General features: G+C 49.9%; 7 protein-coding genes across 10 annotated transcripts in view; 6 read left to right on the forward strand and 1 right to left on the reverse strand.

Moving 5' to 3' along the window:
• TACC1 (transforming acidic coiled-coil containing protein 1) overlaps positions 1-3606 on the forward strand; it is a 26518-nt gene extending 22912 nt beyond the window's left edge. For both annotated transcript variants that reach the window (XM_036396585.2, XM_036396586.2), the window contains 5 exons: positions 431-474; positions 576-736; positions 948-1054; positions 1654-1774; positions 3079-3606. In XM_036396585.2, the coding sequence (XP_036252478.1) occupies positions 431-474; positions 576-736; positions 948-1054; positions 1654-1774; positions 3079-3147 (502 nt within the window). In that variant the 3' untranslated portion in view covers positions 3148-3606. The remainder of the gene's footprint in view (positions 1-430; positions 475-575; positions 737-947; positions 1055-1653; positions 1775-3078) is intronic.
• Positions 3607-12284: 8678 nt separating this feature from the next.
• PLEKHA2 (pleckstrin homology domain containing A2) lies at positions 12285-26463 on the forward strand. The gene is made up of 12 exons (XM_036396822.2): positions 12285-12410; positions 15147-15310; positions 16296-16352; positions 17683-17731; positions 17850-17947; positions 20202-20348; positions 22354-22488; positions 22592-22660; positions 22780-22850; positions 23229-23292; positions 23719-23796; positions 23895-26463. The coding sequence occupies exons 2-12, from the start codon at positions 15170-15172 to the stop codon at positions 24234-24236; spliced, it is 1251 nt and encodes a 416-aa protein (XP_036252715.1). The 5' UTR covers positions 12285-12410; positions 15147-15169; the 3' UTR covers positions 24237-26463.
• A 769-nt stretch (positions 26464-27232) lies between these two features.
• Positions 27233-28410, reverse strand: TM2D2 (TM2 domain containing 2). The gene is made up of 4 exons (XM_036396823.2): positions 28186-28410; positions 28025-28112; positions 27837-27952; positions 27233-27723 (listed from the first exon to the last, which is right to left on the reverse strand). The coding sequence occupies exons 1-4, from the start codon at positions 28371-28373 to the stop codon at positions 27510-27512; spliced, it is 606 nt and encodes a 201-aa protein (XP_036252716.1). The 5' UTR covers positions 28374-28410; the 3' UTR covers positions 27233-27509.
• A 1404-nt stretch (positions 28411-29814) lies between these two features.
• On the forward strand, positions 29815-57995 carry ADAM9 (ADAM metallopeptidase domain 9). The gene is made up of 22 exons (XM_036396557.2): positions 29815-29968; positions 37763-37860; positions 38383-38447; positions 39502-39580; positions 40947-41023; positions 41727-41916; positions 42691-42756; positions 43182-43253; positions 44178-44347; positions 45905-45986; positions 46835-46968; positions 47177-47348; positions 47457-47549; positions 48720-48915; positions 50090-50195; positions 50693-50882; positions 51506-51586; positions 52031-52136; positions 53122-53260; positions 53794-53896; positions 54504-54631; positions 55964-57995. Exons 1-22 carry the CDS (start codon positions 29863-29865, stop codon positions 56076-56078), a joined length of 2568 nt encoding a protein of 855 aa, XP_036252450.1. The 5' UTR covers positions 29815-29862; the 3' UTR covers positions 56079-57995.
• A 620-nt stretch (positions 57996-58615) lies between these two features.
• LOC118695130 (disintegrin and metalloproteinase domain-containing protein 32-like) lies at positions 58616-68683 on the forward strand. The gene is made up of 16 exons (XM_036396538.1): positions 58616-58686; positions 58818-58896; positions 59052-59128; positions 59244-59436; positions 59636-59701; positions 59967-60038; positions 60588-60610; positions 61139-61220; positions 61381-61517; positions 62133-62319; positions 63267-63356; positions 64700-64898; positions 66031-66139; positions 67387-67570; positions 67895-68173; positions 68609-68683. The coding sequence occupies exons 1-16, from the start codon at positions 58616-58618 to the stop codon at positions 68681-68683; spliced, it is 1923 nt and encodes a 640-aa protein (XP_036252431.1).
• A 17-nt stretch (positions 68684-68700) lies between these two features.
• On the forward strand, positions 68701-80151 carry LOC118695150 (indoleamine 2,3-dioxygenase 2-like). Of its 3 annotated transcripts, none has more exons than XM_036396558.2 (10): positions 68701-68762; positions 71821-71912; positions 72943-73062; positions 73239-73357; positions 73949-73963; positions 74677-74776; positions 74960-75077; positions 75157-75208; positions 77380-77528; positions 79610-80151. In XM_036396558.2, exons 1-10 carry the CDS (start codon positions 68735-68737, stop codon positions 79975-79977), a joined length of 1161 nt encoding a protein of 386 aa, XP_036252451.1. In that variant the 5' UTR covers positions 68701-68734; the 3' UTR covers positions 79978-80151. The 3 variants fall into 3 exon arrangements, with proteins under 3 accessions (XP_036252451.1, XP_036252453.1, XP_036252452.1); XM_036396560.2 differs by lacking the exon at positions 68701-68762 and adding an exon at positions 69652-70996 and having other exon boundaries at positions 71817-71912; XM_036396559.2 differs by lacking the exon at positions 68701-68762 and having other exon boundaries at positions 71816-71912; positions 72929-73062.
• A 20484-nt stretch (positions 80152-100635) lies between these two features.
• Positions 100636-102310, forward strand: TCIM (transcriptional and immune response regulator). Its single transcript, XM_036396562.1, has one exon. It carries the CDS (start codon positions 100649-100651, stop codon positions 100967-100969), a length of 321 nt encoding a protein of 106 aa, XP_036252455.1. The 5' UTR covers positions 100636-100648; the 3' UTR covers positions 100970-102310.
• The last annotated feature ends 36822 nt before the right edge of the window (positions 102311-139132 follow it).

Genomic DNA, 139132 nt, shown 5'->3' on the forward strand with positions numbered 1-139132 from the left:
ATAATATAATATAATATAATATAATATAATATAATATAATATAATATAATATAGTATAATAGCCTTCTGAGAACATGGAGTCAGATTCTCAATTCCTCCTTCATCGTGGGGACCTCACAAACTCAACATCAGTGTTCTCTTAGTGCTGGTGCTGTGTCCTGCTCGTTCCTTTGCTGCAATAAAATAGAAATAAATAGAAATAAAATTGAAATAAAATCCCATGGGCTGTGCCAGCCCCAGTGGCAGAGGAGGGCTTTGGTCTGAAGCAGCACTGATGGGTGGTGCAGCCCCAACATCTGGGCCCTGTAACTGTGGTCCTGTGGGGTGCAGTGGTGCCAGGGCCAGCAGGGCCTCCATGGGGCAGGAGCTGGAGGTGCATGTCCCCACAGTCAGTGGCCTCTCACCTGTTTGTTTTTTCTCTTCCTTCTAGGAAAATCGTGGCTGAGTATGAGAAGACCATTGCCCAGATGATAGGTAAGGTGCTGTCAGCTGGCCAGGTGTGCAGGGCAGGGAGCTGGCTGCCACAGCTGTCCCCACCCAGTCACTGTGTCCCTGTTGTTTGTTCTCCATGCCAGAGGATGAGCAGAGGACAAACATGACATCTCAGAAGAACCTGCAGCAGCTCACAATGGAAAAGGACCAGGCTCTGGCAGACCTGAACTCAGTGGAGAGGTCCCTGTCGGATCTGTTCAGGAGATATGAAAACCTGAAGGGCGTCCTGGAAGGATTTAAGAAGGTCCTTACCTTGGTTTGCCCTTTCTCCCTGCAGCTCTGGTCCCTGGCCCCAGGATTCCTGGGCAGTCACACTCCATATTTCTATGCTGCTGAATGTAAAGCAGAAATTGGGTTTGTTAAAAACCTTTTTTCTTACATTCAGAACAATAACTATCATCCTGTCAGAGCAATGTCTTTGTGCCCATTGCAGATGGATTTACTTACTTTTCCAGAATGAAGAAGCTCTGAAGAAATGTGCTCAAGATTATCTGACCCGTGTCAAGCAGGAAGAGCAGCGGTATCAGGCCCTGAAGGTCCACGCAGAAGAAAAATTAGACAAGTAAGGTCATGCATGAGATTGCTGGGTGCTTCCAGACCTTGTAGGGAAGCAGCTTCATTTGCTCTCCAGAGGCTGGAAGGCAGGAGCTGAATGATGTGAAAAGCTGCATTTTACAACCTCAGGCTCAAGTGTCTCTAAGCAAGGCAGAGCAAATCCCTGAATGCACTCTCTGATCTCTGCTTATTTATTTTTTAATGGAGAACCTGAGGTGCACAGTCTATTTATGGCCACTTAACCAAGTTCCCATCTGTCCTTGTGCTCGTGTTTGTGGTACAGCAGGAGCTCAGCAGCACGTGTAACCCTGAGTGGGGTGGGTGGTGAGGGGGTTTAGCTTGGCCCTGAAGGAGCAGAGCTTCACACTTTATTTTATGGTGGTAACGTGCGTGCAGATGGGAACACCAGCCCACATCTTGCCACCCTTCTAGAATTCCAGGACTGACCAACAGTGCTGGGAGGGGCCAGGAAAGGGAAGGGACAGGTGACTGACACACCTGGGAGGGAGTTATCAGGAGAGGGAGCCGACTTTCTGAGGTAAACCCTGGCGTCACAAGGCAGCAGTGGTGCCCCCTGAGCGGCCCCTGGCCCCCTGTGTCCCCCAGAGCCAACGAGGAGATCGCCCAGGTGCGCACCAAGGCCAAGGCGGAGAGCGCGGCGCTGCACGCGGGGCTGCGCAAGGAGCAGATGAAGGTGGAGTCCCTGGAGAGAACCCTGCAGCAGAAGGTAACACACACCTGCCCCTGCCTCTCTGCAGCCCTGCCAGCAGCTCCTGCTGCTGCCCTGAGCATCCTCTTGATGCCAGAGGCGTCCTCCAGATCTTTGGTCCAGAAGGTGTTTGGTTTTTGGGATTTTTTTTGTTGGTTTTTTTTTGTGTTCTGGCATCCAGATTTTTGGGATTTTTGTTTGTTTTTCTGTGGTTTGGCATCCAGGTTTTTGGTCCAGAAGGTGTTTGGTTTTTGGGATTTTTTTTGTTGGTTTTTTTTTGTGTTCTGGCATCCAGATTTTTGGGATTTTTGTTTGTTTTTCTGTGGTTTGGCATCCAGGTTTTTGGTCCAGAAGGTGTTTGGTTTTTGGGATTTTTTTTGTTGGTTTTTTTTTGTGTTCTGGCATCTAGATTTTTGGGATTTTTGTTTGTTTTTCTGTGGTTTGGCATCCAGGTTTTTGGTCCAGAAGGTGTTTGGTTTTTGGGATTTTTTTTGTTGGTTTTTTTTTGTGTTCTGGCATCCAGATTTTTGGGATTTTTGTTTTTCTGTGGTTTGGCATCCAGGTTTTTGGTCCAGAAGGTGTTTGGTTTTTGGGATTTTTTTGGGGGTTTTTTCGTGTTCTGACATCTAGATTTTTGGGATTTTTGTTTGTTTTTCTGTGGTTTGGCATCCAGGTTTTTGGTCCAGAAGGTGTTTGGTTTTTGGGATTTTTTTTTGTTGGTTTTTTTTTTTTTTTTGTGTTCTGGCATCCAGATTTTTGGGATTTTTGTTTGTTTTTCTGTGGTTTGGCATCCAGGTTTTTGGTCCAGAAGGTGTTTGGTTTTTGGGATATTTTTGGGGGGGGGGTTTGTGTTTTGTGGGGTTGGTTTGGATTTTTTTGGGGCAGAATGGGCATTGCTGGCTTATGTGGGCCTGTTTGCTGGCTTGCTGCAGATCTCTGCAGGTCTGACTGGGATGAGGAGTTCCTGTTCTGCCCTGAGCATCCTGTTGATGCCAGAGGTGGATTTTTGGTCCAGAAGGTGTTTTGTGGGTTTGGTTTTTGGGATATTTTTGTGGGTTTTTTGTGTTTTGTGGGGTTGGTTTGGATTTTTGGGGGCAGAATGGGCATTGCTGGCTTATGTGGGCCTGTTTGCAGAGGTGTGGGCTGGGGCTGGCTTGCTGCAGATCTGGAATGAGGAAGGGTGAGCACAGGGCTCTGCACAATGCCTGGATGCACAGAGGAGCTGTTTCAGGGTCACATATAGGACCTGGCTGCCCTTTCCCACACGTGCTTGATGCCAGATGGGCCCTGCTGTTGGTCCCCAAGATGTGCTTTTCTTCCAGAACCAGGAGATTGAGGAGCTGACCAAGATCTGCGACGAGCTGATAGCGAAACTGGGAAAGTCAGACTGAGCTCAGCACCCCCTGCTCGCCCAGCACTCTGCACTTGGCTGCTTCTCTCGTGACCTTGAGCACCTTGCCTTAGCCCTGGGTTCCCTGCAGGAAAGCTCTCGTGTCCAGCTGCCCCTTGGCTGCCAGACCTGTGGCTCCTGAGCAGGGCTGCTCCCCTCACTGTCCCTGTCTGCTTCCCACAGCTCCAGGCTGGGATCCCTGCAGTCAGCCTGGGCATCATCCTGGGCTCAGCCTGGGCATCATCCTGGGCTCAGCCTGGGCTCAGCTTGGGCATCATCCTGGGCTCAGCCTGGGCATCATCCTGGGCTCAGCCTGTGCTCAGCTTGGGAATCATCCTGGGCTCAGCCTGGGCATCATCCTGGGCTCAGCCTGTGCTCAGCTTGGGAATCATCCTGGGCTCAGCCTGGGCATCATCCTGGGCTCATCCTGGGCATCATCCTGGGCTCAGCCTGGGCTCAGCCTGGGAATCCTGGGAATCATCCTGGGCTCAGCTTGGGAATCATCCTGGGCTCAGCCTGGGAATCATCCTGGGCTCAGCCTGCGCTCAGCCTGGGAATCCTGGGAATCATCCTGGGCTCAGCTTGGGAATCATCCTGGGCTCAGCTTGGGAATCATCCTGGGCTCATCCTGGGCATCATCCTGGGCTCATCCTGGGCATCATCCTGAGCTCAGCCTGAGCTCAGCCTGGGAATCATCCTGGGCATCATCCTGTGCTCAGCCTGGGAATTCTGTGTGCTCCTCCCAGGGTGTGCTGCCCTGTCCCTCTGCACCTCTCAGGTGGGAGGTGACGCCCTGGGCTCTGTCCCCCTTGGTTGGGCTGGGTCTAGCTGTGTCCCCACTGCACTCTCTTGTCACTGATTGTCCTCACGGGCTCAGCAGAACAGGTCCAGCCACTGGTGGGTCCTGCCCTGGGACGTGGGGGTGGCAGGGGGGACCTGCTGGCTCCTGCCCTGGGTTTGGCTGGTCTCTGGTTTGTGGGTGAAGCACAGCACAGCCTCTCCCTGTCCCTGGCTGTGCCAGCCTCAGAGGAAGGGAGCTGACATCTCTGCATTCGTGCACTTTATGAGCATTTATGGGCACTTGGGCTCTCTGCTCACACTCCTTCCAGTCAGGCACAACTCGTTCCCCCCAGAGCAGCCACACAACCTGCAGCACCTTCAGCCCTCTCCAGGGAGAGTGCAGGGCAGGGCAGGCAGGAGGTTTCTGCACCAAGAGGTGTTTGAGAAGCAGGGGTTGGTTCTGGAGAGCTGGGACTGCCTGTCCATCCTCCCTCCCTGTGCCCTGGCCCCTGCAGGGCCCTGTCTGTGACTCCCTGGGCCATGCTGAGACCAGGGCTCCCCTTCAGAGGCTGCAGGAGGAAGGAACTGAATCCTGATGTGCCTCGTGGGTGCTGCAGTAGCTGCAGTGGTGGAGGATTCTCTGCCTTGAATGGATAGGTGTGAAATAAGGGAAATATTTGCAGTTAGGACTGTTTCCTGCCCAGCCTGTTGAACACTTTCACAAACCTTTTTGCTGCTACCTTTTTGTAACAGAATTGAGCTCTTTTCCTTCTATTTTCTAATTCCCCATGTCGAGCATGCAGAGCAAACACCTGTTTAAGCCAGAGCCATACACTTGATTATATTTTATTAGTTATATAATATATAGAGAGTTTATTCTACACTTTAGCAAAGGTGTCAGCAGCCTGCCCCAGCACACAGCTCCCCAGTTCTCCACGTTCCTCCTTGTTCTCCATGCCCCCAGTTCTCCCAGTGACAGACTGGTCACAGAAGCCAGTGGCTGACACCACTCAAAGCAGTGCACCCGTTGCTTGTGCTGGATATTCACCCTTTGCACAGTTGAAAGAAAAGAAAAACCCTTTTTTCCCCCTTTCTTTTTAACCCCCTTGACCTCCCCACATGTCCCTTCCTGGGCTGGTGATAAAGCTTCAGTCCTATGATCCACAAGGACTATTTCTGTTCCCCTTTGGGAGTCTGTGCAGGTAAAGCAAACCCCTGAGACGCTGAGATTTCTGGGGCAGATGGCTTTTTTCTCTTGAGGAAGCAGAGTGCAGCATTGCATCACCCCTCAGAGCTGCTGACAGGCTGCTCCAGGGCTGCTGTCTGCTTTGGGGCCCTGGGGCACTGCCCTGCCTGCCCCCAGCAGCACCCACAGTGTGGTGTGAGGCTGCTGCAGGACCGTGGCAGCCCCCAGCCCTCTGCTTTGCTCAGGGCTGTGATCCTCATGTGCTGTCCTGGCCCAAGGTGAGGTCAGTCTCTGCTTGGGGCGTGTTTCTGACCCTTGGAGCTGATGGATCATTGCAGAAATTCAGATTTCACCGCTTCCCCAGAGCCCTGAGCTGCACACAGCAGTCACTGTGGGCTGTCTGCAAAGCAGGGCTGCACTGTGGTGCCCCACAGGACACAGCCCTCCATCCCTCCTGTCCCCAGTGCCACCCAGTCCTGCTGTGCCACCTCCCCTCACCCGTCCTGTGCACCCCAGCCTGGGCAAAGAAGATTCCTAAGGAATGATTTATTAACTATAATATGGTTATAGCTCCAGATATGGATATAAATACATGCATAATGGCTGCGGTGATGTAAAACAGAAGGTGTTTGCCAGCAGGCAGGGCGGCTGCACCTCCAGGTGGTGGGGTGGTGTCAGGGAATGGCACAGGGAATGGCACAGGGAATGGCACAGGGAGTGGCAGGTCCCTGTGTGTGCTGTCACAGCTGGGTGTGTGTTTGTCCTCTGTTCCTTGCAGTAGGCTTTAAATGCCCTTGTGGCAGCAGCAGGCCCTGCCCCTGCTGCTGTGTTGCTGTTTGCAGTGTGTGTTTGCCAGCAGATCTGTCTGTAACCAAGTGCCAACCAGTGACCCCCAACTACTGATCCCCTCCCCTGTCCCTCCAGTGTGGCCTCCCCCAGGCAGGAACTTCCTCTGCATTGGCTCCCACCCCTCTGCTTCCAGCCATGTGTGTAACTGCCATTGCCATTGGTTTTATATGTATGATAATTTCCCTTTTATATGTCAGGTAAATATTTGTAAGAGTTATACTCACACAAATGAGATTATTATAATGATTACTAATATATTTTTTTCCATGTTTCATTGCCTGAGTAAAAACTGTGTTTATCACTCTTGAAAGCTTTCTTGGTGTTTGTGAGGTTGGTGAAGAGTTTTGGGAGGAGTTGGTTTGGTTTTACTTTCCAGGATGGGCTGCATTCTGCCTTGTCTTTATTAATGTGGTTTATATGGTTATTATTTGGTTTCAAATAAGCACAGTTATCATCTGTTCCTGCAATCTGCATTTCTGAGCTCTGAGATTCAGACCTGGGATGACTTTTCTGGCCCCGTGGCTCCCAGCACACTGTGATGGTCCTAAGCATGGGCTGTTTTCTGACTTGTCTTTATTAATGTGGTTTAATGTGGTTTCAAATAAGCACAGTTATCATCTGTTCCTGCAATCTGCGTTTCTGAGCTCTGAGATTCAGACCTGGGATGACTTTTCTGGCCCCGTGGCTCCCAGCACACTGTGTTGGTCCTAAGCCATGGCAGTGAGCTCAGGCAGCAGGAAAAGCTGAGGCAGCAGCAGGATGCCAGGCAGGAGAATCCTTGTCCTAATCCCTGCACTGACCCTGACAACCCTTCTGTGCCCTTGGCTAAATCCTGCTGGAGCCCGGGGGGGTGCAGGAATGGTTCCACTGGGCTCCCAGGGGTTTTCTGCTGTTCTCTTGCACTTCTCCTTTGGTGGGTTGGAAAACCTGGAGGGGTTTTCTCCAACTTGTGACAAGAAAGGGGCTGTTCTCTGATGGAGCAGCTGGGCCTGATCAAGACCTTTGAAAGCCTTGATCAGGTCAAGAAGGTTTCCAGAGCAGGATATGGAGCAGAGCCCAGCCCATCCACAGCACCAGAGTGGTGCCATCACCCAGCACCACTAAAAATCCTTGTCCTAATCCCTGCACTGACCCTGACAACCCTCTGTGCCCTTGGCTAAATCCTGCTGGAGCCTGGGGGGGTGCAGGAATGGTTCCACTGGGCTCCCAGGGGTTTTCTGCTGTTCTCTTGCACTTCTCCTTTGGTGGGTTGGAAAATCTGGAGGGGTTTTCCCCAACTTGCTGCTATTCATGACAAGAAAGGGGCTGTTCTCTGATGGAGCAGCTGGGCCTGATCGAGACCTTTGAAAGCCACCACGAGGTTCTGTGTCCAGAGAAGGTTTCCAGGGCAGGATATGGAGCACCCACAGCACCAGTGTGGTGCCACCACCCAGCCCATGTCCTTGGGGAGCTGTGTCCTGTCCCCCCAGCTAAGATGGCATTAGCCCAGCCCCTGATGCACTCACCCAAGCAGATTAGCTGTAAGACCTTAAGACAAAACAGCAGCTCCACAGCCCACCCTGCACACTGCTGAGGATGCCTGCCATGAAGACCCTGCTGGCCCTGGCCCTGGTCACGTCCCTGGCTGGAGGAAGTAAGTGTCCCTTGGCTCTGGGCAGCACAAGGTGGGGTAAATCCCTGTAGCTGCTGCCCTGTCCCTGTGCCCTGCCCCGCGCTGCTCCCATTTTCCTGCAGGAAAATGATGTTCTGGGGGGTAGGGAGGGTGGCTTTCTCCTCTGAGTGGCACCAAGAGAAGCCCCCTGTGCCACTGGCACAGAGCCTGGGCATGCTGTGCCCAGCAGGGACCACAGAGCCTCTGATGGGGGCTCCTGAGCCAAAACCCTGCAGCTTCTCTTGTTTAAAGCTGTGTTTGCCTGCTAAAATTTGGTTCCTCCAAGGCATAATCACAAAAAAAGATGTGGTAAAAGGGGGGTGGCTGCATTGCTCAGAGCAATGCCATGGAATTGGGGCAGCTCTGGAGTGTTTCAGGGTCTTTGGACCAAGGCAAGATGAACATTGTTGTGTTGTGAGGTCCCCAGGATGAGGTGAGAGATGAGAATTTAACTCCATGTTCTCAGAGGGCTGATATTATATTATATTATATTATATTATATTATATTATATTATATTATATTATATTATATTATATTATATTATATTATATTATATTATATTATATTATATTATATTATATTATATTATATTATATTATATTAGTTACATTACATTATATTACATTATATCTCATCATATCTCATCATATGCCATTATATGAATATCATATTATATTATTATTATATTATAGTATATTCATATCATATGCATATCATATTATAATGTTACATTACATTATAGAAATTATATACTAAAACTATACTAAAGAAAGAGAGGAGACATCAGCAGGCTAGAAAAGAATGAATAATAAAAACCTGTGACTGACCAGAGAGTCTGACACAGCTGGACTGGGATTGGTCATTAAATTAAAACAATTCACATGGAACCAGTCAAAGATGCACCTGTTGGGGAGCAACCTCCAAACCACATTCCAAACAATCAGATAATTATTGTTTACATTCTCAGGAGAAAAATCCTGGGCAAAGAAGATTTTTTATCAAAAAATATCATAGCGACAGAACACGACTGTACTTATAGCTCAGGGCAGATGAGAGGCAGTGAGGAACAGCGAAGGTGACACAAACACAGCCCAGCAGCAGAGGCTGGGTCGTTGTGGGTTAATGGAAGGTGTTTACTGGCCCCTGACCCCATGAAATCCCAATTTTGGCCCCACCATTCCCGGGTTTTCTCCCTGGGATGGAGGTGGAAGCTCCGGCCCCGCTGCCACGAGAGGGCTCTGCTCTGTCAGCAAGGGCCGAGCTCCAGCCTCAGCCCCAGCGCTGCCTCATCCAGCCCCGTCAAAATCAAAATTCCCTCATTTCAGGCAGGAGCAGCATCTTCAGGTCCGGGTTTTTCTGGGGTGTGTGTATGATTTGAGGGGTCACAGGGCTGGCTGCTATCTAACCTGCCTGTGGGCTCCTTAAAGGACAATCTGGAGATGGTTTGTCCCTCCTGCATCTGCCTGTCACCCTCCTTGTCCCCAGGCTGAATTTCCTGATTTCAGGGAGCTGCTCCCACAGGTTGGATGGATTCTCCCTTCTTCCCCCCCCCCAAAAAAAAAAAACTTATTAAAATGAAATCTGGCACAAGAAGACAAAGATCTAGGATGGTTTTTAAATGTTATGTCTACCTATTTTTGCGGTGAAAGGAATTCCAGGACTCGCAGGGAGTCTTTGCAGGGCAAGGACTTGGCAGAGCTCACCTGCCAGGTTCAGCTCTCATCGTTTTGAGTCACACTTGGAAGAGTTTTGCATTAATTTTGTGGACGGATTTTTAAAATTAATTATTATAATAATAATTATAAATGAATAAATTTTAAATTAAAATTTGTGCATAGGTGCCCCATCCTGCATCCTGCTATGGTATGGTAGCTCCTGCTCGTGGCTTGGCTCTGTCTGGTGCCAACCCTCACCTGTGACCCCCCCAGTCCCTGGGCTGTGTGTGATTGTCGGGGGCACTGGGGGCTCTGGGATGGTGCATTGCTCTCACCCTCACTCCTCCTCCTCATCTTCACCCAGGCAAAGCTCTGAAATGCCACAAATGCGTGGCGTCCAACGAGAACGACTGCAACCAGCAGGGATCCCACAGCTGCCCCCAGTACGCCGACGCCTGCTCCACCATCACTGCACCCAGTGAGCGCCTGGGCTGGGGGGCCTGGGGGGAAAGGGGGGAAAGGGGGGAGCACCAGAGGGTCTCAGAGGGGACCAGAGGGTCTTGGAGGGGGGCAGAGGATCTTGGAGAGGGCCAGAGGGTCTGGAAGGGGACCAGAGCATCTTGAAGGGGGCCAGAAGGTCTTGGAGGGGACCAGAGGGTCTTGGAGGGAACAAGAGGATCTTGAAGGGGGCCAGAGGGTCTTGAGGAGGGCCAGAGGGTCTTGAAGGGGACCAGAGGGTCTTGGAGGGAACAAGAGGGTCTTGGACGGGCCCAGAGGGTCTTGGAGGGGTCCAGAGGGTCTTGGACGGGCCCAGAAGGTCTTGGAGGGGACCAGAGGGTCTTGGAGGGAACAAGAGGGTCTTGAAGGGGATCAGAGGATCTTGAAGGGGGCCAGAGCATCTTGAAGGGGGCCAGAAGGTCTTGGAGGGAACAAGAGGATCTTGGAGAGGGCCAGAGGGTCTTGGAAGGAACAAGAGGATCTTGGAGAGGGCCAGAGGGTCTTGAAGGAGACCAGAGGGTCTTGAAGGGGGCCAGAAGGTCTTGGAGGGAACAAGAGGATCTTGGAGAGGGCCAGAAGGTCTTGGAGGGAACAAGAGGGTCTTGGAGAGGATCAGAGGGGCTGAGAACCAGAGGGTGAGGAGAAGCAGGGGGACATGAGGCGGAGCAGGAGGTGGCTTCTGCTTGTGGGGAGGAGGGAGATGCGTTAATTCCGTGCTGCACTGAGGGGTCCCTTCTCCTGTGCCGCTCTAAGCCGGGTTCCCGGCAGCGCCTGACCCTCTGTCCCCGCGCCTTTCCTTGCAGACAGCATCATTAAATCCTGCTCCTACAAGTCCTTCTGTGACCAGGCTCGGCGCGGCGGCTCCGGCGGGGCCACCGTGCGCTGCTGCTTCAGCGACGACTGCAACGGGCCGGCGGCTCGGGGCTCCCGGAACGGCGGGGGAACCGCCCTGCCTCCCCCCGGCGGGCTCCTGGCCACGGCCCTGGCCGGGACGATGCTGCTGGGCTGGCTCTGAGCTCCCGCTGCTCCTGCTCTAGCCTAGGGACGGGCGGGATGCTCCAAGGGAGGGTCCCAGCGCCGCCGGTCCAATAAACGCTGTGAGAGAGAGAGAGAGAACCGCGTCCGCAGCCTCTCCTTGCCAGGGAAAGCAAAACCGCGAGAGAAAGCACGGAATGGAGCTGGTTCGGTGTGTGAGGGTGTTCACAGGGGTTTTCAGATGAGGGAAGGGATGAGGATCTGACTCCATGTTTCAGAAGGCTGATTTATTATTTTATGATATATATTACATTAAAACTATACTAAAAGAATAGAAGAAAGGATTTCATCAGAAGGCTGGCTAAGAATAGAAAAAGAAAAAATGATAACAAAGGCTTGTGGCTCAGACAGAAAGTCTGAGGCAGTTGGGCTGTGATTGGCCATTAATTAGAAACATCCACATGAGAGCAATCCCAGATGCACCTGTTGCATTCCACAGCAGCAGATAACCATTGGTTACATTTTGCTCCTGAGGCCTCTCAGCTTCTCGGGGGAATAAATCCTAAGGAAAGGATTTTTCAGAAAATATCACGGCTCCACTGCACGGGGCTCTGGCTGCTGGTGGAATCTCCAAAGATCCCGTGGCAGAGACGTTCCCTGCCCCGGGCTTCCCTCATCTGCCGATGGGGTATCTCAGTGAGCGCCAGGGGCTTGCACCCCCACACACGTTACAGCACAAAAACGCATTGGAGAGTCTGGGAGAGCGGCCAGGCTCTCGGAACGAAGGGAGAGCAGCGCTGTGAGTCGCTGCCGTGTGACCGTGCCCGGAACGCAGCGCTGCCCTGTGGGCTCCGGCACAGGGGCTGCGAGAGGAGCCTCGCTGCGAAAACCCTGAAACAGTTTCGTGTTTGCAAAGGGAGGGAAGGGGAGAGAGGGAGGGCTCGGGGCCTCCAGGATGCCGGGAGAAGGCAGCAGTGGGACTGGCGTGGCACGGACAGGGGCTGCGCGTGTCCGTGAGCGAGATCCCCGCGCTGCCTTGGTTTTGCTGTAAATCTTCTGCTGCACCAAGATCGCGCCGGGAGAAAGTGCATCGGGGCCAGATGGAGTTTCGGAGAGAAAGTGGGGCTTCCCCGGGGGCAGCGGGTGTTTCCTGCTCCCAAATCCACCCGGCAGCAGCTTCCCCAAGAGATGCTCTTGCAGGAATCGCCAAGGGGGCGGCTCATCTCTGTCAGTGCCGGCCTCGAGCACCGCCCGAGTTGTTTTGTGCCGGGTCTGGGGGGATTCACCGGGAATGGGGTGAATTCCCCGCCCGGGGGATGCAGAGGACCCGCAACAGGCGGGCACCGGGAGGGCACCGCGCTGCCCCCAGCCCTCCCACCGGCGGAGCCCCCGGAGCCGCGGGAGGGAGGCGGACAGACGGCGATGGGACGGACAGACGGACACCGACCCCCCCCGCCCCGCGGAGCCGCCCCGCGCCCCGCACTCACATCCGGGGCCGGGTTTGCTAATGACAGACGTAATTAACCCGGAAAGAAGCGACGGCGGAGCCAGGGGCACACCCCCTCCGCCTCCCGGCCGTCCGTCCGTCTGTCCGTCCGTCCTCCTGTCCTCCTCGCAGCGCCCGCCGCCCCCCGCCCGCCCGGGGCGCGCAGCCCAGGGACGCCGCGGGGTAAGTGACACCCGGGGGGACACGCGTGGCCACCGAGCCGCCTCCAGAGACCCCACGGGCCGGGCTGGGAGCCCTCAATGTCCCCTCCCCTCCCTCTCCCTGCCCCCGAGCCCCCCGGGCTGCAGGGTCCGCGCCCCGCGGCTCCGGACAGCGCTGGTCCCCCTGTCCCTGGCGGAGGCTCCGGTTCCTGCAGCTGCACCATCCGTGCCGGGGCTGGAGCGGAGCCCTCCCGGTGCCAGCGGCTCGATGGGGGCAGCGAGGGCGGCTCTGCCCCGTGGGAGCTCCGGGAATGCTGCGGGCACCGAATCCTCGCCCGAAGCCCGTGGGGTTGGAGGCAGGCTGGTGGCGGGGATTTGCAGCTACTCTGTGTGTGTTCTCCGAATCTTTGCGGCAGATGAAGAGCTGTATGCAGCCTTCCTCCCGGCAGGCTGATAGTTTCATGAAGGCAAAGATCTGCCATTAGTAGGAGCGAGTTGCTGGGCGTCTGTCTCGTGGGTCGGGACAGACGCGGCCGCGTGGGAGCTCCTCTGCAAGCGCAGGTGAGAGGAAGCGCTGCTGCAGCCGCTGCGGGGCACCGGGCACGTCCCAGTCCTCCTGGAACGGAGGGAGGCTCATCCAGGTGTGAGAGAGGACGAGAAGGACGCTGTGGCTGCCCACAGGTGCGCCGGCTGCTGTGGAGGGAGGTGCCGAGGCGATGCTTCCCGGCAGCGCGGCTGCGATGCTCCAAATGCCGGCTCCCCCATGGCACCGGGGTTTTTCTGCTGCTGTGCCGGGACAGAGCAGGGCACGGGCAGCCGTGACCGTGCAGGGCATCCTGAGGTGCTTCCCGGAAAGTCTGGCTGGGTGGCTGCACACGAGGCCTCTGAGCCACCCTTGGGTGCTGCACGGACAGTGCCCTGCACCTCCTGCCTCTCCCTGGGGAGCACTTCCCTTTGGCCCAGGCAGGCAAGGGGGTGGTGTTGCTGTAAATCTTCTTCTGCAGCCCAATTGCTTGCCTTGTTATTCACAGAGTCAGGAAAGGGATGCTTTTTGTGGTGGGATATTGTGATTTAAAAAGCTGGCAAGTCAGTTGCTTCAGAGGTAGGGAAGAGTCCTGGAAGTCTCTGATAGGCTTCACTAGGAAACTGAGCATTTTCTGACTCTCCTGGATTTCCTTAGCACGGCTGGAGATGCTACTTTTATCATTTTCTTATGGAAAAGTGCAGTTCTTTGGTGGCTCCCAAGAGAGACCATTTGTGTTCTGTGGTCGGTGGGATGCAAGGGGACAGGAACTTGGCTGACTTGGTGCAGAGTGTGGGGCAATCCCAATCTCCTCTGCTCACAGCTTTGGGCATCTCCAAGTGCAGCCTGAAGGTCAGTGTGCACAGGAGGGATGAGTTTGTAATGCAGGATGGTGGTGGGAGGACATGGAGACCCCCAAGAGGTGTCCCATGGGGCTGGGGGCTCATCTCTGTGCTGCCTGTGGCACATTCTGCTCCTTCCTCATCCACCTCCTAAGCAGAAATCCCTAGACCTTTGCTGTCAGCAGAAGGAAGGGTTTATGAGGTTTGCTCTGAACGTGTTGGTATGGTTGAAGGTACCTAGGGATTGGTTTTCCATGTGCTTCCCCACCACAAAAATAACCCCACAAAAGAGCAGTGAGCCTTGAAGTGCCCACAGAAACCCTTGTGCCAGGGCACTGTCGTTGGTCTAAAACAATCTCTCCCCCTGCAGCAGCATGGTCCCCGTGAGCCAAGATACCCATCTCTGAAATGTTGGTGGTAGACTGAGATCCTCACAGCAGGTTGACTCCTTTTCTGTCTCCTCTACCTTCGCAGCTGCACCCCAGCTCTTGCACAACCCTCACCTCCCCGGGCCCCACTCCACTGCAGCTCAAAAATAGTATTTCCTCCTTTTGCTGCATGAGTTCTTTTATTTGTGTAGCTCTGCTTCTGGCACCTGCGTGATCACCACTCACTCTCCTGCCAGACAAACCACACTGGGTTCACTCACATCCTTTGGGTAACGGCTGCTCTCATCCCTGCCCTCCACCCTGTGCCCTGGGCAGGGGGACCCATCCTGCCTCCCCTGGCCCCTTGGTGCTGGTTCTGCTCCCCACACAGGGCTGGGAGTGATGATGGTGCTCCTACAGCAGCCCAGGGGCCTTGAAGGATCCCTCCAGGGTGAGGGGCAGTGCTGGGCAGGGTCCATGCCCCTGGCAGAGCCGGGGACACAGCGTGGCCCTGCTGGGATGGGTCATTGTTTTCCCTGCTGACTCGACATCCTGGCTGCAGGGATTTTCTGCTGGAGTTGCAGATTGTTCCCCGTTTCCTGGGAGTGTGCTCAGGCTCTCTCCAGCACTCTGCTTTGGGATCATTGCTCACCACAGCTCTCAGGGATCTGGTGTCTCGTGGCAGATCCTTTGTGGCTGCTCTGGCCTCGCTCATGGGGTTTGGTGGCTCTGGGGGCTGGCAGTGGTGGGTTGGACGTTGTCCCTCCCATCTCCCTCCAGAGAGCTCAGCTGTGGCTGAGTGGCTGTGCTGGCATCCGGGAACACCTGGGACACGTTGGGTGCTGTGGATGTGGGGGCAGAGCACCCACCTGCCCCTGCCTGCCCTCATCCATCACAAGAGCTGTGGCTGAGTGGCTGTGCTGGCATCCTGGAACACCTGGGACAGGTTGGGTGCCACGGATGAGGGGGCAGCTCCCTGGGGAGCAGGGCACCCACCTGCCCCTGCCTGCCCCCATCCATCACAGGGTGATGCCAGAAGGAGCCCGGCATGCCGTACCTGGACCGACAGAACCGGATCTGTGGCTTCCTGGACATTGAGGAAAATGAGACCTGTGGCAAGTTTCTGCGGAGGTATTTCATCCTGGACACCCAGGCCAACCACCTCTTGTGGTACATGGACAATCCTCAGGTGGGCATGTCCCTAAAGCTGGCAGTGGGTCTGTGGGCACATCCCTGTTGGGGAAGATGAAACAGGAAAGCCTTATAAATGTGATTGTCTGGCAAATGATTTTGAGGATATAGAAACTATAAGCGAGATTGAAATTAAAGCAAGATTTGAGATCTTTTAGTTACTGAACAACTGGAAAACAATGGTGTGGCTGGCTGAAGGTAATCCCCTTTTGATGGAACAAGACTCTTTACTTGCAGACAAGTCCAAAAGTCAGAGCAGACCCTGCCAGCTTAGCACAAAGGGTCTAAAGAGGAGTTTTTAAGGTTTAAAATGTAACACAGTATGGTAATGTAATGATTCTTATAGGCTGTATGGAAATGCTATAGGATTTGTATCTTGTAGTAGATTGGTTAGTGAGAATCAGAATATTCAACACAGAAGAAGATTTATGGTATTGGAACGGGAACCTCACTCTCATCCCCTTTTACTCTCTTATGCTTTTGCTCTCTTGCCTCTCTTACTCTCTCACCCTCTCATCCTCTCTCCCCCTCTCTTCTCTCAGGCCTGCTCTGAGCTGTGCCTGGCAGCTCCCAGCAGGGCCCTGCCCTTGGCCCTTTGCAATAAACCCCAAATTCCCCACCTGGCTGCAGAGATCTCTCATCTCCGTCCATCCCCACCGTCCTGCCCCCCAATGCTCCTACACATCCCACCCCCCTGGAGCAGGCATCACCCCAGGTCTCCCCAGGCCCCCGCCTGCTGTGTCAGTGTCTCTCATGACCAGGCTCCAGCTCTTCTGTGCCCTCTGTGGTTTCCAGAACTGTCCCAAGGAGCACAGCAGGGCTGCTCCCACTGCGGAGGGGTCTGGGCTGAAGCAGGTGCAGGACAGGGAAGTGGCTGAGGGAGGCAGCTGCTGCCTGAGCCCAAGGGCACAAACGACAGGCTGGATTGCCCCTGCCACCTTCTCCCTGTCATTTACCTCCCACTGCTCCCCTGTGCGTTGCAGAACCTGGCCATCGGAGCGGGTGCTGTCGGATCTCTGCAGCTGACCTACATCTCCAAGGTAATGTTGGGGTGGGGCACAGGGAAGGTGAGTGCTCCCTGATTTCCCCTTATCCCTGTGCCATTCCCAGGAGAGGCAATGGGAAGCACCCAAGGCCAGCTGCTGGTCCTGCCTGGGCTCCATCTCCCTGGGATGAAGCTGAGCAGGGCTGTGGGGAGCAGGGAGGGACCCCCCAGCACAAAGATCCTGGAGTGGCACGGGACAGGGTGCAAGGCTGGGCTGCAGGAGGAAGAGGAACTGCTCTGCTGTGAGGAAGGCCAGGGGGTGGCCAGGGCTGAGTGGGGACAGCAGCGTGGTGTTGGTGTGAGCAGGGCAATCAGCTGAGCAGTGCTCCAGGAGCTCTCCCCTTGCTCAGAGGGCAGTGCCCTGAAGGATCAGACCTTCTGGAAAGTCACCTGTGTGTCTCAAGGGGGTTACCCAGTCTCCTTGGGAAGGCAGGAGCAGTGCAATGAGGCAGAGCTGTGGCTGTGTGTGGAGAGTGGAGCTGCCACCATCCTCCTCCTCCTCCTCCTGCAAGTGGCCCCTCAGCTGCTGGTGGGGGAGTGTGGGGCTGGTGGCTGCTTTATCCTGGAGCTGGATATAGCCTTGGACAGATCTTCCTGTTCCTGCTGAATCATGATTTATAAATTAAGCGCAGATGAAGCAATGCTGGGAGGCTGAGCCTTCCCCATTTTGGAAAGAGCCTCACAAATTACATAGGTTTTAGTTTAAATGAAAATTGCTGCAGGACAGCATTTGGTCACAAACTGCGGGGTTGGGTTCTGTCAGTGGCTGGAACTACCAACAGTAAATACACCAGAAAAAGGGAGGTTTGCTTGAGAAAACATATTTAAAGCATTATGGACTGGCTTTGAAGGAGGAGGACTGTCAGAATAAATACTCCATGAATGTTGTTTGTGGAGCCTCAAGGAATATTATTCTTATATAAACGATTCCTACTCTTCAGGGAAAAACCCCCACTATTATCCCTCAATTCTCTTAATTGCTGATGAGAGTGACTGTGTTAATCCAGGAGAATGGATGTTTTCAGGTCCTTTGAAAGCTTTCTGTCCTCTGCTGTGCAGCTCAGCCAGTGCCTGAGGGGATGCAGGGGATGGAAGTCCTGGCTCAGTGCTGACCTTCCCCTGGGAGCCAGCACCCTGTGCTGCATGTGCTCTGACACGGGCCAGTTCCCTTCAGCTGGCACAGCTGTGCTGCAGCTCCAGCTGCCCTCGTGTGTCTGGGGTCCTGCTCAGGAGCAGGGTGGGTGGGTGGACACTCCCAGCTTTTCTGCCCGCCACTAGCACGTGCTGTTATCTCTAATTTTTCTCCCTGATTTGCTCCGTCACAGGTTAGCATTGCCACCCCAAAACAGAAGCCTAAAACTCCGTTCTGCTTTGGTGAGTGAGTGGGGTTTGGTGGGCTCAGTGGGGGGACAGCCTCCCACGGGAAGCTGCAGTGTGGGTGCCCCATGAACCCTTCTGAATCCTTCTCTCCTTGCCCTTCCTCCTCTGGCAGTTATCAACGCTCTCTCCCAGCGCTATTTCTTGCAAGCCAGTGACCAAAAGGACCTGCAGGACTGGGTGGAGGCACTGAACAGGGCCAGTAAGATCACGGTAGGTTACTTCATGCTCCTCTCAGTTGTTCCCTCCACCATCCCCAGGGATCCTTATGGCTGAGGTTTGCTTGTGCCTCTTCCTTCACCCTCCCAGCCCAGCTGTGGGGGACAGCAGCTGTGCCCCAGGAAGGTCCTGTGGGAGCCATCCAGGCCCTCCTCCTCCTCCTCCTCCTCCTCCTCCCGTTGCTCCTGCTGGCTGGGATCTGGCCTCACTGTGCCCGTCAAAGGCTGGCTTTATTGTGCTTCAGTAACTTATTTATTCCGTTTTTATTCTCCCTGGAATGCTGGCTCTTGTGATGAGGCAGCGAATCACTGTGGGGCACGGCGAGGCAGGCTGTGCCTGCATCCAGAGGGCTTCATCTGCCATCTCCTGTGCTGTGCTGCTGTGCTCACAGGGCCGTGAGCTGATGGGCACTGACCCGGTGCCTGCTGCTCCTGGCAGCGTGGGATGTGCCCTGCTCCCTCCTGGGCACAGCCAGGGCATGGGCTGGGAGCTCCAGGATGGATTCTGCCTGGACAGGGGTCTCTGGGAAAGGGCTGGGGGCTTCTGCTGAAGGGGCTTCTTCTGGGGCTCACCTGCAGTGAGCAGCAGGGTATTGTAAATCAAAGGTGACTCCAACGAAGGGGAGAGAAGGCTCATTAATGACTTTATTATACTATACTAAGTACTGAATCTGCCCTGCACTCACTCTTGCTCACAACTGCTCACACTGCTCACACTCTCATTCTCTCGTGGCTGTCCTGTGACAGTCCCCCACACACACACACACACCTGGCCCTGACAGGCCAAGGGAACAGAACATCCTCGCTTTGGGCAAACAATCTCCACATTGCATTCTACTTTGGCACAGCAAGCAAGATCAGAATTGTGTTTTCCTTCTTCTCTGCTTGTCTCACAGCTTCTCTCTGTTCAGAGGGCCTGTGAATACAACAGTAGGGCCAATGCATAACATGAGCAGAGTTTTATTAGGTCATGCACTGATGCGTGTTGTTTAGGGTGTGTAAACTAAATGTAAGGAAAAGTCATGTAAACAGTTTGATTGGGGCCTATCCATGGGTTTTTTCTTTAAAATCCCTGGAGTGCCATGGTGTAGTCTCTGGGAAACTCATCTGCAAGATCAGGCCCGGCTTGTATTTTCTTTCTTTGTCTGCAAATACATTAAGTGTGACAACCTTTGCACCTGCAGCTGCCACACAGCTCTGGCTCGTGCCTTCTCTTTCTTGGCCACAGACTCCATCTCCAGAGCTGTAGCCAGAGCCTGCCTGGGCTCTGTGTCTGGCTGTACTGTCAGCAGTGTCCTCCAGGGTCGCTGCCTCTGGGCCAGGGGGATTCTGCCAGGCTGGCAGAGCTGGGCTGACAGCACGATAATGAGATGCACCTTCTGCTTCTGCAAGAAGCCGTGGTGCTTTCCATGGCCTGATTTCGGCCAGCCCTTCCCCACTCTGGCTGTGTCCCAGCTGGCCAACCGGCTCGTCCAGCCCTTCAGGGAGGAGCTGGCCCTGGCTGGCTGGGAAAGCCAGGGATGTGGTGCTGCTGTCACTCTGCCCTGCTCTGGGGGAAGGCAGTGAGGGGTGGCATTAGGGCAGCTGAAGTGCAGGGATGGGAAGGGGGAAGCTGGTTTTCATTGCTTTTTACTAAACTGCCTTTGCTTTCTTTGCTTTTTACTAACTAAACTTATTGGAAACTGCCCTTTCTGTCCAAGGGAAGGAGCAGGGAAGGGAGAGGGGAGGATGGCAGTGCTGGGAGCTGCGTTGCTGCAGCCCAGCCTCTGCCCAGGGGTGTGGGGCCACGCAGGGGGGGCACAGCCAGCTCTGGGGTCACAGCAGTGCCTGGCTCAGCCTCGTTAGCCTGCCCCAGCTCCTCATTAAGCCTGGCTGTAAATGGAGCGGGGACAATTAAAGGAGCAAGTGTCCCACAAACTCACTGAGCTGCAGAGGCGAATCACAGGCGCCTGTGAAGGGATGCTTTAATCACTGAGCTCCTCTCATCTCTCCTCTGGGTGTCTCCTGCTGCCCAGGGGGTTCCACACCCTCCCTAACTGGGGTGCTGGGCCAGGAGTTGTTTTCTGAAGGGATGTGGCTGCATTAGGCAGAGATGGGGTGCCCAGCATGGTCACCCTGTGCCCAGGGGGTTCCACACCCTGGGATGCTTGGCCAGGAGTTGTTTTCTGAAGGGATGTGGCTGCACTGGGCAGAGATGGGGTGCCCAGCATGGTCACCCTGTGCCCCTCATCCCTTCCTTTCTCCCACAGGTGCCAAAGGGTGGCAGTGTCCCACCGGCCACAGAAATCACAAAGCCTCCAGTGGTGCCCCAGGCCCAGGAGAGGAAGACCCAGGTGGCCTACAAAACTGAGATTGTTGGGGGGGTGGTGGTCCACACGCCCATCTCCATCAACCAGGTGAGCTGGTTTGCAGTTTCATTCCTGGAAACAGCGTGCCTGCAAGCCCTTTCCTCTGCAGGTATGAATGGCTGCTCTCAGCACCCTGAACACCTCTGCTTTTTCTCACTCTGAAGTCTGATGAGATGAGGGGGTGTGAGGAGGAGAAGGTCATGAATCTGCTCGGCTTCCTGGCCATCACCATCCACCCACCCACGTGTCTTGGGTGCAAATCCTGTTTAGGTACCCAGGGCAGAGGAGCCCTGTGTCTGGTGTCCCACCACAGCAGCCACAGGGACTGTCCCAGGGCTGGTGGCACCTCTTGCTGTGGCTCTGCATCCCTTCCCTGGCACGCAGCTGGGCGTGCACGTGGCCATCAGTATCTCCCATGTTCGGGCACTTGTCCAGCTCTGGGTCTCACTTCAACTCTTATCAGTGGCAGCACTAAAAATAGAGTGGAGACTTAGGTCATTGCAGCAGTTTCTGCTGGCGGATGCTCTTAACTTCCCTGGCCACAGGGTTAGGCAGGGTGCAGCGGTGTAGGGAGGGCTGTGGGGTGCAGAGGGGTTTTTTGGAGGTGGTGCATCAGCTGCCAGAATATTTCCGTGCTCTTGCTGCTTCCCCCCCCCCCCCCCCCCGTGTGAAATGGCCATTCCCCTGCTGCAGCTTCCTGGGTGTGTCTGTGGTTTCCTGGCTGTGCTGCTGCAGGACTGCAGAGGGGAGTCCCACGCTCAGGAGCATCACCCCAGCCTTGGGGCGTGTGACACTCCTGGCTGCAGGAGTGTCCCCACCTCTGCTCTGGAAACCCCCTGTGCAATGCCCAACAGAACTGGCACTGGCTCGGGGTGGGGTGGCATCCCCATCGTGGTGCTGCAGCTGTGCTGCACTGCTCTCTGCAGGGCTGGGCAGCACTTTGAGGCAGACAAAAAGCTGCTGGTGTGTCCCGGGGACACGTAAGCAGCTGTGGAAGGTGCTGGGCAGGCAGGTTCACCCAAACCGCAGTCCCTGCTGTGGGGCCATATAAGGCTGGCAGCGGCTGCCATGGCAATGCTCAAACCTCAGCCCAGGGAGGAAGGGCTCTGAGGGATGGGGAAGAAGCTGAGTGCAGAAGATGTTTCATCTCAGCCATCCTCTGTGCTGCTGGGGGGAAGGGAGGGCGCTGCTGGGGTGGGTCTGGCCTTTGGGGTGCGCTGGGATCCCAGTGCCCCAGTGCTCCTGGGGTGGGTCTGGCCTTTGGGGTGCGCTGGGATCCCAGTGCCCCAGTGCTCCTGGGGTGGGTCTGGCCTTTGGGGTGCGCTGGGATCCCAGTGCTCCTGGGGTGGGTCTGGCCTTTGGGGTGCACTGGGATCCCAGTGCTCCTGGGGTGGGTCTGGCCTTTGGGGTGCACTGGGATGTGCTCAGGGGAGCCAGGGCTGGGTGCTGGGCACGTGGTCGTGACCACAGCCCCTTTGTGCTCACAGCACTGAGCACTGCACTTGGGAGGGACAGCCTGGGGCCAGAGGAGGCACAGCTTCCCTTCCTGAGCTCCTAACACCCAAGTATCTGTGGGAGAACTTGGCTCTGAAAATAAGAATCAGAGACTTGATGGCTTTTCTGAGCAATTTATTCCTGTGGTATATTGCCTTCTCTAAAGCATTCCTTTCCAACTTGTGTTTGTCTGGTGGTTCTTGTTCTCCTCATACCTTCAGTGATGCTGTTGAGTCACCTCTTTGTGCAGGATGAGCCAGGCAGGTGGGCTCTGTAAACTCCCCTGCTGCAGGGGATTACCTTCAGCCCTCAAATTGCGTCTCTGCAGCCCTTCTGATTCCTGGTTTTTAACACATGGTTGCAAGAGGGGGAATAGCACCAGGGAGCTGCACACAATGAGAGAACATCAGCTCTGGGCTCATTCCCTGCCCATGTTCAGCGCTTCCACGAGCCCTTGGCTCGCACTCTTCACTCGGGGCTTGTGTCAGGTGGCTTTTCCCTGCAGCTGGCTGTCCTGGGCTGCCTCCCTGCTGACAGGGGCTGTGTTCTCCCTCTGCAGGACGGGGAGGGCAGCGAGGTGGGCACACACCCTCTGCTGAGGCGCTCGCAGAGCTACATCCCCCCCTCGGCCACCAAGCCCCCTGCCGGGCCAGCCCCGCTCAAGAGCGGCTTCTGTGTCAAGCAGGGCAACGTGGTGAGTGCCAGGCATGGGCTGGGGCTGCTCTGGGGGTGCTCTGCCTGCAGGACCTCCACAGAGAGCGGCAGGAATGAGCACCCAATCTCCTGCTCTTTTCCAGAGGAAGAGCTGGAAGCGGCGGTACTTTGTTCTGGATGAGTTTTCCATCAGTTACTACAAGTGTGAGCAGGTGAGCAGCTCTCCCAGGACCCCAGCAGGGCTCTGGCACCTCCTCCTCCTCCTCTTGGGGGGGCACATGCCCACCCTGGGGCCAGCCAAGCCCAGCACTGTCTCCTCTCACCTCTGCAGGACAAGGAGCCTTTGCGTTCGATTCTCTTGAAAGATGTTTGCAAGACCCACGAGTGCCTGGTCAAGTCTGGGTAATGCTCCCACCCCTGTTTCCCTGCCCTGGCCCCAGGCTGGCTCAGGCCAGAGCAGCCAGAGGGAGCTTGGGCTGCTCCAGCTGCTCATGTGGGGTGTTTTCAGGGTCCCCTGTCTGAGAAGGAAGGAAATGAATCTGATTCCATGTTCTTAGAAGGCTAATTTATTAATCTATTCTATTTTATTCCATTCCATTCTATTCTGCTATACTAAAACTAAACTAAAGAATAGAGAAGGCTAAAAAGATCCCAATGAGATCCAAGGTTTGCCTTCAATATGTTCCTCCCTGGCACACTCCAGATTTGAAGATAAATACAGGTGTTTTTCTGTCCACGATGGCTGCTGGGGTGTGACTGTCTCTTTCTCACTGTTTCTAGTGACCTCCTTATGCGAGACAACCTTTTTGAAATCATAACGAGCTCCAGGACCTTTTACATCCAGGTGAGCAGCTGAGGCCAGGATAATTTTTGGGGCAGAAAGTTCAGCTCTCAAGAAATGAGTGAACACCAGTGAACACGAGCAGATGGGGCTGTAACACATGAGTGTGAGGGAGAACTGTGGGGGATTCCCTTCTCCCTTGGGATTATTTATAATAGAGGCTTTTTGTGGGAAATCATAACGAGCTCCAGGACCTTTTACATCCAGGTGAGCAGCTGAGGCCAGGATAATTTTTGGGGCAGAAAGTTCAGCTCTCAAGAAATGAGTGAACATGAGCAGATGGGGCTGTAACACATGAGTCTGAGGGAGAACTGTGGGATATGCCCTTCTCCCTTGGGATTATTTATAATAGGGGCTGTTTGTGGGAGCAGAGCTGAACTTTGGCAGTGCCAGGACAGCTGAACCTCACTGGGGCTGCTGTGTTTGCAGGCAGACAGCCCTGAGGAGATGCACAGCTGGATCCGGGCAATCACAGCCGCCGTGCAGGCCCTGAAAACCCGCCCCAGGGTAGGTGACAGACTTTCAATTTCCCCTTTACTGTCAAATGGAGATTTTACCAACGTGCAAGATATTTACTCAGCGGATTATCTGCCCTGTCCCTGCAGGAGATGTCCTTTATGAGATCCACCTCCGTGGCCAGGCCCGGCGGCTCCGCGGGCCCCTCACAGCTGCGGCCGTCGGCGGAGGAGCGGCGATCCTCGTGCAGGGCGCCCTCCACGAGCTCCTGGCAGCCCTGGACGCCGGTGCCGCGGGCCGAGGGGCAGCAGCCGGGGCTGGGGGCGCTGCCAGCCCCGCTCAGGGACTCCTCGGTGTTGGTGCCAGCGCTGACGGAGCGCCAGGCCGGGCCCGGCACGCGCCTGCGGCACCGCTCCGAGCCGCAGCCCCTCAAGGAGAAGCCGTTCGCCTTCGACCTGGATGATGAAAGCATCCGGACCTCTGATGTCTGAGCAGGGACCAAGCCTCCCCAGGGTCTGTTTGGGACGCACAAAGTGCCCCCTTTCCTCCAGCACAGCCTTCCCTGTGATGCAGGATCTGTCTGCACCCACGTCCTGGTGCTCTGCGGGGCGTGGGCTCCCTGGCTGCTCCTGCCCAAGCCTGGCCCCCGGTGGTTCCATGTCTTGGAAGGTGCTTCTGGCGCTCGCTGTGCAGGGCAGGAGGTGCTGGGGGCCTGTACAAGGGGACATCTTCAGCAATTGCATTGTTTCCCCCACAAACCAGGTCTGGAGGAAGTGGCAGGAGGTTTTGAAGGCATGACGGGGAGTGTGGCCTTTCTTGTGTTTGTCAAATGTTTCTCTCCCCTTTTCTGCTGCTCGGATTCCCCAGGGCAGAGCTGGGAGCCACCAGCTTGCAGCTGCCCACACAGGGGACTCACTGCAGCTTCCCCTTACAGTGACTTAATCCCCTCAGAGACCGGATCTTCCCACTGCCCACACAAGGGTTTATCAGCAATCTGTCGGCTTTTAATTATGTCTTTTTATACCTGTGGCTTCTGCTGAACCCCAGCCTGGGCAGGTGCTCAACCCCTCCAAAGGCTTTTGGTACTTCCTGAGCATGAGCCAGAGCAACAGTGGCTCCCAGGTGGGAGCATCCTCAGGTGTGATGTTGGTTTTGCACTACACACACCTGGGCAGGCACAGGTAGCTGTGCCAGATGGTGAAGGGCTTTTAGTAAAAAGCAAAGAAAACCAGCCCTGATGGAGCTGGGCAGACTTGTCCAGCCAAGTCCCCCACTGCCTGCCCGAGATGGAAAGCAGCAGGAGTTTCTAGAGCAATGTGAATCGTCATTTCCATAACCAGATGAGCTCCTGTAGGTGTGATAAATAGTGTGTAGAAAATCCAGGTGTTCCCTTGGCAGAGATCTGATTCCTTCACCCCACGAGTGTGTGCAATCCCCGCGTGCCGAGCGAGAACTCAGCTCCCCTTTCACTTCCCTGGCTGTGGCACGTCCTCTGCTCTGCAAGCTCAGCCCAGTGTGTTCCCCAGGAGCAGAACATCTGGTTTGTCCCAGCCCTTTTGGGGCCTTCAGCTGTTTGACAGCTGTGCCTGAGCCTTGATTAGCCTGACTGACCTCAATGTGATGCCAGTTGTACCTTCCTGCCTCGGTCCCCGTGGGGCTGCTGTGGGATGGGCACAGCACAGGTACCTCCCTGCTGCTGGGGGAGGCAGGAATGGGGTCCCCCAAGTTGAGGGGGAAGAGAGTCTCAAAGGGGATTGTGTGCTGAAGAACACAGACACCATGAAAATGAGTGGGAATCGATGCGAACGGTACAGGGGCGAGTGTTAATGTTATTTATTTGTAGCTACCTAGATCCTGCTGTTCCTTTTTCTGCTCCTTTTTGCTTTATTTGCACTAGAGTTTGAAACTTTCATTTTTTTAGGCTGACTTGCTGTTTGGCTCCTAACACTGTTTCAGGAATGTTTTAGTAGTTTGGCAAGCCCATCCATCAGAGAGTTGCAGCGTTCTGATCTCAGTTTTGGAGAGCAGGGAATGCAGAGGGACGATGGTTCTTTTGTGCAAGGCCTTGGAACCACAGACTCCTGAGTATTCCTGGTGCTTGATAATTGCACAGTTTCCTCAGGCCTGGGAAGGTAAAGCAGAGGCTTGTTGCACAATTCAGGTAATTATCCAGGAGCAGAAACTACCAGCAATATTGCAACATTCCTCTTGCTGGTTCCCACCCTCCTGCATCCCCAGGACAGCAGAGAAGCTGAAGGTGAGGTTCTAACAAGTGTGGAGCTCAGCTGGGCTCCAGGGCTGTCCAGAGCACAGATGCTGTTGGGAGGGAGGGATTTCCCTCCTGTTCCAGAGGGCTGGGTGGGTGCAGCCAGAGCTCGATGGAGCTTTGTGGTTATTTTAAAGCAAACTGGTTTCCCCTCAGCTCTGTGTTTGCTCCTGGCATCCCCCCAGGGCTGCTCCCTCCTATGCTGTGGGGCTTTGCTGGGTGTGGTGCAGATTTGGGGTGCCTTGTGGGGGGCAGAGCGGTGGGAGAGAAGGGTTTGCTATTCCCACGTGGTTCCAGATGTTTCTGGAAGTGCTGGCTGGGGATTCCAAGTGCTCTTAGGGCTGGGGCAGTGCTTGTGACTCCCGGGGTGGGGGCTCCCTGCTTCCCACCCCTCGCCTGTACATGCTGCAATGCCCTTTCTCCCCTGTTTTTAAATAAAGAAGGAAATCCCAGTTATGTCCATGTGCACTGTGTGTTTTGGGTAATGCTGTCCCCACCAGGGTGGGGGGACAGGGCAGCAGCTGGGGAGAGCCCAGGAGCACTGCTGGCTGCTCCCCATGCTCACAAGTGCATGGTGAGGGCAGGGACATCACAATTCCTTCTGGACCAAGGTCCCAAATGTTCCTCGGGGAGGAGGGAAGCTGCTGGACCAAGGTCCTGCTGTGAGCTGGCAGTGGGGAGCTGGAGGCATTGGAGCTGTTAATGATAGCGGGCCTTTGCACATGGGATTGTTTTTTGTTTTTCTTTCTGGGTCACTGCAGAACTTTTTCCCCCTCCATGGACTTTCCAGCCCTGTTGTTCTGCTGAGGAATAGCATTTTCAGGACAAAGCTTCCCCCTGCCCCCGCCCCAGCTGAAGCTGCCAAACTGGGAGCATGTGTTTGCTGTTTTATCTCAAATATGACTGGACATTTGCATACACAGATTTTGTGTCTGGCTCTGGCTGGGACTTGTTGCAGCTTCCTTTTCCCATTTTATTCAGCTTGGTAAGTTTTTAACCTGCAGCTGGTGGGGCTTCCTCTTTCGGGTGTGAGTTTCTTGCACCCTTTGTGTGCTGCAGGTGCCCTGTGCTGGGGCTGGAGCACCCAAAGGGTGCCTGGCACCCACACAGGAGCTGCCCCATGGCACCTCTGGCCCTTTCCCAGCTCCCAGTTGTCAGATGGCCCATGACCCCATGGCCTTCATCTCTGTGTGGCTGTGATCTACTAATCCCCAAAGTAGGTGCAGTCAGCTTCTTCCAGATTTTATTGTTTGTTTGACCCCCTGTGTTTGCAAGCTCTGATTTCTGAAGCTGTCACTATTTGCAGTGGGAAGCCAGATTATCTTAAACAAGCAAAATATATCCTGAACAACTTTGTGTCCAAGGTTGGTACAGAGTCATTATCAAGAGTAACTGTGCACCCTGAGTTACAGTCCTGTAAGTCCAGTTTGTGCCAGGCTGGTGCTGGGAGCGAGCAGAGGCGCCCAGGGGCTGCAGCTGGGGCCAGCCCTGCCCCTCCTCAGTACACCGTGCACCAGTTGCTGCCATCACTGGGCATCAGCCCCCCGGTGATGAGCAGAATCAGATCCACAAACCACCAGATGCCCAGGCCCCCCAGGGTCAGCAGCTTCCCCACGGCGGTGCCGGTGTGGCCCAGGCAGAACCGATCCACTCCGAAGCAGCCCAGGAAGAAGGAGTAGAGCAGAGTGGTGATGAAGTAGTGGCCGGTGTACCTGCGGGAGAAGATGCGGCGGGGTCAGCGAGTGTCAGCGCTCCCCGCCGGACCAGCCGTGCTCCCGGGGGGGCTCGGTCCGGTGGCTGCGGGAGGGGACAGGGACTCTCCTACTTGACGCAGGGCCGGCTGCCCCGCAGGAAGCTCCGCGGCTCGGCGCACTCGATGCCGTCCAGCGCCCGGCACTGCACTCGCGTGTGATCCACCTCGCCGTGGGCCTGGCCGCCGAACTGCGGCGGGGGCAGCGCTCAGCGCTCACCGGGGCCCGGGGGGCACCGGGGCCGCCCCCGCCCCGCCCTCACCTTCACGCAGCCGTGGCCCAGCTCCTGCTGTGCCGTGGCGTTCCCGCCGTGGTCCACCGGCTCCTCGCACTCCACGAACTCATCGGGGCTGCGGGGAAGGAGAGGCTGGTGAGGGAGCCCGGGAGGCCGCGCTCCCGCTCCCGCCCCGGCCCGGTGCTCACAGGTAGGTGCAGAGGACGAGCGGCGCCCGCGGATCGCTGTAAGCCCAGGCGGCGGCGGGCGGCCCCGGCGGCATCTCCCGGGGCTCGGTGTCGTTGCCCGGGAGGCCGCGGCCGTGCAGCAGCAGCAGGTTCCCGAGCAGGAGCGCGGCCTGCCCGCACAGCAGCGCGTACCCCACGGGCGGCGCCATGGCGGCACCGCCGCCCCGCTCGGCCTCGGGCCGCACCGCCCGCAGCCAGTGGGCGCCGCCGGTCCGCTCCCGCAGCCAATGGGCGCCCGCCGGTCCGCTCCCGCAGCCAATGGGCGCCCGCCGCCCCGCTCCCGCAGCCAATGGGCACCCGCCGCCCCGCTCACGCAGCCAATGGGCGCCCGCCGCTCGCAGCTGGTCCGAGAGAAGCGGAAAAAGCTGCGGAAGCGGCAGCGAAGGGCGTGGCGGAGGGAGTGCGCGCCGGACGAGGAGCTGATTGGCTGCCGAGGGGCCTGGCGGCCAATGGGCGAAGGCGAGGGGCGGGGCGCTGGTGTCGCCGCGCGCGGCGCTCGGGACCGAATCCCGGGGTGGAACCGGCTCAAACTTAGCCCGACCGGGGCCTAACTGGCTCAAACGGGGCCCGGCCGGGGCGAAACCGGCTCAAACTGGGCCCAGCCGGGACTCGGGGACCCCGGGACCCCTCCCTCGGTGGGCGCCCGCCGCGCTCACCCGAAGAGCGGACACCCTTCGCACCGGAGAAGGGCTCTCAGGGGTCTGCGTTGCCGGTAACGGGCAGCGCGGCGGCTCAGCGACTCATTCCGTCCGAGCTGGCCGTTGTGCTGCGCGGCTTTCCCCAGTGCCAGCCCGCCCTGTGAGAACGGGAGGCAGCCTAGGACAGGGTGTATTTGTGCTCTTTCCCCCAGTAAATTGACTCCGCTTTGCCATTACTTGCTCCTAATATGATGGGTTTGTCAGGTGTTTGTTCCTGATTTTTCTGGAGGATGATGCAGAGCTCTGAAGTTGCCCTGGCAGGTTGTCCACGGTTGACTGGTGGAACAGGGCAGTATGCTTGGTGCTTGTAGAGGAGGGCAAAGCCTGGGATGCCTTCTCATTCTGGGGAATTTCTCGTGCTCACCTGTACCTGTGGTATTGCCCAGCCAGGTGCTGACACGGTGTGTTCTCATGTGCTTCCAACACATTATGAAAAGGTTCTTTCCCTAGAGGGCTGATGGGGCACTGAACAGGCTCCCGAGGGAAGGGCCCCAGCCCCGAGGCTGCCAGAGCTCTAGGAGGGTTTGGACAACGTTTCCAAGGATGAACAGGGTGGGGTTGTTGGGGTATCTGTGCAGGGCCGGGAGTCGGAATTGATGATCCTTTCCAGCTCAGGATATTCCACGGTCCGTGCTCAGTCCCGGGGCCGTACCCGGGCGGTGCCGATGCCCAGCTCCGTGCTGGGCCATGCCCGGGCGGTGCCGATGCCCAGGTCCGTGCTCAGTCCCGGGGCCGTGCCCGGGCGGTGCCGATGCCCGGGTCCGTGCTGGGTTCCGGGGCGGTGCCGGGCCGTGCCGAGCCGTGGGGCGGGCGGTCGGCCGGGCCCGGGGCGGTCGGTCGGGCACACGGCTCCGCCCCGGGGCGGTGCAGCGCAGGCCCCGGCCCGGCTCCATAAGGCCGCGGGGCCGCCGGCCGGACCCAGCGCCCCACGGGAGGGGCGATGTGGCCAGGGGGTGCCATGGCCCGGGCCTGGAGCTGCCTCTGTCGCCTCCTCATCTTCCTCATCTTCCTCCTGCCGCCGCCGGCCGCGCCCGGGCAGCCCGCGGGTGAGTGCGCGGGGCCGGGCCGGGCCTGCCGCCCGCAGCCCGCTCGGCCCCCATTCCCTTTCCCGGACAGCCCCATTCCCCTTTCCCCGTCCCCTCCGGAGGGTCGGGCACCCCCTTGTCACCCTTCCCCTACCCTCGAAGGGGTCCGGTGGGGCAGAGCCAGCCCCCCACAGCCTGGCCAGAGCGGGGGTGCTGCCCGCTGGCCCCGTGTGCCCCGCGGCGGCTCCCGGGGGTGGCCGGTGCCACCCGCAGCAGGCGGGTCTGTGGATGCCAGCACCACCTGTGCCCTGCCCAGCCTCGCCAGTGCTCAGGGATGCTGCGGAGGGCACGGCGGGACCGCGGGGCTCCGGTGTCGGGCCCATGGAGCTCCGGGCTGATCCCGAACAGTGGGGCTCTGGTGTTGGGCCCACGGAGCTCCAGACAGGGAGCTGATCCCGGGATAACGAAGCTGTGGTGCCGGGCCCACGGAGCTCCACGTGGGGAGCTGATCCCGGTGGTGGCCTCGGGTCCCAGCACACCTGCCCGAGCTCACAGGTGTCCCGCGGCTCTTTGCTCCTCCATGCTCCCAGGGGCTCTGCCCGGCTCTTGCACCCCAGCAAAGCCCCGAGATGTGGGGCTGCCCGGTCAGTGCAGGTGGCCTTGGCCATCCAGGAGCTCAGGTATGGGGCAAAGCTGCCCAGGCTGCTGTCCCCAGGGAGGGAGGGAGGGCAGGACTCAGTGCCATCGTTCTGTGTGGCTCTAAAGGACTTGGCCCCGAGCTGTCCTTAGGGATTGTTTATGAATTGAATTGGTTCTGTTTATGGGCTCTTATGGTGCTGCTTCCAGGCTGTACATACATGACAGGCAGAAATGTCTCCTCTGTCGTTGTTTCCCCTTCCTGAAGGGACTCGTGCACTATGTATAACTTTTGTGTTTGTCATTAATGCATGTTTTTATAGTCAGGTCTTCCCAACTGAGGAATATACAACTTGGTACTGATGCTTTGTGCTGAGGACAGTGCTTATGTGGTGTGTGCCTCTCCCTGACGGATTCTGTGCTGGAATCTCTTCCTCTCGCTTGCTGAGTTGTTGCTGGAGGGTGTGTGAGCTGTGTGAGGTGAAAGTCGGCTTTGAGAGCTGGTGCAGCACATTGGGAGCTGCCTGACTGGAGGCCCAGGAGTGATGTCTGGAATTATGCATCTCTGAGGTGCTTGTGCTTCCAGTGGGTGCTTGGTATTTTAGGAATAAGATTTTTGCTCCTGCCTGTAAGAAATAAAGACTGCCATTTCTGATGGTGGATGGTGGTGTTCCTCTTTGCCTTTGGAACTCTTTGTCCCAGCTATTAATGCCAAACCTTCCATGAAATATAATAAACCTCCCTTGCCTGAGTGTGAGCATGAAGGAGAGGGTAGAAACCTCCAGCTCTTGGGTTATAATGTAAGTGCTTTTGACACACATAGGGATGTAAGGCAGGAGTGGAGTGTTACCAGAGACTATTATCTGAAAATTCCTGAATGACCATAATCACATAGTGGTGTGTAGCCTTAAGGGATTTGTGTGTATGGCTTTTCCTCTCCTGTTGGTGTCCATAGAAGCCTTCAAGATTTGATTATATGGATTAAAAAAAAATTCACAGGCAGAGGCTGCTTTGTGCTACTCCATCTCTTTCATGATACTTGGTGTCATACACACACCAGGATGTTCCAGCCAGGCTTGACCACAATTCCTGAAGTGTCTAAATGCTTGGGTTTAAATTTCTGGGGAGATAGGGTGTTTGGTTAAGATAATTCTTTTGTTCAGATCGCAGAAAACACAGCACTGCCTCACCCATATTGCAACAAATCTGGGACAATCATTCAGCAAAGAGTGGGTTTGTGGTTATTTCCTCCATGTGAAAAGGAAAGAGAGGAAAGACATTTCAGTGTAGCTAACGTTGCCTCTTGTAATGCCTTGCTTTTGGAAAAAAGAAATTAGGATCGTGGCTTTAGAGTTTCTGCATGATCATTATTATTTCACAAGCTAAATATATTAAAAAAGGTAAGAATGTGCATTTCACAGTTCCCTTTGGTGGCCAGATGTAAAGCCAGTGGTGTCTCCAAAGAGAAGCTTCCCACGGAGGCAGCTGAGCAAGCAGAGCTGGTAAGATGGGGAGGAAGTGAGTGGGCCCAGTGTGCTCAGCCCATGCATGGGCACCCTGTCGTGGGTGGAAGGGAGTGACTCAGGGCCAGTGACCCCCAGGAAGGTTCATTTTGCTGCAGATAGCTGAGCTTTACCCTGCTTCTCCTTTGAGAAGGCTCCGAGGTGCAGAGGATGTTGTGACAGTACCGGTGGACACGTGTGACAGTCCTTTTTGTAGAACAAGGGGAGCTGTTGTCTTGCAGACAAGTTAGGCTTTAGGAAGGGCAGAAGGAATGGGGAGAGTCTAGACAGGAAACACTTACAGCATAGGTCTGGATTTCAGCAAGGGGTGTAAGAGTTTTCTAGGAAATATTTCTGTGGAAGAGCTCCGTAACCTGATCAACATCCAACATCCCCAGTGAAATACCAGAGGAAACTTAATGAGCTGCTCTGGCCAGGTTTAATGTTATCCAAATATTCCAGGTGAGCAATACATCCAGAGGAATTTGCTGCTCGTGCCATGATAATTGGTCATCTCTTCCTGCACCAGCACAGCAGGAGAACCCAGCAGGTCTAAAGAGTGAGAGCAGGGGAGGGAGGGGTGGAAAGAAAAGTCCCAAGGAGTGGTGCCTGTGGAGGAACAGCTGGCCAGATGTTCCCAGGTGTTTTGAAGATGAAGCACCACTGAGGCACTCTTTGGTGTTTGAGGTTTGGGAGGAGCTGGAATTGCTGGCTCGACAGAAAACATTCCTACATTTAGAAGAAGACTTGTTATCTTTGTGTTTTTTATAAACCTCTAAACATTTTTAAGTGGACTTGGATAATATTTGCATAGTGAAAGTGAAGGAGGTTTTTGCTTGCAGTAGTCCAAAAAGTAAATCCTACTTCAGCTGTGACCTTAGTGCAAAAGCCAAGTGCACCAAAAAAAAAGCTTTTCCTGGTGTGTCATTGCCTGGAGAAATCCTCCAGCAGTGGTTCTGTTGTTTTGAAGGACATATGTAAGTAAGCCAGGTCATGGAAGTTTCTCCTCAGACACTGCTTGGCAAACTCCTGTACGATTCTGAAAATAGGATCTGGAGAGTGCAGATTGAGCTGGCAGCTGGTACCCCCCAGTCAGATGGGATTCAGGCTCCATAAGGACTGGGATAGCAGTCCCAGTGATCTGAGCATGAGAGAAGTGTCTGTCAGAGATAAGTGGCTTTGAAAGGATGGTGCAAAGTGTTCTGCTGAGGTGGAAACAATTTCTGTACCAGAGGGTGAAAAATGGGGAGCAGGAGCATGGGTTAAATGACAAGTGAATCAGGTGTGTGCCCTCTGTTTTGAGGGTGAGTTTAACCTGTGGAGATCCATAAACACACACAGCATGTGTGCCTTGGTATGTGTGAGGCCTCACTGGGCTGCTGTGTCCTGTTGTGGGGTTTTTGGGGTAGTGGAGCCAGAGCAGCCTGATATGGACAGGCAGAGGTGTAAGGAAATACTGAATGCTGATGCTCCTTAGTTGCAGGAAGGGAGATACAAATATTACAGCAGGAAATCTAAAGATGTGGAGCTGGAGGGAGGGGGGTGAATGGCTGCCCTGCTCTGGGCTCAGAGTGCAGCTTGAAGCACAAGGAGCTGATGGCTGGGTCAGGAATGCTCCATGTGGAGCTGTCCTGGCTGTGTAATGCCTTTGGCACTTCTGGTGAGCAATCCCCTGCCAAAGTGTGGAAGCTGACCTCAGCTATTAATTGTAATCAATTGATGATAACCACAGTTAACATAATGAGTTTTGGTGTTAGCAGCTGTCCTGCTCACATGCTGCTGAGTTGTTTTTATAAAATTAGCTTGTTTTGTGGTGTAACATGCCACAGTATGAAGTTTCCTCTTTTTAATTTTTTTTTTCTTCCGTTGAAGAGTGTATCTTTGACCTTCCTTGGGAAGGAGTCACAGCTCAGGAAGGATGGTGATTGAGGGGAAGGGTGAGTGAGTAAGTGGATGTAGCTGTGTGCTCTGATTCTGTCACTGAGCCAATGGGCACACCAAGGTCTAGCAAGACAGGGGCTGCAGTCTGACCTTTGCTGAATGCAGATCTTACCTGTCAGGCACCTCCAGAACACCTGAACACCCCCAGAGGTTCCCTCAGTGTCTGGAGAATCATTATGGCTGTGATGTGTTCTGGTGCTTTTCAAGCTCCTGCATGCCTGTGGAGCATGCATGGAATTCCTCTGGTGGATTTGGGGTGGGGAGGGGAAGATGAATCACATCTTCCTAGTTGTCTCCAGTGCTTGGTAATTAATGGTAGCCTTTAATGAGATCAGATGAGATAACTACGGTCATGGATGCAGTTGTGTTCTTCTGATCAGAAAGAAAATCTCAGAAGGAAATGGGTCATCAGCATGTCCTGTCCTCAGCAGTGATGTGGTGCAGCTCCAGCAGCTGCCAGAAAGCACCTGACTATTACAAGTCCTGTAACTTGCTGAAAAATTGATCCCAAACTCAACCTGGCCTTTGTAGGAGGAAATTGTGGCAGCAGGCTTGGCTTTCTGCTTGGCTGCACTTGTCCCTTGGGTGGGGTTTTTGTTGAACTGCTCTGTGCCCTCTCTGATGGGCTCTGTGCCCTCTCTAAGGGTTGCTGGGGATGTGTGAGATGCTGCCCAGGGCACTTGGCATGGAAACAGCTGCTTTGGGAAGTGAGGGGCAGTGCCAGGGACATACCTGCTGGAGACTGCCACCCCCACCACCTCCCAAACCGGGGTGGTGAAGGATGGGAAGGAGGGCACAAAGTGGGGAGAGAACTGTCAGAGCACTCAGAGACTCAAAAATTGGCCTCTTTCAGTGCTGTTGCTCTAAGAGGATCCTCTTGGAGTTGTGCTCTTCCCAGAAACCCCTCCCAGTTGTGCTTCATGTGATGATTCACTGACTTGTTTTCTGCCTCCAAGCAGCTCTTGGGCAAAGGTGTCAGTCCCAGGCACTGCCAAGGCTGGCTGTGCCCTGCTCTGTGTGTCACCTGCTGTGTGTAACATGCCACAGTATGAAGTTTCCTCTTTTTAATTTTTTAGCCTGCAGAGCCTGGCCTGAGTGTTCCACCCCTCTGCTGAGGGTGGGAAGGGCACTGGGGATGGGACAAGGGCAGAGCAGGAGCCCAGGGCTGGCTGGAGCGTGTGCTGGGAAATGACAAATGGACAGAAGTGATTGCTGCAGTGTGTGCTTTTGGTGGTTCATTCCAGGGAAGGAAGCAGCCCTTCCCTCCCTTGTTTTCTGGCCAGGGAGGTACTGACACTGTGTTCTGTAGCCAGTGAATGTCAGGGGCTGTTTTCAGGAATTTTATCTCTGCTTTTTTAATAGTCGACAAATACTTTTGTAGTATTGTATGTCTACTTTAATACTTTTAATGTAGTATTAGTTTAATACTTTTTAATACTTTTAATGTCTACTTTTTAATACTTTTAATGTCTACTTTTTAATACTTTTAATGTCTACTTTTTTTTTTTGTTGTTGTATTGTACTATGTCTACTCTAATAGCAAATAAATACCTTTTTGTCTACAAACACCACAGTAATGAAAGTTGTGCTGCAGTGTGTGCCCTGTGTGAGTTCCTGAGAGCAGTGGGGCTGTGCCTGTGCTCTGGTGACAGAAATTCTGTGTGGCAGAGCAGGAGAGGGCATCTGAGGCCTCCTGCCATGGCCACGTGTGCTGGGACAGGAGGGAAGCTGGCAGTGAGCTGATGGCTCGTTCTTCAGGGATAGTGGTGGGAAGTGTGGGAATCCATAAAATCAGAAAGGTTTGGGAAAGTTGCAAAAGGCCTCAGAGACAGCAGAACTGTGATTGGAGCTGAGCAGTAGCCATGAGATTGGGCAGCAGAAAAATTATGTAAAATGTAGAAAAGCAAGGACAAATAGAACAATGGTCTGTGTAATAATGCTTGTCTAGAATAACTCCCTAAACTACAGAAAAGTTTATCTAGAGAGATATTAAGAAGTTCTAAGCTTAATAATGGAGCTCTGAGCATTGTGTTTGAAGGCTCACAAGCAGGGATTGTATTTGAAATAAGCAGGCATTGTTTAACCACAGGTACCTGTGCTTACAGTGGTTGGATAGAACTACTGTCAATGTGCTTTTGCTTTGTGGGATTGGTCAAAACACTTATAAAGTGAGTTGTAACATTGAGTTCTTGGTCTGCTGCCTGGGATGTGAGCTGGTGGCATCTTCCCATTGTCATAACCATGGAATGAGACTGATGCTGGAAAATCAAACAGCTCAAGGCACGTTCCCAGCAGTCCTGTCCCGTTTGTGATTTGTGCACAGCCCCTGGCTGGCGATAGGAGGAGTGTGCAAGGGACTTGCTTTTTTCTTTTTGAGTGCTCCCCAAGGGGAGGATGATGATGTGTGTCAGCTTGCCAGGGAGGGGAAGGCATCTCCTGAAAGCCACTGCAGCCTGGTCCTTTTTGGGGAACCCGTAGCATTTCAAGCCTGCCCATTTTCCAAAGCATGGAGCAGGCCTCTCATGGAGCTTTGGGCTCACAGTGCTGTCCTGCAACTTAGAGAAGCCAGAGGCCATTTGGACACGGAGTGTGAGGTTTGGAGTGCTCAGAGGGGCTGGTTTTAACTGGATGCAGCATCTCAGTCCCACTTGAGAGATTTTGGAGGGTCTTGGACACCAAACACTTGCTCACCCAGACATGGTGATGATTTCTGGAGACAGACAGTGAGGATAACTGTTCCCTTCCCCCTGCCTTTGTTGGGAAGCTCAGACTCCTCTTGATGAGCTCATTCATTCCCTTGCCATGAGCCAGGAAAGCTATTTCTCTGGAATATTAAACTATTATTATTATTATTATTATTATTATTATTATTATTATTATTATTATTATTATTATTATTACTATTATTATTTTTAAACTATTATTATTTTTAAACTATTATTATTTTTAACTATTATTATTTTTAAACTATTAATATTAAAACTATTTCTCTGGATGCTGCCTGATCTGCCTTGGCCAACCTCCTGATTCCTGGGTGAGTGGCTGTGAGCCAGGCACCAGGAAGATGCCACCACTGATGGGAAAAGTAATTTGCATGCACAATTTATTGTTGTTTACATAGTTAATATAAAACAGCTTGCAAAAACTGATAAAGGGAGCTTGGACTGTGGACTTGTTTGGTGCAGGGGATCTGTCTGATAATATATAAAGGGATCTGTGACAGCTTCTTTGTTGCAGGGATTTGTCTCACCTCAGTTGTTTTGATGAGGCCCTTGGGAGCTCTCTAAAAGCATAATAAATAGTAGCACCAGCCTTGGGGCAGGAGTTTGGCTGTGCAGGGCCAGGCTGTGAGGCTCAGCTGTGCCATGGGCAGGGCAGGAGCTGCTGGGGCTGCTTGAGAGAGGCTGCACGGGGTGGTTCTGCAGCTTTGCAGCACAGAGCACTTGGTTTGACACTGGGCATCCCTTGCTGTGCTGATTCTGCTGGTGAAGAGTGGTGGTGCTGGTAAGCCAGTATTTGGAATGTCAAGATTTCAACTCAAAACTTTCAGGAAGAATTGGTGTCTCCTCTGCTGTTTGTGTGTTGTTTTTCTCTGGCCCCTTGCAAGGCGATCCAAGTGTGCCTTGCCCTGTGCTCTTCTGTGTGTGGACTTCTCCTCAGGTAGTGTTTTCTTCCTTGTGCTTCATCCTCTTGGTTGCTTTGTTTCTTTAGCCAATGTTTCTGTTCTGCTCTCCAGGTTTCCAGGAGATTTCCCTGCTCACTTCCTACGAAGTTGTAACTCCACAGAGATTGGGGAGAGAAAGGCGAGAGGCTTCCAACAGCTCCTCCGTACAGGTACTGGGCAGTCTGAGACAAATCTTCACTTTAGTGTCCATTTCCAAATAAAGTCCACCCAAAACTGACCTGAAATGCCTGTGGGATGCTGCTGGATGCACCTGGCAGCAGGGAAATGTCTGTCCTTGCAGAGAGCATCACCTCTGGCACTGCTGGGACAGGAGTACCTCCCTCCTCCAGAGGTCACAAGTTGCTGCAGTGGATTTTTGGTCTGGGTGTAAAACTTGCATCATGTTCAGTAAAAAAACTGTGTTGTCCTTTTCTGGTTCTGTCTTGGAACTTTTCTGTGGAAGTTTTAGAAGGACAGAATAAGAAAACCACATTTCTATTTTGAAACCGTTTCCATTTCTATTTTGAAACCATTTCCTTCATGGGATTTTTTCCCCAGTCACACAGGAAGAGATGCTAAGTTCTCAAGGCAGGGACAATTATAAAATAAATTTCAGGCTCCTCCTTTGTTGTTGGTTTGAAAGACTCTTTTATTCACTAACATGAATAAAATGCACCTTTCTTTATATTCAGAACAAGGTGTCATATGCTGTTGAGATTGAGGGAAAAGAATACACCATTCATCTAGAAAAGAACAAGTAAGTGATGAACTTCTTTCAATTATTCAATTACCCAAACTGTTGTGTCCAGATGAGAAGCTGGCAGGTAGCACAGGGGTTTTGAATCCTGGGCTTCTGTGTGGGAAGTGCAGGTACATCCCAGCTCTGCACAGTGGGAAAAGATTGAGTCCTAGTGGTCCTGGCCATCAGCCAGAGATGGTTTTTGATTCCTGCAGCCCTGGGGAACCCCCTTCAGAGCAGGAAGCTGCAGATTACTCTGAGGAGACCCAGGGAATCTACAACTCTTTCCATTCACAGCTAAAAATAAACAAGCTGAACTGGATTTCAAGTAAATATTTTCACTTTTGTCTGGATCTTGTTTATTGTTTTAGTTTTGTGGGTTTTCCTGTCTCAGTAGCACAAGGACAGTAATAAATGAGGAAACTGACTCTCTCCAAGGTCTGAATGCTGACACCTCACAGCTGATACAGACTCTGTCTGTCTGTCTGTCTGTCTGGGGTTTAAGGGCCACCTGCAGCACCAGCACATGGTCATTTACCAGGCCACTGCTGCCCTTGTGATAGAAACACAACTGTGCAAACCCTTGGGGAGCTCCAGCTGCCACTTGCCAAGGCCCTGACCCTCAGAAATGTGGGAATTCAGCTGCACCACATCAATGGAATTACCAGGATGGTGCAGCAGTCTTGGTCGTGGGAGACTTTCCAATGCACTTCCTCCTCAGACTGGGGAGGAAAAGGCATATGCAGCAGACTGAGGGCTAGATTTTTTTTTTTCTGCTTGGAAACAGGGTTTTAGCACAGTTTAATGGGTTTTGCTGCTTGTTCTCCTCTCTGAGGTGAGGTGGTTTGTTTGATTTCATTAGCAGTTCTGCCATTCTGTTCTCTTGAATTTTGCTGTGAAAATATACTGTTTCTTTGTTAATTTTTGAGGATTTTCCTTTTTAATGTTTCCTTATTTAATTTCAATTTACATATTTCTCACACTTTTGATTAGGGCCATCTTACTGCTCTGTTCCAATGTCACAGCCATTCCATGAAATTCCTCTTGTATTCCTTGTCCCCTGTCATTGCAGAGAACTGCTGCCCAAAGATTTCACAGTTTATACCTATGACAAGGAGGGAAAGTTGCAATTGGAATATCCAGATGTCCAGGTAGGACTTCCTTCTATTCATACCCTCACTGAGGGTGACTGGAACAGAGCTTTTGTGGGATGAGGGAGCTGGGATTACAAAAGGATAGTTGTATTTTCTGCTGGGCCCCCTTCAGTACCCACTGCCCTCTTCCTGGAGAGAGTCCTTCATTTTAGATGAGGCTCTAACCTGTGAAAAACCTGTATTTTCTGCTGTGGAGGTGGTTGCTGTCTCATTAGAAGCTGCTCCTCTCTACAAGGCAGTGCAGCTCTCAGCTGTTGGTGTCTCATTATTGGGGTGCTGCTGTCCTTGTCCCACAGCCCAGTGCAGGGCTGGTGGCTCTGGGGGCTGAAAAGGCAACTTTGCTCTTTTTTGTTGCACACAATGAGCTTCCAGATGTGCCCTAAGGCACAGTGAGCTGTGGGTCACTGGCCCATCCATTCAGCAGGGATGGATTTTAGGAACTAAAAACTCTGTGAGTCTTGACAGGTGGGAGCTGCTGGAGGGGATGCACCAAATCTGAAGGACCTTTGGGAGGGATGGGATCTGTGCAGTGTTGGAGTCACTCCACAAAAAGCTTTGCAGCCCTCATTCTGTACAAGCAGGCCTGATGTGTTGCCTTTGGAAATGTAGAATTGAAAGCAGGTTGTGTGATACAAAATGCAAGAGAGCTTTCCTAATGGTTTCACTCTTAGGGATCAGTGTGGTTCCTTTGAAAGGGAAGTATTAGTCATCCATGATTCATAGGATCTTGTTCTTGAAAATAGAGCACCTGAGTCAAAGGACTGTTTGCTTCCTAGTTAAAAAGGATTGCTGAGAGGAAAAATGCTTTTTCAGCATTAGGTCACAGAAGTCACACTGGCCCTGAACAATTAGCACAAACCCTCTGTGCTTTCTGCATTCCTTGCTGAGCAACAGGAGACAGAACCTGTATTGTAGCCCCCTCTATCAATGTCTAAAGATGCCCTTGCCAGAGGAAACGGGGTGTATTTCCCTATGCTCCCCCTTGTCTGCTTTCCAGAGTTTGTATGCCCACGTGTCAGGGCTGCACTGTGCAGCACAGTTCAGCTGGGGGGCACAGCAGGTCCCTCCTCCTGCTACAGAGAGGTGACAGACAAGCCAGAACTTTCTGCCAGAAGACTGAAGGGTAATTTGGCCCAAATCAGGAGGGAGGGGCTGGCCTCAAAATATTTGAGGCAGGGTGGAGGACAGAACAGGAGAGGGATAGCCTAGGTCAAATCAAGAAATCCAGATGTGGTAAATTGAACTTCATACATGCTGTGTTCTTGAGTTGTGATCACTGCTGGTCAGTGGCAGCTCAGAGGTTGCCCTGGCTGTGCAGGGATGCCTGAAACCCCTGATAATGCAGCCTTGTTTTCCTGCCCAGGATCACTGCCACTATCAGGGCTTCGTGGAGGGGACCCTGGATTCCCTGGTGGCTGTCAGCACTTGCTCAGGGCTCAGGTAGCACAACTCCTCCTTTGTGTCCCTGCTCTCACATTGGGGCTGCTGAAGCCAAAACCCACTTCTGCTGCTTTGTCTGTCACTGGCTGCACTGAGCTGCCTTGGTGCTGGTGTCCTTTTATTCAAGGAGTTCACAGATATTTGAAGTACCATCAAATAAGTTATTAATGCAGATTGTTACCAGAATGCATTAAGTTGGTTTTGATGTGTATTTGCAAAATAACTTAAAAAATAAGTTATTTTTTAACTTACACAGATAGTCATGACAACTGTACCTATTGCAGAAGTGGAATGTTAAACACTAGTCTCCAAATTTCACAAAATTGGTCCTAAACCTTATGCACATCAAGTTTGATGGAATTGTTTTCTACTTTGGGCTAATTGCCATTTATTGTGTGCCATTGATTTTTTGCAGGGCCATGTCAGGCACCAGAGTGGCAATAGTGTATTTGAACTAAAAGACCTGTGATGTAATTCCTAGAGCATTGCAGAGCCTTACACAGGTATTTAATGTCCTGCCTTTGTAAGGCCCAGCTCAGTGAAAGGCCTTTGGAAATGTAGAATTGTGAAGTGAGGTGAAGTGTGCTGGTTCACAAGAACTGAGGTATAGGCAGGCTTTGGTTATCCAGTAAAATAAAATGATGGGTTACTGTCTTCTCTTCTGTGCTCAGTGCCAGATTTCTTACACACTGCCTTATTTTAGGGGTTTGGTGACAATAGGGAATGTCACCTATGGGATTGAGCCCATGGATCCCTCCTCTGGCTCTAAACACATTTTATATCGACTGGATAATGTGAAGAAAGAGCCCACAGGGTGTGGAGTAACCACTGCAGGCCAGGAAGGGGAACATGCAGAGGGAGAGCTCCATCCCAGTATGACCCAGCTGCTGCGGGTAAGTCCTCCCCAGTCCCACACAAGGGGTTTTGTGAGTTCATGTAAGAGTGTGGAAGCAGCTTATCAGATTTCCTGGGACTTAGTGCATACCTAAAGGTTTATGATTTGGGGGGTTTGCTCTACAGGACAACTCAGTTTCTTCCCCAAAGCAGCCACAGTCTCCTCCTGCTTCTGCACATGGCAGTGAGGGTGGGGCAGCTGATTAGAATATTCCCAGAATCTTTTTGGGGGACTTCTAAGGGCAGGAGCATGACCCTCATCGTGGAGAGGCTTGTTAACAAAGTGCTGCATCAGGAGCCAGGAGAATATTGTCATGTTTATTCCATCCTCCTCACCATCATCACCCTCCCAGTAGCAGTTTGCTGTGAAGTCCCCCTTGTCCTTCAAGGACTGTCTGTACAGGAACAAGATTGAAATGAAAGCAGGAGAATGAAGAAATGTTGTGTTTCACATCAAAGTCATTGGTATTTGCTGGTAGAATCTTTCTGCCCCTTTATCTCAGTGTGTGGTGACTTTTCAAAGCAAGCTGTGCAGAGGTGCCTTGCTTTTGAGACAAGGGGAGTCGTTGTGCAGCTGAGTTTTAGTGTGAAACACAGAGACTCTCATTGCATTGGATTACACTGCTTGAGTTTGGCACTGTGTGCTTTGGGTGTGTCTCAAACCACTGGTGGTATCAAGGGAAATAGGACAGTGTCATGAGGGTTTTTTTGTTTACACTTGAACTAATAAATCTGAAGTTGTCTAAAACAGTTTTGTTTTTTTTTTTCCCCAGAGAAAGAGGGCGGTCCTGCACCAGACAAGATATGTGGAGCTGTTCATAGTTGTGGATAAAGAAAAGGTGGGAGTTCTGTCTGTTTTTTCTTTTTCCCTCTCTTCAGGAGTGGGCCTGGAAAGCCCTCAGATTTCATTACTCCCAATTGGATTGTTGAAAAACACTTGACAATTTACCCAAGTTGTACAAATATGCTACCCTGGAAAGGGCTAAATGTGTGCAATGCAATCCTCCTCAGAAAAGAAGTCAGCCATCAGACAGGGAGAGGTTCTGTTAGCAAGGAATCTCCTGATGTAAGGAAAGCACGTGGTAAAAGCTGCCTTTGCTGTTGTCTTTGGAATACTGAGCTGCTGAGCAGTACCAGTGAAGATGTTGCTGAATTGGTTTGCATTTTCTTGGAGATTTGGAGCCAGGCACAAATGTTCTGTTCCTTTTTCTAACTGTTGTCTCTGTCTCTTCTCTTCACGAAGCTAAGTTTCTTTGTCTTGCAGTTTGAAGATTTTGGGAAGAGTGAAACAGAAGTAAGAGAACACATGGTGCAGCTGGCCAACTTCCTTGACAGTGTGAGTAGGAGGGATGCTCTGCCTTTTGGAAATGTCCACCTTGGGGTCTGTTCTGGTACCACTTTGGGGAATGCGTCCCCATGAAAGCTTTTCCATCTCTACATTCATCTGCACTTACCCACCTTGAGAATTAGTTTAGGAAACTCTTCCAAGCTGTGCTACATCCAGCAAGTGACAGGGACAGATTGTTGCAATTACTGCAATTCTTATGTCTGTGTAAAGGCATGTTTGGAACTCTGCTATTTCACGTGATATTGGTCAGAATTGAGACTTCTTTTTATTTCTGGTTGGTGTTGTCTTACAATGGAGCCAGTGTGGCATTTAAGCATTGATCCTGTAGCTAATGAAGGTCTGAATCACAGGGAAAATGCATTCTGGTGGTTCCAGTTGTGTACTAGCTGTGAAAAAAACCCTCAATCCCACACAGAAAAGATGGGTGCTTGCAATAAGATCTATAACAGCAGTGTCACTGTCATGTTTTCTGAAAAATCCCTTCGCCCGGGATTTTCTCCTGGGAAGCCTCAGAGAAAAAGGAAAACAATAATTATCTCATTTGCTTCTCCTGTGTTTTGCTGTTTTGGAATGTGTTTGGAGATTGTTTATCCAACAGGTGATTGTTTCATTGGTTTCATGTGAATTGTTTTAATGGCCAGTCCTGGTCAAGCTTTGTTGAGGCTCTGGAAAGAGTCAGGAGTTTTCATTATTATCTTTTTAACCTTCTGTCTGTATCCTTTCTGTATTCTTTAGTTTAGTATAGCATTCTTTAATATAATATAGCATCATAAAATAATAAATTAGCCTTCTGAGAACATGGAATCAGATTCACCATTCCTCCTGCCACAAGACACCCCACAAATACAAGACACCGGACACTTGTTTTTGTCTGTAGCTATTAACAAATATTTCTCCTGTTTTTCTCCCCAGATGTACGTTATGCTCAACATCCGCATCGTGCTGGTTGGGCTGGAGATCTGGAAGCACGAGAACATCATCAGCACTGATGGGGGGGCTGGGGATGTGCTGGCAAATTTTGTGCAGTGGCGAGAGAAGAACCTCGTTCTGCGGCGGAGGCACGACAGCGCCCAGTTTGTCCTGTGAGTGCAGCTCCTTCCCTCTGCTCCCAGTGAGAGGAGCGGGGGATTTGTGTTTCCAAACAAGCTGTGGGTCTGCTGGGAGATAAAAGCAGCACTGGGAGATGAAAGAAACAATGGGAAGGGTTCCACGGATTGATGAATGGAAAAAGAGATTTGCTTTTACAAATAAACTTTAGGGTTGATGATCAATGAAATTAGACATTGAAAGATGAAAGAAACAATGGGGAAGAAAAAGCCCTAAATTCAGTAAGAATTAAAAATTAAAAGGGAGGGTTATACATTAGAGGGGAATCTTTAGGATCAGGTGTTCCAGGAATTGTACAAGTACAATTTCTCAAGTACCTCAGAAAAGGGGAAAAACCCCTAAATTCAGTAAGAATTAAACATTAAAAGCAAGGGTTATACATTAGAGGGGGATCTTCGGTATCAGGTGTTCCAGGAAGTCTGAACCTCTCAAGTACCTCAGAAGTGGGGGAAAAACCCTTAAATTCAGTAAGAATTAAAAATTAAAAGAGAGGGTTATACATTAGAGGGAAATCCTTGGGATTGGGTATTCTGGGAAGTCTGAACTTCTCAAGTACCTCAGCCAATGGGGAAAGAGAGAAGGGAAATGTGGCTGGAAATTGGGATAAAAAGGGAGGCTGCGTCCTCCAAAAATTGCTCTCTTCAGAGACCCCAGGGGGATGCCCCATGGCCTCTCCCTTGATTGGAATAAAGTCAAAGGACTCCTCTGTCTCCTTTTTGGACATAAACCTCTGGTGTTTGTAGATTAATTTTCCTAACACCAGGAAGTTCCTTCTGTCCCTGCCTGCTCAGCCCAGCTGTGGAGCAGGCACAGGGCCTGCAGTGCCTCCATGGCTTTCAGCAGCCTAAGTCGGGAAATGCCTGGCCATGATCACTGGACCTTAGAAGCCCCTCTTTGCCCTCAGACCCTTGTTATCTCTCTGTAAGCCTATAGGACCCTCACCACTGGATAGTTTCCAAAACTCCTGTACCCTATAAAAAACCCCACTTTTGCCCAGTTTGGCAGAAGAGCTGTCTCTGAGAACCTTTGCAGAAGATACCAATAAAGGCATCTCTGTGGAACCTCATACAGCCTCCCCCTCTCTCTCCCTGCCACTTAGCAAGCTAAAGAGCTGAAATCACTAATGAGCTGATAATCACTAAGAGCTGAACTGCTTGCTAAGTCTGCCTGAGGGGCCTGGACAGGTCGGGCTTAATTGGACTTCTCTGTCTTGGGCACCCACGGCAGAGAGACCCCAAAACACCAGAGCTGCCTCACAGCTGTAGTGCCTGTGCTCCTTACATGCACAGGGATGATGTGGAAGAGGCTGAATTTCTCTTGGTTTAAATTCACAGAGGAAAGGAATCTTGAGCAGCCAGCAAAAGCTTTAGTGGTGCCATTTGTGCTTGCAGTGAGTAGCAGTGCTCCTGTGTTAGCCTAGGGAAGCTGGAGCAGCAGGATTTGTGCCCCACAGGCAGGAGTGGTGTGCTGCTATGGACTCTGGGTGTCTGTACAGACAGATGACGGCCTCTCCTTTCTCTTCATGACTGCAGGAAGAAGGGTTTTGGTGGCACAGCTGGAATGGCCTATGTGGGAACAGTGTGCTCCAAGAGCCATGCAGGAGGCATCAACGTGGTGAGATTTCTTCAGTGATCTCTGAACGTGATTGAGGTCAGAGTTTGCACTCTGAAAATCTTCCTGGAAGCACAGTGTATTTCATAACAAAGCTGAAGTGGCTTAGTGGGGCTCTTAGGTTGTCCCAAACAATTTCTGACACTTTCAGGGTATCTGGATCACAACTTCTCTATAATCTTCTGCTCAGCTTCTCCTCTGCTCAGTGTGCAGTACTCATACAAGAGGATTTCTTTGTGTTGTTTTAAGCATCTCTGCCTCAGAAGTTTGTGGGAGCTATGGGTGTTCTCAAATCTGTCCTGTGCTGTCTGACCTGCAGTTGTGACCTCCCTGAGCAGTGCTGGTTCACTCCATGTTTTATATGAAACTGCAGAGCCTTAATGAGCCAAGCTGCTGGTGTCAGATAACTCACAATCCCAGAAATCTGCTTCTTTGGACCAGTGACAGAAGTGCTGGAATTTGCACATTTCAGGAGAATTGGGCTGGTGTGGAGAGTTCTAGTTTTTGTGTTAGTGTTGCAGCTGCTCTGGAAAGTGGAGGTTGTTGGGTAGTGTCCCAGAGAGGTTTCTCTGAGGGCTCTTACTGCTAAGCAAATTCCATGTACTTGGTTGGAAATCCAGCACTGTTGCTCTGAGAATCCTGATAATGTAGAGCCAGAATGGCAAAAGGGTCTCCTTGGCACAGAAGCAAACATTGACTTAGTCAGGATAAGCTCTGTGCTGACTGCCTTCTGTGTCACTCCTGTGCAGTTTGGAAGGATCAGTATCCAGATGTTTGCCTCCATTATGGCTCACTTTGACTTAGTCAGGATAAGCTCTGTGCTGACAGCCTTCTGTGTCACTCCTGTGCAGTTTGGAAGGATCAGTATCCAGATGTTTGCCTCCATCATGGCTCACGAGCTTGGCCACAACCTGGGGATGAACCACGATGATGAACGAGTCTGTCACTGTGGGGCAAGCAGCTGCATCATGAGCTCTGGAGCATCGTAAGTAGCTGACCAAGGGAAGGCAAACAAAGCTCAAAATGCCCTATCCACGTGCTTTGTTTTTATGGATTACTTTCAGCTTCAAATTTCCCTTGCAAAGAGTCCTGCTGTGCTTGTAATGAGGGATGTAAATGTCCCCCTTGTTCTGCAAACACAGGGGGCGCTGGCTTGGCTCGGTGTAAAGCTCAGCTCGTTTTGTCCATTGCAGGGGATCGAGGAACTTCAGCAGCTGCAGTGCAGAAGACTTTGAGAAGCTGACACTCAACAAAGGTGGGAGCTGCCTGCTCAATGTCCCAAAGCCTGATGAGACCTACAGTGTCCCTTACTGCGGGAACAAGCTGGTGGATGCTGGGGAGGAGTGTGACTGTGGCTCTCCTAAGGTTTGTAGCTGTGTATGTAACTTATCCCAGTCTTGTGCCCCTGCTCAGAGGGGACTGCTTGTGACAGAGGAGGAGATTTTGTGACATTCACAGCCCTTGTGTCCTCAGGAATGTGAGAGTGATCCGTGCTGCGAGCCAGGAACTTGCAGGCTCCGATCTGGTGCTGAATGTGCTTATGGGGACTGCTGCAAAAACTGCCAGGTAGGAGACTGTGCTGGTGGGAGGAGGTTGAGAAAAGGAGAGCATTGGCTTTGTCAGTGCATCTGTGAGAGGGACTTGTCCTGTGTTATGGATGGATAATGAGATGATTGGCTCTCACAATTAAATGGTAACTATTGTGTGAATATCAAGAAAAGCTTTAGAGATGTACAGTTATGTTGTTGTGGTTTAGATGTCCTCTGTTCTCCCCATAGTTCCCTTTCCCCCCTGTATTGTTGCCATCAGACAGCCTGGGCTGTCCAGGACAGGTACAAAGTGTGGGATTTTCGGGGTTCCCCAGACAGAGGGGGGAATGAGAATCTGACTCCATGTTCCCAGAAGGCTGATTTATTATTTTATGATCTATATTATATTAAAGAATGCTGTACTAAACTATACTAAAGAATAGAGAAAGGATACAGGCAGAAGGGTAAAAGATAATAATGAAAAACTCCTGACTCTCTCCAGAGCCCTGACACAGCTGATGGTGATTGGTCATTAAGTTAAAACAATTCACAGAAACCAATGAAACAATCACCTGTGGGTAAACAATGTCCAAACCACATTCCAAAGCAGCAAAACACAGGAGAAGCAAATCAGATCATTATTGTTTTCATTTTTCTCTGAGGCTTCTCAGCTTCCCAGGAGAGAAATCCTGGCAAAGGGATTTTTCCAGAAAATGTGATGGTGACAAAAAGAAGGCTGCACATGTGTCCCTTACCTGGGGCAGCTGGGAATGGAAAAGCTTGGGGGTGCTCAGGGGGTGCAGCATGGCAACACCTGAGCTCCAATCCAGTTCCAAAGCAGTTTCCAGTGATAAATGGCAGAGAAGAGCTGAGTGACAGACTTTGGGAAGGGCCAGGGCTGCTGATGCAACCCCAGGGGTATAAAAGACTGAGCATCCATCTTGAAGTCATGGTGTGCACAAGGGGCATTTCCCAGCACTGCAACTTTTTCCTTATGTAGCCCTTTGTTGTATTTTTGTTAAGGTTTAATAAACCTTTTTAAACTTTCAAAGTGAGCAGTTGTTTCTCACACCTGCCCCACGAGGACACACAGATCAGAATTCAGATCAGTCCCTGCTTTGGGGCGTGTTGTGGCTCAGGTGCAGCACCGCTCTCTGCTCTGAGATTCCTCTTTCCTAACACAATTTTCCCTCCCCTCTCTGCTCAGCTCCTCCCTGGAGGCACAGAGTGTCGTGCCAGCACCAACGAGTGTGACCTCCCTGAGTACTGCAATGGCACCTCCCAGTTCTGCCAGCCAGATTTCACCGTGCAGAATGGGCACCCCTGCCACAACCAGGAGGCTTACTGCTACAACGGCGTGTGCCAGTACTACGATGCTCAGTGCCAGGACATCTTTGGCTCCAGTAAGGAAAAGGGCACAGGGTTACAGTCTAAGAGATGTAACTAAAGAATACATGAAATATTGGTCTCCTCCAGCCAGGTCTCACAAGCTCTTGGAGGTCTGTTTCACACCCAAGATAGCTCAGCTACCTCAGAAGGCATAAAATCAGCAGGATGGCTTCTGTGGTAGTGTTGGAAACAAAAAGGTTTTATTAAACGGCAAAATGACAAAACTCTTTACAGAGAAAATTCTCAGTGCCAGGACATCTTTGGCTCCAGTAAGGAAGGGCACAGGGTTACAGTCTAAGAGATGTAACTAAAGAATACATGAAATATTGGTCTCCTCCAGCCAGGTCTCACAAGCTCTTGGAGGTTTATTTCACACCCAAGATAGCTCAGCTACCTCAGAAGGTATAGAATCAGCAGGATGGCTTCTGTGGTAGTGTTGGAAACAAAAAGGTTTTAATAAAAGGCAAAATCACAAAACTCTTTACAGAGAAAAACTGAGCCAGGTGCAAGAGGCCCTCTTGCCCCTGGTAAAACACCTCACAAAAGCAATTAGTTTCTTTGTTCTCTTCTTTTTCTGGTAAATTGCCCAAGCAAAACTTTTTGGCTCTTATCCAATTAGCTATCCTTAAGTTTGAAGTGAAGTCCCCTAAGTCTTATGAGATGCCTTTTCACCTCATTGAAGAGAAAAACTCTAGGCTTATTTCCCTTTTGTCAGTCCATCAACAGGTGGCACATTCCTATAAATACACTAAGTTTATTTAAAATATATTTATTTCCTTGTCACTAACAGAGACCAGCTGGCTTTGGCAGAATATTTGGAGCAGTGGTAGTAATGGTTTAGCATCATGGTCATGCATTCTTCCTGTGTTACATTTAGTTTTGTGCTGGGGATCCAAGTCATAATTTTGTTGCACTTATTTTCTGGTACAGTGGGGTTTCTGCTCTATAGGTCTGTAAAGAAATATCAAAAAATATCAGGTTAAGTAACTGTTTTCCTCAGTTTTTAAACTTGCAACCTTGTAATTCTGACACTGTAACTTCTTTAGTGTTTTGCCCAAGTTCCTAAGCTCGCTGCTGCAAATCCTTGGTGTAGCAGGGTAGTTGCTCTGGGTACAGGAGATCCTGTGGGTGATGTTTCTGTGCCTGGTAACGTGGCTCCTCTCTCTGGGGCTGGGCTGTTGTTTGCAGAAGCCAAAGCAGCCCCCAACATTTGCTTTGCTGAAGTGAATTCCAAGGGGGACAGATTTGGCAACTGTGGTTTCCATGGCCATGACTACAAGAAATGTTCCAGCTGGTGAGTTGAGCCCAGTGCATTGGGAAGTGCTGAAATGCATGTTTGGGAATCTGTATTTGGGTGCTGTGGTGTCAGTTTGGGGTTGAGCCCAGTGCATTGGGAAGTGCTGAAATGCATGTTTGGGAATCTGTATTTGGGTGCTGTGGTGTCAGTTTGGGATGTTACAGGGGAGGGATGCAGGGCTGTGCTGAGGAGAGGGTGTTCCACATCTCCTGTCAAGGATTGTGCTTTCCCTGAGTGATCACATATGGGAAGATGAGAAGCAAATCATCATGTTTTCCTTAATGTAGAGATTCCAACAGCTTACAGAAAGAAGGGATAAACTACTCTTGCAGCACTGGAATGAAGCCCAGTTCAGTTTTATTTGTCAAGTTGCCTCAATTTTGTTTTCAAGTAGTATCTTCCAGTAGAAAGGAAAGATTGCATCAAGCACATGGCAGTCTCGTTCTCAGAATAAATTCAAGTGTCACTACAGTGTTCCTGTGTTGCTGTTGTAGGAATGCCATGTGTGGGAAGCTGCAGTGTGAAAATGTGAAAGCCATGCCTGTGTTTGGAATCAAGCCTGCTATTATCCAAACTCCTATCAGAGGCACCCATCAGACGTGCTGGGGAGTGGATTTCCAGCTGGGCTCTGATGTCCCAGACCCAGGAATGGTGAATGAAGGCACCAAGTGTGGTAATGGAAAGGTAATAACAATTTTTTAAATGATACCCTAATGTAATAATTTGGGGTATTCATGGGAATAAAATTTTCAGCTGCACTGTTTCATGAATAGTTATGGCCATTATTTTTGGATGCCTGTAGTTAATGTGAAATGAAATGAGTCCACTGATTGCCCCCACTGCCCAGTACTGCACTGCATGTGCACCAGACGTTTAATGAGCCTTTCATTTGTAGGTGAAGCGAAAGAAATTGAGTTCATTGAGAGCCAGGAACTTTGCTCTGTCAATGAGCAGGAAGAGGCAGGCCCACACAAATGCCTCGAAGACAACTTTCAATTAAAATCCAACTAAACTAAAGAGTGCAGAAGCTTAGCCCTAGCAGAGGAATGTGCATTCCACTTGTCCTTACTGGGCACAATTTAATTGCTGTTCCTTTACATTCAGACTGGAGACAAAAGGCTCCAGTGCCAGCTCAGCCCCATGCTAAGAGGCCTTTTGTGGAGCAGAGTTTCTGCAGAGTTTGGAATTATCAGTGAGAGTGTGTGAGGCTTTGTGGCAGCAAGCACGGCCCAGGAGCAGGGATCTGGGCAGGCAAAGGGGCACTGAAATGCCATCATCCCTCATCTGTGTGCATTTCTGTTCCCCAGATCTGCAGGCACTTCCAGTGTGTGAGTGCCTCTGTCCTGAACTACGACTGTGATGTGGAGAAGCAGTGCCACGGGCATGGGGTAAGCAGGGAAGAGAGGTGATTAGTAACTTTATTTTTCTGTTTTGTCGAACTGTAAAACTCTCTATAAAATGCCTCTAGGCAAGAGAACCTGTAGCAGTGTCAAAAAAATCTTTGACACAGCTCTCTGCCAGGCAAGAATTCCCAGTTCCAGTATTGCTAATGAAATTTGACTCTGCATCTCACAAAGAAAAAAACAAACAAGTAAAAGCCATGGTGTGTAAGCTGTTGGGATAGCTAATCCTTGGAAGCTCTTCCTGAGCAGTGCTGTGTGTGCTCAGTCATGTGAAATCTTGGGATGCCTGGCCAAGGACTGTGGAGTAACTGGGTAAAAGTCTCCAGGCTGAGCAGCACGAAGGACAGAACAGGTCGTGGCTGCTGCAAGCAGATTGAAATGCACAGAAATGGAGCTTACTGAGTAGAGTATTTGTGTTTTGGCATACAGGTGTGCAACAACAACAGGAACTGCCACTGTGAAGCAGGCTGGGCTCCCCCTTTCTGTGACTCCAAAGGCTACGGGGGCAGCGTGGACAGTGGCCCTCCATACAATGGCAAGTGGCTGTGAGGGCTGGGCTAGGCTGGGGCTGGGTGCTCCAGGGCAGCCCCACGTGTTGGTGAACTCTGGTGCATGGCTCTGCATGCACCAGGCAAATCTGGGTTTCACTGGCCAAGAATTCTGCCAGAGGTTTTGTGCTCAAGGCATTGCACTTCTGTCCCGGGGTGCTGGGCTAGGGATCTGTAAGGATCCGGTTTAGTTCAGGGGATTTCTGCCACCTCAGAACAAAGATCCTCTTGGATTTCTCTGTATCCAGGCTTGGAAGGGAAGCTCCAGTGAAGGGAAGCATGATTTCTGCACAAGAGAAATCAAACTGACAGAGCTGGGAAGCTTGCTTTGCTCACTGAGGGTTTGAAGGTGAAATAGGAAGCCAGAGCCAAGCTCTAATCTGGAGAAAACTTGCTGTGTCCATGTGGAGTATATAAAGATGGGGTTGGTGTAACTTCTGTGGGCTCCAAGAATGGTCTTGAAGACTGTTTTTCAGAAGCTGGTGTGGGTTTGGGAAGGCTAGGGACTCTGATGCAATAGCAGGCTGGAGAAGCACACTGGAGCTCAGGCAGATCCCTCAAATCATCAGCCAGAAAAAGGGAAAGGCTGTTTTACTACAGCCTGCAGGGGAGAAATTGCTGCATGTAAAAATGTCAAAATGAAGAGCCCAAGTTCTTTGTCTACAGCAAACAGTGGCTGGAGAAGAGGTAGATTTAACATCAGACCAAAAGGCAGAAGCTCTGTTTTCCTCTCTCATAAAATCTTTAGTAATGAAACATTACAGTCATGAAAAATGAGGATTATCTCCTAATTTAATGTGCTACTGCAGCCCAGGGTGTCAGCTCTAAAAGATAAAGAATCTATTTGGGCATCTGTCTTCTTGGATTCTTGGGGGTTTTGTCTGTGAAAAATGGGAAGCAGTTACAGAACCATTCCTACCTCATATTCTCTGCTGTAAGGTTTATTTCTTCCCCGTGGTTTTGTGCCCTCAGACAAGGACACCTCTCTGCGCAATGGGCTCCTGGTGTTCTTCTTCCTGGTGCTCCCCCTGCTCGTGGCTGCTGCCCTGGCCTTTGCCAAGAGGGACAGGCTGAAGAGGAGCTGCAGGAGGCTGATGTCTCGCTGCCACTCGTGAGTGCCTCCTCCTTTCTGCCTTCTCCTCCGCCCTGGAACAGGGCAAAATCCGTGGATGGTTGTTTACACCAGTCATACCAAAGTGTGGAGGCATATCCCAGTCCCAGGATGTCAGGGGAAGGCCCCTGCATCCAGTGGCACTTGCAGGTTGCCTCTGGCAATGACAGAAAGGATAAATCCATCCCAAATCAAGAGAGCAGGAGTTTTCTCTTTACTGTTAACGTTTGTTGTTGTACATTGGTGATAGGGGTTTATGTTTTTGGGTCCCATCTTTTTATAGAGGGGCAAAGGGAAGCTGCCAGAGTTGAACAGAAAAAGGGTTGGTTTTGTTTATTAGATTTGTAAATATTGTTATTTACAAATAATATTGTAAATATTAACATTGTAATATTAAATATTATCTTTCTCACGCTTGATACGTGCTAAGATAGTACAAATCCAGCTCAGGTTCACAGTGCCTGGGTTCCCAGCGTGCACAGTGATTGTGTCTGAGTTATGTGCTCACACAGCCCATATCCATTGGATTTCAGGTCACTTCAGTCAGCTCCTCCTCGGCCAGACACTGAGCCCAGGGACTACCAGCAGAGAGGCTTCTCCCGTGGCATGCCTTACCCTCCAAGAGCTGTGCCCATGGTAGGAATCTGCTACCTTCCCTTACTCTATTTGTTACTCTCAAGTAAAGAGATGAAGGCAGTTGCTCTAACTTTGGCCCTAATAAAAGCTTTAAACTTACTTCTTCACTTCTGAAAATTATGTTTCTCCTTGATAAAAAGCAGAGAGAATATTTGTTTTGTGGGGGGATCCTCAGTTTCCCAGTTTAGGTGTTGTCCCAGGCTGTGCTTGGTTTACCTGCTTTGCTGCTCCCTTTTCCTCATGACAGATGCCCAGCCCTCTGTCCTTGTCAGAGCAGTTGTCCTCTGAAAGCCACAGGCAGCCCGAGCACACTCCCAGAACAAACCAAGTGCTCTTGTGTTCAGCCTTTCTGCCTTTTTCAAAATCCAGCCGTTTCCACAGTGCTGTTGCTTCTTCCTACTGAGTTTCTCAGAGGAAAGAGCACCTCTGAACATTGCCAGGCTGTTTTGCAGCCTTCTTGACCATCACTTATTTAGCGACACAAATATTTCGATTCCCTGGCGTAAATATTTCGATTCCCTGATGTAAGTATTTCGATTCCCTGACACAAAATGTTTCGATTCCCTACGTGCAATTGGTGACCATTCTCTTTGTGTTTTCTTTGTAGGATATGCATCCCAACACCTTTCCTGTGCCAGCTTACCCAGTTAACCAGCACCCTCAGCAGGCTTTCCACCAGCCCTACTACTCCCCACCGCAGTACCCGGTGCAGCAGCCACCGAGGGTGCCCAGCAGGTCAGTGCAGTTACTGCAATGCCCCCTGGCAGGGGCACTGATGGCATTTCTCATCCTGGCTGTCACTCCTGGAGTGTTCCATCGTGTGTTGTTTGTGATTTGGGCTGATTTTTCACTGGGGGAAGTTTCTCCTTCACTTCACCCTGGAAGGCAGCGCGTTCATCGTGCGCCGTCACGGCTGTGTGGTGATGGACGAGGCTCAGAGCGCTGCTGTGCAGGCAGATTAGCCCAGCAGGTGGATGAAAGGCCTGTTAAAATAGTCAGTTTAAAAGCAAATTACTCACAAATCTGTCATTGTGCTGATTTGTGAATGCTATGGCCAAGTGCCAAACCATTTCTCTTAACTTTGAGCAGGAAGTTTTCCTGTGTTTTTCATCTTAGTTTTGAGTTGTGCTTGTGAGATGCAGTGCTGTGCTGTGCCACACACAGACCCAGCAAGTGCCAGTGGCTGAGTGGGAGCATCCTAATGTAGCTCATTTTGGTAGGGCTCTTGGGCTGGGGGATCTTCAGAAAATTCTAGAGAAAAGGTGAGTGTGGTGGCCACATTTCTCTTCGCAGAGAAAAGCAAGGCACAATTCTTCCCAAGAATATTCCTGGGTTTCACATTCTTTGGACCTCAGAGAAAGGAAAAACAATTCTTACTGTTTTTCTACCACAAAAGTAGAATGCAATATGGAGATTGTTTACCCAGAGTGATGGTGTTTTGTTTCCTTGGCCTGTCAGGGCCAAGTGTGTAACCCCACATTTCTCTTCACAGGGAAAAGCAAGGCACAATTCTTCCCAAGAATATTCTTATCTCATTTGCTGTGCCTGTGGTTGTGCAAAAGTAGAATGCAATATGGAAATTGTTTACCCAAAATGATGGTGTTTTGTTTTCTTGGCCTGTCAGGACCAGGTGTGTGTGTCAGGACAGTCATGAGATTCTGTACAGTGTGAGCAGAGTTGAGTGCTTGGCAGATTCAGTTTAGATGTAATGTAATATGGTATAGAATAATATATGGTATAGAATAATATATGGTATAGAATAATATATGGTATAGAATAATATATGGTATAGAATAATATATACTATACAACATAGAATAATATAGTATAATAAGGTAATTAATTAGCCTTCTGATTAGATGGAGTCAGATACATCATTCTCTCCCCTCATTGGGGGTTCCCTGCGGATACTAAAGGTGAGTTTTACCAGATGGGGGTTCCCAGAGGATTTCAGGCCATTGAAGGCACAGTCTGAGCCTGGCATGTTTGGAATGGATCTCGGTGTCTGAGCGGGCAGGGTGGGGTGTGAGGCTGTGGCACTGACTGCTCCTCCTGTGTCCCCTGCAGGCCTCCACCCCCGCAGCAGAAGGTTGTACCTCAGGGAGCGCCTCCAGCACAGCAGAAATGTTTACCTCAGGGACAGTACTTCCCCTCCCGACCGGCACCCCTGCCTCCCAAGTAGCTTCCTGAGCTGTTGGCTGCGACAGCTGAAATTGCAGTTCCCCTTCTGGCATCCCGTGGCAGTGCAGTGCCGGCAGCCTCCCTCTGCAGCCTGGGACAGGGCAAACGAGAGATCCCAAGCAGGAATGTAGAACTTTACACTCAATAAATACCTCGACCAAAGCTCCAGGGACTGAAACACCCAGCCCGTCCCTCGCTCTGTCCAAGCTTTGCCGCTGCAGCCAGGCTGGCAGCAGGAGTGCAGCAGCCTGCAGGGAAATAGTCCTGAGATCCAGCACGTGGCTTTGGGTTTCCCCATTTCTGCCATGAGCCCTGGTAAGGAAATTGTCTGATTTGTTGTTGTCTCTCTGACTGTGCAGTGAGGAATTGGAGTAACCCGTTTGCAAAGCAAGGAGATCTGTCAGTTAATTTACAGTTACTCTGCATGGACTGGGAAGGGTTTCCCATGTACATCTTAATGGCATTGAATGAGGTCTCAGAGGACTTTTTCAGGAAGAGAGATCTATTTTAAACATGTTTATGCATGTATATATGTTTATAGATGCATAATAATGCACTTAAATTCTTAACTCCATGCTGACTGACACTAAGCTGTGCTGTAGGAGCACTGAGTTTAATGCTTTTTAATTAGAGAGTGGCTAAACGAGACTCCTGTACTAATTCCCACTAATACAAGGATGGGCAGTGAAGATAAAGGTACGAGAAGACACGGCCATATTCTGGTTTTAAAAAATGGGCTGCTGCTAGGTTTTAATTGAGGTCTAAAGACAGCAGCAGTCCCTGCAGAACACTGGGAAGTGGGAAGTGTCTCTGCCTGGACCACCAGAGCTTCTCTGAGGACTTTAAATGGGAACCTGGTGGCTCATGCACCCTGAATTTAACAGCCAAGCCCTTGCAGTGTCAGTCAGGGCTGCTGTGTGTCAGACTGGGCTGCCCTCTGCTCCTGCACCATGGGCTGGACTGGATTTTGGAACTCCTCCTGAGCAGAGGTGCTCAGCATCCACTCTGCTAGGAGAGGGAGCTGGAGATCCTGATCCTGTGGTGCCATGGGTAGAAGCTGGATGTCGTGGTCACAAATAGAAATCTATTGCACAAGTTGCTAAAAGTGAGGTTCTATTGCACAAACTTGCTAAAAGTGAGATAAGTGCTAAAGAGCCTGCTGGGCTGTTTTGCTCTGTGCTTGCCACAAGCACAGCTCAATCTGTAAAATCCCCCTAATATTGCCAAAAAATAATCTTTTTCTCTGTATATACATACATAAATATATATATAGTGTGTGCAGTAATAAAATACTTGAACTCCTGTGGTTTCCCATAAACTTAGATTAAGATTTATAACACCATTAAAAATCTGTAAAATGTCTCCTAGAATTTCACCAACTGTACTGGTGGGGGTCTCCTTTTTGTTCCAAGATAATCAATTACTTCCTAATTGTGTTGCTGTGACCCGCTCTGCCTGAGTGGGCAGTCTGTCTGTCTGTCTGTCTGTCTGTCACAGTGAGCTCTGCAGCTGGATGCAGCCCATCTCCAGCCCTGGTCAGAGGGTGGGGAAAGAGGAGGGGATCCAGGGAATGAAGTCATCCAGAGAGATGTTCTTAACTGTGCGTGTGAACTAAACTATGCTGAACATGGTGCCTTCATAGACAAAGAGTTTTTGTACTCCCGGCGTGCCCGTTGGAATAGCAGGGATGTGTGGTGTGAGGAGCCGTGCCATGGACAGGAAATGGCTCCAGTTTTTGGTGGTGGATGCTGAAGATGACTACTGACTTTCTTTTGTAAAGTGTAGGGATACCTGTCCCGGGCAGGTCGGCAGCTGTGTCCCCCTCTGCAGCAGCCCCGCGCTGCTCCCTGGCCCAAGGGCTGCTCCCAACCCCTTTGTACAGCCCCAACGAGCAATAAAGATGCCAGTTTTGTACAAATCTCTGCCTCAGCCTCTGCTTTAAGGGGTGGGGAGGCTGTTACTGGTGGGGCTGTTACCTGTGGGCAGTTACTGGTGGGCTGTGGGGCCGTTACTGCGGGGCAGTTACCGGCTGGCCATGGGGCCACTTTGTGCAATGCCACCAGTGCTGCTCCTGCTGCTCCTGGAGCTGCTGCACGAGGCTGGGCAGGGCCCCCCAGAGCCCCCAGCCCGCCAGGAGTGGGCTCAGCCATGGGGGTCTCTGTCCCCTGTGGGTGGGCAGGTCTGGTCCCAGATCACAATCCCGCAGCAGCTGGGGGCCAGCACAAAAGGAGAGGAGGGGCTGAAGCAGGCACGGTGCTGGGGGGCTCTGGGGAGCCTGGGGGAAGGAGGGTTCAGCTAAAGAGGAGGGCAGGGGCAGTGCAGATGTGGTGGCAGCTGTAACAGAGGCTGAGGGAAGGAGGGTTCAGCTGAACAAAAGGGCTGGGGGAGTACAGATGTGGTGGCAGCTGTAACAATGGCACTGCCAGCACCACGATGGCTGCAGCCACGCTGTGCTCCCCCTTTGCTGTTCACAGCAGGCCTTGGATTGTGCTATTCCCAACTCCCTGTTCCCATTTCTCCCCTTCTCTGCTTTTCTGTATGCACAAGGAGGCAGTGTCCTACACCCTGAGGATCGAGGGGAAGCCTTACACCATCCACCTGCAGCAGCAGTGAGTTGGCCCTGCCACTGCCCTGGCTGCCAGTGCCTGCCCTGCTCCCTGGTGGCTGCAAGAAGCTTGAGAAGCTCTGGGTGATGATGGATGCTGCTGTAAGTACCTCACTTTGTGCCTCTCTCTTGCAGTGCCTTTTTATCTGATGATTTCCAGACTTATGTGGCCAGCGAGCAGGGATCTTTGCACTCTGATTCTGCCCACGCTGAGGTAACCTGGCCTTGCTTTGGGCTGTGTTTGTCCATGTTGGGCTATGCTTGGGGTTTGTTTGTCTCTGCCCAGGGCAGCTGCTCCAGCTGGGGTGGTGGGTAAGGGGATGGCTTGCCCAGCCATGGAAGGGCTCCCTGTCCTCTGTCATGTCACAGGGAGGCTGCCACTACTGGGGCTACATCGATGGCTTCCCCAGCTCAGCAGTGACCCTCAACACCTGCTCAGGGCTCAGGTAAAGCACCCCCATCCCTGTGCTGCCCTCCCTGGCAGCCTGGCCTGCAGAACACACAGCTGGCGCAGCTGTGCCAGTGCCCAGGGGCAAGTGGGCAGTGCTGGTGCCCTGGCAGGGGTTTGCTGCAGTTTGAGAACGTGAGCTACGGGATCCAGCCCCTGGGCTACTCCCCTGCCTTCCAGCACGTGCTGTACCGAGTGGGTGAGGAGCAGATGGCAGCGGCCCCCCCTGCCCACAGCCCCCCTGAGGCAGGGCAGGGTGGGCTGGCAGCCTGGGACCTGCTGGACAAGGCCCCCAGGGATGATGAGGTGAGCGGTGCCTGTTCTCCCAGTGCTGCTGCTGTCCCTGTCCCCCTGTGAGCAGGGAGCTGATTCTGCTGGAAGGTCTCCTGTCTGTCTTTGGCCAGACACTTGGACACAAGCTTTGAAGAAGCACAGCCAGCAGCAGCAGCAGTGAGGTGACCAGAGAATGCAGAATCTGTACTTTGAAGCCCATTTTCTCTTTTAGCCCCTCCCGGCCGCTGCACAATCTCCCAAATACCTCCCAGTGTACGTGGTTTTGGACAAGGCTTTGGTAAGTCTATGCCAGCCACTTTTCCCTTTTCTTTGCCTGACTTCTGTGAGCATGGGAATGGTAACATTCCCCAGCTTTTACGTGGATTTATTTTCTGTTTTCAAAATTACACATGCTGTGGATTTTGTAGGAAATAAGGAATGTGAATTTGTAGCTCATGTCTCCATGGCTCAGTGTTGGGAATCATTTCAGTGTTCCAACACTGACATGCTTCACCCTGGTAAGCACCTTGTCTGCCTTTGTGTCCCCTTGGGTTGTTTTTCAGTACAACTATATGGGATCAGACCCGAATGCTGCGACACAGAACATAATCCAGGCCTTCAATTTAATCAACAATGTGAGTTCTTAAGTCTGGTTTGTACTGCAGTGAGATGGGGGATGAGGGGGATCTTGATGTTAGCAGTGGCCACCCTCTTTTCTAGCTGCTTTTAGGTTTAGGAGGATGTTATGTAAAAAATTCCACGTTTCCTGGGAAGGTTTTTCCTCTGGACATGTCAGTCTGCCACAAAAGAACATCTTTCCCTGTGTGATGGCCATGTCCTGTGCAGAGGTACAGAAAAACAGGCAGTTTGCCTCAGGGCAGCCAAACCCTGCATTTTGAGGACTCCTGGGTTGCTTCCCTGTCCCCTGATCTCACTGATCCAATTCACCTGCTTACTCTCAGGTGCTTGTAACCAACTTCCAATCCTGTTCTTTACTCCACTGCTGGTCTTATGCTTCACTTGTGTAATGAGAAGTTATTCCCCAAACCCCTAACACTTATGAAGTTATTGGAGTTTGGCTCAGGCCTCTTTGTTCTTTAGGTGTTTTCATTCTTTTTGGCTACAGATGTCATTGAGGCACTGACAGCAGCAATTTACTTTTCCCCTGTGTTTACTGTGTGCAGAGTGATGACTGCATGAAGGGAAGGTGTGAGAACAGATTTCCTCTCTTATTCTTTCAGATGTTTAATCCCCTTAATGTCACCATTGTGCTGTCCTCCCTGGAGCTGTGGGCAGAAGGGGATAAAATATCAACAGCAGGGGACACAAATGACCTTCTACAGCGATTTTTACAGTGGAAACAGTTGTCTCTGGAGACACAGGCACACAACATTGCTTCTCTTTTAGGGTAAGATAAAGGTTCATTAGTGTTAAAGGTTACGTGGTAGCAATCAGTCAAACCAATGTAAGTCGAAACTTTGACAAAAAGTGCTTTTTAAAAAATCCATATTTCCTAAATCCTTCAAGTATTTCTTCCAAGCCATTCCTCCTAGCGATGCAGCAGCTGCAATGGTGCTGTCCATCCCTTGTCACCCCCCCAGTCCCTGCCAACACCAGGCACCAGACCCTGCCCCAGCTCCCCTGGGGACAGCAAACAGGGACACCAAGGGGACTTGGGCTGTACGGAGCCAGCATCCACCCCCTGACCACGGCAGTGACCCCCCCTCTGTTCCAGGTACAGGCACCAAGGAGCCCTCGTGGGTGCAGCAGCTCCAGGAAAGGCATGTCAGAGAGATGCTGCTGCCACGGTGGCCCTGGTATGGTCCCCCCTGTCCTGTGCCTGTCCCTCAGCCGCCCACATGGCTGCGAGCTCAGCCTGGGCAGCAGCAGGAGCAGGGGTGGATGGAGCACATGGGAGGATCTGGATCTCTGCAAGGAGTGCTCAGCTCTGGCTGCTCCCCTCTCTCCTCCCTGCAGTACCACGGGAACGTGACCCTGGAGTCCTTGTCAGTGCTGCTGGCCCAGGTGCTGGGCCACAGCCTGGGCATGAGCCCCGACAGCCCCCGAGGCTGCAGCTGCCCTGGACGAGTGTGCACCATGAGCCCTGCGGCGCTGTGAGTTTGCCTGAGGGGCTGCAGGGCTGGGGCACGTGAAGGGGGGCACAGGGGTGGCTGCATGGTGTCCCCTTGTCAGAGGTGTCCTCCACCACTGTCATTCCCCTGCAAAAATGGAATCACTCAGGCTGGAAAAGGCCTTCAGGACCATGGAGTCCAACCTTTGACCAATGACCACCTTGTCAACTGGACCAGAGCACTGAGTGCTGTGTCAGTCATTTCTTGAACTCCTCCAGGGATGGGGACTCCATCACCTCCCTGAGCAGCAATTCCAATGCCTGAATACCAGTTATTTCAATACCATTATTTCAGTGAAGAAATCCCTGCTTTTATTCCTCTAAGAAGAAAAAAAGAATTAATTAAATAGCAATTTAGCGCTTAATTTGACAAAAGAGACCTTTGCTCTCTAAAATGAAGGTACTCCAGGATATTTTTCAATCTCTGTTAATAATGAGCTGTAGATCAGGTGAATTAATAGACCCTGGGGGCTGTCAGTGTCTGGGTGAGCCCTTGACTTGCACAGAGCTTTGGAGAGAGAGAGGGGCGGTCAATGTGTAAAGTATAAACTGATAATTGCTTTGTGTAATGTATAACCTGATCACTGCTTTATTTTAGACATCTCAGTGGGTCAAAAGCCTTCAGCAACTGCAGCATCAGGGACTTTGAGAGCTTCCTGAAGCAGGGCAGAGGGGATTGCCTTTTTGGCAGCCCCAGGCTGAGCCGCCAGTCCCGGCAGAGCGGCGCCGTCTGCGGCAACCGCGTGGTGGAGCCGGGCGAGCAGTGCGACTGTGGCACAGCCCAGGTGGGCACAGCCCTGGGGGGCACAGCCCTGGGGGTCACAGCCCAGGGGGGCACAGCCCAGGGGGGCACAGCCCAGGTGGGCACAGCCCTGGGGGGCAAAGCCCAGGTGGGCACAGCCCAGGTGGGCACAGCCCTGGGGGGCACAGCCCTGGTGGGCTCAGCTCTGTCTTTGTGCTCCCAGTGCCTGTGGAGTCACCAAGCCTTGGGATCAGGAGCCCCAGTGCAGCAGGGTATCACCAGCCAGGGGCTGTGTACGAATCACAGACAGGACAGGACTGCTGGGAATGTGCCTTGAGATGTTTCATTTTCCACCATGTGTCTCATTCCATGGTTATGACAATGGGAAGATGCCAGCAGCTCAAATCCCAGGCAGCAGACAAAGAACTTAATGTTACAACTCACTTTAAAAGATTTTTGACCAATCCCACAAAGCAAAAGCACATTGACAGTGGTTCTATCCAACCACTATAAGCACAGTACCTTGCTTATTTTAAATACAATACCTGCTTGTGAGCCTTCAAACCCAATGCACAGAGCTCCATTATTAAGCTTAGAACTCCCTAATATCTCTCTAGATAAACTTTTCTGTAGCTTAAGGAGTTATTCTAGCCAAGCATTAATACACAGATCATTGTTCTATTTGTCCTTGCTTTTCTACTTTTTAAACAATTTTTCTCCTGACCAATCTCCTGGCTGCTGCTCAGCTCTAATCACAGTTCTGCTGTCTCTGAGGCCTGCCTTTTGCAGTTTTCCCAAACCTTTCTGATTTTATGGATTCCTGCATGGGGAGCAGCCCAGGGAGGGCTGTGTTGGGTTGGGGATTGTTTCTGTGTGGCAGCTTTGCCCGTTTGTTCTGCTGGATATTGCCCAAGTAATATGGGCAGAGGAGGAGGAGAAGCTCGGGGGGTCAACAAAATAAAATAACGTGGGTTTGCCATGTGTCCACAGGAATGCCTGAAGGACAGGTGTTGCACTCCAAGATGTAGACTGAGGCCAAGAGCAAAATGTGCCTCTGGATTATGTTGTAGAAATTGTCAGGTAAGGCAGATTTTTATAATTATAACAAAATCATTGTTTATTTTTGGACACAAGGCATATTCCCATGCTGAGGGATAGAGCCAAACTTCCTGCTGTGCAGTGGGAAAGGTTCCTGGGGCTGGGCTTCCTGGCTCAGGTCTTGGGATCCCCTGGGGGGGGAATATTACCTGGGGACTGTCCCAGGCAGTGTCACACACCTGCCACACCTGAGCACCTCAAGGGGGAGGGACCCTGAGGCCGTGGGCAGAGGGGGCTGTGTGGGCTCAGGCTGGGAGGTCAGGGAGGCTGCAGGGCTCCTCTTGCTCAGGCTGGGACATGGGGGGCTGCAGAGCCCCTCCTGCTCAGGCTGGGAAGCTGCAGAGCTCCTGCTGCTCAGGCTGGGGGGCTGCAGGGCTCCTCTTGCTCAGGCTGGCAGGTCAGGGAGGCTGCAGAGCCCCTCCTGCTCAGGCTGGGGGGCTGCAGGGCTCCTCTTGCTCAGGCTGGCAGACATGGGAGGCTGCAGAGCTCCTCCTGTTCAGGCTGGGAGGTGATGGAGGCTCCTGAGCTCCTCTTGCTCAGGCTGGGACATGGGGGGCTGCAGAGCTCCTCTTGCTCAGGCTGGCAGGTCAGGGAGGCTGCAGGGCTCCTCCTGCTCAGGCTGGGAGGTGATGGAGGCTCCTGAGCTCCTCTTGCTCAGGCTGGGAGTCTGCAGGGCTCCTCCTGCTCAGGCTGGGTACATGAGGGGCTGCAGAGCTCCTCCTGCTCAGGCTGGGAGGTGATGGAGGCTCCTGAGCTCCTCCTGCTCAGGCTGGCAGACATGGGGGGCTGCAGAGCCCCTCCTGTTCAGGCTGGGAGGTGATGGAGGCTCCTGAGCTCCTCTTGCTCAGGCTGGCAGACATGGGGGGCTGCAGAGCCCCTCCTGTTCAGGGTGGGAGGCTGCAGGGCTCCTCTTGCTCAGGCTGGCAGGTCAGAGAGGCTGCAGAGCTCCTCCTGTTCAGGGTGGGAGGCTGCAGGGCTCCTCTTGCTCAGGCTGGGGGGCTGTAGAGCTCCTCCTGTTCAGGCTGGCAGGTCAGGGAGGCTGCAGAGCCCCTCCTGCTCAGGCTGGGAGGCTGCAGGGCTCCTCCTGCTCAGGCTGGGTACATGAGGGGCTGCAGAGCTCCTCCTGCTCAGGCTGGGAGGTGATGGAGGCTCCTGAGCTCCTCTTGCTCAGGCTGGCAGACATGGGGGGCTGCAGAGCCCCTCCTGTTCAGGCTGGGAGGCTGCAGAGCTCCTGCTGCTCAGGCTGGGAGGTGATGGAGGCTGCAGAGCTCCTGCTGCTCAGGCTGGGAGGTGATGGAGGCTGCAGGGCTCCTCCTTCTCCCCAGTTCAAGTGGAGGAACTCGCTGTGCCGCCCGGCCGCCGATGCCCAGTGTGACCTGCCCGAGTTCTGCAGCGGCTCCTCCGCCTCCTGCCCGCCCGATGTGTACGTGCAGGACGGGCAGGAGTGCGGGCGTGGCACCGGCTACTGCTACCAGGGACGCTGCCAGTCCCCAGACCTGCAGTGCAGGAGGCTCTACGGGACAGGTAACAGGCTGGGCTGGTGGCACTGGCACTGCTCAGGGGCAGGGGTGGCCGCAACAGCACAGCATCACGTACCTGTGCTCCTCGATGCACCAAGCTCGGCAGAGTGGGGCACCTGGAGAGAAGGCACAGCTCTAGGGAAGCATTTCAAGCTCTGGTTGGAAGCACAGAGCCCCAACCCCCAGTGCTTCACAGATAATTTGCTTTTTGTTCTTTCCGTAGTTATTTTCGGTGGGCAAACTCAATTAGAGAACTTCCCCTGCTGATTCCTGAGGTTCAGGACTGCTGAGGGTTTGGGCAGGGATAGGTGTGTTTTCTCTAATTAAATAGTGAAAAATGAAGTTGTTAGATACCAGAATACGTTCCCTTTGTGTTCCTTTTAATGGTACTGTTATAAATGAATTAGCTAATTTGATTAATAAGGAAAATTTATTCAATAATTAAAATACAGTCATATAAAAGGCCACAAGGAAAGATCAGACCAGTGCTGAACCAGGCTAACAGCATCAGGTGAGATGGGGGGGCCACTAGGGCTCCACTCCTCTGTGCATCATGGAGAGACAGCTCTCACAAAGTCTTTTTTATACATTTCCAAACTCCCGAGGGTTGCTGGGAAGGGTTTCTTGCTGCTTTCTTACTGTTGATTTTATCTTTTTAGCATATTTCTGTAGTTTTTCCATTCTTGCTGCTGCTCTTGCTGAGAGTTTCCTGAAAATGGCGAACAATTCACTTTGTTAGAAAATCTCCTGCAATATACATTCTAGGAGACACATATTTATCTTCTTGATGATGCATATCAAATGCATATTGCTGGGGTTTGGTCACATGAATAATCCTCTAAAATCAACATTTCTGGAGACGAATATTCAGGCTAGGAGACACATATTTATCTTATCGATGATGCATATTGAATACATATTGCTGGGCTTTGGTCACATGAATAATCAGCTGGAATCAACACTTCTGGAGATGAATGTTCAGGCTAGGATTTTGGTGCGTATCGCTGTAATCTCATCAGAGGGAATTTCCTGGAGCCCTCCTTTGGCACGCCAGGATTTTCATTCGGTGGGATTACTCAGCAGGAATTTACACACATCATCTATTAGAGCAACAAACGTTCTTGCTGCACTTGCAGACTCCAGGAACGCTCCTGTGATGTGCTACGAGGAGATCAACGGGCAGCGGGACAGGTTTGGGCACTGCGGCCTCGAGCCCGACCACAGCTACCGGCTCTGTGTTTGGAGGTAGGCGGGCCAGGGGGCGCTGCCTCTGCCGAAATCCACCAAGTTCTTCCATCTCTAAATCCATCTGCACTTACCCACCTTGAGAATTAGTTTAGGAAACTCTTGCAAGCTGTGCTACATCCAGCAAGTGACAGGGACAGATTGTTGCAATTACTGCAGTTCTTGTGTCTGTGTAAAGGCATGTTTGGAACTCTGCTATTTCACGTGATATTGGTCAGAATTGAGACTTCTTTTTATTTCTGGTTGGTGTTGTCTTACAATGGAGCCAGTGTGGCATTTAAGCATTGATCCTGTAGCTAATGAAGGTCTGAATCACAGGGAAAATGCATTCTGGTGGTTCCAGTTGTGTACTAGCTGTGAAAAAAACCTTCAATCCCACACAGAAAAGATGGGTGCTTGCAATAAGATCTATAACAGCAGTGTCACTGTCATGTTTTCTGAAAAATCCCTTCGCCCAGGATTTTCTCCTGGGAAGCTGAGAAGCCTCAGAGAAAAAGGAAAACAATAATTATCTCATTTGCTTCTCCTGTGTTTTGCTGTTTTGGAATGTGTTTGGAGATTGTTTATCCAACAGGTGATTGTTTAATTGGTTTCATGTGAATTGTTTTTACTTAATGACCAATCACCATCAGCTGTGTTGGACTCTGAGGGGTCAGTCATGAGTTTTTCATGATCATTCTTGTTAAGCCTTCTGTCTGTATCCTTTCTGTATTCTTTAGTATAGTTTTAGTATAGCATTCTTTAATGCTATAGTAAATAATATAATAAAATAATAATAAAATAAAATAAAAATAATATAATGAAATAATATCATAATATAATATAATAATATAATAATATAAATAAAGTAATATATAAATAATAATATAATACTATAATAAAATAATAATATATAATATAATAATAAATCTATTATAATAATATAAGAAAATTATAATATAAAATATATAAATATTATATTAATAATAATGTGATAAAAATAATATAATGAAATGGTATAATAAAATAGTCAATTAATTAATAAACAAATAAATAAATTATTAAAATAATAAACTAATAATATCATAAATTAATAAATTAGCCTTCTAAGAACATGGAGTCAGATTCACTCACCTCTCACCTCGTCCTGGGGACCCCTGCAAATACCACAAATAGTGACCTCAGATGTTGGCTGTAGCCTGTGCTGAAGATCAGACCCACATGTCTGTGTATGTTTGATACACATCCTGTGCAAATTTGCTTTCCAGGGACCTCAGGTGTGGGAAGTTAATCTGCACATACCCGTCCCACAAGCCCTTCTTAGCCCCTGCCACTGCTGTGATGTACGCCCGGGTGAAGCATCATATCTGTGTGTCTCTGAACTACCTGAACGTGTCCAGATGGCTGGATCCCCTTCTGGTTGCTCCAGGGACAAAGTGTGGCTCTGGAAGGGTAAGGAAATATTCTGTAATCACCTGGAATGACAAATAGAAACTGTGAATATTAACAAGATCATAGAAACACTTGTTGCTTGCAGCAGTGTGCTTGATATTTAAAAACACTGTAAAAACTTGCAAATATTGCATTCAAGGTTTGGGTTTGGTGGGGTGTGAGCACTAAAATGACCTGGCCTCAGGGCAGAACTGTGGCTTCTTTTTTTCTTTTTTTTTTTTTTTTAAATAGTGTGTTTTCATTTCCCTTTGGGCCATAGCCTGATATGCTGAGCGCTGTATGGGTGGGACAGTGCTGGGCTGGAGCTGCCATGGTTTTTCCCAGGTGTGTATGAACAACACATGCCACCCACTGTCGGTGCTGGGACCCATCTGTGACAGCAAAACAAAGTGCCACGGCCACGGCGTGAGTCCCAGGGGTGCTGGGCTGGGGAGGGCAAGCTGCACCAGCCCCCTGCACACCTGTACCCCTCCCTGGCCCTGCAGGTGTGCAACAACAAGGGCAACTGCCACTGCAACATGGGCTGGCAGCCCCCCGACTGCCAGTGGAGGGGGTCACGCCGGGGGGGCAGCTGGGACAGCGGGCTGCAGTTCACAGAGGGAGGTGAGTGGGCCCCCGAGGGATGGCGTGGGCAGGGCTGGCAGGGGCTGTGCCCAGCTGGGCTGGACAGGCTGGGTTTGCAGTGCCCATCTGGGCTGGCAGGGGCTCAGGGGCTGTGCCTGTCTGGACTGGACAGGCTGGGCTGGCAGGGGCTGTGCCCATCTGGGCTGGATAAGCTGGGCTGGCAGGGGCTGTGCCCGGCTGGGCTGGCAGTGCCCATCTGGGCTGGCAGGGGCTGTGCCCAGCTGGGCTGGGCAGGCTGGGCTGGCAGTGCCCATCTGGGCTGGCAGGGGCTCAGGGGCTGTGCCCGTCTGGCTGGACAGGCTGGGCTGGCAGGGGCTGTGCCTGGCAGGGCTGGCAGTGCCTGGCAGGGCTGGCAGTGCCTGTGCAGGGCTGGCAGGGATGCCCTCAGCCATCTCACACCCCATCTCCCACCAGGCCTGCAGCGAGCACTGGAGGACGGTGAGATGGCCTGGCTGGTGCTGGGCTCCAGCCTTGTCCTGCTGTTCCTGACGGCGGCCCTGGGGCTCGGCCTGTGGCGGCAGCAGGTGCCTGGCCAGTGCCATGGGGAGCGGGCGCCGGGCACCGAGGGGTGAGTGGGGCCCCACGGCTGCAGGGTGGGCCAGAGGACTGAGGGCATCCCTGCAGAGGGGAGGGGATAGGGTGACTCCCATGGGGACATGAGGACACTGCCCAGGCCTGGCCCTTGGGCAGAGGTGACCTCAGGCTGAGGCACCCCTGAGCCAAGGCAGGGCCAAGGCCCCACTGCAGATCCCCCACAGCAGCAGCCGGGACACGGGCAGGGAGCTGGAGCCAGACCTGGAGCGAAACCTGGAGCCAGAGCAGGAGGTAAAACAGGAGCCAGGCCTGGAGCTACATCAGGAGCCAGGCCTGGAGCTAAAACGGGAGCCAGACCTCGACCTAAATCGGGAGCCAGACCTGGAGCTAAAATGGGAGCCAGACCTGGAGCTACAGGAGCCAGAGCTGGCCCCGGAGCTGCAGACAGACGTAGAGCTGGAGCCAGAGCTGGAGATGAAGACAGACACGGACCCACCAGCAGAGCCAGCGCTGGGGCAGCACCACGGGCACTAATTAAAGGTGTTGGGCAAAGCTGGAGTCATGGCCAGTGCCCCGTGGTTTTATGTTTACGTAGTTTATGTTTTTTATCAGATTTAACCCTCTCTCGGGGCCTAGAGGCCACAGCTGCTGAGATTGTCCCCTTTTCTCTGTGGGCACACAGTGGTGGTTGGGATTTGCCTGTCTGTGTGAAGCTGCCTGATGCTGGGGCCTGTTCAGCAGTGCTGGCTCAGGCACTGGGGCTGCCTCTGAAGTGAACCTCTCCTGGGTGACTGTGGATGTGTGTGGCTCATGGCCCCCCTCCTCAGAGCTGGGGACCAGGGAAGGCCACTGCCTCGTGTGGTGGCCCTGGTGCTGACTGTGAGTGAGGGTGTCACCTCTGTATGTGAAGTCAATGGTCCTGCAGTGCCCTCGGACCTGCACCCCACAGGGATGTCAGTCCTGCTGTTTGTACCCTTGTCCTTGCACCTGCACCCCACAGGGGTGTCAGTCCTGCTGTTTGTGCCCCTGTCCTTGCACCTGCACCCCACAGGGGTGTCAGTCCTGCTGTTTGTGCCCCGTCCTTGCACCTGCACTCCACAGGGATGTCAGTCCTGCTGTTTGTACCCCTGTCCTTGCACCTGCACTCCACAGGGATGTCAGTCCTGCTGTTTGTGCCCCTGTCCTTGCACCTGCACCCCACAGGGGTGTCAGTCCTGCTGTTGTACCCTGGCTCTTCCCTTCCCCTGCACTCCCAGTGCCTCCAGCCCCAGCCCCTGCCTGCACAGGCAGCATTCTCAGGGCTGATTTTCCCCCAGGAAGCTGCTGTTTGGGAAGGCCCTGCCCAAAGAATCCTGCTGGCACCCCACTGGCAGCCCCAGTGACCCCAGCAGCATGGGGAAAGCATTTTTCATAAAACATGTCTGTGACAGGTATTGGGAAGGTATTGTAAATAATGTACACGTAGTTTTTAGTATAAAAAGTTAACACCATCCTGAAGGCAGTCAGTGTGCCTCAACCCAACCTGCCAGACAGAACTCAGCAGGTCAGAGAAAGAATGTTATACATAAGAAATAATAAATAACCTTGAGAATGAGAACATAGGAATCCTGACTCTTCCTTCATGTGCTGGGCTGGGAAAAGGAGACTTGTACATATCTCAGAGTCCCTCTGACCAGCAGATATTCTGAGAGAGCCTCCCACCCCACAGGAGCCTGGCAGCCCTTTGGGGCAGCCCTGGGAGGAGTCAGCTCACAGCCCCTGCTCCCCCACAGACAGGTGACCCAAGGCTTTCCCATCCACGGGGACAGAGTTTAATGCAAGGCTCTGAGGCCATATATCATGTTGCAAATTGTAGGATAGATCATGATAGGAACAGTGCAATGAGGAGGAAGGTAAGGGAGTAGAAGTCTGTTTTGAGGCTGATGGGGATTTTGAAGTTTATAATGGATTTTCATTCTCAGAAGGAGGTGAGGCTTTCTGTTCCGGAGGGGACGTAGATTGTGGTGTTTGCTGCAGACAAAGCCTTATCAGCAACCTTTAGCCGTGTTTGCTCAGACCCTCTGGCCATTGGGCAGCCAGGCTGACCCCCCAGGCCAAGGTGCTGGCTCAGCACATTCTGCCAGCGGGGTGGCCAGGCCAGAGCAGCCCTGGCAGGCAGGGCCAGCCATGGAGGGCAGCGCTGACACCGAGGAGCCCCCGCTGCTGCCCCTGGCGCTGAGCAGCTTCCACATCTCCGAGGAGTTTGGCTTCCTGCTTCCCGACCCTCTGGTAGGAGCTGGCTGTGCCTCCCCATCTGCATGCGCAGGAAATAGAGGGGTTGGTGAGCAGCTTTCTGGTGGGGGAGCTTTGATTTAGCATTTTGCTGTAGCACTTTCCAAAGAGCTATGAGGAAGGCAGGTGCTATTCTGGCACAGGGAGTTTCACAGGACAAACCTCTACCCTTGAAAATGATGCAAGCAGCTGCAGCAAGCAGCACAGAGGAGAGGTGAAGGAGCTCTGACTGGCCTTGGCTCTACAGAATTTAGGGAGCAGGTGTCCTGTGCCCAAAGTGGGGCTATTTATCACTTATAGGAATGTGTTTCTTGTTGACGGAGTGACAAAACTATTTTTTGTTTTTTTAAAAAAGGAAAGAAGCTTAGAAGATTTTATTTTATTTTATTTTATTTTATTTTATTTTATTTTATTTTATTTTATTTTATTTTATTTTATTTTATTTTATTGTTTTAAGAGATTTAGCTTTAAACTTAAGGATAGCTAATTGGACAGAAGCTAAAAAGTTTTGCCTAAGTAATTAATTAAAAAAAAACCCAAATAAATTAATCACTTTTATAAAGTATTTTACTAAAAACAAAAACGTTTAACATCTAACTTAGTTTTTTTTGTTTGTTATTTTGCTTTTTATAAAACTTTTTTATTTTTAACACTGTAACAAAAGCTATTTTGTTAATTTTTATGCTTTTAAAAGTAGCTAAGTTATTTCAAGTGTGTTACAAGCCTCCGAAAACTTATTAAACATAACAAAAAAGCTACTATAACAGCTGGGAGCCTGGGCACGTTCACAGCCCTCCCTTTGCCTCTCTCCACCAAGACAGAGCTGCCAGCAGCCTACAGCCCCTGGATGGACATTGCCCATGAGCTGCCCCAGCTGATCACGAGCCGTCAGCTCCGCTCACGCGTGCACCAGGTATGGCCTTCTCCTTCCTGCCCCCAGAAGAGCTCTCTGAAACCTTGCTCTGACACAGCAGCGTCTGCAAAACCTGCCAAAGCAGCCCAGGTGTGTGCTGAGCCAGGGCTGACACCAGGCGACAGCAAAGTCTTAACTTTGGCACAGGAATAGCTCCTGCAGCAGATCCGAGTGCTCAGCAGGCAGCAAGGGCTGGAGCAGGGCCCCTCTAGGTGTCACAAGAGCCATGTCTCATCCCAGCCAGGCTCCCTGATGCCAGCTCCCAGTCAGGCCCGACCCTTTTTGGGATCAGCTGCCCCATGGGCATCCCAGCACCAGGAGGAGGAAAACCCTATGGATTTTACTCACAAAGCAGTAACAGCGCAGCAGGAGCAAATCCTGCAGAGTGGCTGGGAAGGGAGGCATAAAGAGAAGCACAAGGAGGGTTCCTTGCAGCTGGCAGTGTCGCATGTCCTGGCTACATGGTGACAGTAGGGGGGTGACAATCGCCCTCTTCAGAATCCCAGCTGCCAGTGGAGGCACAGCACGGAACAAAAAGGCCACAGCAGCAGCACGGGCCCTGGGGTGGCACTGGGTTCCTTTATTTGATGTTACACTCCCCGAGTCTCCCAGGCCATGAGCTGGGGGCAAACAACAGCTTATACAGGGGGGCAGGTCTCAAGGGAGGACACAATGTTCAGCTAATCAGGAGAACTGGGGGTGGAACACAAGGGCGAGGGATACAAGGGAGGAAAACTGCTTGGGACAGGAGGGGTAAACAGCTGGATGTAGGAGGAAGGGGTTTTGAAACTTGGCAGAAAAGTAGCTAAGTAGCAAAGAGATAAACCAACTCCTGGCTCAATTGAATAACAAAGACAAGTCTGCGTCACTCCAAAAGCGAGGGGAGAAAAGCCCAAAAACCTACCAAACAACAAATCAAACAAAAACCTACAAAACAAAACCACACTACAACATGGCAGGGCAGCCCCTCCACCACAGGGGCCTTGGCATTGCTGGCTCTGCTCCTTGCTCCCAAGGGTTTCCCTGGCAGATGCCGCAGCTGAGCCCCCGGCAGCTCCGAGGACGTGAGGAGCTGCACTTGGCACACCTGGTGCTCAGCTTCATCACCATGGGCTACGTCTGGCAGGAGGGCGAGGAGGGCACCGTGCAGGTAAAGGCAAGGTAAAGCAGGTTCACCTGCTCCTTGGGCTCTGGGAGCTGGTGCTGCTCCCTTAGCACCTACGCCATGGGAGCAAATCCCCTTTCCTGTGGCTGCAGCAGGAGCTGCTGCCTCCTTCCTGCAGCCTGACCACATCCCCGCCTTCCCCTGTGCTTTGTGACACTCAGGTCCTGCCCAGAAACCTCGCTGTCCCCTTCTGGGAGGTGTCCCAGGCCCTGGGCCTCCCGCCCATCCTCAGCCATGCAGACTTTGTGTTGGCCAACTGGAGGAGGAAGGACCCCAGCGGGTAAACAGCAAATGCCAGCGGGCAAGCACGGTTCTTCCTGCAGGTGTCAGGGACAGATCAGTGATCAGCAGGACAGACTGTTCCCAAACTGCTCCTGTTCTGCTAAAGCCCCTTGAACCCCACTTTTGCTGAGCTCAGCCTCGTGGTTGTGGACACAGGAACTCTGTGGGGATGTGGGTGTCTCTGGGAGCAGCCCCTGGGAACAGCTCCTCTATTCCCTGCAGAGCACAGGACCATTTCAGCTCCATCAAATGGAAAAGTCATTCCTCTGCTGGGTATTAAGTCTACTTTGCACAGCAGGCAGTCTCAGAGCAATGGAAAACACCTTCTGTGCCCAGCACAGATCCCAAGGTCCCCCCAAGCCCTCCCTGCCCCAATTCTGCCCAGATTTGCTCTTTGCACACACGAGTCCCAGGCTAAAGTCACCGAGCTCCCTCCATACCCAGAGGGAGGAAAAGAGGGAAAGTGGATGAAGAGCTCTCCTGTGCAGAGCCAAGGTTACTAGAACAATTGTTACTAGAACAATTTATAATCTCTCTCTCTCTCTCCTTTTCTTGTGCATTTTGTTGGCTATAACTGCAATGCCTTCAGGCCTCTGGAAATTGAGTAAGTACTTACTGCTCATTTATTTTCTAACGGTGTTGGCGATTGTTTGGATTGGCTCAGCTCTGTAGCACTGCTTGGGCTGCTCTGCCTGCACAAACCATGGGGAGGGCCCCTAAACCACAGCAGTCCTGCTCCCCCATCTCTGTAATATTTTCTGGAAAAATCCCTTGGCCAGAATTTCTTCTCCTGGGAAGCTGAGAAGCCTCAGAGAGAAATGAAAATAATAATGATCTGATTTGCTTCTCCTGTGTTTTGCTGCTTTGGAATGTGGTTGGAGATTGTTTATCCAACAGGTGCATGTTTAATTGGTTTCATGTGAATTGTTTTTAATTAATGACCAATCACTGTCCAGCTGTGTTGGGACTCTGGAGAGTCACGAGTTTTTAATTAGTATCTTGTTAAGCCTTCTGTCTGTATCCTTTCTGTATTCTTTAGTATAGTTTTAGTATAGCATAATGTAATGTAATATAATGTAATATAAATTATATAATAATAAATTAGCCTTCATGGAGTCAGATTCTCAATTCCTCCTCCATCCTGGGGACCCTGCAAATACCACACTCCCCTTTCACTCTGTGCCAGCTCCTCTCTGCATGGGGTGCAAGTAAGAGGCTCTGGACTCTGGGATGGTTTTGTTCCCAGGGTCCCACAGTGTGTAAGGAAATCCTGAGCCACCACTCCCCCCAATCCCTGTTCTTGGCCCTTTTGTGCAGGAACCTGGACACGATCATCACACTGCCTGGGGGAGAGAGTCTGAGGGGCTTCATCCTTGTCACTCTGCTTGTTGAGAAGGCAGCTGTGCCTGGCATTAAGGTGGGTACCACCCTGTGTTGGGTCTTACCTGCAGTGCCTGAGGTGCACCCCAAGGTGTTCCTGCCCCTGAACCCAGGCTGGGGAAGGGGCAGGGCTGCCATGGGTGGCAGCAAATGTCCAGAGCTGCTGTGCACAGACATCCTCCCCCTTTGTGACCTGGTGCTCTCCCTCCTCCTCCCACAGGCAATCCCCCGGGCCCTCGGTGCCACCCTGCAGGGGGATGAGGAGTCCCTGCACAGAGCCCTGGAGGAGCTGGCAGGGGCCATCGAGGCCATGAGGGAGGCACTGAGGAGGATGCATGGTGAGAGCAGCTGGTGCCTGTGCATGCTGCAGCTGCCCATCACCTCTGATCTGATCTGATCTGATTGACTTCCTCCTAGACTATGTGGATCCAGAAGTATTCTACTCTGTGATCCGGATCTTTCTGTCTGGGTGAGTGGATCTTTCTCTCTGTTTCCCTCCAGGGTCGCTGTGCCGGCAGATCCCAGGGCTGGGGGAAGCTGGGGATGTGCAGGGAAGGGGCAGCCCAGGTGGGATATGGAGTTCCCCAGGGCAGGGTAGGGACCAGCATTGCTCTCCCTGGAGCATCATGACCCTGTCCCTCCTAGGCACTGGATCAGTTGGGCAGGGACTGTGGCCAAGGGCTGGGCTCTGCCTCCCTCCAGCTTCTCTCCATCCCACGCTTCAGCTCAGCCCTGACAGCCCCAAGAGCCAGAATTGTGCACAAATGAATCTTCCCTGCTCTTGGCTGAACAGTTTTGACAGAAGAGGAATTTCTCTTTCCTTCCACACTGTGTACACAAAGCTGCAGAGCTGAGCAGAGGCTCTTCCCACTGCGTGTTAAGCAAACATCTGTAACAATCCTCTTGCTGCTGCTCTGTTACAATTCTGTCAGTTCAAAAAAAAAAAAAAAAAAGAAAATCCCCCCCAAATACTGAAAATGCTGTTTGGGCAAGGCAGAACCACAGCCCAGAGCCCAACACGGAGCCTTCAGCATCCCCCAGCACCCTGTGGGGCTGCAGCATCTGCAGACACTAAATCCCAGGCTTCTCAGGGGGATTCTATTTTTATTTCTCTCCATCATATCTCAGCATTTCCAAGTAAAAGGCTCCGTGCATTGTGATTAAGTTTGTCTCATTTTTTATCCAAGCCGACCTTGTCTCGATGGTCATCAGCTTGGGAAAACATGCCTTTTAAATTCCCTTCTGCTTCTAAGAACTTCCCACTAGTAGAGGTTACTATAAATACAATCCTGGGAAGACTAAAAATATTCTGGTATTTGATAATGAATCTATTTTCTCTGCAGTTTGTGTAAAATCTGTTCCTGTAGCCCAGCTGCAGCCAGCACCCAAAGCCTCATGGAATGGTGCATTCTGCTAAAAGTCCACCGATATTTTTGTGCCAGGCACTTTACCTCCCTGAAATCCTAACTCCTGTCTCCATTTGGGTGTGAGCACTTCTTCATTTCAGCAAAAGTGGGGCTGACAGGGTCTGAGTCCAGGGTGTGTGTGGGAGGCACCAGCAGTGCTGGCTCCCCACCTGCTCAGGACCAGCAGCTTCAGAGGGAGGAAATCCCACCCTTGCCTTGTTATCTGCAGAGATAAATAGAAGCAGGCTGGCCTGGCCTCTATTTTTCTTTCAAATGCTTTTTAAAAAGACATCACCTTGAGTAACAAGAACAAAGGAAAATCCAGACTTCAGGGGCTCAAAGGAGTGTTTGGGTGATTACCTTCTTCTCCAAATGGCCACTGACATTCAAGGAATTGATGTAAAGTGCCACTGTTGCCCAGAAAAGTGCCCCCTCCCCTCTCTGCTTGCAGAAACCTTCCTGAGCTGGAGCAGGAGGTGCAGCCAGGCAGGGCAATGTGTCCCAGCACCAGGCCACAGGGTGCTCACCAGGGCGTGGAGATCCCAGAGAACTCTTCTGGCAAAGGAAAATTAAGGATTTCTCCTTACCTCCATGGCCTCACTGTGTGCTTTTGCACAGAATCTGATTTGGCACTGAATCTGATTTCTGAGTTTATCTCCTGTTTGAGGAAGGCTGACATGGCCACGTTGGAGAAGGAGATCCATGGGCTGGGCCAGGGAAGTTTTGCTCAAGCTTGGCAGCCCAAGGTCCCTTCTCACAAGGCCCAGAAAAAAATGAAGGATTTCTCCTTACCCCCATGGTCTCATTGTGTGCTTTGGCACAGAATCTGATTTGGCACAGAATCTGATTTCTGAGTTCATCTCCTGTTTGAGGAAGGCTGACACGGCTGCATTGGAGAAGGAGATCCATTGGTCAGGGAAGTTTTGTTCGATCTTGCCAGCCCAAGGTCCCTTCTCACAGGGCCCAGAAAAAAATGAAGGATTTCTCCTTACCCCCATGGTCTCGTTGTGTGCTTTGGCACAGAATCTGATTTGGCACAGAATCTGATTTGGCACTGAAACTCAGAAATCAGATTATCTCCTGTTTGAGGAAGGCTGCCATGGCCGTGTTGGAGGAGGAGATCCATGGGCTGGGCCAGGACAGTTTTGCTCAATCCTGGCAGCCCAAGGTCCCTTCTCACAGGGCCCTGTCCCCAGCCCCATGGCTGCTGCCTGACTCTGTGTCTCCTGCCCAGCTGGAAGGACAACCCTGCCATGGCCCACGGGCTCATCTACGAGGGGGTGTCCCCGGAGGCGCTGGCGTTCTCGGGGGGCAGCGCGGCGCAGAGCACGGTCCTGCACGCCTTCGATGAGCTCCTGGGCATCCGCCACCGCCAGGACTGTGGTGAGCCACCAGCTTTTCTGTCCAATTTGCAGCAACCCCGATGAGCGGAGAGTAGATAAATGTGACTCCGTGTTCTTAGAAGGCTAATTTGTTATCTTATGGTATTATGTTATGTCGCAGGCATATTTTATGAACAATCCTTTTGTTAGGATCTTTTCTCCTGAAAAGTTGGGAGGGTTCAGCTTCTCCGTGTTTTGCTGCTTTGGAATGTGATTTGGAGAATTGTTTACCCAGCATGTGAATTGTTTTTACTTGATGACCAATGACAGCCACCTGTGTCGAGGCTGTGAGCAGTCACAAGATTTTATCACCATTGCTTTCTATTCCTTTCAAGCCTTCTGATGAAATCCTTTCTTCTATTCTTTAGTGTAGTTTTAATATATATTTTTTTTAATATAATATATATCATATAATAATAAATCAGCCTTCTGAAACATGGAATCAAGATTCTCATCTCTTCCCTCATCCTGGGACCCCTGTGAACACCACCACAATGTTATATTAAAGAATGCTATACTGTATACTAAAGAATAGAGAAAGGATACAGACAGAAGGCTTAACAAGAATGAATAACAAAAACTCATGACTGCTTCCAGAGTCCTGACACAGCTGGATGGTGATTGGTCATTAATTAAAAACAATTCACATGGAATCAATCAAACATGCACCTTGTTGGTAAACAATATCCAGACCACATTCCAAAGCAGCAAAACACAGGAGAAGCAATCAGATAATTATGGTTTTCATTTTTCTCTGAGGCTTCTCAGCTTCCCAGGAGAAGAAATCCTGGCAAAGGGAGTTTTCAGAAAATATGATGGTGACACTTTTCCTTCTCCAAAGCAGATGAGGGGCTGGGGAAGAGATGAGCCAGAGTGATTCCCATGAGTGTGCCAGCTCTGGCAGGCAGGAGGACATGTGCCCATCTCATCCTGGCTGGCACCAGGCTCTGCCCAGTTCCAGGGAGGAAGGTTATAAATGTGCCTCTGGCAGGTGCTTCCTCACCATGATAAATTCATAAAAGCACTCATTTGGCTTCTTGCACGTCAGCTTTTTGCTGAGGTTCTCTATGGGCCCAGAGATGAGGGAGCAGAGCGTGCAGGCATCCTGCCAGTGAGAAGCCTTTCATGAAGCTCCACTTTAATCCAGCCCACGACAGAAATATTTACCAGAAATTAGCAAAAACAACAAAAAAAAACCCAAAAACCAAAGGGCTGGGAGCAGGGCTAAACCCTGCCTTTTAGGGTTAGCACCAGCCCTAATGGAGCACTGACCTAATATGGGTTTTCTTTCTCAGTTAATTGGAGGCAGGGCAGAGGAGGCTGTGCAGGCTGTGTCAGCACCACAGCTCTGTGGTATTCACAGGCCCTCTGAACAGAGAGAAGCTGTGAGACAAGCAGAGAAGAAGGAAAATACAATTCTTATCTCGCTTGCTGTGGCTGTGCTGTGCTAAAGTAAAATGCAATGTGGAGATTGGTTACCCAAAGTGAGGATGTTTTGTTCCCTTGGCCTGTCAGGGCCAGGTGTGTGTGTGTGGGACTGTCATGGGACAGTCACCAGAGAATGAGAGTGTGAGCAGTTCTGGGCAGTTGTGAGCAAGAGTGAGTGCAGGGCAGATTCAGTTTAGATGCAATGTACATACTATAGTATAATAAAGTATTATAGTATAATATATAGTATATATTATACTATAATATATATATATGATATATATTGTACTATATATAATTTATATATAGTATATATGTACTATATATATTTTTATATATATAAATAAATAAATATAATAGATAATAATATATATAATAATATTTTTATATATATAATTTATATATAGTATATATATATACTATATATATTATAGTACAATATATAGTATAATATAGTATTATATAAAGTCAGATGATGAATCTGACTCCATCATCACCATTCTGATGATGGAGTCAGATGCATCATTCTCTCTCCCCTTTCTCAGAGTCGCCTTTGATTTACAATACAGCTCCATGCCAGCTTCTCTCCTAGAGGGTCGGGGCTTTTGATCCGCTTACCCACAACTTACTCCTGCCTTTGCTGGTGTCTCACAGCCGCCTTCCTGTGCAGGATGAGGGAGTACATGCCCCCGGCACACCGAGCCTTCGTGGAGCAGATCCACGGCGCGGGGTCCCCGCGGCACCTCGTGCTCTCCTCGGGGGACGCGCGGCTCCGCGACGCCTTCAACCGCTGCGTGTGGGCGCTGGCAGAGCTCAGGTCCTACCACATCACCATTGTCACCAAGTACATCGCCGTGGCAGCGGCCAAAGCCAAGGCCAGGCGGGCAGAGCTGAGTGGGGCCGGCCCCGCTGTGGGAAAGGCGCCGTCAGCACTGGAGGACAAAGGAACGGGAGGGTCGCACATCTTCAGCTTCCTGAAGAGCATCAGGGACACCACCAGGGAGGGGATGATAAGGGCCTGACTGTGGCAGTGTTTGTGGGTGTGATGGGAACCTTGACTCTGTGCTTCAGAAGGCTGATTTATTATTTTATGGTATATATTATATTAAAGAATGCTATACTAAAGCTATACTAAAGAGAGAGAAAGGAGACATCAGAAGGTTAGCAAAGAATGATAATAAAATCTCGTGACAGACTCAGAGCCTCGACACAGCTGGACCGTGATTGTTTTTACTTGATGACCAATCTACATGAGACCAATCAAAGATGCACCTGTTGGTAAACCATCTCCAGACCACATTCCACAGCCATCAGATAGTTATTGCTTACATTTCATTTCTGAGGCCTCTCAGCTTCTCAGCAGAAAATCCCAGCGAAAGGTATTTTTCAGAAAATATGTCAGTGACACCTGCCCCACCCTGAGGGTCGCCCAAAGTGGGCGCAGGAGGCCAAGGGGCTCCATCTGCAACAAGCCAAGATGCAAAACCTCCCATCAGCAGCACCTTCCCACCTGTGCAGGCTGGGACACGAGGGACACGCTCGGGGCTGGTGACAGAGAGCAGTGCTGCTGCTGCTGCTGTGAGCTCAGCATCCTCCTGTTGGAATTCAGGACATCCCTCTGGCTGTCCTGGGCTGCCAAGACCCCTGCCAGGGGGCTCAGAGACCCTGGCACAGAGCCCAAGACGCTTGTGGCTTTGATTATGACCCATGGAGCAAGTTACCAACCTTAGATGAAGATCTGCAAGCCACGACAGTTTAAGTAGAATGATAGTGAATTTATCACAGGGTGAAAAATAGATTTTTGGGGTTTTTAGAATGGGGGTTCAGGGGGCAAGATGGAAGAATCTGAACATGTCCTGTCCTCCTCCTCCTCCTCGTCCTTCTTCTTCTTCACCTTCTTCTTCTTCTTCGCTTCCATCTTCGCCTCCATCTTTGCCTTCTTCTTCTTCTTCGCCTCCATCTTCTGCTGTGATGGTGGCACTTTTGGATTGGTTTAGAGTAGAGGCTCACTGTCTAACACAGGTGATAGGTATGGGAAGTAATTGTAAACATTGTACACATAGTTTTTAGTATAAAAAGATAACACCACCCTGGGGGAGGCAGAGTGCCTCTGTCTGTCCTGCTGGACGGACCTCGGCTGGACAGGAGAAAGAATTTTATAGATAAGAAACAATAAACAACTTTGAGACCGAGAAATGAAGAGCTCTGACTCTGGGAAAAGAGACTTTCTAACACATCTCAGGGTCACTCTGACCAGCTAAAGTCCTGACACTCCCCTGGCACGGGCACAGGGTCCTCCTGTGGCACTGATGCCAGCACATCACGCCCGGGCCCCAGGGAGGAGCTGTGTCCCTCCAAGCCCCGCTTGTTCCCCGCTCCACCCCGGATGGACACGGGTGGGTCACAGGGACCAATAAAGCAGCGATTGCCGGGCCCTGAGATGTCACAGCCCTTTTGTGTCCATCACCAGGTGGCGGCAGAAAGCCGCGTTTGGCACCGGGGGAACGGAGCGGGGCAGGGATGGAGAGGTGGGCACGGGGGATGCAGGGCGAGAAGGAGCTGCCCACTGTGACCCCCAGGCGCTGGCACCCGGACACGGCTCCTGTCCCCCCACAGCTGCAAAGGGACCGTGATTACCCCAACAAACACCAACCCTCTGTCGTGGGAGTGACGCTGAAACCGCTCAAACCCAAACTCCCCGGAGGAGTGTGGGATGAGAAAAGGGAGCCAAGTGCTGGGACAAATGTGGGGTGTCCAGGAGGCTGCACCGAGGCACTGGGGTACAGAGGTTGCTCTCCACGCCAAATCCATCTCCTGGTTCATGAAGGGCTCAGGAGGTTACAAAAAGTACAAAGCTGCAGCATTGGAGGTCACACAGGCTTCCCTTTAGGATCACACAGTGCTATAGTAGGGACATGGGGACACATGGCACCCCCAAGGGGCCAGCATGGCAAAAATGCTCGTGACAAAGCCCTGATCCTTAGAGAATAACAGAATAGAATAGAATAGAATAGAATAGAATAGAATAGAATAGAATAGAATAGAATAGAATAGAATAGAATAGAATAGAATAGAATAAGAATAGAATAGAAGCAGAATAGAAGCAGAGTAAAGTAGAGTGGAGTAGAAAGAATAGAATAGAATAGAATAGAATAGAATAGAATAGAATAGAATAAGAATAGAATAGAATAGAATAGAATAGAATAAGAATAGAATAGAATAGAATAGAATAGAATAGAATAGGAATAGAATAGAATAGAATAGAATAGAAGCATAGTAGAGTAGAGTAGAAATAGAATAGAATAGGATAGAATAGAATAGAATAAGAATAGAATAGAATAGAATAAGAATAGAATAGAAGCAGAATAAAAGCAGAGTAGAATAGAGTGGAGTAGAAAGAATAGAATAGAATAGAATAGAATAGAATAGAATAGAATAGAATAGAATAAGAATAGAATAGAAGCAGAATAGAAGCAGAGTAGAGTAGAGTGGAGTAGAAAGAAAAGAATAGAATAGAATAGAATAGAATAGAATAGAATAGAATAGAATAGAATAGAATAAGAATAGAATAGAAGCAGAATAGAAGCAGAGTAGAGTAGAGTGGAGTAGAAAGAAAAGAATAGAATAGAATAGAATAGAATAGAATAGAATAGAATAGAATAGAATAGAATAGAATAAGAATAGAATAGAAGCAGAATAGAAGCAGAGTAGAGTGGAGTAGAAAGAATAGAATAGAATAGAATAGAATAGAATAGAATAGAATAGAATAGAATAGAATAGAAGCATAGTAGAGTAGAGTAGAAATAGAATAGAATAGGATAGAATAGAATAGAATAAGAATAGAATAGAATAGAATAAGAATAGAATAGAAGCAGAATAAAAGCAGAGTAGAATAGAGTGGAGTAGAAAGAATAGAATAGAATAGAATAGAATAGAATAAGAATAGAATAGAAGCAGAATAGAAGCAGAGTAGAGTAGAGTGGAGTAGAAAGAAAAGAATAGAATAGAATAGAATAGAATAGAATAGAATAGAATAGAATAGAATAGAATAAGAATAGAAGCAGAATAGAAACAGAGTAGAGTAGAGTGGAGTAGAAAGAATAGAATAAGAATAGAATAGAATAGAATAGAATAGAATAGAATAGAATAGAATAGAATAGAATAGAATAGAATAGAATAGAATAGAATAGAATAAGAATAGAATAGAAGCAGAGTAGAGTAGAGTGGAGTAGGAATAGAATAGAATAGAATAGAATAGAATAGAATAGAATAGAATAGAATAGAATAGAATAGAATAGAATAGAATAGAATAAGAATAGAATAGAAGCAGAATAGAAGCAGAGTAGAGTGGAGTAGAAAGAATAGAATAGAATAGAATAGAATAGAATAGAATAGAATAGAATAGAATAGAAGCAGAATAGAATAGAAGCAGAATAGAAGCAGAGTAGAGTGGAGTAGAAAGAATAGAATAGAATAGAATAGAAGCAGAATAGAAGCAGAATAGAAGCAGAGTAGAATAGAAGCAGAGTAGAAATAGAATAGAATAGAATAAGAATAGAATAGAATAGAAGCAGAGTAGAATAGAAGCAGAGTAGAAATAGAATAGAATAGAAGCATAGTAGAGTAGAGTAGAAATAGAATAGAATAGGATAGGATAGAATAGAATAAGAATAGAATAGAATAGAATAGAATAGAATAGAATAGAATAGAATAGAATAGAATAAGAATAGAAGCAGAGTAGAGTAGAGTGGAGTAGAAAGAATAGAATAAGAATAGAATAGAATAGAATAGAATAGAATAGAATAGAATAGAATAGAATAGAATAGAATAGAATAGAATAGAAGCAGAGTAGAGTAGAGTGGAGTAGGAATAGAATAGAATAGAATAGAATAGAATAGAATAGAATAGAATAGAATAGAATAGAATAGAATAGAATAGAAGCAGAATAGAATAGAAGCAGAATAGAAGCAGAGTAGAGTGGAGTAGAAAGAATAGAATAGAATAGAATAGAAGCAGAATAGAAGCAGAATAGAAGCAGAGTAGAATAGAAGCAGAGTAGAAATAGAATAGAATAGAATAGAATAGAATAGAATAGAATAGAATAGAATAGAATAGAATAGATAGGACAGCACACAGCCTGGTGGCAGTGTCAGCCCCATAGAGAGGCTCCTCTGACCCCTCTGCAGGTGAAGTGAGACCCTGGAGCATCCCCCATGCTGGGTGTGGCTGCTCCAGAATGTCCCTGCCCAGCCCAGGGCTGCAGGAATGGGCTCACCTTGCACCACCCAGCTGGGCTGAGTGGGAAGAGCCTGTGCCAAGAGCCGTGCTAAAGCTTTTTTTATAATGCCAGGTGCCTGTGCTGCCCTTTTCTAGCAAGTCAGCACGCCCAGATTCCTTGGAATTTGCATCTTTAGGGAAATGGGGCCATATGGCTCTGTTTTGCCTCCCCAGGTTTTGCTGGCACCAGCACCAGAGGAGGATTCACACCCAGTCAGTGTCTTGGTGCAAAAATAGCCCTGGCAGTGCCCCTTCTGCACGACCAGGAGAGTCAAGGTCCTTTGAAATGAGATGATGTTCCCATAAGGGCAAGAACAAGCTCAGAACGCTGTAGCTTGAATTATTAAACTCTTGCTAAATTGTATTTTGTGCTCTTTTTTTTTTTTGAATACAGCCCTAAAACTGGGGCTTCTGAGATGACTTCAGTAAACAACCCACGGGAACGTGTCAGCACCTTTAAATCTCTGCCTGGCAGCGCTCCTTCCACTTGATCTTCATTTCTGAATAGCTGCTGCATATTTCATGGAGGAAATATTTCATCCCAATGATTGTCTTGGCCTATTACATTTCAGACCATTTCAGGAAAACAGCAAACTTGGGCCAGGGGAAAAATCACTCCATCTAAATGAGAAACACAGCCAGGGCTGGAGGGAGGCTGGCCCTGCAGGGATGGGGGCTCTGCACAGGCTGGAAATGCCCAAACCCTGCTGGGAGCAGCAGTGCTGGTGCCAGGGGAGGCACAGGACCCCAAGCAAGGGGATTTTCTTCCTTCTGCCAACTCCCTTCCCCAAACACGCTGCCCTGTGTCACCAGGGCCAGGAGCAGGTCCTCAGGAGCAGGGATTTGTCACCTCAGAAGAGAAGAGGGGAGATGGGAAACCAGGGAGGCTGATTAGCACTGGCTGGGGTTTATGTACAAATCACAAACAGGACAGGACTGCTGGGAACGTGCCTTGAGCTCTTTCATTTTCCAGCATCAGCCTCATTCCATGGTGATGACAATGGGAAGATGCCACCAGCTCACATCCCAGGCAGCAGACCAAGAACTCAATGTTACAACTCACTTTATAAGTGTTTTGACCAATCCCACAAAGCAAAAGCACATTGACAGTAGTTCTATCCAACCATTGTAAGCACAGGTACCTTTGGTTAAACAATGCCTGCTTATTTCAAATACAATCCCTGCTTGTGAGCCTTCAAACACAACGCACAGAGCTCCATTATTAAGCTTAGAACTTCCTAATATCTCTCTAGATAAACTTTTCTGTAGTTTAGAGAGTTATTCTAGACAAGTGTTAATACACAGACCATTGTTCTATTTGTCCTTGCTTTTCTACATTTTACATAATTTTTCTGCCCAATCTCATGGCTGCTGCTCAGCTCTAATCACAGTTCTGCTGTCTCTGAGGCCTTTTGCAGCTTTCCCAAACCCCTCTGATTTTGTGGATTCCCACACTGATCATGTCAGAGGGCTCTGGAGAGCCAAGTTTCCCTGCTCTGGAGAGCACACTGCCCTTCTTTTGGTGGACAAGGGAGGTGCCAAAAAACCTGCAGAGACAGCGTCAGCCAGCAAACTGCACAGCACAGGCTCTGTGCTTACCAAATGCTCTGTCACAGCCAGCTCACAAACAATCAGCAGCTCCTTTGGAATGGGGCTCAGCGAGGATTCTGCAGCTCTGGAAGAACCCAGAACTGAGGACAGAACTCTCCTGTGTGCTCTCCTGGCAGGCTGGGACAGCTGCTCCAGCAGAGCTTTGATTCCTCTCTGTTTTCAAACCACTGCTGTCTAACATTGATCACAAGACACAGACATCTAAGCTCTCAGGTGCATTCTGACTGGAAGCACGTGGCCTTTCAATAATTTATGCCTGTGCCTAAAAATGGCACGAGGTGTTCGAGGACAGCCATGTGCTTGGCATCCATGCTGCATCCCACCAGAGGGAACAGGCTGCCCACCTGAGGCCCTGCTCTGTCCTCAAGGGTTTGTTTTGGCAGCACTGCACAGCCCAGAATGTGTGGGGTGAGTCAAGCACAGGGCTCACCCTGAGCAGCAATGTCCAGGCTCTGCTGCTCTCTGTCAGACCCCAGCTGGGACAACCTGAGCCCTGGAACGGGCAGGGTTAAGGCCATTTCTGCAGCTCAGCAATAGCATTAATGGTATTTCAGCAAAAGAACTGCTCCCCTCCTTCTCTCAGAGGTGCTGCTCCCCAGACCTCAGCTCCCAGAGGTGCAGGGTCTGTAGGGGTCAGAGATCCACACCCAAAGCTTCTCACTGCCTTCTGAGATTAAACCCAGTTTTGAAAGATTTTTGGATCCTTGACTGCCAAGAACCTCTTCAAAAAACACCACTTTCTGTGCAGGCCTTGAGGCAGTGGCCCTGTAATTTCCACTTTTCAGGGAGTTTGCACCAACTCCCCGAGCCCAGCAGTATCTGCTGGTCATCTGGGGCTGACGCCTGCCAGGGAGTGGATGGAAAAGCAGGAGAGATGTCACAGCCCTTGTCCACATGCAGAGCAGCAGCTCCAGACCCAAAGCAGTGCCACCCACACAGAAATCTCCCTTATCTCTGGAGCCAGCCCTGTCCCTGCAGCACTGAGGCACAAGTTTCCATCGAGCAGCTGCCACTCAGAGCAGCCCAACAGCTCTTCCAGCCACAAACTGGAGTTTTGGCTCCTGACTCCTTGCTTTTGTTAAGCAGAGATTTCCCCCATGGTCTCTGGTGGTCAGGCCTGTGTGATGGAGCCCGGTGCACGCCCAGGGTGGCAGGAGGAGACCTCACCTGGGCACACCTTCCATGCACCAGTGTCACCCTGATTTTTTTAGATTTTCTAAGCCTTCTGATGTTTACATTCTTGTAAAAAACTTTCTCACACGCTTTCTGCAAATAACTCATTGTTTTCTGCATTCTTTTATAGAAGAAGAAAAATTTGATGGACTGTTGGTTTGTCCAGTGTCATTGGAGAGGTGGCACTGTCACCCTCCAACCCACTGTCACTTTTGGAAATCTATAAATGTTGGAGTCAGAAAATAAACTTCCCTTTTCTTCACCTTAAGAGCAGCCGTGTGTGTGCTCGTGTTGTTTCGTGTCCTATAGCAACACACCAAACCCCAGAGAGCCTCACCAGCCCTGGCACCACCCCACAGGAGGTGGCCAGCCCTGCCTGCAGGCTCCCTGTGCTCCCTGGGCCATGCCCAGCCTGCCATCCCACCCACACTGCTGGCTCAGACTTTCCATCCTCCCCAATCGCTTTGGCCTCCGGGTCCCTCCTTGCCGTGCCCAGGTCTCACCCAGGTCGCCACTGAGACAAATCTGTGCAAAAGTTCCTGAGCACCTTTCCTGCTGCTGGGCCAGCCCCCTCCACAGGGATTCCCACAGCCCCCAGGCAGCTCCAGCCTAGTGCTTTGCTGCTTTTGTCCCATGAATATTTGAAATCGAACAGGAACACAAACATTTGGATTCCAGACACTTCCCAATTGCGGCCTTATTTATCATACTTGGCTCTGCTCCTGGAGCTGGGGCCAGAAGAGGCTCTGAATGATTTAAGTGATTTAGCATGCTGTGCATAGATCAATCTCACTCTCCCCTCCAGCCATAGGTTTCCCTTTGTGGTTTGCTGCACACTTATTATATCCATCAATATCCAAGTAATTAAAATCCCCCATTATCTGGGTCCTGGCTCCCTTACAAAGCCCTCATAAGCCATAAACTCGTTCATGATCAACCTCCCTAAAGTGGCTGGGAGTTTGCAGCCCCATCTCAGGGTCCCCAGGCTGCTGTTACATCCTGAAGGTCCCACTGGAGCCATGGCCAACTCCAGCCTGAGCCACGGCTGCCATTCCTCTCCCTGTGCTCCTGGTCTGTGCCAGGACTGCTCATTTCTATCCTCACCTTTCTCCACTCTCTGCTGAGTTTATCTCAGAGCAACTCCCCCAGCTCCTGCCTCACTCGTGCTGCTGGAGCAGAGTTTTGGAGCTGCTGCATTCCTGGGAGCACCCAGGGGCTGCTGGGCTCCAAATGCCATATCCCTGTTGGGGGAGATGAAACAGGAAAGCCTTATAAACATGATTGTCTGGCAAAAGATTCTGAGAATATGGAAACTGTAAGCCAGATTGAAATGAAAGCAGCTTTGAGATCCCTCAGTTACTGAACAACTGGAAAACAATGCTGTGGCTGGCTGAAGGTGATCCCCTTTTGATGGAACAACACCCTCTGCTTGCAGACAGCTCCAAGGGTCAGAGCAGACCCTGCCAGCTTGGCAGAAGGGGCCCAAAGAGGAGTTTGTAGGGTTTAAAATGGAACACAGTGTGGTGATGTAGTGATTCTTATAGGCTGTATGTAAATGCTGTAGGATTTATATATTGTACTAGATTGGTTAGTGAGAATTAGAATATTCAACACAGAAGAAGATTTATTGTATTGGAATGGGAACCTCGCTCTCTTACCCCTTTTACTCTTTCACCCTCTCATCCTCTCTCCCCCTCTCTTCTCTCAGTCCTGCTCTGAGCTGTGCCTGGCAGCTCCCAGCAGGGCCCTGCCCTTGGCCCTTTGCAATAAACCCCAAATTCCCCACCTGGCTGCAGAGATCTCTCATCTCCATCCATCCCCACCGTCCTACCCCTGACACTCCTACACATCCCAAACCTTCCCCTGCTGCAGAACCACCTGCAGTACCTTGGAAAGGCAGCAAGTCCCCAGTGCTGTCACACCTGTGGCCCAAATGTCCCTGCTCTGTGACCAGGGACCATCCCAGGGCTCTGCTGGGGGGACAATTCCTTCTCACCTGGCCAGGCTCTGTTCCTGCACGCCTTGACCACAGGTCTCTAAGGAATTTATTAATAAAAACCAAATTTGCCTTGTGATTTCCCATTGGGAGGGATCTGAGAGCACAGAAAACAACTGCCTTCACCTTCTTCCTGTGCTGCCACTTGCCCCAGAGCTCAGGCTGTGCCTGGAGCACTGTGTTCCCTCGGCACAAGCAGGGGCTTATCTGCACCTGGGGAAGGGCTCACCTCTGCAGAGCTACTGTATGATTACAGGCCATGACTCAAGCCAAAAAGTGCAAATTACAGCAAGGGGGAGGAGAGAGGAGCTGCTAAATTACACCTAATATGGAGAAGGATTGGGGAACAGATTGAGATGCCACCACTGCTGGATGGCACAGGGCTGGGAGATGGTAAAATCTTCATTATCAGATAAATGGATGCCCAGAGGGACCTTTGGAAAGGGGTTTTATTTCCCTAAAATTCTTGGTGTCTGTTTGTACAACATTGCACTATTACAGCTGTTGGTAAATAAAGAAACCCAAACATTGGCACTAGAATAAAAATAACGTGGGGCAAAGGGTGGGAATAAGACACAGGCAGGTCCTGATGAGAGAGTCAACACTTCTCTGCTGCCCAGGGTGCCCAGTCAGGGTTTGGCCAGGGGTGCATGGTGGCACGTCACTGGTGCCACTCAGAGGATGTGCCACGGACCTGTTTGCCAAGTTAGTCAGCACAGCCCACAGTGCCAGCCCTGGTAAACAAGGGCACCTCTCCCTGTGCTCCTGGTCTGTGCCAGGATTGCTCATTTCTATCCCCATCTTTCTCCACTCTCTGCTGAGTTTATCTCAGAGTAAACAAGGGCAAACACAGATCCTGGTGTCCAGTGAACCCGTGAGGCAATCACCACCCGGCTTCCCAGGAGCTCTACTCAACCTCATTTCTTAGAAAAGAGAAAAAAAAAGGAAAAGAGACAAGGAGCTGCTATTATTGCAGTCAGAGGCTGTGTCATGCTGGGCTCTGCAGCTAAATTTATTCAGTGTTTACTGTAAGCAAGGACAGTGGGAAGCCTTCCGAAACGGCACAGGGGCTGCTCCCATTTTGTCTCAGCTCTCAATCACGCCTGGCTTGAACCATTTTTATCCTGACACAAATGGAAAATATTTTCCTGGTTTCATTTCTACTGATCAAAGATACTTCCTCAACAGAGAGGAGCCCCACAGCCCCAGGGGTGGGTGGGGGGAGAAGTCCCCGAGGAAAGAATTTGCCTGAGGGGAACGTGGGACAGAGCTCAGAGCAGATGGGGCACATCAGGACAGCACCCCTGAGAGTCAGGACACTGTCCCAGAAGTCAGGACACCGTCCCACCAGCCCAGGGGCACGTGGCCAGGCTATTATTCCTTTCTCTTCTCCAATTAATCTGCCAAACCAGCAGCTTGGTGTTCACCGTGTGCCTGCCAAACTCAGCACCAGGAGCACCTTGGGGTGAGGATCCCCTTTGCTTCCCCAGCTGATCACAGAGCTCTGCAGAAGGGCAGGGGTTGGGGTCAGATATCTGTTTACTTTCTCTGTAAGGTTTCCCTAAACAGCTTTGGAAAATGCTCCTTCCACAGTGGCCGGAACTGACTCAGCTCTGTGCACAGAGGGTGCTGGACATGAGCTCATGGCCTCAGCCACCTGACGTCACACTCAGCACTGTTTACTGACAGACCACAGCTTTTAGTTTGGTTTTTTTGTTCCCATCAGAGTGGTGAGGGCTCCCCATGTGTCCCCTGACCCTACAACCTCCCTCGGTCTCACACAGACCCTCGCGATGGGCAGATCCTCTCCACAAGGCAGACACTCAGTCAAACAGGATTTACTTCTCCCAGGCAGATGCCAACAACTCCAGAGCACAAACTGCTGGCTGGGCTTCTGGTTCGACCCTGAACCACTGAGGGCTCAGATCCCAGGCTCACCATCAGCACTTTTCTGCTCAGCCAGACCCTGCTAGAGGGACTACACTGCTTGCTGTACACACAGCATCACCCCTCTCCCCTTCCCTCCCCTCCCTCCCAGAACTGAAATCTACTGGCAGCTCTAAACTGGTTCTTTTTCATCTGAACTGCTGCATAAATAACCCAGCAGACAGCCTGAAGCCCCCGCACGCTGACACCTGACAGCGAGTCAAGGGCAGATCTGGAGAATAAAGACAAGGCTCCCGTGCAAACAAGGCATCACTCACTGAGGCTGAGACTGGGGCTGTGGGGAAACATCCAGAACATTGCTGGGAGAGTTAAACCCCTCTGGGGGCAGGGGCTGCTGGTGGCAGCACTGGGGCTGGGGGCTCTGCTGGAGCCGGGACACCAGGGGAAGCTCTCTGAGCTGTCCCGAGCTGCCCCGTGTTATAAGTAAAAAAATCGGCCAATTTTTATTTTTTTTTGGGAAAAAAAAGGGTTGCAGAACCAGTTAAACCAGTTGCTGCCAAGGTGAAGTTCTGCCTGTTTGTTATTGCAATCACCGGTCGTTCTCGTTAATTGCTCCTTTTGTATCGGTAAGGCCCTGCCTGGGGCTAAGCTGATGCTCCTGCTACCCAGACGGTGAGAGGAGGGGACATGGGGGAGGCATCAGAGAGAATGCAAAATAACCTCAGCACCAGCATGCCATGGGAAGCTACCCCACCAAACTTACTGAAAAGACCCCAAAAAAAACGAGCCAATACAGAATTAAGAGATCAGAGTGATGTCTGGACATGAGGAACAGCGTGCCGAGCCTGCAGAGATGCCAAAAACCTTTGCTGCCCCTCGCCCTGACCACGACCTCAGCCGGAACCAAGACCACAACCCTAGAAATCTCAAAAGCTGCTACACAGGGCTACATCCACTGCTTGGGTGAGGACTGGACCCCCAGCTCTGCTCCTCAGTGGGCAAAGCTGCACTTTTCTCCTCCTTCGAGTCACTCTGGGAGCGGCAACAGCAAAACCGCGGATCCCTTGAGCTGATCGCTTTTACTGAAGTCATCAAAAGAAGGAAACGTCTCCTGCCCTGTTTGTTTCACCCCAGAGGTGATTCAGGGCTCCTGGGAGCCTCCCTGCTCCAGTTCTGCCCAGCTCAGACCTGTGGCAGGCGGCTCTGCTCTGGTGCCTGGAGCTGCCAGCCTTGTCTGTCCCACAGATAGGTTTTACAGCCCTGAGCTGCTCTTTGAGCAGGGCTGACGTGTGCAGCTGAGGCAGCTTTCTGGGGAAAACAACACTGGCAAAAGTTCACTTACCTGCCCTAACAGCTGCAGTGGCCTTGGGGGCAGCCAGAGCCCCAGCACAAACCTGAATGACAGCCCTGGAGCACCTCCCATCCTCCTGCAGCAGCTGAACCTGGGGAGGATCATGCAAAAAAAGCCCCCAAAATACCCCAATGCAGCCAGCAGCCCCTGTGGCTCAGGCACTGCCACAGGGATGGGAAGGGGATCACAGAAATTGCTTTTCTAGCAGCTTCAAAGCAAAGTTGCTGGGCCACCAGAGATGGTGGTAGGAGCCAAACACCATCTGTTCTCTCCCAGAAACTCTTTTGTTAGTGGAGAAATGAGCTATAAGGCTGATGACTCTGCAGTGCCAAGCTCATCTCCCAGACGATCAGCACAGCCCTGACTCCCTGATAAATCTCCACAGATGCAGCTTTGCTCTTCCCCTCCTTCCCTTCCCTTCCCTTCCTGGTATTCTTCTCCCAGTGTTATTCAGCTACACAAACCTCAGCCATTTCTCTCCAGAACACAGCCAGGTCAGGAGCTCCCTCTGCCCCATTTCCCTTTGCTTTGACACAGAATTAAGGAACTGAAAACTGAATACTTCTCAACAAGGCTGTGCCTCTCACCTTGGGTTTAGCTCTTTCAGCACGAAGCCAGTGTTTCCCAGCCTGGGCTGCTTGCAGAGTTTCAAACATTGCACAGAGGTCAGCCAGGCTTTCCCCTGTGCCTGGCCCCAGACAGAGCCATGGTCCTGAGCCTTTGGTGCCCCCTGCCTAGCCCAGGATCTCCTCTGCAGGGCTACAACCCTCCCTGGGTAGCCCAGACCACCTTTAATGTTACAGATGGATAATGAGATGATTGGCTGTCACAATTAAATGGTAACTATTGTGTGAATATCAAGAAAAGCTTTAGTGATGTACAGTTATGTTGTTGTGGTTTAGGTGTCCCTGTTCTCCCCATAGTTCCCTTTCCCCTGTGTTGTGACCATCAGACAGCCTGGGCTGTCTAGGACAGGTACAAAGTGTGGGATTTTCAGGGTTCCCCAGACAGAGGGGGGAATGAGAATCTGACTCCATGTTCTCAGGAGGCTGATTTATTATTTTATGATCTATATTATACTAAAGAATGCTGTACTAAACTATGCTAAAGAATAGAGAAAGGATACAGGCAGAAGGCTAAAAGATAATAATGAAAAACTCGTGACTCTCTCCAGAGCCCTGACACAGCTGATGGTGATTGGTCATTAAGTTAAAACAATTCACATGAAACTAATGAAACAATCACCTGTTGGTAAACAATGTCCAAAGCAGCAAAACACAGGAGAAGCAAATCAGATCATTATTGTTCTCATTTTTCTCTGAGGCTTCTCAGCTTCTCAGGAGAGAGATCCTGACAAAGGGATTTTTCCAGAAAATGTGATGGTGACAAAAAGAAGGTGTGCACATGTGTCCCTTACCTGGGGCATCTGGGAATGGAAAAGCTTGGGGGTGCTCAGGGGGTGCAGCATGGCAACACCTGGGCTCCAATCCAGTTCCAAAGCAGTTTCCACTGATAAATGGCAGAGAGGAGCTGAGTGACAGACTTTGGGAAGGGCCAGGGCTGCTGGTGCAACCCCAGGGGTATAAAAGACTGAGCATCCATCTTGAAGTCATGGTGTGCACAAGGGGCATTTCCCAGCACTGCAACTTTTTCCTTATGTTGTATTTTTGTTAAGGTTTAATAAACCTTTTTAAATTTTCAGAGTGAGCAGTTGTTTCTCACAGCACCCTCAGCCCCAAGCTGTTCACCCCATGGTGCCCCAGGTGAGGAGGGGGATCCTGAAGGGCAGCACGGCTCCTTCCCCTGAGCTGTGTGGGGCAAACCCTGTTGGGATAATAAACCTTAAATAAACCTTTTTAAATTTTCAAAGAGAGCAGTTGTCTCTCACCCTTAACACATCCCCAGGCTGCCCCAGTGCCACCATCCTGCCCCACCCTTGGTACCCACCCTGCTCCCTCCATCCAGCTCTGGGGGCAGCCACGTGTGGTGTTCACAGGCCCTCTGCACAGAGAGAAGCTGTGAGACAAGCAGAGAAGAAGGAAAACACAATTCTGATCTTGCTTGCTGTGCCAAAGTAGAATGCAATGTGGAGATTGGTCACCCAAAGTGAGGATGTTCTGTTCCCTTGGCCTGTCAGGGCCAGGTGTGTGTGTGTGTGTGGGACTGTCATGGGACAGCCACGAGAGAATGAGAGTGTGAGCAGTGTGAGCAAGAGTGAGTGCAGGGCAGATTCAGTTTAGATGAAATGTACCTATTATAGTATAATAAAGTCATTAATTAGCCTTCTGATATCCATGGAGTTCTCCTCATCATTCTCTCTCCCCTTCGTCAGAGTCACCTTTGATTTACAATGGCCACGGTGGCTTTGGGGGGCACTGCAGACCCCCAGAAGGAGGAGCAGTGTAAAAACTATTTACTGCAACACAACAGAGCAGCACAAAGGCACCAAGGCACATCCTGTCTGCCACCTCTCCTGCAGCAGAGGAAGGGCTGGGCAGAGATTCCAGCCCCAGGAGCGGGCACGGCGGCGCCGAGCGTGTGCGGGGCGCTGTGACAATGACCCGGGCCAGCCCCGGGCCAGCCCCCAGCCCTGCCCCACGGCAGGATTTCCGTGGGCCCGTCCCCGAGGCAGCACACAATGAACTGTCTGACAGCTGGAGACGGCTCTGCCTGCGCCCCTCTCCAGCCACGGCTCCTCGGGACCTGCAGGAAGATCAAACAGGAAACTGGGCAGAGAAAGAAAAGGTTGTTCGTGCTCCAAAGTCCAAACTTTCATTCCTGACCCGGCAGGAAGATGCTGAAGTCATCAGTGTATTCAGGCATAGAATATCAGGGATATTCAAATACATTCCTTGGCTCGCAGGGGAATAGCAGGACATGAAGGGCTGGTGCCATCCCAGGGTGCTGGTGCCATCCCAGGGTGCTGGTGCCATCCCAGGGGGTTGGTGCCATCCCAGGGTGCTGGTGCCATCCCAGGGGGTTGGTGCCATCCCAGGGTGCTGGTGCCATCCCATGGTGCTGGTGCCATCCCATGAGGTTGGTGCCATCCCAGGGTGCCAGTGCCATCCCAGGGTGCTGATGCCATCCCATGATGCTGGTGCCATCCCAGGGTGCTGATGCCATCCCAGGGTGCTGATGCCATCCCAGGGTGCTGGTGCCATCCTAGGGGGTTGGTCCTGCTGGCACATGATGGAGTTTTCCCCCTTAAATTCCCACCCTGCTGCACACTCCCGGGTGTTGCTCACCTGCATCCCCACAGACAAGGCTGTTCTTTGTGTGGCAATGCCCTGGATAGCAGCCCAGCACTGTGTTTCAGGAATGATCTCCCGTGACATGTGGGGAGCACCACAGCCAGAGTTTCTCTTTGCAAGATGGATTGCAGAAGTCTCAAGCACCAAGAGAATCAGCTGTGGCTTCCTTACACAGCAAGGCCTTGCATTTCCAGACCCTGCAGTCCCACAGCAGCCACACCAGATGTGTCCTCAGCTCTGCTTTGCTGCATTCAGGGCTTCTCTCAAGGGGTCCTGCCTGGTAAAAGTGCCAGAAGTTTCTGTTTCTTTTCTGTTTCTTACCAGACGTGATTTACTTACTGTAACTGGCTATCCGTCATGCCCTGCACTGCATTATTAACTTGGTGATCGTACATTTAGCAGAGAATTTATGACAAATCAGGAGACATTCATTATCAGTAACACCACAGGCTTTACTCTTATATGGTCTCCCTGCACAGAGCAATGCTTGGCTCAGCCAGCTCCAGCCATTCCCTGGGCCAGAGCAGGCCAGGGCTGCTCTGCACACTTCTGGGGCTGCATTCCCCTCACTTAGAAAAAATTCTCCTTATTTTTTCCCCTATTAAAATATTTTCTGATGGAATTTAACTGGCTTAATTGTGCCATCGTGCCTTCTGTTGTCTGAAAACCAGGATGTTTTTCCTGTTTTCAGGCCAGGGAGCTGTGTGAGGATTGTCTGAGACATTATCTGTGCTTCCCAGCAACTGAACTGCAACAGAAGTGCCCTTAAAAGACTCTCCTTATCCTGAACCTCTGACCTGGAGACAAACATCCCCTCCTTCCTGTACCTCTGAACTGGGGACAAGTACCTGCCCTGTCCCATATCTCGGAAATGGGGACCACAGGAGGAGTCACAAGGAGCACAGATGGCCAAGTTAAACTCTTGGGGTTTCTGAGCAAAGGCTACCGTGTCCTGCCGTGAGATTTGCACAAGTGTTCCCAGATGTTCTATTAAAGAAAGAGCAACCACAGAAAAACCCAAGCAATGGCCAAACAAACAGAAATCTCAGGTGGAGTCCCAGAGGCACACAAGTCCCAGAGCAGAGAGGCTGTGGGCAGGTTGGAGACAGGGCAGGCACTGCCATTCGCATGACCTGGACGCCTGACAACCTCCCAGGAATTTGGATTCCAAGAGCAGCACAATGAACCAGCTCCTCCTTGACCTTAGAGCCATCCCCCAGCTGTCTGCAGAGCACTGCATCTCGGAAACCTTCCCATCTTGGAAACCCTTCCCAGCAGCCAGTGGCATTTCTGGCCCCTGAGAAAGGCTGGGCTTCCCCAGCTGAGGAGCCAGAGCTCCAAGCCAGGGAAGGGATGGGAAGAGCAGAGATGGCTGGAGGCTCCTGGACATTTCCCATTCTTAGGTTTTCACTGAGTGGCCTGAAGACAAAGCAAATATCTACATCTATCTATCTATCTATCTATCTATCTATCTATCTATCTATCTATCTATCTATCTATCTATATCTATATATATATATCTATCTTTTTATCTATCTCTATATCTCTATATCTCTATATCTCTCTCTATATATATCTATATCTCTATATCTATCTTCTTTATCTATATTTATGTATCTATATTTATATCTATATATCCTCTTTATCTATATCTATATCTCTATATCTCTACATATCTATCTATCTATCTATCTATCTATCTATATCTCTATATATCTATATATCTATATACCTATATACCTATATATCTACATTTCTATATTTCTATATATCTGTATCTATATCTATATCTATATCTATATCTATATCTATCTATATCTAATCACCCATATCTATCTGTTCCATCTCACAGGATATTCTGAGTCTCAGTTTCTCAATGCCCCATGGCTGGGAAGGGCTGGGCAGCGCTGGTGCTCCACGGGGGCTGCTGCATCCTCTGACCCCAAATGGGTGCTCCAGACCGTGCAGGCTTTGGCAGCAGCCAGTGGAGGGAAAGCTATGCAAAACATGCCCCAGGGAGCTGCCAGGCATCCCGGATTACCTTCTTTGGAGCGCTTTTGGAGGTTACATGAAGGCAAAGCCAGTTCTTTGCAGGAGTTTGTGGCTGCTCCAGCTCCCTCCAGCTCCTGCCCTGGGGCTGCCAGATACCTGCCCGGTCCCGGGGCTTTCCTGGCAGCAAAACCGCCCCCATCCCCAGCACCCCGAGCCCGTCCCGCCGGGAGGAGAAGCAGAGCACAATTAGAGATGTGGCTGCGCCTCTCTGCAGACGGTGGGGATGGGAATTAATCCTCCCATTAACGGGTGAAATGGAGCGTTTGCGTCTCACAAAGCAATTACACAAGAATAGACGGGGAACGATGATAGAAATCACATCTTCTCTCAAGTTGCTCTCCAATCCAACACATGAATAATTCCTCCTAGGCATTACTGGGAAAGCAGTATTAAAACACCCATATAAACAAGAATTACTGGAAAAAAACAGACGAGGCATGCTTCATCGCTCTGTCAGAGCCAAGCACAACTAAATTTATACAAAGTGGGCAGAGAAGCTTGAAGGGGCAAAGACATTTGTTACTGCTCTGTGTGAGATGAGCTCACAAGGAACGCGTGCTTGATCTTGGCAGCTTTTTGATGTCTTACTCCTAAAGCATCAGCTTTAGTCTCGGTTTCCATGGCAGATACTTTTCTGAGCTTGTATCTTCCCCAGATATTGCTAATTTATGCTGTCAGCCACATCTCTGCAAATACCTGCAGAGTGATTCCATGTGCAGTGGGAGTGGTGAAAACAAGGCGCACGTGAACCTGCCTCAGCTCTTGGTTTTTGACCAGGGGACAAAAAAAAAAGGGTTTGTTTTCTTCAGCCCACAAGATCTTGGCTGATCTCCTGGCACTGAATTTTGCCCCGAGTACCCTGACACTGTGTTATCTGTCCTGTGAAGCAAAGCACTTTGAGCATTTCATCCAGGCACGTGTTTTGGGCAGATTTACCCCCCAGTGCAGCTCTGAGCAGGAGGGGTTGGGCAGCACATGTGGCCCCGCTTCCTTCTGCTCCCCCATCACATTTCATGTTAGCACAGTCTACAAACCATGAGATCTTTTCCAGGCAGCCACACCAAAACTGTTCTATTTCCAGGGTGGATTTATCAGCCCTGCAAATGTTGAACAAGCAGCTGACGAATTGGTCTCACCAATTTGGCAGGGCCGTGGCAAGGTGAGAGGCTGCACGTCTGCCTGGTGGGAGAAGAATCCCCGGGACTTGCAAAGCTGTTGTTTACACACTGAAGCACAGAACATCCAGCACATACAAAAGGAATTGTGAAAAACTTGTAAAAAGCAACTCACACAATGACAGAACCACAGGAAGCGATGGCACGTGCAGAGAGAGCTCATGCCAGGGCAAAGTCCTGGCAGCACTGAGGAAACCCATGTCCTGGCAGGATATGGGCACTGCAGGGTTCAGGGCTGCTTCAGGATGTGCCCAGCAGCACCAAGTCCCAAGTCCCAGGTAGAAAAGTAGCCAGACACTGAAATGAGGCCACCCCCTCTCCTAAGGAAAGAAGCCTGGCAAGTCCTGGCCAGCTGGAAGTTGATCTGAGCCTGGCTGGAGCTGGGCTTGCCAATCATTCTGGGGCTCAGGAGCAACCTGCCCTGCTCACAGTTCACCTGGTGACCAACAAGTCACAGGTAATCCCCTTCTCCATTCTGAGCCAGCACAAACATCTACACAAAGGCTTCAGGTGTGCTCAGCTCTTCACTGCTCCTGCTGAGTGCTAGAGAGGCCCAGACATATCCCCTGAGTGTGGCTCAGACATGTCCCCTCCCTCTGTTCGAAGGAGCTGAAGTTTTAAAGGGAATGTGGAATAAAAAGCATCTGGGTGATGTTTCCTTGGATCTGTTCTTCAGTGTGGTCAGAGGTGATTTCCGCAGCTCTCTGGTAAAAAAGGGAAACCCCTGGTCTGAGTGGGATGGGGACAGAGGCTGCTCCTGGAGCCTTTCAGCCAGGATGAGTAGCAGGGTCAGCAGCAACAGTAAACAAATTTCTACTTTCCTAAACAGAGCCTCTGCAGCATCCGGCCGCTTTAAAACATTAACCAAAATACACTTATCTCTGGCTCCTGGCCTTAAGTGACTCTTGAACCCACAGCTATTCTGGGCCAGGTTGGATTGTGCTCAGTGCAGTCCAGGTGTGTGAGGCCAGCAGGAGCACTGGTGGGCAGAGGCAGCCCCTTGCTGGCAGCTGTGCCCTGCTCACAGTGCCCCTCGAGTGAGAAGGGACCCAAAGGGACATTGAGTGCAGCTCCCTGCTCCTCACAGGAGCCAAAACTGACCTGCATGACTAAGAGAGAGTCCTCCCAGCCCAAGGGCTTGTCATTGACCAAGGGTGGTATGGAAAGCCTTGTGGAGCAGAGGTGAGTTTTCTTTCCAGCACTAATGAGCATGAAATTTAAGCAAAAGGACACTGGAGGCAGGAGCAGGGCAGCAGACTGAGTTTTCTTGCTCTCCCTGAGACCATTGCCATGTGCAGCTGAGGGTGTAACACCCAGGGAAGTCATCTCAGGGGATTTTATGGATCACCTGCCTCTGGGACAACACTTGTCAGTCAGAAACTGCAGCTCTGTGTGCACTAAAGATGAGCTGCACCTGCTGGGAAGCAGAAAGGAACCCATGTCCAGACAGGAGCAGGTTTGCAGTGTTGGCAGTGGAGACAGAGCCAAGTTCTTGGCTGTTTGCACAGGCTCCAGCCTGTTGCTAGCATTGCAGCAGGTCTCACCTGGAGATTTACTCATTTATGATTTGATATATTGTGCACACAGTGCTGTTGACATGCAGCAAGGACAGCAGTGCAGTTTGGGCTGTGCTGGCTCAGTCCCATGGTTGAAGCCTGCTCTGTAGTGGGTCAAAAAACCCCAACATTTCCAGAAGAAGAAGAAGAAGAAGAGTTCCAGAAGCAGAGAGGACTTTTCATCTCGTCCGCACGACAGGAAAGTTGGCAACTTAAATGTTAAACTTTGCCTGCGACTGTTGGTTGTTGACATCATCGTGATCTCACCGCTGTAACCGGAGCCCTCCGGCTTTTTCCTCCAGCCTGCCTTTAAATACCACTCCTGGAGGCAGCACAGCAGCGGGGCAGAGCCGGCAGAGCTTCGATGAAAGCAAAGACGAGCTCCAGCACTGCAGCCATGTCCACATCGCTGCGGGTGAGCCCCTCGGTCCATGGGTACCGCTTCGACACCGCGCTGCGCAAGAAAGCCGCGGCCAACATCTTCGAGAGCATCAACGAGGCGTCCCTGCAGAAACTCTTCAAAAACTCCGGCGACAAGAAGGCGGAGGAGAGAGCCAAGATAATCCTCGCCACCGACCAGGACATGGAGGAAAAAACGAGAGCGCTGATGGCACTAAAGCAGAGGAGAAAAGACAAACTGCTGCAGTTCCTGACGTTTCGGAAATACTCCATCAAAGTTCACTGAGCTGGCGGAGGGAGAACGTCTTGTGACGGGACTGTTTGAGAGCTCCCAGCACGCTCAGCATGCTCGGCTGCCCCGTGGGCCTGGGGACCTGAGAGTCCATGCAGGGGGCTCCAGCTCCACTGCAAACCATGAGCCAACAGCGGCAGCACTGTGGCCAGCAGCATCGGTGCCCATGGCACATTGGTGTGGCCAGCAGCATCGGTGCCCACAGCAGGACTGGTGTGACCAGCAGCATCGGTGCCCACGGCAGCACTGACGTGGACAGCAGCACTGGTATGGCCAGCAGGATCAATGCCCACAGCACATCGGTGTGGGCAGCAGCCTGATCAGTGCCCATGGCACATTGCTGTGGCCAGCAGCACTGGTGTGACCAGCAGCACTGGTATGGCCAGCAGCATCAATGCCCACAGCACATCAGTGTGGACAGCAGCCTGATCAGTGCCCATGGCACATTGCTGTGGCCAGCAGGATCAGTGCCCATGGCAGCACTGGTATGGCCAGCAGCATCAATGCCCACAGCACATCGGTGTGGGCAGCAGCCTGATCAGTGCCCATGGCACATCAGTGCCCACAGCAGCTCTGGTGTGGCCAGCAGGACCAGTGCCCATGGCACACTGGAGTGGACAGCAGCATCGATGCCCACAGCACATCAGTGTGGACGGCAGCCTGATCAGTGCCCATGGCACAATGGTGTGACCAGCAGGACCGGTGTGGCCAGCAGGACCAGGGTCCATGGCACATCAGTGGGGACAGCAGCCTGGTGGCCAGAGGCTCGCAGAGAGACACAGCAGCTCCCAGCTGGGGCAGTCGAGCTCCTCTGGGCAGCCACGGGACTGAGCTGGGGGAAGCCCCCACACCCAGGACCTCCTGATGGACTTGGTGCTCACAGGTTCGCTCTGCCTCTGAGCCCCGGTGCTGTGGTGGTGGGGGGCTCTGGAGACCTCCCAGCTGCTGGGCAGGGTCACTTTGAATCTGTGAAATGCCCCCAAAGGCAGCGTGTGGTGCAGTGAGTTCAGCCATCCGGGAAAGCGTCAGCTCCAGAGACACTGCACAGCTGGGCCTTTCCTTGCCAAGCTCTGTGTGTGCAGGAAAAGTCTTTTGCACAGAAGCAATAATAATGACAGATTTCCCTGAATTTACTGTGAAGTTCCTTAATATTATGTTCACTTACCACTAACACTAAAAATCTAAATATAATAACTACAGTTCTTCTCTGTGTAGGTGACAGCCACTATTAGATGAGTACTTACTTCATGGCAATATTTTATGACAATGTTAATATTATATTGGCTATAATTTATTGCATACAGTGATGTGAAAACTAATAAATTATGAAGTAAATCTAAATTATCTTGTCTGAAATGCTCAGTTCTCCTGGAGTGGTGGGGTTAGACTTTTTTTGGCATTTCATAGAGGTCTGGTTTAGGAGCAGACTACCTGCACCTGTCCCTCATTCCCCAGATATGGCTTTGGCAGCCCAAAGGATGTGGAGCAGCCCCTGGCTCCCCCATCCCACCTGCCAGCACCAGCCTGGCCCACAATTGCTATGGCAACCATGTCATTTCCCCAGAAAAGCCTCACCAAATTTATTGCTAATCAACTCCAGCGTCAGTTTCCCCCTCTGTAATAAAGCAGAATTACATCTTCTGCATTGAGGAAAGGTGTAGAAAATGACAGTTCAGGAGCGTGGCTTGTCAGCCTTTGGCATTTCTGCAGAGCAGAGAAAACATGGGCTTGGCTCCTCACCATCCAAAGAAACAGCAGTAAGTTACAAAGCTTTGGCAGCAGAACTGGACTGTTTTTCTGCAGGTTGTGCTGTACTATCATGATAGACGATGCTGAAAGTACTTAAAAATAGCAAAGACTGGTTATTTATAAGTCTGTCCTCTAATAACCTGATGGTTTAGATAAAAACATTCCCATGACTCTGCTTAGAGCAACAAAGATAAAGCAGCTTGGAAGAGCAATAGCCCAGCTACAGTTGTTTTTGTTTTTTTTTTGCCTACAGTAAGAACTCCAAATTGCCAATAAGTCAGGGAGACTGGAAATAATCTTTTAAGTCACCTAATAGAATGGGCAATTATAATTATTTATAACTGGACTGGGATGCACGATGATTTCCCCTCCCAGGAAGACCAGTGCTGGATTTGGCAGAGCCTTGTCACCCTTTGGGCCCCCAAAATCAAACCCAGCCAGGGCCAATGCTGGATTTGGCACAGCTTTGTCACTCTCTGGGTCCCAAAACCAAACCCAGCTGGGGCCAATGCTGGATTAGGCAGAGCCTTGTCACCCTTTGTGTCCCCAAAACCAAACCCAGCTCCCCTTTGCTACAAATGACCTGGGCAGCATTTGCCAGCAGCCTTTCCTTGAAAGAAGGAAGCAAATTTTGCAGAAGCCAAGCTTGTGGCAGACTGAAATCCACACCCTCTGAAGTGGTTGCTGCTGGCACGTCCTGGGATTGCCCAGACAGTCCTGTTCACAAGATTTGCACAACATGATTCATAACATCTGCTGACTTGGGGATTTTATAGTCCCTCTTGTCTCATTACATTGAAATCATTAGCCTGAGTGGTATCCCTGATAAATAAAGGCCACTTACTAAGAAGTTATGTGATTATTGGGTATTTACAGTGAAAAAAGGCACTTTTCCTTGGTTGTAGCCTGTCTGCTGCTTTGGCAGGTTTGTTCTCCAGGAACGTGCCTTACTCAAAAGGCTCAACAAAACCTGCAGTGAATTCTCATGGAACACAGGCCAAAAAGAGGTTGAGGTAGAAATGCCCAACCATCCCAAGGCCCTTGCCCACTCTGCAAGAATTAGGAGTTCTCGCTGGTTTAACCTCCCCTGGGCAGGTAAGAAGGGTTTAGCTTCTAGTTTTAGAATCACAGCCTAATGTTTGGGTTGAAACTATACTTGCACATGGGGATACCATAGATTGGTTCAGGTTTGAGAGGTGTGGGAGTCTCGGAATCTCTGCTGCCCACAGTGACCCTGAGGTGTGTTGGAAAGTCTCTTTTCCCAGCCTGGTGCTTGAAGAAGGAGTCAGAGCTCTTCAGTTCTCAGCCTCAAGGTTGTTTATTGTTTCTTATCTATAAAATTCTTTCTTTGGCCTGCTGAAGTCTGTTCAGCAGGACAGACAGAGGCACTCTGGCCACCCTCGGGGCAGTGCTATCTTTTTATACTAAAAATTATGTGTACATATTTTACCATAACTTCCCAATACCTATCACCTATGTTAGACAGTGAGCTTCTACTCTAAATCAATCTAAAAATGCCAACATCACCCAGAAGATGGAGGCCAAGAAGAAGAAGAAGGAAAAAGGACAAGGCACGCCCAGATTCCTCCATCTTGGGACCCTGAACCCCATTCTAAAAACCTCAAAAATCTATCTTTCACCCCATGACAAATTCACTATCATTCTACTTAAACTTTTGTGGCTTGTAAATCCTCATATAAGCTTGGCAATTTTTTCCATGGGTCGTGATCAAAGGCACAGGGCTTTGTGCCAAGGCCTCTGAGCCCCCTGGGCTCAGCAGACAGTTTACATCTAAAGCATTCCCAGTCCAGTAAATGTATGGAAGAAACCATGTTAATGTTAATTACTCATTCTTGCAGTTTGAGTAAAATAAATAAATTGAGAATAGATGTCTCCAAATATGTTGGGAGATTCCGTAATTGTTTGGTGAACTTCTGCATGCACAGTACAAGAGAGAAGGATATAGTCAATTACAAACAACTAGACAGCTGAAGAGCACTGGTTTTTGAATTCTAGTTTAAATACAGAAGGGAAAGAAGCACGAGACTTCTTTGGGTGTGGATTGGTCCAGTGGCATTTGCAGTTTCAACTTTTTTTGCCCGTAAAAATACTCACACTTTGACAAGCTGAAGCAGTCTGTCAGAGGCAGCCAGAGGGATGTCCCGGGTTCTGAGAGGATGGCAGAGATTAGTTTGGGTTTGGGAGGTGTGGGAGGGCAGGTCAGGGCGGTGCTGTCACTGTCACCAGCCCTTCCTGAGCTGCCGGTGCCGAAGTCCCGGCGCCTGCGGGGCCAGGAGCAGAGCCCATTGTCAGCCTCCGGCACAACAAACAGAGGAAAAGGCTGTTCAAGGAATTTCCTCCCTGCAGGAGCCGGGCGTTTCCATTAATTCTTCTCCATGAGTCAGGCTGGCTGTACTGGGTGTCCCCTGTCCCAGCATCCTGAGGAACGTGAGGATGAACAGCTAATTTTATCCAGCTTGTCTAATGCCCTGCTTGGCAGCCGTGCTGGGAGGGTGCTGGTGGCTCCCCACTAGCACTGCTGGGTAGGGAGAAGCCACAGAAAGGCAGGACACAAACTAAGGAGAAGACTTTTGGCAGAAGCTCTGGCTTAATGGACTGAGGAAGGTGGGGAGCAACTCAAGGTGCTGTATTGAATTCGCAGGCAATCCCAACGAGGGGATAAAGAATGATGCATCTGACTCCATCTTATCAGAAGGCTAATTAATTATTATACTATATTATTCTTTATTATACTATATTATTCTATACTTTATTATACTATATTATTCTATGCATCTAAAACTGAATCTGCCAAGCACTCAAACTGCACACACTGCACAGAATCTTGTGACTGTCACCCAACACTTCTGACACACACACACACACACCTGGCCCTGACAGGCCAAGGAAACAAAACCCCATCACTGTGGGTGAACAATTTCCATATTGCATTCTACTTTTGCAAAACACAATCACAGCAAATGAGATAAGAATATTCTTGGGAAGAATTGTGCCTTGCTTTTCTCTGAAGTGAAGAGAAATGTGGGGCTACACACTTGGCCCTGACAGGCCAAGGAAACAAAACACCATCACTTTGGGCAAACAATCTCCATATTGCATCTCCATATTGCATTCTACATTGGCACAAACATGCACAGCAAATGATAAGAATTGCGTTTTCTTTCTCTGAGGTTCAGAGAATGCGAAACCCAGAAATATTCTTGGGAAGAATTAATTGTGCCTTGCTTTTCTCTGTGTGAAGAGAAATGTGGGGCTACAGTGCTGGAAAGACAAAGCCCAGAGCAAGAGGGGGTGTCAGCAACAGCAGACCACACAGAGGTTCACCCTCTGTCCCCTCATCAAACACCCATCCCTGTCTCTCCAAAGAAAGTCCATGAAAAGATGGGGTTGGAACAAGTCAGCAGCCCAGCTCAGCTGGTGGGGAGAAGCCACAGAAAGGCAGGACACAAACTAAGGAGAAGACTTTTGGCAGAAGCTCTGGCTTAATGGACTGGGGAAGGTGGGGAGCAACTCAAGGTGCTGCAAAGAGAAAGCCCAGAGCAAAGGGGGTGTCAGTGACAGCAGACCAAACAGAGGTCCCACCCTCTGTCCCCTCATCAAACACCTGTTACCTTGATTTTTAAAGATTTTCTAAGCCTTCTATGTTTACATTCTTGTGACGAACTTTCTCACACACTTTCTGTAAATTACTGATTGTTTTGCATTCTTTTATGGAGAAGTTTGATGGACTGTTGGTTTGTCCAGTGTCATTGGAGAGGTGGCACTGTCACCCTCCAATCCACTGTCATTTTTGGAAATCTATAAATGTTGGAGTCGGAAAATAAACTTCCCTTTTTTGCCTTGAGAACACCAGTGTGTGCATGTCGTGTCATTTCATATCCTGTAGTAACAAACGGCCATCCCCATCTCTCCAAAGATGAAAAGATGGGTTAGGAACGAGCCAGCAGCCCGGCTCAACCTGAGCAGAGCGTTCAGGAGGAGATGAGGATGTTCCCAGAGTCTGAACACCCAGTCCTGTGACCTTCAGTGCCTGCTGAAATCCAGCACACAGGCAGGAGCAGAGTCCAAAGCCAAGCCCTCGCTTGGCTGTGGTTGTGTGTGTGGGGGGACAGGGAGCTCCAGTCAACAGCAACACCTGCCTGGCAGCTTCCCTTCCGCCATGGAGCAACAGGCAGGTTAAAAATTAACTGCTGAGCTGAGCTCCTGCCCTGCTGCACCCACAGGGACAGACTCTGCTCGGCAAATGTGAAAAAGGCCTATTTTATGATTGGCTTTTCGCAAATATTCAAATGAATATTGTGTGTGTTGTGTTAGAAAGTAAGGCTGTATTAATTCTCTTAAGTGCTGTGTTAAATGTAGTTTTAGGTTCTAAAAAATGTTAAAATAGAAACGATGCTATGTAGGATACTTTTTTTAAAGAAAGGACTTGCAGTGAGATAGCAGCCACAGGACACCTGAATCTTTCAGAGAAAGAGAATTTATTGCTCCATTATCAGAAGAAACGAACTTCTTCTTGCCTCAAAGGCACTGTCAGGATTCAGAGGAAGAAGCTGACACTGCCCAGACAGAATCCTGTGTTTGAATGGAATTTATGCATCATGTGTGAGGTGTATGAATATGCAACAGGCTGTTGTTTTTAAGGGTTAATCCTCTGTTAATGTGGGTCCTTTTTCGGGCTCATGCTGCCCAGAAAGAGATACCCAGATTGTCTGTAACTCTTTGTTCTATTGTCTCATATTGTCCTAATTCAATTTGTCCAAATTATTATTACTCTAATTGTATTACTATTTTTATAACCATTTTATTACTATTAAACTTTTAAAATTTCAAAAACAAGTGATTGGCATTTTTCACGGCAAACCAGGAGAGCAAAAGCTTGGGTGCCCTTGGCATAGGGGTGCCTCGTGCTTGTGGAAACAGTCACAGGTGAAACATATTTCATCTGCAGCTGCCAAGGGAAACCTCTGCTCTAAAGGAGGTTAAGTGTGAGTGACAAGCTGTAAAGAGTGAGATTTGTGGATGTGTTCGTGTGGTTTTCACAGAAAAGAGCTGGGATGGGGTTTCAAAGCTCAAGCGCCTCACGTGCAGCAAAATGATGCTCCAGTGTCAAGACAAGGCTATTTATGAGACAAAAAGCCTCTAAAATACTGCAGGCAACAGGAGATGGCACAGTTGCCATTTATCTCTGCTAAAAAACCAAAAGCTGGGCCATGACCAGAATCTTAATACACAATCCTGAAAAAGCCCCTTATTCCCTGTGAGCTGCACCCATGTCACTGAGAGGAACGGGGGATTTGTGTTTCCAGACAAGCTGTGGGTATGCTGGGAGATAAAACCAGCACTGGGAGATGAAAGAAACAATGGGAAGGATTGCACTGATTGATGAATGGAAAAAGAGATTTGCTTTTACAAATAAACTTTAGGTTTGGTGATCAATGAAATTAGACATTGAAAGATGAAAGAAACAATGGGGAAGAAAACCCCCTAAATTCAATAAGAATTAAAAATTAAAAGGGAGGGTTATACATTAGAGGGGAATCTTTGGGATCAGGTGTTCTGGGGAGTCTGAACCTCTCAGGTACCTCAGAAATGGTGAAAACCCCCCAAATTCAGTAAGAATTAAAAATGAAAAGGGAGGGTTACACTTTAGAGGGAAATCTTTGGGATCAGGTGTTCTGGGAAGTCTGAACCTCTCAAGTACCTCAGAAATGGGGAAAGAGAGAAGGGAAATGTGGCTGGAAATTGGGATAAAAAGGGAGGCTGCATCCTGCAAAAATCTGAGAGACCCCAGGGGATGCCCCATGGCCTCTGCCTGTATTGGAATAAAGCCAAAGGACTCCTGTGTCTCCTTTTTGGACACGAAGCTCTGGTGTTTGCGGGTTAGTTTTCCCCGCAGCACAGCCCCAGCACGCTGTGCCGTGGGAAGCTGTGCCATTTTCTGGTCCAGGGCTCCCAGCTGGGGCCCCGGGCAGTGAATCAGAGCTGGGGCAGCGGCTCCTCCCGGGCTGAGCGCCCACGCCGAGGGAGCATCACCGGCACAATCACAGCGGAGTCATCGGGGCCATCACCCAGCCGGAGGCTGCGGCTCCTGCAGCCTCCCCCGTGGAAAATCCGCTTTTTCCAGCGCTCAGCACCGCCCCAGGCCTGGGAAGGGGCACTGATTCATCTGCATGGTTGTTATATGTGATGGAAAGTAGTTCATGCTCGGGTGGAAAATGTGTAAAATAAAAATTGGAAAATAAATGATACATGTAACGAAAATCCAACGAGCTTCAGACCACGGACAGCCCGGATTGCCACGCAGAAGTTGTGAAACTGGCGGCAGCAGGAAAGAATGCCTCATTAACAAATTAAAAACAAAAAACGAGGCTGGTGCGGAGATTGGGCTTCCCCCAGAACCACCTGAGAACACCCAAGAACGATCAGCACTTGATAACATCATCAGTCAAGATAACCAAAGTCGTCAAACATTTATAGTTTTCCAAAAGTGACAGTCTGTGCTGGTGTTCACAGGGAACAGGGTGAGGGAAGAGATGAGAATCTTGACTCCGTGTTTCAGAAGGCTGATTTATTATTTTGTCAAATATATATATATATAATATTAGAATATTAGAATAATATGATATACAATATTATAATATATAATATTATATCATATACAATGTTATAATATTATAATTATAATAATATAATATATGATATTAGTATAATACATATATATATAATATATATCTTTTAAAGGGAAAGATATATTAAAACTGTGCTAAAAGAATAGAGAAAGGGTTCATCAGAAGGCTTGAAAGGAAAGGAATGGAATGATAATAAAATATTGTGACTGAGCAGAGAGTCCGAGCCAGCTGGGCTGTGATTGGCCATTAATTAGAAACAACCACATGAGCCCAATCCCAGATGCACCTGTTGCATTCCACAGCAGCAGATATTTATTGTTTACATTTCATCTCTGAGGCCTCTCAGCTTCTCAGGAGAATAAATCCTAGCAAAAGGATTTTTCAGAAAACATGTCTGTGACAACAGTGGATTGGATGGTGACAGTGCCACCTCTCCAATGACACTGGGTAAACCAACAGTCCATCAAATTTCTCTTCTTCTATAAAAGAAAATTCAGTTTTTAAAACATTCATGCCCGTAGAAAAGTGGATTTCCATCGTCTTTGCAATGTAGAGATGCTTTAATGCCTCAAGGAATCAGGGAAAATCGGACTAAAAGTACTTTCTCCACCTGCTGTTGTTTCTGCCTGGACCATAATGGAAAGGGAAAAGAAAACTGCCACACTGTGCTTCCCAGACTGGCTGTAACCCAGCTGGGCTCTGTTTAAAATTCACCTGCCTTCCCAAATGCTGAAAATATTCCAATCCAGACACGTTTTTTTTCTCCCCCTCTTCCTGAACAGTAAAGCACAAGACACAATTTCTCATTTAGAAATCTGCTTGGGAGCCATCAGACCCTTTTTTTCCCCCAGACTTTCTGGGAGGCTCTGATGTGCAGCCTCACCCTGGTACCATTTTCTGAGCCAGTTTGCAGGAAGGCAGCACAGAGAGGACAAGGACAAATGTCCAACTCTAAGGCAAATTGAAACCTTGAGCAGAGCGCAGTCGATGGAAAAATTCCAGGTGACTTGAAGGATTTGATACAGAAGTAAAAAACCTTTGATATATTATGCAGAATGTGCTGCCAAACACATGCTGGTTTTATCCTCATTCAAACAATAAACTCTTTCCTAAACACTGAATGTTTTAGCACAATATAAATATGAAAAAAAACCACGTTGTGAGGTTGGAGAGGCATTTACCAAAGTCAGGGAGCAGGCAGAGCTGAACCCATGCTGTTCCAGGGCCTCTGTGCCTGGGACACCCCAGATTTACAGGGGTCAGTCCCTGCCTGTCCCTGTGCTCAGCAAACCCCCCTAAATCCACGGCCAGGCACGTCCCCTGGCTCCCAGGAGAGCTTGTGACATAAAGCCTGACACACTTGATTGCAGAGCTTACCATAAGCAAATAAATTAGGTATAATTTAATATTTGATTGTAAGATTTACTGTTCTACCCTTTACAGCTTCACAGGTGGGTACCCAGTAATGGAGAGAGAGGAAGAGCCCCATTAATTCTCAGCAGCCTGGACAGGCTGGGAGAAATAGGAGCCTCTTCCAGCCAGGTCTCATAAGCTCTTGGAGGTCTATTTCTCACCCAAGATAGCTCAGCTACCTCAGAAGGTATAAAATCAGCAGGATGGCTTCTATGGCAGTGTTGGAAACAAAAAGGTTTTATTAAAAGGCAAAATAACAAAACTCTTTACAGAGAAACATCTCAGTGCCAGGACATCTTTGGCTCCAGTAAGGAAGGGCACATGTTGCAGTCTTCCTAAGAGATGTAACTAAAGAATACACCAAGTATGGGTCTCCTCCAGCCAGGTCTCACAAGCTCTTGGAGACCTATTTCTCACCCAAGACAGGGGTCTCAGGCTGAGGGAAGAGACGAGGATCTGACTCCATGTTTCAGAAGGCTTGATTTATTATTTTATGATATATATTCTATTAAAACTATACTAAAAGAATAGAAGAAAGGATTTCATCAGAAGGCTGGTTAAGAATAGAATAGCAAAGAATGATAAAGGCTCTGTCTCTGACTCTCTGTCCGAGCCAGCTGGGCTGTGATTGGCCATTAATTAGAAACAACCACATGAGCCCAATCCCAGATGCACCTGTTGCATTCCACAGCAGCAGATAACCATTGGTTACATTTTGTTCCTGAGGCCTCTCAGCTTCTCAGGAGGAAAAATCCTAAGGAAAGGATTTTTCATAAAAGATGTCTGTGACACTTCTCCAGGAAGGGTTCAAGCACAGTTTGATTCCTCAAGGTCCCATCCTATGGGAATTAGGTTTGCAGTGCGAGCTCTTCCCACACAGCTGCAGATAAAAGTCTGCAGGTGCCAGTGCCAGGGGAAAGCTAATAAAAGAATTCCATTTTGGACTCTTTTTTCAGGGTTTGGCTAGTTCAGGTGTTGATTCCCAAGTGCTGTCCCTTGTCACTGTGCGCCAATTCTTAGTTTAACCTGGAGTGGTTGCAGGGACCTTTCTCAGAAACATCTCACTTCAACCAGACAAACAACCAACCAAACAAACCTCTTTGGAAGGTAATGCCCTTGCCTTGCTGCAGACTGAGCTCTGGCCAAGAAATTATCTTTATCCTGCAGAAAACATCAGCAGGGCTGGCCTGGCCTGGCCTTAGCCTCACACACCCCTCAGACAGGCAAATCCCATCACCTGAGTGGGTTTCAGGTTAAACATCAGCCAAGCTGCAAAGCATTGCCACCGATTCTGCATTTCAACACCATTTATATAACTTTTCCTTTATTTAGTGAAGCAGGAGATTGAGCAGGAGCTTTAAGATCACCCCTGGGGGTTTCTCTGTGGCTCCAGGCCCCCTTGAGCCTCCTGACCCCACAAAAACTGTACCCAGAGAGACCCTGGGACCTCAGCACTCACTATTTTTCTCTTTTAATTATTTTCCAAGCCACTCAAGACAGCCACCGAATTAAATCTTTACCCTTTTAAAAGAGATATTTGAGATGATAAATGATTTGTGAATGAATAGTGCATTATGTCACTGTCCAAGTCTGTTGCAGCACATTTAGACCATGGAAAGGTCCCACAAAAGTCCTGCTGGCTTTCTAGTCCCCCCCAGCTCTTAGAGGAAACAGGGCTCTTCTGCTGTATCACTTCATGGAGGCTCAACCTTCTTTCGATACTTAAAAAATGATTTAGGGATAAATCTTGCTTTGAAAAATAAACACTCTTTCCCCTTGGGTTTGCACAAGGGCTCAGCGGGGCTGGGCGATGCTTGAGGGTTCCCTCCTTCCTTCCTGTTAAGGTTTTATCTTTTATTTCGTAACACGCACACAAATATGCGCTAATTTGGTTTGTGATTTTGTTTTCCTTTCCTAACGAAGCCAGGCTTTTGTAACCAGCAGTTTGGCAGCTTGTGCTGGTGCCGCCCTCCTGTGGCTGGAGAGCCGCTCAAGCTGGAACGAAACCAGAACCTGTGCGCCACGGAACTTGTGTGAGACAGAACTTGTGTGAGACAGAACTTGTGTGAGACAGAACCCCTGTGCCACAGAACTTGTGTGAGACAGAACTTGTGTGAGACAGAACTTGTGTGAGACAGAACCCCTGTGCCACAGAACCACTGTACCACAGAACCCCTGTGCCACAGAACTTGTGTGAGACAGAACTTGTGTGCCACAGAACCCCTGTGCCACAGAACCCCAGTGCCACAGAACTTGTGTGAGACAGAACTTGTGTGAGACAGAACTTGTGTGAGACAGAACCCCTGTGCCACAGAACCACTGTACCACAGAACCCCAGTGCCACAGAACTTGTGTGAGACAGAACTTGTGTGAGACAGAACCCCTGTACCACAGAACCCCCGTGCCACAGAACCCCCATGCCACAGAACCCCTGTACCACAGAACCCCAGTGCCACAGAACTTGTGTGCCACAGAACGTGTGTGCCACAGAACTTGTGTGAGACAGGAACCCCCGTGCCACAGAACCCCAGTGCCACAGAAGTTGTGTGAGACAGAACCCCTGTGCCACAGAACCCCTGTGCCACATAACCCCCGTGCCACAAAACTTGTGTGCCACAGAACTTGTGTGAGACAGAACTTGTGTGCCACAGAACTTGTGTGAGACAGAACCCCCGTGCCACAGAACCACTGTACCACAGAACCCCCGTGCCACAAAACTTGTGTGCCACAGAACTTGTGTGAGACAGAACTTGTGTGCCACAGAACCTGTGTGAGACAGAACTTGTGTGCCACAGAACCCCCGTGCCACAGAACTTGTGTGAGACAGAACCCCTGTGCCACAGAACCCCTGTGCCACAGAACCCCTGTGCCACAGAACCCCTGTGCCACAGGTCCAGCTCCTCTGGGTCTCGTGTAAGAGCCGAAATCTCAGAGCAGGAAAGCGGTGACTGACTGACGAGGGCAGTGACGCGGGTGCATTGTGGCTCAAAATCCCAAACACATAGGAAGCAGCTCAGTCAATCAACAACCCAGGACAAGAGTCCTCTCTGTCTGCATTCCTGAGGAATGTTCAGGGCCAGCATTCTGACAATGAGCCACTCCTGGTCAGCCTTGGCAGCCCGCACTGCCAGGAGCAGCAAAATCACACCAAAAGCTGCCCAAAAATGTGCATGATTCTGATGTTCTGAGGACTCCCGCCGCACCAACAAAGCCCTGGGCGAATTCAGAATTAGAGCACCCGTAATTCACTTAAAGGGATAGGTCAAAGCCTCCCTTAATTGTGATAAATCCCGTCCCTTCATCTGAGAAGGTGACATTTCACAGCAAATAGTCCCAGGAAATTGAGTGGAACAAGGAAGAGTTTCCTGTTTTGTAAGTGATTTCCTGTGATGACAAAGCCCAGCATGGGAGCAGTTGGCTGCATGGCTGGCGCTCAGGTTTTTTAGGTCTTTGTTGTTCCCAGGCAGACAGATGGAATTTGTCACAAGAAACTAATCAGGGACACTGAGACCTAGTTGCATTTACAGGGATAAAAATCTCAGTTTGAGGAGTCATTAGAAAGCTGCCTGCTAAGTCACAGCCCATTTCCCAGGCAGAGCATTTCTGGCAGGGGGAGCAGGGGGAGCCACCACCGAGCCAAACGTGTCCCTGCTCCCTGTGACAAGAGCAGCCCAAGAGGGCTCTGCCACTTGGGAGAGGGCCAGAAGGAGCCACTCGACCTTTAAACCATGCAGGGGTGGCCCTCTGGGGCAGACACAACCCCCAGCTCCTCCAGTTTGGAGGGAGAGGAACGGAGGATTTGTGTTTGCAAACAAGCTCTGGGTCTGCTGGGAGATGAAACCAGCACTGGGAGAGAAAAGAAACCATGGGAAGGATTCCACTGATTGATGAATGGAAAAAGAGATTTGTTTTTACAAATAAACTTTAGGGTTGGTGATAAATGAAATTACACATTGAAAGATGAAAGAAACAATGGGGAAGAAAACCCCCTAAATTCAGTAAGAGTTAAAAATTAAAAGGGAGGGTTACACGTTAGAGGGGAATCTTTGGGATCAGGTGTTCTGGGAAGTCTGAACCTCTCAAGTACCTCAGAAATGGGGAAAGAGAGAAGGGAAATGTGGCTGGAAATTGGGATAAAAAGGGAGGCTGCATCCTCCAAAACTTGAGAGACCCCAGGGGATGCCCCATGGCCTCTGCCTGTATTGGAATAAAGTCAAAGGACTCCTCTGTCTCCTTTTTAGACATAAACCTCTGGTATTTGTAATTTTCCTCACAGAGGTCAGGTTGAAAATCCCCTTTTTGCCCTGGAGAGGGGACAAAGCCTCCAGGATCCCGCAACACCCAGCAGCCAAAATGAATTTCCAAGCCAGCACAGCCTTCTGGTGCCTCTGTTCCAGCGCTGCTCCCTTGGGATCCACACTGGAGCCCTTCCCAAGGCACAGGGAGATGCCCCTGCCCTGCTGCAGCCAAGGGGTGCTGGGCACAGGGGCTGTTGTCACTGTGATATTTTCTGAAAAATCCCTTTGCCAGGATTTCTTCTTCAGAAGCCTCAGAGAAAAAAATGCAAATAACAATGATCTGATTGCTTCTCCTGTGTTTTGCTGCTTTGGAATGTGGTCTGGAGATTGTTTACCCAACAGGTGCATGTTTCATTGGTTTCTTGTGAATTGTTTTTAATTAATGACCAATCACCATCAGCTGTGTCAGGACTCTGGAAGCAGTCATGAGTTTTTATTATTCATTCTTGTTAAACCTTTTGTCTGTATCCTTTCTGTATTTTTAGTATAGTTTTAGTATAGCATTATACTATAATTATATAGTATATAATATATATATATTATAGTATATAATATAGTATATATATAATATATATACCATATATATTATATATATATAATATATACCATATATTATATATATTATAGCATATAATATAATAATATATTATATTAAAATATATTAAAATATAATATAATATAAAATATAAAATATATTATATTTTATATATTATTATAGTATAAAATATAATATAATATATACTATAATATATTATAATATAATAAAATATATAGCTATATTATATTATATTAAGATATTATTTAATATAATACATTAATATAATAAATAAATATATAATATTAATTTTATAAAAATATAATGTAATAATATAATATAATATAATATAATATAATATAATATAATATAATATAATATAATATAATATAATATAATATAATATAATATAATATAATATAATATAATATAATATAATATAATATAATATAATATAATACAATATAATATCAGCCTTCTGAGAACATGGAGCCAGATTCTCAATCTCTCACCTCCTCCTGAGCACCCACAAACACCACAGGCTGTGCCTACCCAGGGTTGTGTGGGGCTGCCAGCCCAGCACCCTGTTGCCTTCAGGGAGCATTTTCTGAGCTCTGAGAGGTGGAATTGCGAGCAGGAAAGTGCTGAGCCAGCTGGGAACAAGCTGTTCGCCCGCCCCTGAGCGCCTCTCCCAGCAATGCTTTAATCCCAGCTCACAGTGCCAAGAACAGGAGCTCCTTGATCAGCAAAGCCGTGAGGAAGGGCAGCTCCCCTTGTTCCTGCAGGGTGTCCCTGTGGCTGCACTAGCTCTGGCCACCACCCTTCCTTCCCCTGCAGGCGTCGTGCTCGTGGCCATGCTCGTGCCAACCCTGCAAAAATCCCTTCCCCATCCTCACAAAGGCCGGCACACACCCAGTCTGCCAGATCCTGCTGCAGCTCTTGGTCTCCCCAGTAAAAGGGGCTGCTTTGGTGGACCAGTGAATGTCCCACAAGAGGTGGGACAAATTTCCCTGACTTCTGCTCTTCCAGAAATCTTGGCCTTTGTGAAAAATGCGTGTATTTTATGATTGGCTTTTCGCAAATATTCAAATTAATATTGTATGTGTTGTGTTAGAAAGTAAGGCTGTATTAATTCTCTTAAATAGTGTGTTAAATGTAGTTTTAGGTTATAAAAATTGTTAAAATAGAAACGATGCTATGTAGGATACTTTTTTTAAAGAAAGGACTCTCAGCGAGATAGCAGCCACAGGACACCTGAATCTTTCAGAGAAAGAGAATTTATGGCCCTCTTTTCAAAAGAAATGAACTTCTTCCCACCTCAAAGGCACTGTCAGGATTCAGAGGAAGAAGCTGACACTGCCCAGACAGAATCCTGTGTTTGAATGGAATTTATGCATCATGGATGGGGTGTATGAATATGCAACAGGCTGTTGCTTTTAAGGGTTAATCCTCTGTTAAAGTGGGTCCTTTTTTGGGCTCGTGCTGCCCAGAAAAAGGTACCCAGATGTCCATAACTCTTTGTATTTATTGTCTCATATTGTCCTAATTCAATTTGTCCAGATTATTATTACTCTAATTGTATTACTATTTTTATAACCATTTTATTACTATTAAACCTTTAAAAATTTCAAAACCAAGTGATTGGCGTTTTTCACAGCCTTCATGCATTCCAGTGCATTCCAGACAGAGTTTTGATCTCTCCCAGTTGGGCTTTGCCATTTCTCTGATGTTTCCATTATCCCTGCTGCGACACCCAGCAAATTCTGCCTTGTACCAAAAGCCATTTCTGTCAAATTGACTTAAAAGGAAGCAGTGAAAAACTAAAAACTCTGTATCAAATCCTGCCACCTGGAAAATCAGCAGAGAAATATAATTTTGTGGTCTTTCAAATTAAATCAGATTCTGGGCACTCTGCTGTTGGGTTTATCCAGTGCTGAGTGGAATTTCTCTGCCCTGCTCAGTTTCTCACTCACACTGAGGACAGGGGAATTCTCCTGCTGCTTTTGTTGGGTTCCCTGGCTGGCTGTGCTCTGAACTCTCTCCTGGCTGCTGCTTTCCCCGCCAGCCATGCCCAGGAGCAGTCACTCCCACCTTCTTTGATGTTTTGTATAAAACTGACCTGCAGTTTTTCCTCCCTATTCTCCTTTCAGCATGCCAAGTACAACCACGAGTCTCTCTGCACTTCACATTATTCTGGTTTTTTTTCCCTGCTTGCTTTTCACAAGCAAAGTCCAGAACATCACATCTGATCTCTCATTTTCCAGCAGGTTTTCTGGGGAAGCTTCGAGCAGCTGCAATAGAAGTAGCAAGAGTGATTGAAAGTGTGATGCTGCTGAGCCATCACCCAGGGCTCCTTCACCTTCAGTCCTTGAAGTTTTTGGGAGCACTGGGGTCCCAAAAACCAGGGACAGACCTGGGGCATCACACCTGTGCTGGCTGCACCTCCCAGGCTTGGTGCTGCCAACACTCACCTCCCTCTTTTCAGGCCTTCCTTGCATATTCCCCTGCAACAGTTCCAAAAGGGCAAACACCTGCAATTCTCTCCTTTCAGTGTGAGCCTGAGCGCTCTCCAGCGAACTGCTGCTGTTTCCTGAAGGAATTCCAGACTGGAACTCAGTAATTATGGGCTGTAGTCATACCTCCTTAACTAGCAGAGAGATGACAAAGCTGGCTGAGGAAAACTTACCTGGGGCTGCTGAGATCTCAGCGTGAGACTTTTCAAGTTTTTACATTTAACAAGTTAAAGGATCACGGAATGGTTTTTTTCTTCTTTTCCCGGCCTTGGAAGGAGCAGGGCTGCTCACATTCCACCAGGGCTCCGGCTCTGCTGACCTCTGCAGGCAGTGAGGCAAGGCTACAGAGGGGGCATGGATGACAACAGCTGTTTTTTACAGAAAACCAGAAATGACATCTTTTTCATTTCTTCAAATGAAAAACCCCAAACAAACAAGAGTAAACACGAACGAGGTGGTTCATTCTGAGAAGCTTTTCTGGTATCAAGAGACATGATCTTACACAATATGGTGTTTTGGTTTGGTTTCTCTCTTGTTTTCCTAATTTACGATGTGTTTTAGCATCTCTGAAAAATATCCCTCAGGCTGCCAATGGCAACAGGACCTAGAGTGGTGATTTAACACGAGAGAATATGTTCTCTTACCCCGTTTTCTCACACTCTTCCCTTTGAGCTGTGATGTGATTAAACCACTTACAGCTTGGTGCAGAGGCTGGATCTCCATCCTCTGCCCTGTCATCCAGCAGGATCTGCCCCTTCTGGCACCTCACTGAAATCCAGGGCACCAGCTGGGAGTGATCCTGGGAGCTGGCCCTGCCAAGAGGAGGAGGAGGATGAGGAGGATGAGGAGGAAGAGGAGGACGAGGATGATGAGGATGATGAGGAAATCTGCCTGAAAAGTGTTGCCCTGGACAGAGCACAAGCCCTGTGCTTACCTGAAGGCATTCTGCATTTGAGGACAGCGACACTCACAGAGTCAGGCTGACACTGTCACATTTTCTGGAAAAATCCCTTCGCCAGGATTTCTTCTCCTGGGAAGATGAGAAGCCTCAGAGGGGAATGAAAACAAGAATTACCTGATTGCTTCTCCCTGTTTTGCTGCTGTGGAGTGTGGTCTGGAGTTTTTTTTTCAGCAACAGGTGGTTGTTAGATTGGTTTAATGTGAATTGTTTTAACTTCATGGCCAATCACTGTCCAGCTGTGTTGAGGCTCAGGAGAGTCAGGAGTTTTTCATTATCATTCTTGTTAAGCCTTCTGTCTGTATCCTTTCTCTATTCTTTAGCATAATATAATATAATATAATACAATATAATATAATACAACACACTACAATATAATACGACATAATATGACATAATATAATATATAGAACAGAACAGAACATAAATAAGCCTTCTAAGAACATGGAGTCAGATTCACTCATCCCTGCAAATACCACATCAGGCTGCACGTGGTACCACCCCAGTGGACACTCACTGTGCTCCAGAGATTTAACAACCATCCTCATCCAGAGCCTAAAGCAAAGGCTGGGAAAAAGGCAGCAACAATTCTTGCCAGCAGCACAGCTGTCCAGGCAAGGGGGAGCAGAGCTGCTGGGAGAGCAGCTGGGCTCACAGGGGTTACTGTGGGCAGGGAAGGAGGAGCTGAAAGCTGCTCCTTTGACCCAAATCTGGCATTTTTCCACGTGCAGGGAAGGCAGTTTGCACTGCTGTTCCAGAAGAAGATGAATCTATTGCTCCTCTCTGGGCAGCTGTTGATGGATTGTTTGTGGAGCTGCACAGTCTCCCCAGCCCTGAGATGAAATCAAATCTCCAGGAAATATTTCACTGCTCATATTCAGGGCTCTCTAGAAAACGCAGCTCCTCAGGAGCATGGCCCTGCCTGCAATCATCTGCAGCAGTTCTGTTTCCTTTCAGGGGACCCAAGAGTGCAGTGAGAGCCCATTCCAAGGATCCAAAGCAGAGGGCAGGATCTGAGCTCTCTCCATGGCCTCGTGTGCAAGTACTGGTAGGAGGGAAGGAGGCAATACAGGTACAAAGAGAGGTGACCAGGAGTTCTCCAAAGCCATCTCTGCCTGGATTTGGGGGAGATGTGGGAACTGCCACGGAGGAGGCAGGACTGAGGCCACCTATTGGAATTAAATATCAATATAGGCAGATGGAACGTGCCTGGGCTCGTCTGGCCCTTGCTGCTTGGCCAAAGGCAGCAGCTGTGCTGGTTTCACCTCAAAGACACTTTTGCCTGCCTGGGTGTGTGGTGTTTGACCCCACAGACACTTTTGCCTGCCTGGGTGTGTGGTGTTTCACCCCACAGACACTTTTGGCTGCCTGGGTGTGTGGTGTTTCACCCCACAGACACTTTGGGCTGCCTGGGTGTGTGGTGTTTCACCCCACAGACACTTTGGGCTGCCTGGGTGTGTGGTGTTTCACCCCACAGACACTTTGGGCTGCCTGGGTGTGTGGTGTTTCACCCCACAGACACTTTTGCCTGCCTGGGTGTGTGGTGTTTCACCCCACAGACACTCTTTCCTGCCTGGGTGCTGCAGCTGGGCCCTGCAGACAAGTCCAGGCCTGCAGGAGCTCTGGTGCTGCTGGGATGGAGCTTCCCCCCATAACAGGGGCTGCTCCTCAGGTTTCCCTCTGTGGAGAAGCTTTCAGGCCATGGTGAAGGAAAGGAGTCGGTTCTGAGGGAGGGTTTGGATCCAGAGCTTTATTCTGGCCCTCAGGCCTCTGAATGCAGCACCAGCTCCAACAGAACTCCCTGAGCCCGTGGCTGCTGCTCCTTTGAACCCCGGGGAGAGGGGCAGGGAAGGGGCAGGGAGGCACCAAGCAGGGACAGGAGGGGAGGGACAAAGGGACAAAGGACACCTGGATGGCCCAGTGCCCCCAGGGCTGAGGGGCATCTTTTGAACTCTGCCAATCACACGCTGCCCTGAATGCCAAGATTGACGGACAGCACTCAGCAAGGGGGCAAGGGAGGGGAAGGGAGAGGGCATTGGCACACCTGGAGAAAGAAGCAGGATGACTGACACAGGCTATGCCATCACACCACAACAGCCACCCTCCAGCCTGGCACTGCTGGCTCGGGCACCTTCCCTGGGGCTCAGGCACAGACAGAGGAGGAGCAATCCCTGCCTCCAGAGAGCTCAGGATCAGCTCCATCCATGCCCTGCTTTTGATTTCCTCCATCCCTGTCCCAGCCCAGGGCAGGCAGCTGGGCACTGGGCAGTGTGGGTGTCTGTCTTTAACTCCACAGTTTGAAAGGCAGACTCCACAGCACTGCCACTTGAGAATTTCTTACATGTCATCCAGTTTTAGTGCTATTCTATTTCATTTGCTGCCTTACCTTAGTAATTTTTTAGCACTCATTCAGCTTGCATTTCTCTCTCTTTTCATTTTCATCTGTTTCTGATACTTTATTTTTTCCAATAAACTAAGTAATTTAATGGCCTTAATCCCAAGCCTCCTATGCAGAGCATGGATGTGGAGGCTGCAGAAGGAAAAACTGTCAGTCAAACATAACTTAATCTATCATCTTCTTTATATCTAAGTCTGATTTACATGTTCTCCATTTCACTGGGACCAGGACCTGTACAAACAAACCCTTGTGTCTCCTTCCAGGGCTGGGGAGCAGCTTTGGGTGTGAGCACTCACTGTCCTGAATCATCAAGGATGAACAACTGTGCTCCCACAGCGAAATGGGAATTGTGATTGTGTTAGTTTGATGCCATTCCTCATGAATCATTCAGGAAAATCCATCCTCAGCACCAGCTGGATGCTGAGCAGGTGGCTGAGGGTCCCTGCAGCTCCAGAGCTGCAGCAGAGCAGGGCAGGGCACATTCACAGACCCTGCAGAGCTCCAGAGCAGGGCAGGGCACATTCACAGACCCTGCAGAGCTCCAGAGCAGGGCAGGGCACATTCACAGACCCTGCAGAGCTGCATGGCCTCAGAACTGGGCAGGGCACATTCACAGACCCTGCAGAGCTCCAGAGCCTCAGAACTGGGCACATTCACACACCCTGCAGAGCTCCAGAGCCTCAGAACTGAGCAGGGCACATTCACAGACCTTGCAGAGCTCCAGAGCAGGGCAGGGCACATTCACAGACCCTGCAGAGCTGCAGAGCAGGGCAGGGCACTTTCACAGACCCTGCAGAGCTGCATGGCCTCAGAACTGGGCACATTCACAGACCCTGCAGAGCTGCATGGCCTCAGAACTGGGCACATTCACAGACCCTGCAGAGCTCCAGAGCCTCAGAACTGGGCACATTCACACACCCTGCAGAGCTCCAGAGCCTCAGAACTGTGCCCACACCTCTGTCGCACACCTCTGCTCATCTGCGTACATTTGGGGGAAACCTGCAACACTGAACCAAGCCATTTCTCCTCTTGAAAGCTCCCATGGGCTCTCATTTGTGGCTGGTGCATCACTGATGGCTCTGTGGCAGGAGCTCAGCCCCAGCTCTGTCAAAGCCCAGGGAAATCACTGCACAATCCTGCCCTGAGCTGGAGCATCCAAAGCTCCCCAGTCAATACATTCAGGGCTGCAGCAAACAGCCTGACAGCTGGGTGCAGCAGCCATTTAGCAGATAACCACATTTTATTCTGACCCTTATTTCATCCTGCAGCAATTAGCCAGGGAAAAAAAAAGAGCTGCATCCCACTGCCATTTCAGCCTGGTGTTCCAGCATGTTTAGTGAGGCAGAACCCAGGCATACCTTCTGGATCCTGAGTAAAACCACTATTTTCTGCTAGCTCACAGCAGTTTTCACAACTACAGCACGAGGGAAAAGCTGCTGCTGGGTTTAGCCAGCTTAGAGGATGGTTTGGAAGAAATCTGAGGCAATCCAGGGAGGCCTGTGTCTTCACACTGCATTCTTGGTGGGGCAGTGCAGCCACCCTGGCCTGGGGATGAGCTCCCCACCAGCACTCAAGACATTTATTGCATGTTAGGTCCCTTCCCTTTGCTCCAACTTAAAATAAAACCACAAATTTGATGTCCATATTCTAGTTTTCTGAAATGGTATCTTCCCCATAAATATCTTCTCAATAGTCCCAACCCCAAGCCCAGCTCTAATAAAAGTGCTCTTTATGGTTATTAGACAAGTGAGATATCCCTGGACTGAACACTTACCCTCAAATTTCTGTCCAGAAAAGGCTGGGAGTGGAAATCAGTTTCTTCCTCCCCAGGTACAAATCCATAATGAGGATTTATTTCTGAGGCAGTGGAAATGAGGTAATCCCTCTCCTTCTTGAGGTGAGATAAGGAGAATGAAAAAAAAAAAAAATAAAATAAAGCAAGAAACAGTCCGAGTTAATAGTGAAGCATCTGGAAAAGCAAATGATTTGCAGGAGTAAGAAGGGAAAAATGATGGATTTGCCTAATGCTGACCTGTGTGGGGGCATGGGCAGGAGGCTGGCATGGGCAAGGGGCCCCTCCTGTGCTCAGGGTGCCCAGGGGTCCTGCAGGCCTGGGAGCACACCCAGCCCTTGGCACAGCCAGCACCCAGGCACTGTCAGCCTCTCAGCTACCCTGGGTTGCTCCAACGCCCACCAAAAGCAAACCAAATACTGAAACCAAACACTGAAACCAAACACTGAAACCAAACACTGAAGTCCTGGGGAAGCCTTGATGGGCTGTTCCTAACAGCTGACAGACAGTGCTCAGGACAGACAGACACCAGCAGAGCTGGGGTTACTCTGGCACAGGATTAACCTGCATTTCTGGGGATGGCCCCTCTCCTCCTGTGTTGTTTTGGCAAATTCTTCACTATAATAACCCAATTTCTGTAAAAACAGAAAATTGCCATGAATTTAAGCAGACGAGGAGGAATTTTATCGTTGTGGAACCCAAACTGATGCCCAGCCTCTGCCTCAGCAAAGCTACAGCAGATCTGTATTGCCCTGTGCAAACGCAGTGACTTGAGAAACTGTGCAAATGATGATAAAGGTGGGTATTTATGGAAGAAATTGAGGAAAAGCACCTTGGCTGTCTCCTGGGATTCACACTCCAGGTTTGCTATTGGCTTTGCTCTCTGCCAAGCCCCAGCAGCTCAGAGGCAGAATCTGTTGATGCTACAAAAAGCAAATTCATGCAGAGCAGTCAATGGGAAATAATGGATATCAATTACACAGCTTGAAGTGCCGACTGGATCAGGTTTTATAACTCCTTATTCTTGTGGTCTTCTTAATAAATCCATTGGGAGAGATGTCATATCCTTTATAGCAATGTTTCAATGTTTTATTTCCTATGGAGGAGAAAGTAGCCACTTTACAAAATGCTCCTTGGAGTCTCCCACAGCCTCATGAAGGAATCAAAACTGGTGTGAGATGAGCTATTTGTCCTCTAATACAGGGACCAGCTTGCCATGAGGTTCAGGTATTGCTGCTGGAAATCAGATGCATTCCTCCCCTTCTGCTTCAATCCTGTTTATAACACAGGGGCAGCTTCTGAAGGATGTGGGAGCCTTACAGTGAGGTGCTCGAAGTTCAGGTCACCTAAAAGAAAATCACACATTGAGGAGAACCTACATTTTTATGGCAGGCAGGAAACAGCATCAGTCTGTGGGGGTGTGAGATTTTCCAGCCCTGCAAGTGCAGGCAAAGAGCAAACACATCACTTAAATGAAGGTAAAAAATTACACTGAACAGGGGTACAAAACCCCCTCATCTTTATCACTTGCAGTCCTTTATCTGCATTTTTAATTCAACCAGCACTAGAAGCAGAAATGCAGCCTTCTTCCATGGCACCTTCCCTATGGTAAATCTAATTAAACAGCCATTAAAATGTGTCTTAGCTTGATTATATCAAGGTGACCTGGAGCTCCTGCTAAATGTTAGCAGCAGCATTCCCCAAAACTGGCATCCAAGAGGGAACAGGCAGTACTGTTTCTCCTGATGTGGCCTTTAGATGAATGTGGTGATTAAAGTGCTTTGTGTACAACAGATTTTCAAATAAATGAGCCTAATTTTCTGGCAGCTGAAGCGCTCTGTGTGCCCCTGCAGTGCTCCCAGCCAAGGCTGGCATCCCAGTGAGCATCCCAGCTGGACTCTGGCTCTGCAGGATGCCAGCAGCCACAGCGGATGGCACACAGGGACAAAAAGGCACAAAAAGTGCTAAAATGTCAGAAAAGAGAGAGAGGGCAGAGTCTCACCTGCAACAGCCAGAGCAGCTTCCACCTCTGTGGGAGGACACTCCACCTGCAGACAGCAAGGCTGATTGTTTCCCAGCCCAAGCAAACACCTGGCTAGGAGTTTAAATGTCTTTAAATCCCTAGGTCTCAGTTCAGATTAAAGCCTAGAAACAGTTCCTTGATTTACATTGGCCTGACCTGCGGTGTCAGAGCCACACACAGTTCATATTCATGATGCAAAACTCTGTAAACCAAATCCCACGTCTCTCCTCACAACTAGACCTGCTAATGCCCAACAAAGAAATAGCTGTTTTATAAGCAATTTATCATGCTCAGGTTAATGAGAGCAAAATGCTAATGATGAGACTGAAAACTGAGAACAGTGCCTGTTGATTACTGCAGGTTTTTATCATGCACCCTAAGAAATACCATTATGCTAAAGAAAATGTTCACCAGGTACTGAATCAGAGAGATCTGCAGCTAAAAAAACGACTTCTTTTGGTTGTTACCTTATGTTTGATTTCACAAATTTATTCCTTTAACTGCAGCTACAGTTAAAAATAGGAAATATCCCACCAAGCTGCAAACGAGCTGAACAGGTGGGAAATGTCTCACTTCCCCCTTGCACATGTCAGCAGCCACAATTTGGGCACTGGGGCTCCTTGAGTGTGGAAATCTCCCCCCACGCTGTGTGCAGGGGGCTGGAGAAGCTGGAGGCACAGGAATGATGAATTCCCAGGTGCAGTGAGAAAGGGTTTAAAAACAAAATGAGGGATGGAGCCAGGCAGTGGCACAGAGCTCTGGTTCCCTGGGTTGGGAAGTCCTGGGAAGCCTTGGAAAGACAAACAGCCTTTGTGTGCAGCCCACACAGATTTTCTCAGGGCACCTTGACAGTGCTCACAGCTTAAACTCTGCCTCAGCCCAAGGTGTGACAAACGTGCTTCAGAGTATAGGAATGTGAGATGGAAGCAAGTCTTGATATGGAAGAAAAGAATTGCTGAGCCAGTCTCACTGGATAACCAAGGAGGCAAAGGGTGTGTGAGTTAGAAGGGGTTTTATGGCTTAGAGCAAAGGATAAACCCACCCCAAACAAGAAGATGTTTTTACCAAGCAGGGAGAGAGCACAGGCAAACAAGGCAGCAAATGTGGCAAGTAGAAAAAAGGTCTCAGAATTTTCCACTGCAAGAAAACTGAAAAACAACTTCCAGCTTAAACTGTAATGTACTGACTGTGAGTGACTGGAGAACAGTAACATGGATATGGTAATTATAGCAGTTATGATAGGCTGTAGATAATAGTTAAGGTGTAGATTGGTTCTACTGTATGAAGATGCTCAGCAAAGGAAAGTAAATAATGCATTGTAACCAAAAGAAAAGGATATAATGCGTTTGTAACCTTAACTAAGGGTCTCCAGGCCTGCCTGCAGCTGGAGCTGACAGCTGTGGGCACAGCTCTGTCACCCACCACCCTGGACTGCTGTAACACCTTGGATGGAATAAAGTGCATATTGGATACAATAAACTGCATTTTGGATACAATAAACTGCATATTGGATACAATAAACTGCATTTTGGAGAGCTGCCTGGAGTCCCACATCCCTCATTTCGGCTCTTACAGGTGATGAACATACAGCAAGGAAAGGGGTGATGTACAGGGGGAAGGGAGGGATGTGCACAGCAGAGAAAGGGCTGATGAACACAAGGGCTGGGGCTGATGTACACAGTCCAGGGTCACCACGTGCTCAGCTCCAGCACAGGGCACACACAGCGTGGGGCTCGCAGCCTGTCCCTGCATGGTGAGACCCCGATGCTGGGCAGGGCACAGCTCTGCTCCCCCCAGCCCCTGGGGCAGGGCATGCCCCAGGCTGCTCCTCCCTGCTCCCACCCAACCCCTTTGCCACCCCCGGCAGGAACCTGAGAGGAAGAAGAGCAAGCCCAGGGCCAGCGTGGAGGATCCTGCTTGGCAGGGACATGGGGGATAAAGGAGCAGCTCTGTGCAGAAATCTACTGTCACAGGGGGTAATGAATTAAATGAAGTGGAAAGCATGGCATGAACGGGAGATTTGCTGTAGTGGCTAATGTAATTAACCTCTATTGAAATAATTAGGCCTCCTGATTTGTGCTGCATGAGCGGCACAACTGCAAGGGCAGGTGTGGGCAGCACCCACCACGCCGAGGGCCCTGGGGTCTCCTCTGCTCTGAGGAGCTGCTTGGCTTCTGCTGCAAATAAAACCCTACAGGTTTAGGAAGAAAAAGTCATGATCACAAATATCCCACAAAATGCTCTGGCTCATTCCTCTTGGACTTGACCTGCTTCCTCATAAACTGTGACATTTTTTCTTCCTTCAGCACAGGATTGCTTTATGCCAGTCAGAGAAGCAGGGTTTGTTGTCTCTAGTTATTAATTTACTTTTATTGACTGCAGTGCCTTTCCTGGTTTTATTACCCAATAGCTCACACCAGCAGAGCAGCTTTTCTTTTAGGTTACACATAAACATTTGACTTTCCCAAGCGGGCACCAAGGAGAGACAAAACCCCTGCAGCTCCTGCTGGGTGCCTGCGCTGCCCTGGCTCCTGCTGCACCTTCCACCAGACCATGTCTCTCACAGCCCCATCCAACCAGCAAAAATGCTGATCCCTTTCCTCCCCTTTTCACTGCTCAAGGCACATGATGAAAAAGCACAAGATTTAGATTGACTTTTTTTTTTGTGTGTGTGTGTGTCCTAAAAATATGCTCTGAAACGCTTCCATTGTCCATGTGCTGCTCCCTGTGATAAGGCACATTTTCCCTCCATAGCAATTATTTTGAACACCACTATTAGGCTGACTGTGAAAACCCAAGAGCACCACAGAAGGTTCTGGGGATGTTAAACCATCGGGTTCCCTGCTGCTGCTGGGCACGTCCTGCTGTGGCCAGGGCAGCAGGGAGCTGCAGAGAATCTTTTTTTCTTTTTCTGAGAAAACAGACAGCTGAAATGAGTCCTCCACTTAAACAACTATTTGTGCTACAGCTAAAAAAAAAAATAAAAAAAAATAAAAGCAGCTCAATGCTTGGCTGACTTTGAAACCCAACAGAGGAAACTCCCTGGAGCTGTCAGGGATGGGCAATTCAAGGTGGTGGCTGAGAAGGGCACGGCAGCCCAGCAGGGACACGAGCCTGGAGCTCTGTCCCACTTCCAGCACATTTAGGGAGGTGCAGGACCCACCTGGGAGCAGAGGATTAGCAGTGGGCCAGGGTGAGGGGCAGAGCAGGCTGGTGGTGCCCAGTGCTGCTGCTGGTGTGTGCCAAGGCTGGGTGAGCACATCCCCACCGGGGCTGCTGCTGCTTGAACGAGAGGCAGCATCAATTCTAACTCACTGCATCCCTGTCAGCAGTGCTGAGCAGCACAGCTGCTCCCTAAATGTGATTATAGCTATTTCACTCCTGAAGATAACTGGGGGGACGTGTCGTCAGTCTTACATCAAGTACAGCGTGTATTTTGTCTTTCAGTCATATTCACTTTAACTTCACAAAAGGATTAAATGAAGTTTACAGTGATATGCAACAACTGTTGTGAGAAGGTGAGAATTCAACTGAGAAAGAGAAAAAAACCCCCACAAACAGGAAAAAAAATTAGCTCAGCAGTGTCTTATCCTCCCTTCCTCACTCTGCTGTAGATGGTTTTCCCAATTCTACTCGTGAGCTCAGAGGAATTCTGAGAAGTTTAGGAGAAGGTGCCCTGGTGCAGGTGTAGGAAGCAGAAGATGCCCTGCAGCCCTGGGCACACGTGTAGGGGGCACAGGGCACTGAACCCCCCTGCCCACCCCCCTGAGCTGCAGGAGCTGACCTGGCCCAGGTGGCTCCTCCATATCTCAGTGCCATTTGCACATTCCTGGCTCCCAACCCTTACTGGCAGTGAGGTGCAGCTTGTAGGAGATTTCCTCTGCAGCTTTTCAAAAGGTCAGGTGCTGTTAACCTCCAGAATGTGGTTTCATCAGTCTGCAGCAGCTTTTGCACCAACCTCCCCTCTGGGGGGGATGCTCACCTTTGAGACAGCACCCAGCACTCAGCTGTGCATGCAGCATCTTCAGCATCTTCTCCCTCCACTTCTTGGTTCTTCTATTTTTTAATTTTTTTTATTTTTTTTCAGATTCTGAGCTGGGACAAATATTTTAAATCTTTTCCATCTGTGTTTTGACAGGTGAAGGAGCAGAGCAGAGATCCAGGGAGAGAAAAGCCAGCAGCTCCAGCAGCTGCTGAAGGACAGGGCAGGGCCATGAGGAATTGCTGGTGGGTGTAGCTGAGTGCCAAGCCCAGCATCTCCAGCTGCTGGAATTCAAAGCCAGGACATGTTCTGATCAGTAGATTTGGGGTCTGTGCTGCAGCACAAAGGTGGGCACAGCAGAAGGTGAGAGGAGTTGTCCCTCAGCCCTCCAGACACAGCATTTCTCCTGGAAAAATGCCCTTGGATCCTTCTCCAGAGCCCCCAGCTCTGCTCTTGAAAGAGGCAGAGCTGATGATATTAAAGGTTTGTTCATTTGTTTGGGGGTTCACTTCCCTGGAAGATTGACAGGCTCCCACAGAGTGTTTATATGAATCCATTGAGTCTCTACATTTAATTACACTTGACTGAGTGCATTAACACAACCACGAAATTTTAAACGATATCAGTTTGATTCTGTTTGACTCCAAACCTGACAGTGACTTGCTTTGCAGCATATCCTTTCCCCCAAGCCCTTTTCCCAGGTGTCTGCAGCTGAGCTCTGGCAGCTCCTGAACCTGAGGAGACACCCCCCAACACCCCCCTCCAGCAGGAAAACACCAATTCCAGCCCCCAGGCCCTGTGGGGGAGAATGCATGTGCCCTGAGTCACGGCAGGAAAGGCTAATTACAGGGGAGAAAGGCATTAACAAGACTGAGCTGGCTGAAAGATGAGCCCCCTGCTCTGGGTCAGCAGCACTATTAGGAATGGCTCCGTTAGAAATGGCCTTCACTCAGGAATAGATGAATTCAACTCCCAGCTGCTCACGCGTGGCACAGCACAAAACTCCCCCCAGAGAGCCCAGGTCACCTGCAGGGCACCCAGGGGGGAGCAGCCACCTCCCACACACACAGAGGCAATACCTGAGCTCAGAGCAGGCTCTTGTGATGGTGTGCACAGGGGTCTCAGGCTGAGGAAGAGACGAGGATCTGACTCCGTGTTTCAGAAGGCTGATTTATTATTTTATGATATATATTAAAACTATACTAAAAGAATAGAAGAAAGGATTTCATCAGGAGGCTGGCTAAGAATAGAATAGAATAGAATAGAATAGAATAGAATAGAATAGAATAGAATAGAATAGAATAGAATAGAATAGAATAGAATAGAATAGAATAGAATAGAATAGAAGAATGATAACAAAGGTTTGTGGCTCAGACTCTCTGTCCGAGCCAGCTGACTGTGATTGGCCATTAATTAGAAACAACCACATGAGCCCAATCCCAGATGCACCTGTTGCATTCCACAGCAGCAGATAACCATTGGTTACATTTTGTTCCTGAGGCCTCTCAGCTTCTCAGGAGGGAAAATTCCTAAGGAAAGGATTTTCCATAAAAGATGTCTGTGACAGGGTCTCACTCCCCAGTTTGTATCCCAGCCAGGCCCTTGGACAACAATTCTGGAGACATTTCCCAGCTTGGTTTTGCCTGTGTAATCTGCTCCTCTCTGGCTCACACACACACACACATCTATCATTTTCCCACAGTTTGTTACCAATAAGAACTCACATATTTCATTTCTGTGAATAAGAAATACCCTCCTGTTACCACACACACACACACAACCCTGGCTGTAGAGCTGCTTGCTCTACACATATCACAAGGAGGCTGTAGAGCACAGTGCTGGGAGCATTTATCTTTAACAACTCCTTCCCTGTGTATTCAGGAGGGCACACAGGAAATGCCAGGCATAAATACAAATTTTTCTGATGGCAGCCCACAATGAGAAGTCTGCAGGAGAAACTGCTCTGCCTGTTATAGTCTGTATTTTTCATTCCTCCACCTTGCAGGGTAAGTGTGGGTCCCTTAAGGTTTTAATTTAGGTCTTAAAGACACCCCACTCCCCCACAGAAGGCAGCCCACTTCCAACTTAAATGTATCTCTTTTTTTCTTTATAATTATTTATAATTATATATATCTATAGTATATAATATATATCTATAACAGTATACATTTATTATTAATATATTTATTTCTACAAAAATATAAACATTAATATATTAATAAATTTACTTATAATATATAATATATAATTTATATTTATAATAATAGAAATATATATAAAATATATATACTATAAATATATATAATAAATTATATAATTATATAAATATATTATACATAATATATAAATATATATTATATATTATATATGTAATATAAAAATATCTATATTTATAATATATAGATATAATAATTTTGTTTATAATTTTGTTTACTGCACAAGAATATAAACTATCCCAGAAAGCTGCTCTGGCTGATTTTTAAGGATTTTTCACCTGTAAAGCAGGTTTCTTGGAAGGATTTCACTATGTGGATGAAAGACTCTTTCATCCACCTATTATTTGGAATTTATCCCTGTGCTTGCCCCGTGGAGAACCAACAGATTTCCAAAAAGCGAACAGCTTAAATGCTACTGACAACACACACAAACACAATCATTTAATTTCAATAAGCTGCCAATTTAAAAAATGAAGTGGCATGAAGTACAGCAGGAGGGGAGTCTGGATCAGCAGGATGGACAGGGAGATTTTCCTCTTGGCTGGAGTCTTTCCCACAGCCTGGGGAGATTTGGCATCTTGTGCTATTTTTAATCTGCTCAAAACACATTATTTAAATGCTGTGAACTTTAAGTAAAACAGGAACATCTCATAAACATTAGAAAAACATGCAAAAAAGCAGCCGCTGCAGACAGATGAAGCCATACTCTGGAGATTAACAGCACCTGAACTTTTGAAAAGCTGCAGTTGGAGTGGCCATCGAGCAGTTGTACTGCCTTGTACCTTGTTTTCTGCTGCCTGAGCGGCCAAGGCAGCCTTTAAATCGGTGTTTAATCGCTCGGTAAATGGGGCATTTATTACCTCCCTGCAATTCTGCCTTTCACCTGCACTGCAGCACAGCAGCGCTGCAGCACAGACCCTCTGCACCTGCATTTGCAGGCACCTCCTGCAGCAATTCCCGGCAGAATTGCTGGGAATCGTTCACCTCACGGGGCAGGTGAGGACCCTGGACAGCTTCAGAAAGAGCTGCACTGGGGGGTGGCTTGAATGGCTCAAGGTCTTACGGCTGTAAAAGCATTTATGACTATAAAAGCTGTCAGGAGATGCCCTTAAAGCTTTTCATAGCTTCATGGCATTAGAAGGTGGCAGAGTTAATCAGAGAATCCCCAAATGGCTTGGGTTGGACCTTAAAGCTCATCTCATTCCACCTCCCTGCCATGGGCATGGCTATAGTGGATATTTTTGCCCCTGATGAAGGAGAGGAATGATGAGGAGGACTCCATCTTATCAGAGGGCTAATTAATTACTTTATGATACCAGATTAGTCTATACTATATTACACTATATTACATTACATCTAAACTGAACCTGCCAAGCACTCAACTCTGCACACACTGCACAAAATCTTGTGAATTTTAGCTAAAAGTCCCCACACACACACACACACAAGGAAATAAAACACCATCACTTTGGGTGAACAATCTCATATTGCATTCTACATTGGCACAAACACAGGCACAGCAAATGAGGTAAGAATATTCTTGGGAAGAATTGTGCCTTGCTTTCCTCTGTGAAGAGAAATATGGGGCTACACACTCGGCCCTGACAGGCCAAGGAAACAAAACACCATCACTTTGGGGAAATAATCTCCATATTACATTCTACATTGGCACAAACACAGGCACAGCAAATGAGGTAAGAATATTCTTGGGAAGAATTGTGCTTGCTTCCTCTGTGAAGAGAAATGTGGGGTTACACACCTGGCCCTGACAGGCCAAGGAGACAAAACACCATCACTCTGGGTAAACAATCTCCATATTGCATTCTACTTTGGCACAAACACAGGCACAGCAAATGAGATAAGAACTGTTTTTCCTTCCTCTGAGGTTCAGAGAATGTGAAACCCAGGAATATTCTTGGGAAGAATTAATTGTGCCTTGCTTTTCTCCGGGAAGAGAAATGTGGTTCCAGGTGAGCGATAACAGCGGCCGGGCATCGATTCCAGCGTGAGGAGCAAATGGAGAAGGATGGCACCTTGCACCTCATTGATCCTGCCTGTTAGAGAATGGCAGCTCACTGCATCCTGCCCAGCCTGGCACAGGGGCTGCACACAAGGGGATCAGCAGCCTCAGCCTCACGCCTTTGGCCACAAGGGACATTTGAGGTGGTGAAATCACATTTGCCTTTAAAAGCCTCGGTGCAAGGGGAGCAGCTCCACACTCACACACAGCTGGGCTCCCCCTCAAAACACCCCATGAGGCCAGGAGTGATCCTGAGTGCTGCCTTGCCATCCAGTTCCAGCCCTGGCATAAGTGGATCTCCTTCTTTAACACACTCAATTCCTTTCACCCCAAATCCTCTGTGATCCTGCCTCCTCTGGTCTGATCACAAGAACTGAAACCTGGACTTGGAGGCCAGATTATAAAGCCAGTCCTCTGCCAGTGACAAGGTGATGTTTGGGTTTTTTTAAAAAATCTATTTCAAGTTACAGTTCATGCACTGTGGTTTAATTGCATTTGCCCTCCAGCCTTCCCATTAAAAATAGAGCAGAAACCAGCACTTCCAGGATGGAAATGAGAATGAGAAAAAGCCCTTTTAAAAAGGAAACTGCTATGTTTGGAGAGGAAGAATAATTATTGCCACAGGTATAATAAAGACGGAAGTAGTTGGATTCTGTGTCATATCCAGGGGCCAAATGCAAGTTATTCAGACCTTTCAAAATGAGGTCACACTGTCACTGGAGGCGAAATGAGAACTGCAGGATGGCAGAGCTCATGGATTGATCTGTTTTACCTGAAATTCTGAGATGCAATGCTAAAAAACCCTGAGCTGGAAAGAATTCAATTCGTGATTTTAGGGAACTCCCCCTGACATTCTGCTCCATGACACTGAACAAGGGCAGTCATCAGGAGCACTCAGGGAAAGCTGGGCCCCAAGGGAGCCCCAAAAGAGCCACAGGGAGACTTCAGGAGGCCACAGCAGGGAAACCTGCACCCCAACACCCTCCCAGGTTTCAGAAGGAGGAGGAACAGGGGAGGTTGTTCCGAGCTGCCCAGAGGTTCTGCAGCTCAGATGGTTGAGCCCCACCACCTCCATCAGGACGCTCAGGGCACTTCCAAGCCCAGCTGGGACGCCTCGGGGCAGCCAGGAGCTGTGCCTGCCACTCCTCACTCAGGGCTACTTCCCTTGCCTCATACACCAAGAAATTGTGGTGACTCAAAACCTTGGAGTCTTGTGGCCCTGAATATCAACCACCAGCGTCCCTGCTGACAACAGCTCTGGAATATTAAAAAACAAATAAAAAAAATCTGATTGTACCTTCAGATAAATCATATCCCACTTTCTGCAGGCTGAGCTCAGTGTTGTGGGATCTCCTGGGATGCTGGGGGCTCAGCAAGGATGTCCTGCCATGTGCCAGCAGCTCCTGCACCCGGGTGCAAACAGATCTCCAGGCTGGTTTGGTTCTGGGTTGGATTTCTGCACTGCCATTAACGTGTGCTGAAGCCACGGGGAGCTTTTAAGGCAAACTCCCCGAGTTTATCTCATGATGTGAAGCGTTTGCTCCTCCCACGCTTCCCCTCACTCCCAGCTCCCACCCAGATGGGCTTTGCCTCAGCCCACTCGTCTGTAAAGGAGGCACCGGGCTTGGCAAGAGGGAAACAAAAGGCAGCAGCTTTCCACCCAGCAGGGCAGAGAATGGGAAGGAAGGGGAACAGGGAGAGCGAGTTCTAATGGATGGAAGGGGCACAGAGCAAACCAGGCTGCAGAAACTCATTCTGCTGTGTGGGCAAGTTTTAGACTGTGCATTTACAAACCTGGATGCCTAAAAGCCACTAAGCATTAACGTTGCTTTCTCACACCCCAGCTCACCTCAGTGAGAAAGCAGCAGCTGCTTCTTTTTAGTAGAAGCTTTCCTGCCTCTACTCAAGCACTGTCCCCGAGTCCACACAGAGCAGAGCTGTGACCCCTGGGCAGGGAATATTGCTGGGAATCCACTGGAGTGAAAACCCAAACATCAGTGAAATAAAGGTGCCAATAGCAGGACCCCCTGCTGCAGCGTGTGCTGGCAAACAGATCCTGACAGAGGGAAAACAAACGAGATCATTGACAAAACATTCAAGACATCTCAGCAAAGCACCTCCACCAGAAAGAGACAGACACAGAACTGGCTGCAAGGACAGCCTGAGGCCTGCAGGTTTGCCATTTAAGATACTTCTAAGACTATTTAAGATACTTCTCCTGCAAAATGCATGTGCAGACATGCACAGACCTCTTCAGCTCATCAGGTCACCTGCCTGTCACCCCAGGGAGCACAGCAGCACCTGGGAACTGACAGCCACTGCAGGAGGCTTAGAAAATATTAAAAAAAAATCAAAGCAGCACAGCCCTGCTGTGCCCGTGCATCTATTGCAGCTGGCAGGAACTGCTCTGCAGCCCAGACAGCCTCTGCTAGACAGCAGAAACAGGAATGGAAGGAGCTGATGAGCAGGAGACTACAGAGCTCCCCAAAGCCTGCTATTTTTGGCTGAGGCACGGTTAAACACCAGCACAGACAGAACATAAAACCCAGCACATTTTGCACTCTGGATTCATTCTCTGGCTAATGTTTTTTTCTACACAAGTCACTCAAGCTAGTAGGCAGGAGGCCAAGAAAAATGAGGAAAAAGTTTGTGGGGAGAAGACCCAGGGGATATTTAATGACCCAGACTGATCAGCACCAGAGACAAGAGCACCTCCAGCCCTCAGGGCTGCCCTGCTGTGAGGCTCAGCTCTGTCACAGCAATAAATCTCCCCAAGGGCCCAAATGACTCAATAATCCTTGGATTCTTCTCAGCAGGAAAGGGCAGGGACTCGCTCTGGGCACCAGCATCATCCCCAAGGGCATTGCTGAAGCTGCTGGCAGCTTATTGCTCAGCAAGGAGCAGACAGCAGTGCCCTGGTGACACACTGAGGGGCAGGGGAGCCACAGAGCATCCCTCTGCAAGCTGCAGATATTCTTTAACTGTGTGTTTAATTAAATAGAACGCTTGTGTTTGATATTAAACCTGCACAGCAGCTGACTATTTAAAACATGCACACTGAAGCCAGCCAGCAGGGAATGGCTCCAGAGCTGTTCTCTAGATTGACTTCCAAGAGAAAATTCTGTTAAATGTCTCTGAGGCCTTTCTAAATGCCCCTCCTGGGATGGGAGCCTGGTGTTGCTATGCAGAGAAATGGGTCTGAACCATTGGGTCTGAATTTAAAATATTACTTTATTACTCATCACTGTGAACACACTGAGGCAACTGGCACAGAGGGGAGGCAGGGCTGGCTGGGCTGTCAGCACGTTTGCTCGGTGCTGAGAGGGTGATGGATGCTTGCCTGAGCTCCATTTGCTGTTCCCAGCACTGCTGTCCCCTGTCCCCAAGCGGTGGCAGAGATGCAGAGATCTGGGCTCCTGTTCTGAGAGGAAACCTCAGAGAGGAGCAGGTGGGACAGGGACAGGCTGGTGTGACCCAAGCAAGCATCCTGCTGTGCCAAAGCCTCTCTGAGACGAACAGGGCTTGGCTGGGGAAAGAGAGACACAGCTGAAGTAAATCCTCAAAAATGCAAAACTAATCCAACCACACAGCACGCTTTAAAATAATTCATTTTTCACATTCCTTTTGCAATGCACCTCTGTGTTCGTGCTTGCTTTAGAAGTGGCACAGACACAAATATCCTGTTCTCAGAACAGAAATCACCACGTTGGGCATTTTCACACACAAGTGCATGATGCTGAACGGCAACAGAGGGGTGGACAAGCCCCCAGACACAACCCTCAACATGTGCAATCACAGCACTTCCAACTTTCTGTCCAGTGCAAAACAACAAATTCATTGCAGCCCCTGTGAAATTAGGTGATGGTTGTAGCACTATTTAAACCTCCCAAATCTGAAATAATAAATTAGGTTTATACTACTTAATTTTACAGGGACTTACTACCTTTTGCCCCACACTGTCTAATTTGTTGCCATAATTACATTAAGTTGAAGCTGATTTTTTTTTCTAGTCTAGATCTAGCTGGAAGCTTGTTGTTCCTACTCTTGATCCAAATGAGAATTTGCTGTTGCTCTAAAGCCTGTCTGGGCTCTGAATCTACTGGATACTCTAATTTTCACTATAAATCTTTGTCCTAAGTTGACACCTTTGGGGGTTCTTTCCAAAATTTGCCCTGAACCAGGACAACCTTATTATCCTATAGCCTTAGATCCTCACTGCTACAGCACTGACAGCAAATTACATAGAACTAATTACAAGGGTGAAATAAGTGCCAGGGAGAGGCTGCAGATATTTGGGGTATTTGGAGAGGAAAACAACCTTTGGGCACAAGAGCAGAGATTGATTTTGCCTTCCTGTTTCCAGAGCCTGTGGGCACTCACTGGTCAGTGGCCAAAGAAGCTCAGGACAAGAGGGAAGGGGGGGAAAAATTGTTTGGGTCTTGTATAATTAGCTCTGCCTTTTCACTGAGATCCATTTTAATGCATGACTGCACTACTGAACTAAATATCTGCATTCGAAAGTGACTCATGGTGGGAGCAATGGAGACAGCACTCCCTGGGTTAGAGGTGCATGCTGTGAGCTGGATTCTGGCCAGGCCTTCCCAAATTTAAACTGCAATTTAAACTGCAATTTAAACTGCAGGAGCAGGCAAAGGCATTGCCTGAGCAGCCTGTGCCACTTGTGAGGGCAGGCTGAGGGAAGAGGCTCCTGTTCCAGCCCTGCTCCTGGCCACCCCAAGCAAGCGGCCCAGTGGCACAAACCTGTCCATGTCTGTGCTCCCCAGGGCCAAACACAAAGGCAGCGTCCTCACAGCACCCATCCAAGGCCCCCACTCACCCCTGGCACTGCACCACCACGTTTTTGGCACTGGCAAAGATGCTCTTCTGTTATTTAATCCTGTGCACCTGCTGGGTTCCACACTCCCTAGCACAGATAGCAATTTCCTCATTAGGAGGAGCTGTTGAATTGGCAGCAGTGGGTGAACTGAGGTTGTCTGTCTGTTCAGACCAGCACTGCCCCTGCTGCAGCTTCTTCCTCCAGCTCATTTCGTGGAGCTGGGCTGGAGGGCAGAGCTTTGTCCTCAGGGCTTTTTCTTTGCATTTTCTGTTTCCAGAGTTCTCCTTTATCGCTGTTTGAGCTATCCCATGAGCACTCCCTCATCCCAGTGCATCCTCTGAGGAGCAGCAGCCCTGCTCCCTCTGCCTCCTGTGCCATCAGCACCACCTCAGCCCAGTCTGGCACTGGGATGGATGGGGAAGCTCCAAGATGTGGAGCTGTGGAAGGCTGGGGCCTGGAGAGCACTGCCATAATGTTAATTATTCTTCTGGGTCAGCTGCAAAAAACGGCTCCCAGAGTGGGGCCACCTTTTGTCATTTTCCAAAAGTCAAAAGCACTGAACAAGACTGTTGTATTTAGCTCGGAGCTGTCACAACAGGCACAAAATCCTGCCCCAGTCTCTTGTTAAATGATCCTTGTTCTAAGGGGAAAAAAGAAGCTTAATGAATGCATCTATACGAGCCATTAAGAGCAAAATAAAGGCAGAGATAAAGGAAGATAGAGACAAAGAATGGACGATCTTCAGACATGTTTTCTGCCGAAGTCATTCTTTA

The sequence above is a fragment of the Molothrus ater genome, chromosome 28, assembly GCF_012460135.2.
Source record: "Molothrus ater isolate BHLD 08-10-18 breed brown headed cowbird chromosome 28, BPBGC_Mater_1.1, whole genome shotgun sequence".
In the NCBI taxonomy this organism is placed as follows: Eukaryota; Metazoa; Chordata; class Aves; order Passeriformes; family Icteridae; genus Molothrus; species Molothrus ater.

Coding starts and splice junctions, on each gene's coding strand:
- PLEKHA2 (XM_036396822.2), top strand. CDS start 15,170: ATGCCGTACCTGGACCGACAGAACCGGATCTGTGGCTTCCTGGACATT. Junction 17,732..17,849: donor TAAAACTCCGTTCTGCTTTG/GTGAGTGAGTGG, acceptor CTCCTCTGGCAG/TTATCAACGCTCTCTCCCAG. Junction 22,489..22,591: donor GTGTCAAGCAGGGCAACGTG/GTGAGTGCCAGG, acceptor GCTCTTTTCCAG/AGGAAGAGCTGGAAGCGGCG.
- TM2D2 (XM_036396823.2), bottom strand. CDS start 28,373: ATGGCGCCGCCCGTGGGGTACGCGCTGCTGTGCGGGCAGGCCGCGCTC. Junction 28,113..28,185: donor CTCGTCCTCTGCACCTACCT/GTGAGCACCGGG, acceptor CCTTCCCCGCAG/CCCCGATGAGTTCGTGGAGT. Junction 27,953..28,024: donor TGGGCCACGGCTGCGTGAAG/GTGAGGGCGGGG, acceptor CCCCCGCCGCAG/TTCGGCGGCCAGGCCCACGG.
- ADAM9 (XM_036396557.2), top strand. CDS start 29,863: ATGTGGCCAGGGGGTGCCATGGCCCGGGCCTGGAGCTGCCTCTGTCGC. Junction 38,448..39,501: donor ATTCATCTAGAAAAGAACAA/GTAAGTGATGAA, acceptor CTGTCATTGCAG/AGAACTGCTGCCCAAAGATT. Junction 50,883..51,505: donor CCAAGTGTGGTAATGGAAAG/GTAATAACAATT, acceptor TCTGTTCCCCAG/ATCTGCAGGCACTTCCAGTG.
- LOC118695130 (XM_036396538.1), top strand. CDS start 58,616: ATGCACAAGGAGGCAGTGTCCTACACCCTGAGGATCGAGGGGAAGCCT. Junction 59,129..59,243: donor AACACCTGCTCAGGGCTCAG/GTAAAGCACCCC, acceptor GTGCCCTGGCAG/GGGTTTGCTGCAGTTTGAGA. Junction 67,571..67,894: donor CAAAGTGTGGCTCTGGAAGG/GTAAGGAAATAT, acceptor GGTTTTTCCCAG/GTGTGTATGAACAACACATG.
- LOC118695150 (XM_036396560.2), top strand. CDS start 70,895: ATGGAGGGCAGCGCTGACACCGAGGAGCCCCCGCTGCTGCCCCTGGCG. Junction 74,777..74,959: donor CAGCTGTGCCTGGCATTAAG/GTGGGTACCACC, acceptor CTCCTCCCACAG/GCAATCCCCCGGGCCCTCGG. Junction 75,209..77,379: donor ATCCGGATCTTTCTGTCTGG/GTGAGTGGATCT, acceptor TCTCCTGCCCAG/CTGGAAGGACAACCCTGCCA.
- TCIM (XM_036396562.1), top strand. CDS start 100,649: ATGAAAGCAAAGACGAGCTCCAGCACTGCAGCCATGTCCACATCGCTG.